The 107,805-nt window shown below is 37.0% G+C and overlaps 10 protein-coding genes and 1 non-coding gene across 13 annotated transcripts; 5 read left to right on the top strand and 6 right to left on the bottom strand.

Moving 5' to 3' along the window:
• Positions 1-404: 404 nt before the first annotated feature.
• Positions 405-9,509, bottom strand: LOC140774462 (probable protein phosphatase 2C 59). Of its 2 annotated transcripts, XM_073117471.1 has the most exons (9): positions 9,420-9,509; positions 9,124-9,310; positions 8,279-8,406; positions 7,919-8,017; positions 6,488-6,646; positions 3,487-3,573; positions 3,302-3,393; positions 1,056-1,130; positions 405-963 (listed from the first exon to the last, which is right to left on the bottom strand). In XM_073117471.1, exons 2-9 carry the CDS (start codon positions 9,189-9,191, stop codon positions 820-822), a joined length of 852 nt encoding a protein of 283 aa, XP_072973572.1. In that variant the 5' UTR covers positions 9,192-9,310; positions 9,420-9,509; the 3' UTR covers positions 405-819. The 2 variants fall into 2 exon arrangements, with proteins under 2 accessions (XP_072973572.1, XP_072973571.1); XM_073117470.1 differs by lacking the exon at positions 9,420-9,509 and having other exon boundaries at positions 9,124-9,389.
• An 11,264-nt stretch (positions 9,510-20,773) lies between these two features.
• Positions 20,774-22,780, top strand: LOC140772878 (pentatricopeptide repeat-containing protein At4g35130, chloroplastic-like). The gene has a single exon (XM_073115113.1). It carries the CDS (start codon positions 20,774-20,776, stop codon positions 22,778-22,780), a length of 2,007 nt encoding a protein of 668 aa, XP_072971214.1.
• A 5,091-nt stretch (positions 22,781-27,871) lies between these two features.
• Positions 27,872-29,258, top strand: LOC140774945 (WRKY transcription factor WRKY51-like). Its single transcript, XM_073118139.1, has 3 exons — positions 27,872-28,586; positions 28,716-28,841; positions 28,938-29,258. Exons 1-3 carry the CDS (start codon positions 27,955-27,957, stop codon positions 29,098-29,100), a joined length of 921 nt encoding a protein of 306 aa, XP_072974240.1. The 5' UTR covers positions 27,872-27,954; the 3' UTR covers positions 29,101-29,258.
• A 21,129-nt stretch (positions 29,259-50,387) lies between these two features.
• Positions 50,388-50,899, bottom strand: LOC140772866 (uncharacterized protein At4g02000-like). The gene is made up of 2 exons (XM_073115087.1): positions 50,817-50,899; positions 50,388-50,733 (listed from the first exon to the last, which is right to left on the bottom strand). The coding sequence occupies exons 1-2, from the start codon at positions 50,897-50,899 to the stop codon at positions 50,388-50,390; spliced, it is 429 nt and encodes a 142-aa protein (XP_072971188.1).
• A 5,100-nt stretch (positions 50,900-55,999) lies between these two features.
• LOC140775202 (U5 spliceosomal RNA) lies at positions 56,000-56,114 on the bottom strand. The gene has a single exon (XR_012106692.1). It is a non-coding gene; the product is annotated as a U5 spliceosomal RNA (small nuclear RNA).
• Positions 56,115-60,436: 4,322 nt separating this feature from the next.
• Positions 60,437-60,993, bottom strand: LOC140772864 (LOB domain-containing protein 23-like). Its single transcript, XM_073115085.1, has 2 exons — positions 60,805-60,993; positions 60,437-60,667 (listed from the first exon to the last, which is right to left on the bottom strand). The coding sequence occupies exons 1-2, from the start codon at positions 60,991-60,993 to the stop codon at positions 60,437-60,439; spliced, it is 420 nt and encodes a 139-aa protein (XP_072971186.1).
• A 1,096-nt stretch (positions 60,994-62,089) lies between these two features.
• LOC140774554 (pathogenesis-related protein PR-1-like) lies at positions 62,090-62,793 on the bottom strand. Its single transcript, XM_073117592.1, has one exon. The coding sequence runs from the start codon at positions 62,753-62,755 to the stop codon at positions 62,252-62,254; it is 504 nt and encodes a 167-aa protein (XP_072973693.1). The 5' UTR covers positions 62,756-62,793; the 3' UTR covers positions 62,090-62,251.
• Positions 62,794-76,144: 13,351 nt separating this feature from the next.
• Positions 76,145-79,106, top strand: LOC140774960 (protein MANNAN SYNTHESIS-RELATED 1-like). The gene is made up of 6 exons (XM_073118161.1): positions 76,145-76,243; positions 76,526-76,670; positions 76,788-76,858; positions 77,405-77,490; positions 78,011-78,590; positions 78,828-79,106. The coding sequence occupies exons 1-6, from the start codon at positions 76,145-76,147 to the stop codon at positions 79,104-79,106; spliced, it is 1,260 nt and encodes a 419-aa protein (XP_072974262.1).
• Positions 79,107-87,472: 8,366 nt separating this feature from the next.
• Positions 87,473-88,203, top strand: LOC140774534 (pathogenesis-related protein PR-1-like). The gene has a single exon (XM_073117564.1). The coding sequence runs from the start codon at positions 87,546-87,548 to the stop codon at positions 88,047-88,049; it is 504 nt and encodes a 167-aa protein (XP_072973665.1). The 5' UTR covers positions 87,473-87,545; the 3' UTR covers positions 88,050-88,203.
• Positions 88,204-92,361: 4,158 nt separating this feature from the next.
• On the top strand, positions 92,362-92,965 carry LOC140772860 (LOB domain-containing protein 23-like). The gene is made up of 2 exons (XM_073115081.1): positions 92,362-92,550; positions 92,687-92,965. Exons 1-2 carry the CDS (start codon positions 92,362-92,364, stop codon positions 92,963-92,965), a joined length of 468 nt encoding a protein of 155 aa, XP_072971182.1.
• Positions 92,966-93,557: 592 nt separating this feature from the next.
• On the bottom strand, positions 93,558-104,793 carry LOC140774213 (metal tolerance protein C4). 2 transcript variants are annotated; one of them, XM_073117115.1, is made up of 13 exons: positions 104,365-104,793; positions 104,222-104,276; positions 100,994-101,126; positions 100,808-100,863; positions 100,563-100,677; positions 100,368-100,425; positions 100,179-100,297; positions 99,842-99,961; positions 97,215-97,316; positions 97,060-97,132; positions 95,348-95,415; positions 94,053-94,113; positions 93,558-93,983 (listed from the first exon to the last, which is right to left on the bottom strand). In XM_073117115.1, exons 1-13 carry the CDS (start codon positions 104,663-104,665, stop codon positions 93,859-93,861), a joined length of 1,386 nt encoding a protein of 461 aa, XP_072973216.1. In that variant the 5' UTR covers positions 104,666-104,793; the 3' UTR covers positions 93,558-93,858. The 2 variants fall into 2 exon arrangements, with proteins under 2 accessions (XP_072973216.1, XP_072973217.1); XM_073117116.1 differs by lacking the exon at positions 104,365-104,793 and having other exon boundaries at positions 100,994-101,131.
• Between the last annotated feature and the right edge of the window lie 3,012 nt (positions 104,794-107,805).

Genomic DNA, 107,805 nt, shown 5'->3' with positions numbered 1-107,805 from the left:
AATTTTTTTTGTTCATTTTAAATCCATAAAGTCATACACAGAGGAGCTCAATTACTTGTCCCTTTTAGAATTGTGATCAGATTAGAATGTCATATAGAAGAAGCCTTTCGACTCGGACAACAACAGTCAGATAAGGAAAAGTTTCCAGACGCAATAGGTTCTAATTTAATTTTTTCTTTCCACAATCGATAGCATTGAATTGCAAAGATTTAGTTTCACCAAGATGTGGAACTTGATTCAAAGTCTTACTCGAGTTTGACCTGAGTCAGATCCAAAACTTCACACTTGTAATTTAAAGCACCAACAGCAGTACAAGAATAAAACAAATTGCTAGTAAAGATCTTCACCACAATAAGTCAGAGAAGAATAGTACCAAGGCAAAGTGGATAGGTCCTCAATGAGGATAAGATCAACTGCTTACCTCTCTAGATTAATGTTTCAGTGGCTCTCATTCTTTCTCTGTTCATACAAAATGCTCCTTTCATGTCAGCATCTAGAGCAAATTGAAAGCCAAAATGCAAAAAGAGACATGAAGAACTTAAGGAAGTGCGCTCATAATTCTTCTCCCACATAACAGAATATGTTAGCCATAAGGAGGATATACATACCAATGTACCCTTATTAGATGTTGTTCTACCTAAAGACTGAAAAGATCAGTAATATATTTTGATTAGTCCTCCAAGTGCTTCTTCAGTGTGTACTAACTATCAACAATTCCGCAAAGACATAAGAAATTTTCGTATACGACTTCGAAATAGTACATTAATTACAGGGAAAGAGAGGACCCAACAAGAACTAGCAAAAACCATCATTATTGCTCTACTTAACATTGTTATCTTGGCCCATGAAACGCACAACCACACATGTGATATTATCAGCACTTCCCCTTTGATAAGCCTCTTGCAAGAGTTTCTTTGCTGCCTGTTCTGGGTCCTGCATGGGTTTGGTCATAGAAACAGCCTCCTGAAACACAGTACAATAGACAAGGTAAACCTTCTCCAGAAACCAATAATTCATAAATATATAGACACAGATTATTTTATTAAAAAAAGTACCTCATTTGAAACGACATCCCACAATCCGTCACTTGCAAGGATGAGAAATTCAAGAGATCCATCAATCGCTTCTTCCTAATTAGTCAGTAAGAACAACAGAAGCATTTAGGTTTCAAGATGTTGGGTAGTCACACATACCTAGCAAAAAGTTACCTATTATAAACTTGTGCATCATAAAGCATAGCAGTGCAAAAAAGTTTCCATATAAGAGCACAGTGTTTGTAGCGCTCTAACTTGCATGTCCAAGAATACTGTGTGGATTACCACATCAAAAAATCTTATATTGATGTAAGCATAACTACTATTGGACTTAAATTTGCTAGTTTAGGGTTTATTTGGGTTAGTTTTATTTGATTTGGAATTGGTCTAACTAAACATAAATCTGAATTAGCCTAAAATTCTAGGTTATATAACAGGTGTAAAATCATGTTGAACTTGAGTTAGGAAAGGTTCCTCTGGTTACTATGACATCTAATTCAAAACATATTTAACACTTGCCATTATTTTATAATAAATAGGAGCAGGACACCATCCTACAGTTCGTCCACTTTATCCTTTTTCAAGAGTCTAGTCAGTTATTAGGGTAATGAAGGAAAACTTAAAAATACTTATCCATTTTGAACCAAATGGAGAACTTAAAGAATCTTAATCCATTTCAAGCCAAACCTTAACCATATATGACCCAAATCCAATCTAGTTAAACAGCTAGCAATGCAAAAGAGTAATAATACAGTGCCAAAGAAAAGAGGCAAGTCTCCTCTTCCTCTTCCATAAACTAGTATGATCCTCCCTATGCATTCTAAGTTGCGATCATTCCCCCTAACATTTCAATCTTTTTTCTTATTTTATTATCCCTTCTCTCATTTCAGCCTAGTTGTAATAGTCCCAAACTTTTCTCTTTTATTTCATCCTTTTTCTCCCTATTCTGCTTCCCTATTTCCTTATTTTCCCTCTACTAGACTACCACCATTATTGGAGAACTCCTGCTTCAAAAAGAAGCGGATCTATGCCATAAAATATAGATGAGGAGCATAAGGCCGATATTTGGCCACGCCTAAAGCTGAGTTCTAGTCTTTGAAGTAGCCTGAGATTTCACAACTGCCACAACATTCTGATTCCATCAAAGTTTAGGTTACTAAATAGATTCAAGTAGACCTTTTTATCTGCTTGATCTAAATGGGTGGTTTCTACGAAATTTGTCTTCCAAAATGTTATTTTATATTTCCTTTCATATTTCTAGTAGTTTTGGTTCATGAATAACAGATGCATGCTTTCTTTTAAATCCTGGGTGTGCAAAGTTCCTAAACGATTGTTATTATTATGATTTTCTGTCTGATATTTAGACAGCAAACGACTTGCTCCACTAGAAAAAGCACTAGTGCACATGTTGACCCCCAGATTCAAGCCAGACAGCATATTTGTGTGTGTGTATAATATATGTACCTCTATTATAACTGCCCACATGACACCATGGCAATTAGATTAGTCCGGAAAATACTCAATGAAGCATTCATAATGAATGTAAGAAACAAGTGACCCTATTTACCTAGTCATACAATATTACGAATTAGATCTAAACCAATCTATTCGTAAGAAAATTTTGAAACTTTTACAGGTAGTAACCTCATAAGTTTTGGATCTAATAGTTTTATAATGAGGTGATTCCAAAGTCGAGGTGAAAAAATATTTGTGAAACAACGGGGAAAGGTCGAAACAAGATAGAAACAGGAATACCGATGTTGTGGCAATTGTCGGAGGATGGCGAACGGCCGTGAGATAGTAGAGGTCGGCCTTAAGAATGGGTAATTCGTGGAGATAGATAGTTATTAAGGTTTGGAGATAGAATTAGGATTACTATGTTAAATCTACTCCTATAAAAATAAACGGCTATGATTAAAAGAGTAAATGCGAGATAAAAAAAATGGCTAAACCAATATTCCCTTCATGATAATAAATAAATTATAATTACTCATATTTATAAAAGTGGAATCATAGCAGGTCAGATATAATTTGCACTACTAGATTACATATGCGGATAAACCATTATAATTTAAATTTAAAAGCAATAAGCAAAATTAATTAGCTAGACTTGATTCGACTCAGCCTGATTGACTCGCCGCCATATCATACATAGGCTTGTAGTTCAAAGACATTAAGTCGTGAATTTCTTAAAAAACAAGGAATATAATCTCTATAACTGAAATCAAAAATTGCAAAACTTGAGTTATTGAGATCGTAGTTGATACCTGAATCTCTGGATCAGCAACGACATACTGCTTTAAGAGCCTATCACCAAATGCACGAGAAACAGCAAGAACACCGCCAACACGCCATGTTCCTACATATTCATGGTCATTAGAAGGAAATATTAAAACTTAAAAGCTCATACACTGCAGGAGAAAGATATTGGAAGAGAGTTGAAGATAAATACCAGCCCACATCACAAACCCTCCAGCTTCCTCAATCCGTTGTCGCTCATCTGTTTGGTCAGGTTTGTGATCTCTTGAAACAGCTATAGCTACAGAGCCAAGATCACAATATCAAATAAAGGTGCAGGGACATACATAAAAGATGAGAGAAACACAAAACCGAAGTAAACCTTCAAAAGGATCATAACTTTTAAGAAGAAGAAAACCATTAAGCTCCATGAGCATTTCATGGAAATATCCATTTATGACATTAACGTTTCATCATCAAGATTATTAACAAAGCAAAGAATCAAGAAAATGAAGCAAGGACTGAAGGAGCAATATTTGCTGATACAAAGTGAAAAAACAATCACTAATCAGAAAGTTCTTAATACAGAATAAAATATGGGAAATACATGTATCCATATTTACATATTACTAACATATACTATTATACTTACAGGTATGTATCTATAATTCTATATATGTATATATGTTATATATACATATACATACATATACATGTGTATATATATGTGTGTGTGTGTATGTGTGTGTGTGTGTATGTATATATGTGTGTGTGTGTATGTATATGTGCCTGGTGTTGTAACTTATCCATTCTAGTCAAAATATAACAAAAAGGTAGCATATAATACATGATACAATGTTTATATGCCTGCATTTAAGTATATATATATATATATTGTGTAGAGTACATAGTCATATACCCATAGAATTATTTGATTGTAAATAAAATAATACCACTTTACCTTTTATTTAATAACATCAGACCAATCCAAGATTCCAAAACTTAGTATTAGGATCGAAATCGGCCATCTAGAAAAATGATATATATTGACTGTATCAATTGTCCTATCAGGTCAAACTATATTTTAATTACATAAAATTTTAACTATTATTTTAAAAAGCAGGAAGTTTTTTTACAATTTTTATAAAATTGACAAGAAAATAAGAAAATTATAATTACTCACATATAAAGCCTAAAAGCTCAACAAAAAAAAAATATTAACTTACTCAAAACTTTGACAAATACCAAGCTAGCTCTCCCTTCTTTTTCCCTCTCTGTTATTGCCAAGGCAAAAAAATTTTCTAATTTTTTTTCTTTTTTCTCTCCTTTCACTTTCTCTCTCTCTTCCTCCCTTTTTCTTTTCCTACCGCAAGGCAAATTTTTTTTTTCATTTCTTCTCTCCTTCCTTTTTCCCTCTTTCTTACTCCTTCTTCCTCTCTCTTCCTCTCTTTTTTTTTTCGTGCCGCAAGGCAATTTTTTTTTTCATTTCTTCTCTCCTTCCTTTTTCCCTCTTTCTCTCTCTCTTCCTCCTCTCTTATACTGCCACAAGGCACTTTTTTTCTCTAATTTTTTTTTTCATTTTTTCCCTCTTCCTTCTCTTTCCCTCTCTCTTCCTCCTCTCTAAATCTCGACTCTCCCTCTCTCTCTCTCTCTTAGTCTCAACTCTCTCTCTCTCTCTCATCTGTCTATTTTATTCTCTACTACTGTAGTAGATTTTTAAAAGAGAGAGGGAGAGGCTCACCAAAGTTGAAGAGAGTAAAGAGAGAGAAAAAAACAAAAACAAAAAAAAATACTAAACCCAAGCTCGCCAAAGGTTGTGGTCACCGGATCTAGTCAAAGGATGTTGTCGAACATCGAAATCACCGAGATCTATGTTGGATGCCGCCCGATAAGGAGAGAGAGAGAGAGAGAGAGAGAGAGAGGAGAGAGAGAGAGAGAGGAGAGGGGAGAGAAAAGAGAGAGGGAGAGCCCGTATCGGGTGGAATCGGCCGATACGGCCAATCCCAACACTACCATTCCAGCCGATACCTGGCTGATCTCGATCCATCTTGGCTGATCCCGCTTTGAGTCAGCCAAAACTTTGAACCATGCAAATAATGCATTTCATATCGATGCACGCATATACAACATTATAGTAAAAACAGTAAATGTGCTTATACTTTATAAGATTAGTGTATTGGGGAAAAAGGGTTATATGAAATTATGTGGTACTTCATTTAAATGGAGGAGTACATGCTTCAAAATGATACTTTTAGAAGAAAATTCATCCTTAAGAAAGAAGATGAAACTTTTATAATTTAATTCTAAAAATATTCATTCTTAAGCTGCGTTGAATACTATAGGTTCTGATCACCAGCTGCCTTCAACTTCCTCTATCTCATTTGCTTGGGCCAGGAATTAAACACCAAATTTATAGTTATGCAATCAGGTTGACAATTGGTTGTAAGAATGTGTCAATTCTTTTGAACTCACTTTGAGGTGCTTGCCAGCATGTCACTTCTGACGTCGACCAACTTAAAAAAGAGAGTAATAAAACCAATGTCATGAATAGCACCAATAATATGCAAACAATCAAGCCACTGCATAGCGCATATATAGTATATAGTATATTGCTGCATATGCAGTCTAGCAATAAAAATATTAAAATAACTTATATGTGATTTATCTATCCAATGTACTAAATATTTTAGCATAATGAACATATATAGGTAAAAATTGCAATGTAATAAGTGGAGAATCATCCTCATAATAGCCTATTCATGAAGTGATGCTACTTTCTAATCACATGATCACATAATAAATATAAACCACAACCCAAATATGCAATCCATACTTTTGTAACAAAAATTGAACAGCCACAGTTAAAGAAAAAGAATAGTAATAAAACAATATGAATTGGACAGAGTAAACTCACTTGTACATGAGATAATGCACTAAAAATTATAAAAAAGATAAGTGCTTGTCACAATCAAGACTACAACAAAATTAGTAAAATTGATACATAATTATGTGCAAAATAATATAGGAAATCCAGGTGAGGAAAAGTTAAAAATGTTTAGAAGAGTTGGTGATACTTTTGTATAACAGAGGAAATACATTTGACACTGTCTTCAACAGAAATTCAAGTAAAGTATATTTGGATAATACATTACATTAGAGTTGCAGTTTCATAAAAATAAATACTTAAGGTGGTATTCTGCATATTTAACACTTACCCGTCCCTCCCCTACATATAACAGCTCTGGAATCCCCAACATTTGCAACTAGTAGACGGTCACCAACGAGGATAGCAGTTGAAGCAGTTGAGCCAGCATCTCGGTTTTGACTATTTTCAGATTTAAGAAACTCCGAGTCGGTGTGATTATAAGCATCAGCTGTAGTATCATAAATTTTTTTTTTGTGCATTTGTCAGTTACTACCAAAAGTAGATCTTAGGAAACACATATACTTACAATTATCAATTACTACCAAAAGTTGATCCTAGGAAACACAGATACTTCCATACCAAAAGTAGATGTTGTGGGTAATTCTCTGATATTTAGTTACTTCATGGATACATGTGAGATTTCTATAAATATGAGTCAAGTCAAAAGAGACAACTTTTAATATTTTATTAGATCTAGAAGGTTTCTTTTTGTGAAAATTGAATTCACTTATCTATTTTAAGAACTTTTATATATCACACCCTATATTTTATCTATTCTATAATTCACGCTTCGTCTTTGAGAATTTTGTAATCCGACCCTTTCTTTTTCCTTATAATTCTCATTTAATATCCTAATGTTATTTTAACTAACTAATGTCAACTAAGTTACTAAACTATCTCCATCATTTTATATCTATCCACCATCATCCCTACTTATCTCCTCTATCATCGCTATCACCACCATCTTTTCTCATCTTCCCCCTCTCCTTTCTCCGCCTCTTCCTTCTCCTCTTTTTCTTCTTTTTATTTTTCTTCTTTTTTGTTTTTGGGGAAAAAAAGAGGATGAAGATGACATGAGTAATTTAGGTATTTATAAATTATTTTATAAATTATAATAAAATAAATATTCCTTTTCTAATATTACCTAAGTTAACTTAGGATGTAAAAAAATTATAGGAGAAAAGGATAGGTCGGATTACAAAATCCTCAAAAACGTGATATGAATCGTAATAGGTAAAATATAGGATGTGATTCGTAAAAATCCCTTTATTTTATAATCCATATTAGGAAATCATGTTACAATATAAATTTCTTTTTATTAATAAATTGAATTCGCTTGTTTATCTTACATCATAGTTAGTAACATACTATGTATAATAGTAATTACATAGTAGTTCTCTGTTACGAATGATAATTCTTTTAATGGATAAATTGGAGGTCTCCTTATATGGACTATCATATGCAACAATAATATATAATTCCTCAATTAAGAATATGAAAGTACATAAGTTCATTAATATATATATATATATATATATATATAGTGTGTACATGCATGTAGAAATAAATATATACATATACGAGCTATGTATCCTATGCCTATTGTATCCTTACTTTTCAATATTTGCAATATCAGTATATTTATATGTATCATATATTCATATCCATATAGTGGATCTTATTGTCACAAACCACAATATAGTAAAAGAAAGTATAGTACCTATAGCTAGCTTGGTATCACTAATAAACTTTGGGTGTCCGATCAAATTGCTGAAAAGGTGTTGTTTAACGTATTCTGCTGCTCTAGCACCACCATGACCTATACAAACAATCACACATTAAACAAAGCCTGCCAACATTATTCAAAATTTATAGCATTTGGAATCTTCTGCCTAAACTAAAAAATTACTAGCATAAGAAGTAGACTCGAAGCAAGAGAAAAGTTAAATGTTAATTGAAGAAAGATATGCACACTGTAATTAATCTGTCGCATCAAAAGAAGTGTTAATATATTCAATCCTCAATATAATTTATAGCAAGGCCTATAGCCACGCTATTCTCAACCAAGATGACCTCTTACCATCAAAAACTCCAAACAAACCGACTATCTCTCCGTCAACACCATCAATTCTTGTCTCATAGAAGTCCTCCATGGATGACCTTTTCCCTGGAGAACTTGCATAACCATAACTAAACTTCCCATTCTGACTGTGACAAAAAGAGCAAGGTATCAGATGGCAATTTATTATTGCATGCACACATATTTAATAAAGTTATCTTCAAATAAATGGCACATTACTCAATAATTAACCTGATGAAACATTCAGAAACAAGCTCTTAACTACATGACTTCATGTATAAAATCAGTATGATATCTCATTTTGTCATAGACCTAAAACTAAATCGGATTACAAGAACTTTCTTAATGGTAACTAAGAATTAACATCCTTATCCCTAATCATAAAAAATGTTGAGAATAAGAAAACTCAGACCAAGTTTGATGTATCTCAAATTGGCAAACATCATGTGTACGTTACTTTCAGGTATTAAATATATTTATATGTGCATCAAAGATCCAGAACTAAAGTGAGAACCGAAAATTTACGTCTGACAGAACAGAAGTGAAATCTAAACAAAACGAGATGGAAAATTGCATCTATTGCTCAAAAAATTTCATTTTTTCCTAAGAATTTTATCGAACCAAAACGAAAAATCTAGCCGAATTAAAAGAGTTGAAAGAAAAAAAAGAAGAAAAAGGAATCCTATCATATAACAAACACTCGCTTTCTGACAAAAGAGGACGGCCCAGGAAATCAAACTCGAATCACTAAATCAAAATGCAACCAATCGACAAAATAAACGAAACCAAATCAACTCAACACAACAAGCAGATCAAAGAAGGGGGAAAAAAGAAAAGAAAGAGACCTGAGTCCTCCACCAGAAACAGGCGAACCATCCGCCTGGGTTCCAACAACGGAACTGAAATGACCCATCTCTTATAACCAATCTTTTCTCTTTCTTCTCAGCCTACCCACGATCTCATCACAACCTCCACCTCCGATCCAAGACCAGTCCTCGAACCAGAACCGAAATCGATACTCTAACCGCTGACCTGCAGAGAAGAGCCGATCCACGAAACGCGAAGAACTTCAGATTGTTAGAAGTACTCCCGAAATAGAAGATATAGAGTATAGAGCGAGAGAGAGAAATCGGCGTCGTACTTTTGGGTTCGGTGTGTGGCGGAGAAGAGAGGAAAGAGAAAGGAGGGCGTTTCAAGAGTAGAAAAAACATGGGGCGGGGATTACGTGGCGCGGAAGGAGAGGGGCTTGGTCAATACTCATTACTTGCAATTAACGTCGATCACGTGCTATTCACGTGAGACAGTTCTTTTTTTTTTTTCAGGAATAATTCCCTTTTTTAACTTACTATAAAAAATACCTCAACTTTTTAATGTCACAGATGGAATCAGAAAAATAATTAAAATACTATTTTATTTTGGTCGATATAAAATTTTCTTTTGAATTACACATAATTTATACATGCATACCGAAAGTAAATATATTATTTTTTTGCCATATAACTATCACATAATAATTTATGAATAGAAATAGTTAACGAAAACCTAATTTTTTTTATAGTTTAGGAAGTCACTGTATATTAAAAAATTGTTTCAGTGTTATTATAGTAAAGAGCGATAGTATCGGGAGTGAAAATAGAATTATTTCTTTTTAAGTTACTATTTACTTCTAAATTAGTTTCATGGCCACATACAGTGGACAAATATTTCATTATTACATAGCTTATACACACAATGAAAGAGGAAAGACAGATGTTAAATCTTAATAAGCTCCAACACATAGCCTTTAAATGATTTACATAAATTAAAAGCAATAATACAAGTCTGCTGGTATAAATACAGCCGATGATAAAGACCTTCAGCATTGTACCGTACAAATAATTCTGAGACTTATTTAATTTGTACCTCAAAGCTGGCTGTCATAACTTGCACTACTAGAATAGCATATAGCAACCCAAAACAGGAAAGAAAGCATAATAACATAAACAAGCAAGAAGAAAGATGGAAGTTGCAACTCCACAGAGAGGAAGAAACCAAACAATATTTTCACACACTGATGTTCCAACCAAAGGGTGAAAGAGGTGAAGAGATCGATTTAAAAATTCTGAACTGATTCAAGGCTCCTAAACTGGTTCAGTAATCAAACATCTTTTTATTATTTTTATATCTAATTAAGTTTACTTTTAAAAAAAATTAAGATAAAAACATAAGATTAACTAATCGAGTTCAGAATTTAGACTAAACAAAACCCTAAGGTCCAAATTCTTCATCCAATACAATAAGATAGGCAAAAAAAACTGACTTCGTGACTATCTCATTCTACGGAAGAAGAGAGGAAGTAACAAACAAAAAGAAAAAAAACTAAGCAAGAAAACATAATTAGGGTTATAAGTGCTTTTGTAATTTAATTGAGTTTAATTTTTAGATTTAATATATAAAATAATGTGTATGTGTTATCTAAAGTCAATGCACTTAAACCCTGCACGTTAGAGTCCACTATTATAAATTAAAAAAATTGGCACTAATTTGCGTTCGGATCCGGATCCGGATCAACTTACCCGAAACAACACCGTCTCTTCTTTTTTTTTTCATTTCCTTCGTTCGAAAGGATACGGAATTTGTTGTACGAACCAACCCTCAAGGCTCAAACCTCCCGAAGAATTCGGCAATGGCGAAAGAGGCAGGCACGTCTAGTTCGTGGATCGTGGAAGCAGCGCCGCTCATTGTGGTTGTTCTCCTGGCTGCCCACATCTTAGCTCTGGTACTTCCTTCACTTTTATTGTCTTCTCGCCAAACTATCCCATCTTTGAGGGTATCTGATCTAGAAATGGATATCTGTTCATCTTCTTTGGATTTAGGTATATTGGTTGTACAGATTAGCTTCCGAGAAGCAACCGCCGCGGAGGAAGACGCATTGAGATCCCCTCGGTGTTGTAAGCTATCTCCAATCTACATTAATTGCGGGGTTTATAATTTCTTTTGTCAAGAATTATAGGTCTTTTCATCATAAGAGTGCGGTATAATCTTTGTAGATAAAATAAATTAGTTCTTTGTGGTGCCATGGAGCAGCTATTCATGCTGTTGTTGAAGAAGGGAAATCGGAGTAGATGGTCATATAAGTAGACGGTTCTTCTCTTGGACATTGAACATCAGGTGTTTTTTGAATTGTTAACAAGATAATATAGGTACTTCTAAGAGTTATTGTGTATTGAATAATACAAGAAGCACAAGCTCAATGATTTCTATTCGATCTTGGGAACTCTGTCAGATGTCTCTTGAGAAGATGATTTCTACAAGAACTGGACCTAGTAATAGTATTAGATAGACTTCATTAGGCTCTTATATTTATTATTTGATGGCATACTGCAAGAAAGAAGGTGGGTCAGGGAAATGGGGAGGGGGAGGCCTAGGTGATCTTATGTTTATTATTTGGATAAGCCATGTTCTGCTGAGCAGAGATGTGCCTAGATGAGGTTCTTATATTTATTATGTGATGGCATACTGCAAAAAAGAAGGTGGGTCAGGGAAATGGGGAGGGGGAGGCCTAGGTGATCCTATGTTTATTATTTGGATAACCCGTGTTCTGCTGAGCTGAGATGCACCTAGGTGAGGCTCTTATATTTATTATATGATGGCATATTGCAAGAAAGAAGGTGGGTCAAGGAAATGGGTAGGGGGAGGCCTAGGTGATCTTATGTTTTTTATTTGGATAAGCCATGTTCTGCTGAGCAGAGATGCGCCTAGGTGAGGCAGGGGAAGGGGAGGTGGAAGTGGTGTTTTGTTGCACCATTATTCTAAATTTCAGATTGAACCATCGCGAAACTGTAAAGAGACCAATTTCCAGTAGGTTTTGACTATTTCAGCTTAAACAACCAAGAATACTTGTTTTAGAAATGCGTTCCAAATTGTGAAAAGACCAAGAATACTTGTTTTAAGAAGGGGTTCCAAATTGCATCTAATCTAGATCCAGATCTCTTAAGACCAAGGTTGCGAAACTCAATATCAGGATTATGATCGACCGTCTGAAAAAGTAATATGTATTAGCTGAATCAGCCGCATGTATCAGATCAAACTATTCTTTTAAATTCTGTATTTTTAAATTATATTTACTCACCTATGAAGGCCTAAAAATTTAAAAAATGTACTAATTTACTCAAAACTTTTTTTATTTCTTCTATCTCTTTTTTTCCCTCTCTCTCTTATTGTCGCAAGGCCATTTTTTCTTTTTTTAATTTCTTCTCTCTCCCTCTCTCTCTCCCTACCTATTTCTCTTACTTCCGCAAGGCAATTTTTTTCTTGTCTTCTAATTTCTTCTCTCTCCCCTCTCTTTCTCTCCCTTTCTCTCTCTTCCTCTCCCGATCTTTCTTACTGCTGCAAGGCAATATTTTTATTATTTCTTCTCTCTCCTTTCTCTATCTCTTCTTCTCTCGATCTCTCAATTACTCCTCTCTGATGTAGGCTGAGGTGGGTAATGAGGGTATTGCGCTCGGTTGGGGAAGAAGGTGGACTGGGGTGTGGTGTGGGCTAAGAAATGGAGGTGGAGGATGCTTGGGTGAGCTACGGTGGAATAAGGCTGCGGTGGAGTGTGATTTAAGGTGGAGGTTGGCTCAGGTGAGCTGTGATGAAGGAGTGAATGGAGTTGAGGAGTGGGGAAGATAGAGTTAGCTAGAGAAGAGAAGTACCGCTTAGCGGTGGCCTCTGGTTGGGTGTCGCTAGCTGAGAAGGGGAGAGAGAGAGAGAGAGAGAGAGAGAGAGAGAGAGAGAGAGGAGAGAGAAATTAGGATAATTTTCATTGCCTTCTTAGAATGCTCACTACACCTCCTTTATAATGGCTAACCCATTTTAGATTACTTGTTCTTCAAGCAACTCTAGATTAGACTCAACTCAACTAGACCAACCAACTCTAGGCTAGTTCACAACACTCTCTTCCTCCCTTTCTTACTCTCCACTCTCTCTCTCTTCTCTCTATCTCACTATCTGTAGCTGTAGAGAGAAATAGAGGGTGGAGAGAGAGAGAGAGAGGAAACAAAACCAAAAATACTAACCTGAGACCGCCGGAGGTTGAGATCGCCAGATCTTGGTCAAAGGACGTAGCCGGACATCGAGGTCGTTGAAATCTACGATGGGTGGGGCCGGTGGAGAGAGATAGAGAGGAGACATTATTTTTGAGTCGGATCCTTCTTGTCTTTGACCCGAATCCATAGAGGCAAATTCATATTGGACATTGCCGACCTTAATTCTACAGAGAAAATGAGCTTCAAATTGAAATAGAACTTTCATTCAATGGAAATGAACAATTTGTAGGAAAACAAATTTTGATGACATCACCTCAATCACTTGAAGAATTTTTAAGAATATATTATCCCTTTTACATTTAGATTTGTCATGTCCTCAATTGAAATTAGATTTGAACAATTATAGAAATATTCTTTTTCTTATTTAACCTAGAAAAAGATGGAATATTTTGATTGTTAAAATATTTTCTAAAGCTTTAGAATTTTTGAAGCATGTTTTATTGATAGTTTAGACTTTTCTTCAGAATTAAGGGTCTTAATAGAATTTATGATAATAAAAATTTCTAATCCAGTTCAAATATTAAAGTTTTATTGAGAAATAATATTCTTTTCCTACTGTATATGTTGCATAGAGAATATTTTTGACAACACCTATAATAGTTGCTTCTGCAGAAATATAAGTTTCAAATTTATAGTTAATTAACTTCTATTTGCACTCAGCTATGTCACAAAAAGAACTAAGTAGACTAGCTTTGTTATTTACATCCGAAGGATTAGCTGAACTTAACTAGAAAAACTTAGTAATTTTGCACTCCAAAATGCCTAGAAGAATGATATTTAAATCAATACCACATTTTACAAATTAGGCCTCTGTATTTTGGGCCACTCTTTATGGGCCCTCAAACTACTTAGGTCCTAGCATTTGATAGGCCCCTATCCTCTACTAAACACAATTGTGACATCACCCATTGGACGTAGGCTGAAGATAAGTTAGCACTCAATTGAAAGAAGTATCTTACCCTAATAGAGCTAAATGGGGTGAAATGATTTATATAGCTAACCCTAAGTAATTAGGATTCACGGTTTGTTGTTGTTGTTGTTGTTGTTGTTGTTGTTGTTGTTGTTGTGCAAATTCACAAGATGTAATTTGGTTTTATAATGCCTTCATTTATCTTCATATAGTATTTTGTATAGAACATGCCACATATCTAAGCTTTCCATATGTTTGTTTTGCAATCTTTTGCTTTCTTTGTGGGAGCTAATTCAAGTATGAGCTACATGATATTGAGTAGTCCATAAATTGGGGCCAAATGATCCAATCTTTGTCATTGCTTGGCACGCAATGATCAGCCCACTTGATGTCTACATTCAGATTGTATAAATATACATGTTTAACTTTTTACCTTTTATTCTCTCTCTCACTCCTCATACTTTATCAAATTCATTCGATGGCAGATCCAATGACTTCGTATTTTATTGAACTCGAGTGTGTTTTTTCTCTTTTTTGTTTTTTAAAATTTTTTTTTTCCATTTCAACTCTCTCTTTCTCCTCCATTCTATAACTCTCATTTTCTCTCTCCTACTCTTACTGCTATAGAACAGTAGTGAAGAGAGAGATCTCTTTTTCGTTATTTCACTTCTACAACAATAATTTACGAGCACAAAAATTTATCAAATTTAATTCAGATTCATCATGGTTTTAAGTGAGTAACTTTTTTAGTCTTTTGGCCTCATAGGTGAGTAGTTTTTATTTTATTATTTTATTATTATTTTTCTAAATTTTTAGAAACTTTTTTGCATTTTAAAATAAGTTTTAGAATTTTACATAATTAAAAAACAGTCTGATACTCTATATTAGTTGATACGTATCGTTTTTTTGTGCGATCCATTTAGATACTTGGAACCTTGCTAGAAACTAGTTAATCAACTTCTACTATGGATGTTTTACCTGCTTAGTTGCAGGCTAAAAAAATTAGAATTGACATAAAATGAGGATTTAATTTTGGAATAAAAAAAAATTTATTCAAATTACTCGTTGTGTGTTTCGTTGTAAAAAGAGGAATAAATGCTGAAATAAAAATATGGGATAAGATGATATTTGTTGTGATAGTTGAGAGAAGGGGTAAAAGTGATGAACTTGACCTTATTGTCATTTTTCCTACTTTTAATGTAAATAGATACTTTTTTTTTTTTTTTTTTTTGAGAAAGATAGGGAATAGATTTAATATATAAATATAAATATGAATTATAATTTTATTTTAGAACTATGATATTATCTTCTCATGATATTTTTATACAATTCTTGACCAAACAATAATTTGACTTAATTCGTCATAATTTACACACTATAAATACCATTACAAATAACATCATAAATGGACATCCTATATTAAAACATTTTTTACTATCAGCACATATTTTTTTGAGAAATAATTATAAATATATTTTAATATATGTGTTACACTGTTCAACTTGAATCTAAACCATAATATGTCACCATAAATAGTAAATAAATAGGTGATGACAAATTGATCCTTGGATTTTGGAATAATTTGGTGAGATGTTCCAAAAATTTTATCCCAAATAAAACCTGTGACAAAGACATTTGGAACAAGGGGGTTTATTTCATTTTTCTATTTCAAAACTTTATCATGTGTTTGTCATGAATATTTTAGAATAAAAGGGATTTATTACTCAAATAAACAGCCCGATGAACCAAAATCCCAGAACAAATGAGCCAAAATCCCAGAACAACTGTTATTAAAGTTACTAAGGAACTTCCTTTGGCATGATGATTAAGGTGTTTATCCCTGCTATAAGAGAAGGCAAAAGCCCATTTCTAGCGCAATTTATCTTTCTCTCCAAATTAAACAGTATAAAACTCTCTTCCAAAATCTTTCCAATTTTATCTCATGCTAATTTTCTCTCTGCTGCTACAATTAGTGATTCTTCTTTCTATTCTTGCAATGTTTCTTCTGTTATTTCAATTTGCTTATTATCTACGAAGAATGACAATTAAAGTGAGTTTGCTCGTGTGAACAGGAAGGAATTTGGGGCAGTTGTATAGGTGGATATAGCGACACTTTCATGTCCCTTAGATTCTTGGTCAATGAACTTTGCAGTGAGTACTCTCTTTCAAACAATCAAGGTTGTCAGGTTTTCCTGGCAATAATTCATTCGTTGCTCCGTTGATACTGTTAGAAATATGTTGGCCGTTTCTTTGCCAGTCTCGGGCTTGTCACAGGTCTTTAATCTGGTTGTCTCACGTCCTTATAAACAGAGGTACAATGTTACCCAGTTACAGTTACACAGGAAAGCTAGTTTGATTTGCAATGTGAAACTTTTGTATTGTTATATTTTACAGAAGGAAAAATTCTAGGGAATTTCCTTTCAGTCTCTTTGTTTTTGGTTGTTACAGGATGTCTTAATTTACTGTTGGTGTTATAATAATCTCAACCTTGTAGAAGCATCTTGTGATTAAATTGCTTCGAAATGTGGGAAACTTCATTGATTGCTGAACTGCCTGTACCCTTTCCAAAATACTGTATGTAAATTGGCATCGGATAGGCTCTCAATTTATTGGCCGGTATTTGTGGATTATGAGTAAAATGTATAGATAGTCCTAATCATTATCAACAAAATTAGAGCTAAAACATAGGACATGGGTATTGAATGAAGTGGTAGTTTCAGGAACATTGTGGTTGGGTTAGCTACTTAGCTGTGTTTGTTTCTACTTTTTTTCTTTGTATTTTTGGTTACTTTTCCTAATATATAATGATAGCTAGAAAACCATTTCAGGTACCAAATCCAATCAGTCTATCCTCCAAGGTGCTGTTCAAAGTTGGTTTACTTCATTAATTGCTTTGTGAGATAAGATGATGATTTAGATGGGTCTTCCACCTTTACACTTCATTAATTATCTGATGGGTCTTCCACCGTGTACTTGAAGAGTGGTGATCATGGTTTTGTTATTGATTTGAAGTGTTGATAGCAACTGGAATGACAATAATAAATATATAAAGGTAACTCATGATCATTGTTAAGTAGACAAAGTGTTGTAATTTTGAAATTTAGGGGTTATGAGAATGAATGTAATAAATATATTAATGGTTACACTAGCAAAAATTGTACCTTAAAAGTTGTAAGTAAATGGTCCTAGTAAAGGCAATGAATAACATTGTCAATCTCTTGCCTAAAATACCATTATAGTGATTTTCTAAAATGTCTAAAATAATGTTGTCTTTACTTTTCTCTTTTCCTGAATATAACATTATAAAAATACTTTCACCTAAAATATAGAGCAATTTGCACTATAAACTATTATAATTTACGTTTTAACAGGCTTACCTATTTTACTTTTACTTTTATTTTGCAGTTTTATCTAATTTAATGACCATAACACCCCTAAATATATTTTAGTGGAGTCATAATCACCTTCAACATTAAATATTGTGTTTCTCTAATTTTCTAATTATGACCAAAGAGGAAGTGTACTTTCAAGGGATAGAGATAAGTATAAAGAGAGTGAATTTATATTGTATCTAATCCTCTCTTTCGATAATAAAATTATACTTTTTGTTTTCAGCTGCAACAAAGAGTTCTAAACCAAATTATGTATCTACCAATTTGTTAGCCTTTTTTTATATAGAGTGCTATAATAGTCGATAAATATAAAATATTCTTTTACTACGAAGGCAGAAGTACTCATCTTACATATAAAAAAAAATAATCTCATAGTTCTAAAAGTGAGGATGAAATTTTATAAATTAATGAAAGAGCATCTAAATAAATATGATCCTCTTATTAGTTATCTTTTTTTCATCAAAGTAAATTAATTCTTTTATCCATATTTTTGAAGACGAAAATCTATTGTTAATGTTTAAAATATGCCTAATATATTAAAAAATTATATATATATATATATATATATATGGGTTCTATTTAGTAATTAGTTTTTCGGAATTCATATTTGGTAACTATAAAATCTAAATTTAGTATATATAGATTTTGAATATTTGAACTATGGAACTTAGTGTTAGTATCTATGTTATTGGTTACCATATATAAAATTGAGTTCAATGAAATGAGTCATTTTATTTATAACAAAGTATATTTAAAGTTTTTATATCAGAAACTTATAATTAGTATCTTAGGAATTTATAGTTATAATAATTTAATCTAATTCTAATTATAGAATTTGAAGTCGGTATCACTAGAATCTAGAGTTTAGTATATATGAATTCGAAGATATTAATTGAAAAAGATATGAATCTAAGGTATGCCCTAATACTAATTAAAATAAAAATAAGCAATATCTTTACTTCGTATCAAAAGAATTCACCAAAAGAAACTCTTTAAGTCAAACTATTTCATATTTTTCTTTCATTGTTCTACTGTTAAACTTATGTCAAGATGGGTACCCAATTTATCTAGTACATAATTCATAATTAATAAAATGAATCAGGAGTTGGAATCTATAGAATCTAGAGTCAATATATATGGAATCCAAATATACTAATTATAAAATTATATAGATTGAATATCAAAATATTTTTTTTTGTACACAAATATCTCAAAAATTAATATCTATAAATTATGTAGGTGGTATGTTAAAATACTTCACTATAGTACACAAAGAAATATATAATTATATAAGTACTATGTCAAAATACTTCGCTGATGCACACAAAGATATACATAGTAAACTACAATTCAAATATTAAATTGTTGTATATCAAAACAAAATTTTATTATTCTACATACTCTAAAATGTAAATTGTTTTGAATATATTTTATTGCAATATAATAGAAATTGAGTTTAATCCATTTACAACTCCTTTATTGAAGAGTAGTAGTAAGGTATTAAGTTGTCTTGGCATGATAGTTGTAATTGGGGCAATTGTCATTTAGTTTGCATTCTCTTCCTTTCTTGACCTCTTATAATGATTTTTTTAAACTATTTTAGTTATATTTTATGCATAAAATATGATTATATCATTTTGTGAGAATGTCATTAGTATGCCATTTTGCAGCAGATTCTCATACTCTATAAAAAATATTGCAACATATTTTGTAGAAAAAGATCCCATCAGAACAATAATGTATTAATGTATGATAAGCAAACAGATCTAATAGTTTATTCTTACGATTCATATTACTTTGGGATAGATGAAATCTTTTCAAATGACTAGTTATGAGACTAAATATCGTGACCAATTAAAATTCTTTAAAAAGGTAATAAACAATTAGTATCATAATTTGTATCCAATCGTTTACCTATTGTGTATTTAAAATATGTATGAGTAATTATGAATATTTATGGATTCCATCAATATATCTATGGATTATAAAAATAATATTTGTGGATTCTATCAATCTATCCATGTACCATAAAATTTGCACATTTTCTATATTTGTCACCATTTAATGAATTGTATGTGTATTCATACCTGATAAAAATTAGTAATTATATTATCATTAAGCATTATACTAAAAGAAGTTTTATACTCACATTACATATCTTGTTACAAATTGAAAGAAATACAAATAATTATATGGTTACAAAATTTATAATTAACTGATGTATAAAAAAGAAATACTTTCACATAAATTACATGCACTAAAGAAATAGACTACAAATACGCAAAAACATTGAAAAAATTAAAAAAAAATTCTAACCACTATCACTATAGATTGCTATGTATAGTTTCTATATAACTAATATTTTAAGAGGGGTAAGTAATCCACATGAATTATACCTCAAAGCTAAGAATAATTTAGTTTAGGTTTTTTATCAACCTTCGTAGTGATAATAAAACTATAAACTAATTTGTTTGAATATTGATAAGTACTAAATCAGATAACTTTGATTTTTTTTTTTTTGTTTCAATATTTGATTTAGAGATTGCTTCAATATATTAAGATATAAAAAGAAATTTTTTTTAGTAAAATCTAGTTTTCTTAACATGACGAAGGAGAAAAAGAAGGAGAAGGGAAAAGGCTAATGATACAGAAGATTAGGTCTCAACGAAACTCTAGTGAGAAAGCTCGTTGCCATTAAAGAGGAAGAGATTAAGATTATAGAGAGGAAACGAGGAGTTACGGAGAATCTATAAAATTTCAGTTTCAGTGGACAACATGAGTTGAGAAAAAAAAAAAAAAAGATTGTTTAATAGTTAAAATATTCTATACTTTATAAACTATATGAGATATGTATGCATTTAATGCTAAGAGATGTAAAATTATAAAGGAAAAATAAAAAAAACATAAAGTATAATAGTTTATGATATAAATCGCCACCTAAAATACCATCAAAATAGCTTAATTTAATAATAAAATTACTAAATTATAGGGGGTTATTTGCAAATTTTCGTACGAGTCACTGGAGTTCGCCGTGTTCGAATAATGTCATCCGCTATCCATGTCTAAGTTATGATGGGATTAAATCCCACTCTCTTAGAAGTTAGAATTAATCTCCTCGTCGATGTTACATCGATCCAAATCCCACACAACTTTCGTAAAGCTCGAAGCTTTTCTTATCGGCACCAGGCTTTTCTCACCACCCGTCACTCCAAAACCCACTCCCTCCTCTTCTCATCTCCCTTGTAATCTTAACAAGGCCAGCATTCACCAATGGAATTCGATCCTAAAAGATCACGTCGATTCCGGGCTCTTCGACGAAGCTCTCTCCATCTTCTCCTCCCTCCGGAGCTCAGGTGCTCGACCTGACCATCTCACGCTTCCCCTCGTAAACCGTGCTGTTTCGTCACTCACCCGGCGATTTGACGTTGGAGAAGCAGTCCACTGTCTTGGCATCCGGATGGGCTTCTGTAATGATGCATACTTTTGCAACACCATGATAGAGTTGCACGTTAGATATGGTTCTATCTGTTCCGCACGGCAAATGTTTGACGAAATGTGTGTGAGAGATGTGGTTTCATGGACTTCTATGATCTCAGGTTATGTTCAGATTGGAGACTGTCGGGAGGCATCTTGGTTGTTTCATGAGATGCGAATGGATGGTTGTGGGCCTAGCCCGGTGACACTGGCGATCGTTCTGAGAGCATGTCTTATTAAGAAAGACTCTGTTGGGGGAAGGCAATTGCATGGCTTTGCAGTCAAGAGTGGATTTGAAGGCCATGAACTCGTGGAAAATTCAATTTTGACTCTCCTTACCAAGGTAGGCATTTTACAAGAGGCAATGGAGTTCTTCAGTAGGATTCAGAAGAGAAGTGTTGTTTCATGGAACATTATGATTTCAGGGTACTCTTCTGTACCGGATATCTCCAAAGTAATTGATCTCTACGAGAAGATGAAGGTCGAAATGAATCCTAGTTTTGAGACTTTAACTTCAGTTCTCTCAGCTTTAACAAAGTGTCGGCATCTTCGGCAGGGCAAAAAGTTGCACTGTGTTGTAGTTAAAATAGGATTCATGGATGTAATTCTGCATGCTTCTCTTCTGGATCTTTATGCTAAATGTGGTGAATTGGCATCATCTGTTAGATTATTTGAAGAGTTCAATACCAAGTGCAGTACCACAAGGACAGTTATGATGTGGGGTTTTATTCAGAATGGACAGTTCAGAGAAGCAATTGATCTGTTTTGGAGAATGCAAAATGAAGGATTTGAACCCACTGCTCATTCACTACAAGGATTAGTTGTCACATATACACATTTGGGTGCTCTGCAGTTTGGCAAAGGAATTCATGGCTACATCATAAGGAGCAATTTTGTTGCAGACTCTAAATCATTGGAAACCTCCATCCTGAATATGTATGCTAATTGTGGGAGTATCGATTTGGCTCGAAGATGTTTTGATCGCATGGCTGACAAAGATATCATAGCATGGAGTTCAATGATTGATGGGTATGCAATTCATGGATATGGCATAGATGCTTTGGCATTATTTCACCAAATGCAAGAGGAAGGTATCAAACCGAACAGTGTAACCTTTCTAAATGCATTATCTGCTTGTAGTCACTCAGGACTTGTTAATGAAGCTCGCAAGTTGTTTGGTTGCATGATTGAAAAGTTTGGCATCATTCCTGAGCTAACTCACTATACTTGCATGGTGGATGTACTTGGCAGATCTGGGAATCTTGATGAAGCTCTCGGTATTATTAACAGTATGAATATTCAGCCAGATGGTAGGATTTGGGGTGCTCTGCTTGCCTCATGCAGGATACATTCAGATGTTAGAATCGCCATTTATGCAGCTCAAAAACTTCTCGACTTGGAACCGAATAATATTGGTTATCATGTTGTACTGAGTAATATCCAAGCTAGCAATGACAAATGGAATCAAGTAGAGAACATCAGAAAATTTATGAGAGAAAAAGAGTTCAGGAAGAAGCCAGCTTGGAGTTGCATTGAAGGAAAGCAGGGTCTTGATTTGTTTGTTGCTGGAGATAGATCACATCCTCTTGTGGGGGAAATTTATGAGGTCTTAGGATGCTTAGCAAAGCAGATTGAGGAAAATAGGGCCATGTAAAGTAGCTAATTCTTCATTTTTTTTATTTGTCTAAATGAAAAATAGACAAGTTATCATAATAAACAACTAATCAATTCACATTATGTCAAAACTTATGGGATTTAGACTTGGAAAGAGGTACACAATACTCACATTACCACTGTTATTATTGCTAATAGAACAGAATTTTACATTAGTGTGGAACTGAAATTAATTGAGAAAGAAAAAACTTGAGCTATATATTATGCAATCAAGAACACATAAGAGTCCCTATTATATTTTATTCTATATTCTATGTAAATCTAAACCTCATGTGATTCCAAACAAAATCTTCAAATCAAAACTGAAAATTGTTTTGAGCTTTTGACTATTTCAAAGTCTACCAACTATTTTTATCAAGTGTTTAATTCATCTTAAAATTTAAATACAAGACTACGTGAGTTGTTAAACCGCTGAGATTAAATTGCTGATTATTTTTATATAAGTAATTTTTCAGTTTAGCGAGTTTCAGATATAAATCATTAAATAGGGAAGTTTGTGAGAGGCTAATTTAGTGAAAGAACTCAAAACTTTGGACACCTTAATGTGGTGTAAGCAGAGCCCACATATTGAAGCATGCAAAAGCAAGCAAGCAAGCCAACTACTGGGCTCCCAAAGCCACATAAATAACTTGTAGTATATTATCTTATGCTATTTCTACACAAATTTTGTTACAAATTCTTCAATAATTTTCAAACTATTTATTAAACTACCATAACTTTTGGTAAGTAAATAACCATGCAAAGTATTTTAAGTAAATTGCTTTCACAAAGTGGCTCTCTCTATCAGCAATTTACTATTACTTTAAGATATCTTCTTCTAAGATATATTACAACCTAATTGCTTTTCGAGATAGTGATTTATTTGCGACTACTATAATACTTTGATAAATAATCTAAAATCTATAGTAAACTAGTAAATTTTTGATAAGAAATAACATATAGGTGAAAGACTATTAACACTGTTTTAGGTTGCAGTTGCCTCCAAACCGACATAAAGAAGCTTAACCTTCAATATCTTGATCCACAATTAGACACGAACCTTTCTTATCCTCTTATCCGTTATGGCATTGGACTCCAACACCAATAACTTATCCATGTTTACAAGCGAGTTGTCAACTCGAGGACAAGGAATTTGCTGGAATTCCACTTCACCTTTTGGACTGTTAATGGCGGCATATCCTCTTAGATTGTGGACTGCTATCCTCTTTGAATAAACGAGAAGTCATGCCGTGAGATGGGGGAGATGGAAGAGTAGAAGCAAGTGGAAAGAATTCTAGGGTCAAAAGGCTACTACTAAGAAAAGAAGATTGCAGTTGCTTGTCAACTAAGGTATAGACACCAGGTACCGTTTGAGGTGTATAATAGAAATATAGGACGATCAACAACGATATGGATTGGATCCTATGCCACTCCCACAATTCATGCATGTAAAACCTCATTAATTGCTAAATTGTCTGCTAAATCTATCACCTCAAATAATACTAGAGAATTTGTCATTTTTATGTCCAATAAGAATGCACCAGAATCCTCTTTGTTCAACCTAATTTGAGCCGTTTTCTCCTCCCGCAAATAAAGGTGGCGATCTTGGCCCGATCCGATAGCTTGACATGAACTTAAGGTTTTAAATATGTTTGAATTTTGTAGAATTGAATTTGCATTATAAATGAGTTGATATGTCTGACCTGATTATTCCGTAGTTTAACCCAAAATCAACTTATTTAAATCAAATAGATTTGGTTGTGCCAACTTGACACGAATCCAACCCGATCTTATCGAATTACTTATGTTGGTAACACTTTGATCAGATTGCCCTTTTACTCTAGTTCTGATATATCTAATACCAATTTTTTTTTTTCAAAACATGGGTAAGAAATGAGAATAGGGTTATATTCTTGTGCAGTGCAGAACTATATGCATACATATCTACACTGCATACTTGGAGGTCCATATTGTATACTAATAGGTCTGCATCACATACTTCCAAATTCTGAACTTTGAATAGGTCTGCATCACATACTTCCAAATTCTGAACTTTGAATATGGTATTTTAAATGAGTTTAGAAAAAATTGGTTGTAAATTGGCATCATTAATTTTGATTTTACATGAAAAATGGTCCTTAAACTAAAGGATTTTCTTTCTCACCTTCTTGGGTTTGATATCAAGAGTTAAAAAGTGGTATTCTAATTTCCATCTCCTACTCGGTTTTTAGTTTTTAAAGTTCGATTTATATTTTACTTTTTTAAACTTGGTAGGATTCAAATTTTCTAAATCAATTCTTCGAAATTGATTTTAGTTTTTAAAGTTCGATTTATATTTTATTTTTTCAAACTCGGTAAGATTTAATTTTTCTAAATCAATTCTTCAAAATTGATTAAATCTATTAGTATAGTATATGGACGAAGCAGATACAAACTCTAATGCAGGTGCTGCTAGAGGAGCAGGGTTACCCATCTTCTTACTAGATTTTCAAGAATCTGATTTTCTAACAATCCGATTTTCAAAAATCTTCTATCTAAGATTAAAGCTAGAGTTGACAATATCACTAAGTTTGGCATAAAACTTATAAAAAAACTCATTAATTTGACAATTGTAGTACTTTCATGTGGTCTCAAAAATATGATGTGAATCGGGTCAGATTGGGTCACATCAGGAGAACATTGGGCTCGATGTATTGAGCCAATTTATCTTTTAATTAATTCATACTTATGTAAGCTCTTAAGATAAGTTTAGTTAAATCATGTAAGCCACTAAGGTGAGTTTCCATGCTATATTTTTGATTTTCCTAATAAAGTTTTTAAATTTCTTAATAGGAAAAACCATAATAAGTTCAGAACCAGTGTTATTGTCAAGATCATAATCTTCCTTCTCTATAGATGATAAAGCATAAAAAATAAAAGACCAAGTCGATGTCAAAGTCAAAAGTTAAAATCAAATTTAATTTGGTTTAGAAAAACTAGAATATATTAGAAAACCAATTAAGGATCAAACTTTGAAAATCAAAATGGAGTAGGAGATGAAAATTTGAACACTACTTTAACTATGAAAACTAAACTCAAGTTAGTGAGAGAAAATTAGAGTAAGAGTAGAAGTTGGAAGGTTGAATATAAGTAGAAAAATTAAAACACGACAAACACACTACATGTTACTTTAACATCGAAAACCTCCCTCACGTAGAGGAAAAAATTACATATCCACTCAAATTGGATCAATCATATCATTCGTAGAAACATTAAAAACTTACAACCCCATAGATAGTTTGCCATCCAAGCATTGAAGTCTACTTTTTTTTGGTCGAAATTCGTCTCGATAAATTACTCAATAATTAAATTGTCTCACCATCTAGTTCATAGTACATCACTACATGCCTCAAACTCTTTATGTTGATTGCAAATATTAGTAATGATGACTTAAAATTCAACTCCTCTGATGCTCTTGATCAATCTCTAATGTAGAATTAATAATTCAAACATAAGTATAAAAGCTCTCCTCACAATAGATAGAAATTTTACGATGTGGGAGAACTAAAGAACTCTTCTAAGGTGAGACTAAAAATTTCTAGAGTTCTCATTTAAATTAATGATTCAGCATTTTGCTCTAAGCTCCTTAAATAGATATTAGGAACATCTAATATTCATGCTAAGATAAGCCACCATAGGAATATTCAAAATTGTTTCTAAATTTAGATCTTCTACTATAGTTCTACGCACTATTTGGATGACACTTATCCCATCTAGACGTCACTTTGTTAGTTCTCAAATGATGCATTCTTTTTAAGGGTATATATGCAAAAGGATCCTAGGTGTCGTTTGATTGTGAAATAACTTCTAAATTAGTTTATTGATGCTTATTCCTTAGTTTATACCAGTTTAGACTATTGCAATGTTTGGTTATAAATCGGTGTAATAATTATACTTGATGTGACATTAAAGGTAACGAGTATATAAAATTTTTTGGCAAATATTTTATGTTAGAACGTGCAAGGATTTCAACTCACTTGATGTAGAATTTGATCCAGAAAATAAAGTTTCAAGATCTCATTTGGATGGGTTTGAAAGTGCTCGATTGGCTAGAATGCATCATCAAGTATAATTATTACACTAATTTATAACCAAACATTGCAATAGTCTAAACCGGTATAAACTAAGGAATAAGCATAAGTAAACTAATTTAGAAGTTATTTCACAATCAAACGATACTTAGGTTCCTTTTGCATATATACTCTTAAAGATTCTTATTTACTTACATGCTCCTCCAAAGATGATATTTAGATATATACTTCTCAAAAACATATATTTCCTTAGATAGATATCCGCAAGATTACTTGTTAAGTCAAATCTCAATAATTTAGTAGAAAAGATAAAAGTATCATATGCTAAGAGAAATTTATAAAATCAAGAATAAAGAAATATTTATCTTTTTATGTATAAATTGTTTAAATTTAATGACTACTTAGCTTTAGGGCTATTCATATAAAAAATAAGTCCTTTTAGGGTATATATATATATATATATATAATTCATATATTTTGAGGCTTATACATGTAAATATCATCTTTGAGAAAGTATATAACAGTAAATAATGAATTTTTGAAGGATATGCATGCAAAAAATAAATAAATAAAAGAAGAAATATTAATAAAGAAATATTTTTCAGCCACATCCTTAGCCGGTACTCCAACAAAAGGAAAATCTAATTCCACTCTCCTAAGAATCCTATTAACATTAACTGCTGCCTCGATTACCCACAGATGCTTTTCCACGTGTCGCCCTCTGGCTTGCCCGAAGACATCGTGTTCCCTCCTTTATCAAATGATGCTCTGACTCCAGCTCAAGCGGTCAACTTTCCCATTCTCCCATCCAGCTGTCAATTTCCTCCCCCGCTTCCATGATCCGACGGCTGACGCGCCTCCACCGGCTCCTCCCGGTTCCTCTAGCCATTTATCCCAGTCAACAGTTTGAAACAACTTGCATCCGTCTGATTAAAAGTCTCCGTTGACTAGATCTACCGCTTACTCCGGTTGCTCTCTCCCCCCAAAATAACGTTGTTATAAAGCCCCCCCAATCTCCTTTCTTCTCATTCCCATTTCCGACCCTGATCTCTCCTCTCTTGCTGCTGTCCGTCAAATTTCGAGCGAGTGTGCTGATTGGCGAAGGATGACCGTCGATCTGATAGGGTACTCGAGGATGGACGACCAGATGGCGATCCAGGAGGCAGCGGCGGCGGGGCTCCGGGGAATGGAGCACTTCATCTTCCAGCTCTCACACCACCAACATCAACATCGCCAGAAGCCGGAGGAGTCTTCGGAGCTCGACTGCAGGGAGATCGCTGATCTGACTATCTCCAAGTTCAAGAAGGTCATCTCCATCCTCGACCGCACCGGCCACGCCCGCTTCCGCCGCGGCCCCACAAAAGCCCCCGCCGAAACCCTAACCCTAGCCCCGGTACCGCTCCAGACTCGACCGCCTCCGCCGCAGCAGCCGGCTGCTGCTAAAGCCCTAACCCTTGATTTCTCTAAGCCGACCATTTCGACACCGATCTCCTCGGCAACCTCGTCATTCCTTTCGTCAATCACCGGTGACGGAAGCGTCTCTAACGGAAAGACAGGGGTCTCGTCGTCGTCCCTCCTTTTCCCCGGACCCGGCGGCGCCGGCGCCACCTCCACTGGGAAGCCGCCGCTCGCATCGTTGTCCCTCCCCAAGAAGAGGTGCCACAGCCACGCGCACTCGGAGGACGCCACCGGCAAATACGCCATCAACGGCGGTCGCTGCCACTGCTCCAAGCGGAGGTAAACCCTCTCACCCCCCACACTACTCCGCGCACGTTAGCATGAACCGTGCCAAAACCTTTATCTTGCGCCACTGGGGCTTGATTCTTACCAAATATTTTCTGTTTCTTTTTGCGGGAAAAAAAGTAGGAAGTCGCGGGTGAAGAAGACGATCCGCGTGCCGGCGATAAGCTCGAAGATGGCCGACATCCCGGCGGACGAGTACTCATGGCGAAAATACGGGCAGAAGCCGATCAAGGGATCCCCTTACCCCCGGTAACTACGACCCCCCTTCTCTCTCTCCTCTCCCACATCCTTCGCCGTCTCATCTCCATCCAACGGCTCTGATCTTCTCTTTTTCTCCTTCTCCAGGGGCTACTACAAGTGCAGCAGCCTCCGCGGCTGCCCGGCTCGCAAACACGTGGAGAGGGCACCCGACGACCCCGCGATGCTCATCGTCACGTACGAGGGCGAGCACCGCCACACCCAGAACGCAGCTCTCCCAGCTTCCCACGACCCCACGATCCGATCCTGATCCTGATCATGATCAGATCCTCACCGTCCGTTTAAACCGTCCCCTTTTTTTTTTTTTTTTTTTAATTCTCTCTGTGCCTCGAAGGGCTTTTTTTTTGGAAATATGTATAAAGGAGTTTTTTTTTAGAAGAAATCGAGAAATTATATTTTTCTGTTCGACGAAGCGGATTTGATACCGTTTTGGCGTCCGCGGCCGTCAGAAAGTCCCGCGTGGGCCCCGCGTTTGTTGAAACTTGAAAGGTAAAACGTATCCGATGGAGAGGACGGTCAAAGGCGACAAGATAACGTTGCTGTCATCGTTGACTCGTGTCAGCCTTGATGAGAGGCGTTACGACTTTTCCCCTCCCCCCCTTTCTATCCTTTTCCACCTTTTGTTTGGTTCTTATCATTAATAGTAGTATGCGTCAGTTGGCACAACTAACGCCGTGAGGTCAAAACGGTACTTTCACTGCAGAGTGAGTACTGCGTAGTACACAGTGGTGGGGAGGGATGAGCAGTGGTAGTAATGGGGTAGTTTAGGGTTGGGTAATCGGGTAGGTTGGATGGGCAGAAGAGGTTTCATAATTATGGTATGGTGGGGTTAATGGAGGTAGGTCAACTGGTGCCATATCCTCCTTACTCAAGTGAAAAATTTAATGATACTTATTAATTTTTGGAGTAAAATCATTTTTAAACATCTAATTAGTTAATTAAGGCTGTCACAATATAATTAACCCTTAAAAACAAACCAGTTCGTACATATAAGTTGCAGTCTACCATCCTTGCTAGTAAAAGAGAAGGTATATATATATATATATAATCTGATGAACATTATATCAACCACCCTCTGATGAAAATTGTAAGTGCATCTGGGAGTATGCTATTGCTTGGAGATGCCGGAGCTATTCACATTTAATAATAAACCTAAGCTTGTTTGTTTTAGTGGTCACTTGCAAGGAAAGTGTTGATTCAAACCTGGAACTTGAGTATCAAGAAAAGAAATTGCATAGAAAATGGGAATGTCTTTGAGGGAGAATAAAATTAGTTCAGTTCTTGCAACAAAGAGTGCAGTTGAATCAAGCATGTCATAATGGGATTTGATTTGACTTCTTTGCCGTGAAGCTTCCTGTCACCCTTTGTCTTCTTCTTTTCTATGCTTTACAACTTGTCTTCAGGCTATTTGCGATCTATAATAGAACAGTAATATCTAAATATAAAATATCTCATTAAGGGCACTAAGTTTAGGCCCCCCCCCCCCCCCCTCTCACTGTTACTCAAGTGTCACTTGGAAATATCCTATTTCCTTTTTCTCCCTCTACAAATCCAAAAGGCAAAGCAAGTGGGCTTTGATATGTCTTCCACTGAAGGTTTTGACTTGAAGCATGGGCAATATCACATGACCACACTTGCAGTGTAGAAATAAAAGGCATCTTGTTCCCACAAATTGCCCAACTTGATCCAAGATTTATACAAATATAAAACTATATCTATTGGATTCCCTCAAGAGGTCCAATGTCCTTTTCTTGGATGGAGCCATAAATTAGTCTGCTGTGGGTGGAGGCTGACAACAATTATAGCCCTAATTAAAGTGAAGGTGGTGGGGTGGGAGAAGCCATTTCCCACTTTGCATCTTCTTTAGTGGAAGGACAAATGAAATATTAATGGCATCTATACCTCCATCAATTAAAGCAGTCTCCAATTCAGATGTGGTGGTGACCTCAAAGGATTAGATTATACAAGAAAGAAAAAGAAAAGAAAAAGAAAAATGGGTTTGACGTATAATTAAGAAATTTCACATCCGGAGATAGGGATTTAATAATTAACCAATAAGTTAGGGTTTCTGTTGTTAATATTAACTCCATGAATTATTATTAAAAGATTCGACGGGAGATCTAACATAGTACTAGAGGGCAATCATTGTAGTCGATGTTTACTAGATCTTTCATCTAAGTCGTAGATTGGGTTTGTCTATTGAATTTGCTTAGCGTATGATTAGTCTACGAGCTTATAATCTCTAAAGTACTAGAGCTTGTCATAGGCAACAATATCGATAAAATGATATACATAATCAGGAGTTAGAGCTTAATTAAAAATGATGATATTAATCCAATGGATTAGCAATTAATTTGTCGGATTAGCAGGCGGCGGAAGCAACCAAGAGTCCATGCTTTAGGAATTATATTTCCTTCAAGAAGAAGGAAGTGCTGCTTATATATAAACACCCTTAAAGCAATGACTTGTAAGACTATGCCAAAGTATTGCCTTTGACTTGAACTATGGAAAGGATGACAAATACCTCAACAACAGAGAAGAATGTATTAACCTTTCCTTTAGGGTATGGCATGCAACAAAATTCCAAGCCCTCTCTCTCTATCATCTAAATAATTGTAGCTTAAAGTCAAGATATTAAGGCTTGACAAAAGAGCCAAATTACGTGTGCTCATGGGATACTTCATATTAAGCGACACGCCAACGAGTCAACCCTCATTATCATGTTAAATGCTTTTTTTATGTTTTTCTAGGAGGTAAAGGTTAAACTCTAAGCCCTAAACTAAACTTGGATGCTATAAATTGAATATTAATTATGCATGTTTACTAATTAAATATAAACTATGTGTATTTTATTATAATAAAATATATATCGACGGTCGAAAAATATAAGCACTCAATTTTATATATTTAAATTTAAAAATTAAATATAATTAAATTACAAAATCAACGATGCATTTTATATAAACTATATATATATATATATATACTAATTGACTATTTAAAGACAAATCTTTGGTGGATTTGGAGAAGAATGGAGTATTGACTTTTTCACCGGCCAACCATTTATTGGGTCCAAATGCTTGATTCCAAAATAAATGGACGTCATTCCTTTGACATTATCAACCCTGCAAGAAGACTTGAAAGCTTTGTTTCTATAATTTTAAAGCAAATGGTCAATAGGATTATATACTGAAAATGATTTCAAATAGGAGATCAAACATAGTATTCTCAAACATTACAAAGTATTTGGATTTTGAAATGTAGAAGGTGTTTGAAGTAGGTCTGATCTTGACTCATGGACCACTAACAGTTAACTAGAATTGGTAGTTGAATGTACAACTAACTTTCTAGATAATTGCTTTCAGGCTTTGGACTTTTTGACCCAATTGAAGATACCCATCTTTGAGTCATCTTAAAGCTAGTATTCTATTATAACAGAGAGAGAGAGAGAGAGAGAGAGAGAGAGAGAGAGAGAGAGAGAGAGAGAGAGAGAGAGAGAGATTATATAACTTAGGACAATTGAGTCAGCCTTCCTATAAAATAAACAAATAACTATACTCTCTCTAGTAGAAAATTCATCAAATATTAATCTCAAAACATCTCTGCATTTAGTTTCATATTCCAGGTACACCGAATATGAGTTGAGATTTACCTATCTATCTTGATTTTTAAATTAGTATCTGTATTTAAATAGTGAATGCAACTATTTATATAGGTTAAAAAATAGCATTTGAGTACAAAATTTAATTATGTTTACTATTTTAATTAATATCCTTATAAAATGTAACTAAGTTCACTGTCCTGATTATTATTTGTATAAAATGAAATTAGTAGATATGATAACTAAGTTTACTGCCAGTTTAATATTTGTATTTAATAGTATGGAAATAGAATTCTATGTTGCTAATATCAGGTTTGCCGATTTGGGTTGTTGTCTTAAGTTGAAAAATAAATAAGAAATAATATGGAAGTGTGTATTATTTTTAATTCTCTCCCATTGTTATAAAATAAAACCCGAAATTAATATAGCAGCCGCATATGTTTGTGCAGATAGAATGAGTTTAAAACAATCAAAATTTAATAACCTAGCTATAATCAAAGAGAAATAAATTATGTGAAACCCTCTAACATGAGGTAAAACTCACTGGATCACTTTATTAAATCACAACTAAGAAAAACAATCAAATAAGAGGACTAATACTTCACACGAGAAGAAGAACAATTTCATTAGAGATGTTTAATTTCACAAAATATTTCCCCCTTTTAAGAATGGCATACACAAAATCTTCTTTTCCTTCCTTCAGATAAATTCCACAAACTCTCTAAGAAATCATTCTCTTTCTCATTTAAAAGTTAGTCTTTTTTTTCACTAATCTAACTTCATTATAATAAATCCTAGCCTTCTCTTTATTTCTCTGCTTTTTCTCTTTCACTTAAGTGGGTGGATCCCACTCTCACATAATGTGGAATGCTCAAATCCAACAAAATCTCTTCCTCCCACTTTATGTGGGGGCTCTATTAAACCTGTCTTGATCATGCAAACTTTATACTTTTATTTTTTATCATTATATTTGACTCGTTGTCGGGCGTACGGATTTTCTCATAATATAATAATTTTCCTTTATGACATACCAGTTTTAATAATACCTCAATACAAGTTACAAGGTCTATCATGGTGCTTGAAATTTTTCCTCTAACTTTATAAATGAAATAAGCGAGTTTAGGATTTGATCGTCGAGATAATCATACTGCTTTACATGCCATCGGTGAAAAACTAAAGCAAGTAAGAAGAGAAATTTAGTTTTCACATGAAATATATTCATATATATATATATATATATATATATATATATATATATATATATATATATGTGTGTATATGAATATATCTACCAACTTGTCAAGAGCGATAAGGATCTACACATGAATGCCCTTGACTGTGGCCATCCTTATTTATTCATTTTTTTACAAAATTAACTTAAAAAGCAGCTATATATATATATATATATTTCTAAAGAGTCCTCATTATGTTGAACTCCTCAAGTCAATATAATTTTATAATATCCGAGGCATATCATGCGATCTTCTCCTCTTTATCTCTTCAATAATATGAAATAGAATTCTAGGCTACTAATATGAGGTCTGTCAATTTTGATTAGATTGTCTTATGATAAAAATATTTATTTAAAGCAGTCATTCTATAGTGGATGGACTAATGAGATATTAGTGGCAACCTCCATCAATTAATCAATTAATGCAGTCTCCAATTCAGATGTGGTGACTTGAAGGATTAGATTATATATATATATATATATAAAGAAACTGGGTGTAGGGTTTTGGGTAGATCAGGAGTTGACATATAAGAAATTTCACATCTGGAGATAGGGCTACAGTAATTAATTAAGAAGCTAGTTAGGGTTGCTGTTGTTGATATTAACTCCACTATAAGAAATCCTATGGTCAGGTCTTACTGAGACCCATGATGAAGATCCCAGGTTTGAATCCACTGTGAATGTTAGGGTTAATATTTAATATATTTTTCACCTAAGCACTATATACACACAGATTGGATTCCTCGTGATCCTTTTTTCAGAAGAGTTAATCTAATTATCCTGTTTAGTTTATAATTAATTTACGAGATCGTAATCTCGAAGGTATTAAAGTTAGTTTTGTAAATGACATTAAACCAACTTCAAATTATTTTTATATTCCTTTTGCTATCCATAAGAGCGTCACTTAGTATGTATGCCAGAAACTGTGTGCTATGGAGGAGTTAGAGCTTAATTAAAAATTATGATATGTGGGGTAAGAAGAACATTAATTCAATGGATTTGCAATTAATTTGTCGGATTAGCAGGCAGAAGCAACCAAGAGTCCATGCTCTAGGAATATATTTCCTTCTGGAACAAGGAAGTGCTAACTTATTATAAAAACCCTAAGCAATGACTTGTAAGAGACTATGCCAAAGTATTGCCTTTGACTTGAACTATGGGAAGGATGACAAATACCTCAACAAGAGAGAAGAATGAATGTATCAACCTTTCCTTTAGGGTATGGCGTGCAACAAAATTCCATCGCGTCTAAATAATTGTAGCTTAAAGTCAAGATTCTAAGGCTTGTCAAAGGAGACGAGTTACGTGTGCTCATGGGAAACTTTGTATTAAGCGACACGGTTGGTGAGTCCACGTACCAAAAGAGTCAACCCTCGTAACACGGTTAGGAACTATTAGACTATGCTCTAAGCCCTGAACTTAGATGCTGTAAACCCAAAACTTGAGTCCAGAGCTAGTCGTCCCTAAACTTTGTTAGGAACCCTAATTATGTTTAGTAACTGAATATAAATTACGTGTACTTTGTATGTATGTTATGTGCACTTTATTGTAATAAAATAGACAAATAATTTAATAAGAACTACTAATTTTACTCTCATAATTTGACGATCAAGATTAAATAATACTAAATGAAAATTCTATGGCAAACCTTAAAATAGTTGACCTTTGACAAATAAACTTGATAATAAATAATGAAAACTAAACCGTAAGCAATGCAAACAAGTACGATTTATGTGAAAAACTTCAAACTAGGGTAAATACTACGGATTCTTTTCGCTAGGATTAAATCAACCACTAATCAAAAGCAAGTACAAGAATCGCTTATAGATTATTCGCCGAAACACATAGTTATATCTAAAGATCTCTTGTCTGCTAGACCCTACAATGAGTTGCTTCTAGTAGTTAATTGCATCAATTTCTTTGATTGTTGAGATCGAACGAATTTTGTTTCAGTAACCCTTGAGATAAGTTGCACAATGTTGCAACGATCAAGAACAATCTTTGAACACTCAAAACCTGTAGCTTCTTGATCAATGAAGAACCTCCACTAAAATCTTTGCCAATGCTTCAATTCATGTCCATCAATCTCCTCTATCTTTTAGGATTTAAAGACTTATATAGGTTTCCAAAGATAGATGAAAACCTAGTTTAAGTTGGTTCAAAACTGATTAACTTTGTCGGGGCGTTTGAATGCACGAAGAGCCGTTCTAATGCACTTAGCAAAAATAGTCCAAACAACCAAGGTTGTTCGAACGCCCGCAAGGCCCATTCACACGCCTATTATTTTCTCTTCATTATCTGAACGAATTCTAACAATCTTAGAATCTTTTTCATTTTGAAGTCGCAAACACAAAGATTTAAAGACACCAAAAGTATAAGATTTTTTTTTTAAAGAAAGCGACCCAAGTCAATCTAAAAAGGTTATCTACCAAAAGAAAAATATATTAGTTCCCACCTATAATTTCAGTTTTAATTAGGCTAATAAAATTTATATGTAATAATTTCAGAGGTCTTTTGGTAGTGGAGTCAATCTTTTTATGTGAGGACTTGATATGTTTTCCTAATTGACATGGTCTACAAACTTCTTACTTTTTCACGTTTAGTTTCGGTATACCTCTTAGTCAACTTAGATAAATCATTAAAATTTATATGACCTAACCTTTAACGCCATAATTCAGAATCACCCAAAGATGCAGAATTGCATTTTATAAGAGTATTTAAACAAACACCATAGCAATTATCTATAGTCCTAACTCTATGAATCATAGTATTTCCCTTTTGATTGATAATCAAACACTGATTTTTTGAAAAACGCACTTCATGATAATCATCACACATTTGACTAATGCTTAAGAGATTTGTTTTTAAACTCTCAACATAAAGGACATTTTCTAACTTCAATAAACTAGGAGTGATCATAACACCTCGTCCTATGACCTTAGTAGTGCTACCATTAGCAAAAGTTACACTACTACCTTCAAAATTCTCAAGAGACTGAAATAAAAATTTATCGCCAAACATATGTTTAAAGCAATCACTATCTAAGTACCACATATAAGAATTCAAAGCTTTGAGAGCAATATAAACAACATAACACTTAAGATCATTTTTCTTAATTCACACTCAACTAGTTTTCATACTAACTTTAGAAAATATTCTTCAAAGCATAACAATTTAGTCTAATATGCCCTAAATAATGACAAATAGGTATGACATTAGGTTTTCTTACCTGACCGTCCTTTTTGTAATTTGAAGATACCTTTTTCTTATTTAATAAGGGTATATCTTTCATAACATTAGGATGTGATAGTACACTTAAACTCCCAAATACACTATTTTTGCTCGGATGTTCTTGAGTGCCTACAGAAATAAAAATGGTATTAGTTTAACTAGTATTTCCAGTATATCTGATACCATAATTTTCTTTTCCAGTAATTTGAGAATTCAAAATCTCGTCCAGCTTGGTTTTTTCTTTCAAAAGAGCAACTTTTTTAGTATGTCTTTTTGTTTTCAATTTAGACTTCTCAAGAAGATCATTAAGCTCTTTCTTGTCTTCTTCTAACTTCATCAACTTATCTAAGCCTTTATTCAGTTGAACAACACTAAGTGCTTTAGTTTGTCAAAAGTCTTGATGAAATTTTTCCTTAATTTCTGTCTTCTAATATAATTCATCATACGCCCTCTGTATGTCCATGTCATTATTGCCATCTTCCTCTTTACTTGTGCTCACATTCTCACAAGAATTATTAGATGAAATAATTAATGTAGTAAATGTCACAAAATTTTCTTGCTCAAGTTTAGAATCACTACATACGACTCATCTAAATCATTCCAAATAACATTTTCATAGCTTTGTTTCTTTTCAACCAATTTGGACATTCTAGTTCAATATGTCCAAAACCCTTGCATTCAAAACACTAAATACCACCACTAGAGACCTTGCCCTTATGTTTCAAATTCAGAGGTTGAGTAGGAGCACTAGGCCCTTTAAACTTATCATGAAGCTTTGACTTTTTAAACTTATCAGAAACATCCTTTAATTTTTTTAAAGAATTTTTGAACTTCTTGACAAAGAGAGCCACTATCATCATTGCTATCATCCTCAATCATTTGCACAACATTCAAAGCAATCTCTTTAGATTTTTTTTAGGTTGACGAAGAGTAGCTTCAAAAGTATGAAGATTCCCGACTAGTTGTTCAACTCTAATATCATTAACATATTTACTCTCTTTAATAGCTATAACCTTAGATTGAAATTCTCAGGTAAAGATCTAAGAAATTTTCTAACAATCCAATTTTCAAGAATCTTCTCTCTAAAATTAAAGCAAGAGTTGACAATATTACTAAGTTTTGCATAAAACTTATCAAAAAACTCATTGTCATCCATATGTAGAGTTTCAAACATAGAAGTAAGTCTCTGAAGCTTGGATAATTTGACAATAGGAGTACATTTATGTGCAGTCTCAAAAATATGATGTAAATCGGGTCAGATTAGATCGCATCATAAGGACATCAGGCTCGATGTATCGAGCCAGTTTATTTTTTAATTGATTCATACTTATGTAAGCCCTTGAAACAAGTCTAGTTAAATTATGTAAGCCACTAAGACAAGTTTAATTAAGTCAAGTGAATCTCTAAGGCAAGTCTTAGTTCGAGTAGAATAAGTCTTTAGGGCTAAGTCTGAATAAAAATCATTATATCCGACCTCTATATATAGAGGGGCTGGGTTTTTTTGTTTATTTATCCAAGCATCCAAGTATTGAGAATTAATTTAGTTCAGTTATTTTTCTAGTATCACATTTTCTGTTAGCTCATTTTTATCTTTATAGGAGTATATCGTAACTGTAAAATCCTTCCAAGTACCAAAATCCTAGTCACCACCTTTCTCTAGCAGCCACTCTACTACATGACTATCTATCACCACCCTTAACTATCCACCACCCTCTGACGACTACTTTAACATCAAATTTATCATCCTATCCTATTATGACCTTGCTATACTATTTTAATTATATCTTTTCATCCAAACATCTATTAACATGAAACTAATGTTATTAGAACACTATCTTGTGATGCTACCATCACCTAAATTTTATAATTTTCTTATATTTGGTCCAAATATGGTTTGTAACGTTGGTATCAAAGCCGACGTTTCTCAAATGATGGTTAACACGGAATCCAAGATGAATGAGGAAGAAGCAACCATGAAGGACTAGGAACACATCTCCATTCCTGTGGTGGTTTCTTCGACACAACCTCCACCACTAGCAACCACTGGTGACAAGCCACCTATTATGAACCAAATCTGGAACAATCTATTCATAAGAAAATTATGAAAATTTAGAGGTAGCCTCGTGAGTTAGGATTCTAATGGCTTTGGTTTCACCTAAATTAGAGATTGAAATGAAAAGTTAAAAATAAAATAGTAGGGATAAGTCAGAGAGGGCAGAACAGTAAATATTTGATGTTGTGGTGGATGGCAAAGAGTGGTGGTGGATGGTCGTATTATAGGGTGACTGCTGAAGGTAGGAGGTGGCTAGGGTTTAGATGCTTGAAAAATATCTACGGTTATGATATATTCCTATGAAGATAAAGATAATCTAACAGCTAAGGTAAAAAGATAAGGACGAAAATAATAGCTGGCTAAACTCAGATTTCTCCTAATGATAATTATCAACGTATGTCCACCCCTATTTATAGGAGTAAAATCCCTAGGAATCGGATCGACATGCGGATTATCCGATTTATTTAAAATTCAAAATAATAAGATAAAGCTAAGTAACTAATTTGACTCGACTCGACTCGACTTGACTCGACTTAAACCATGTGGTCAGATTGTAACAATCCACCACGCTTTCGACACCTTGTCCTCAAGGTGACTAGTCTCCCACGTCCTTATACTCTTATAATTTGTCATGCCAATTAGTGGATTAGGGTTCGTCTTCCTCGAGTCCACCTAGGAACATTACGTGGTTGGGCCGCCTTTCTTCTCTCCTCTTCGCAAATTTGGTTTAGCTGATTCGACTTGGACTCTATTTGTACAGCTAAGGAGAAGTCCTCGTAAGAAGTAGTGGGCCTCAAAATCTTAACCTCAACTTGAATGTCAAGCTTAAGCCCACTAATGAAAGTACTCTTCACGGTTGAGTTAGACCAGTTAGTGACTCAGTTGCATATCTGCTTGAACTCCTCCCAGTAAGCTCAAATTGTTGTTGACTGAGTCATCTTAGTCAACATGGCCTGAAAGTCCTCATACCGGGTTGGACTGAAACGAGCACAAATCGCATCCGCAAAGTCTTACCAAGACTCGAATGGTCGAGTTCGCTTAGCCGACTAGTACCACCTAATTGCCACGACCTCCAAGTGGAATGAGGCTAGTTGGACCTTCTGGTGGTCAGGCATGCCACAGTACGTGAAAAACTATTCTGCTAGGTAGGTCCAGTCTAGCGGGTCTCCTTTAGAAAATTTTAAAAAATTAAGCTTGACGGTCCGAGCTTGGATCCCAAAGTGTGGTCTGTCATCACGGGCGAAGTAACCTAGGGGTCAAGGCTAGTCTCGTGGGTCATAGGCCCACGGGTTCAGCTTATGTTGCCCTTAGGCTACACACGGGTTCGGCTTAGTCTGATAATACGGGCCCACCGATTCATTCCACCATTCTTCCTCGGGCTTGTACATGTGCTCAGGGTCTTGTTCATGGGTTCGAAACTGGTTCGCACGAGGTGGTCGAACGGGTTCACAAAAATTTAGCCTGCTTTGAAAAGCATGCACTTCATCTCCTTTATTTCAATAACCTAACCCTAGCCCTAAGGCTAATTGGAATTCGACCTAGGGGTGCCGCAACATGGTGCATGAGGAGGGGGGCGAAGGCTGGGTTTAGTCGGGGGTCCCCAGTAGTCGACCCCTAACTGGTCCTCGCGGCAGTGGAACAACGGTGGAAAGGCGACGAGCAGCGGAGGAAGGTCGAACTCGAGGCTTGAGCTAGTGCTGGGGCGGCCATGGTGTGTCACCGACAGGTCCACCGGCCCTCGGCAACTACGAAAGGGACTGGGGGCCCCACTACGAGGGAGCAATGGCTACAGAAAGCCACGGGGGAGCCACCCTAACGTAGGGGTAACATCCTGTGGCTGTGGCTATCGGATTCGGTCACCTGACTATCGCCAGCGGCTGCAGTGGCCACCATTGGTCGGTAGTTAGCTCGAGGAAGCTAGCTGTGGCTGTCGATGGGCATGGGAGCATCGGATCTGTGAGTTTGCTACAACGTGAACTGCCATCGCTGGTGGTCTTCCAGCTATTGTCAGCACGAACGGTGGTCGGAGCTCGGGTGTAGGGGTCCCATGGGAGGGATCGGATGTGGTGGCGGGTGACGAAACTGACCTAATGGTCTACAGTGGAAGGCTAGGGTTTTCAGCCCTAGCTCCCACCGTTGGTGGGGAAGACAGCTCGGAGGCTGTCTCTGGCAGCTACTTCGGCATTGATGCGGCGACAGGTTGGGTCTCCTCTCCACCTCCCTCACGATTTGAAGTTGGTGGCCATGGCTAGGCTATTTCTGCCATGGCCGGCAGTGCTAGCAACGTTGGCGACACGGGCTGGCTACGCTGGGCTAGGAGAATGGCTGTCAAGGATTGGATTGCCTTCTCAATCCTTTTGAAACTTTTCGTGGCTCTCCTCGATGATTCACGTAGCGAGTCCATGGACTCTACCCATGCATTCGCCCACGCCGACGGCTCGTCGTCAACTATTGGTTGTGGTGGCAAGGGCGCTAGATCAACTCCCACAGGAATGAAGATGAGATCATGGTCCTCCTTGGTCGATCCCTCCTCATGGGTCTTGGAACGCGTGTTAACCATCTTTCGAGGAATATCAGCTTTGATACCAATGTTATAAACTACATATGGAATGATTCGTTTGTAAGAAAATTATGAAAATTTAGGTGGAGGTAGCCTCATGAGCTAGGGTTCTAATGGCTTTAGTTTCACCTAAATTAGTGATCAAGATGAAAGGTTAAAAATAAAATAGTGGGGATAGGTTAGAGAGGGCATACTGATAAATATACGACGTTGTGGCGGTCGTCAGAGGGTTGCGAATGGCCAAGGGTGGTGTTGAACGGTCGTATTGTAGGGTGGCTGCTAAAGGTAGGAGGTGGCTAGGATTTGGATGTTTAAAAGGGGTCTACGGTTATGATCTACTCCTATATAGATAAAGACAATCTAACGGCTAAGGTAAAAAGATAAGGATGAAAATAATAACTAGCTAAACTCAGATTTCTCCCAATAATAATTATCAACACATGTTTACCCCTATTTATAGGAGTAAAATCCCTAGCGGATCAGATCTACATGCGGATTATCCAATTTATTTGAAATCTAAAATAATAAGATAAAGCTAAGTAATTAACTTGACTCGACTTAACCCATGCCGATCGTAACACCACCTGCGTGGGCTAAGGCTTTGATGGAGTCCGTCGACCCGTGGAGAGAATCATCGAATGAGAACTCAAAGGAGATCCAAACTGCCAACAATGCCTCGATCCAAGCCTTGACAGCGGCCCTACTAGCTGCTCTCAACTGCCCTGCGCCACTAGCACTGCCGATCTTGACCAATCACGGCTAGAAAACTCCACCCATGAGGGAGGTGGAAGGGAGCCCAAAATCGCAGCAACCACGACTTCTTCGACCATGGAAGTGAACCCCCCACCACTACAAACCCAGGCCACCACCGCAGGAAGCTACCTCTATGTTGGGGTGGCTTTGCTGCGGCTTCCCACCGCCGTTGCTCCCCTACAGTGGGGCCCTAGGTCCCTTCCATAGTCGCTAAGGGGCCGGGCACCCGTTAGAGACATGCCATGGCCACCGCTACACTAGCTTGAGCCCGAGCTTTAGTTCGGCCTTCCACCGCTGCTTGCTGTCGTTCTGCTGCTGCATGGACCTGCCAGAAAGCAACTACCCCGACCACCTACCCTTCTCAACCGCCATTGAGGCTGCAGCGACCTGTGGCAGCACCCCTATGTGAAAATTCAATTTCAGCCCTAGAGTTAGGGCTAGGGCTGAAATGTTTGTGATTTCGAGGTAGGTCAAATTTTCACAAATCAATTCGAGCACCTCGTGCAGTTTAGTTTGAAACCTATAAATGTGACCCTTATCACGAGTACGAGCCCAAAGATAAATGGTGGAACGATTCGGTGGGCCTATGCCATCAAACTGAGTCGAGCCCGTGTGTAGTTTGGGTGAGATATGAGCTAACCCGTGGGGCAATGTCCCACGGGACTAGCCTCGACCATGATGTCACTTGGCCCGCGATAATAAGCCACATTTTGGGATCCAAGCTTAGACCGTCAAACTTGATTTCCCAAAATTCTTAATAGGAGGTCCATTAGACTAGACCTATCTAGTGAAGAAGTTTTTCATGTACCATGACACGTCTGACCACCTAAAAGTCCAGCTAGCTTCATTCCACCTGGAGGGCATGGCGATTAGGTAGGTGGTACTAATCGGTTGAGCAGATTCGACCGCTCAAGTCTTGGTAGAACTTCGCAGATGCGGTTTGTGCTCAGTTAGGTCCGACCCAGTATGAGGACTTTCATACCATGTTAACTAAGCTGACTCAATCAACAATTATTCAAGCTTACCAGGAAGAGTTCAAATAGATATGCAATCAGGTTACTAATTGATCTAATTTAGCCTTAAAGAGATTCAGGTTGAGGTCAAGACTTTGAGGCCCACTATTTCTAATGAGACCTTTTTAGCTGTTCTAATGGAGTCTAAGTTGGATCAATTGAACTAGATCCGCAAGGATGAAAGAAGAAAGACGGCCCAAGCCCACAGCCCGCTAGAGATCACATCTACCTTAACTCAACCCGCACAGACGACTCAGTCCAATGGACAGCAGATCTCACGCTGCTTTGCACCCAATAACTTGGAGAAGAGTAGAAAGAAAGGTTTGTGTTTTTACTTTGATGATCGATTTACCCCGATCATAAATACAAGCACCAATAAGCCCATGTCATGTTCTTAGGCAGTATCGAAGAGGATGAACCTAAGTTTACTGATTTGCATAATTAGCTCTATGAGTACAAAGACGTCAGGTATTAGTCATCTTGAAGACAAGGTGTCAGAAGCGTTGTGGATTGATACAAACTAAGTTAGATCAAATTGTATCATGAAGACATTAGGCTTGATAGATTGAGTATATTTATCTTTTAATTAATTCATACTTAGGTAAGTTATTAAGGCAAGTCTAGTTAAGTCATCTAAGCCACTAAGGCAAATTTAATTAAATTATATAAGCCTTTAAGGCAAGTCATAATTCGAATTATATAAGCCTTTAGGGCTAAATCCAAGTAGAGCTTATTATACCTGACCTCTATATATAGAGGGTTTGGACTTCTTTATTTATTCATCCAAGCATCCAAACATTGAGAATTAATTGAGTTTAGTTATTTTCTTATTATTGCATTCACAATTTTTATCATAGCCGTTAGATTATTTTTATTTTCGTAAGAGTAGATCGTAGCCATAAAACCCTTCCAAGCACCCAAACCTGACCCATCACCTTTCTCTAACAACCACCCTACTATATAGCTGCCCACAACCACCTTTGGCCGTCCACCACCCTCCGATGACCGTTGTAATATTGAATATTTAACATTCTGCCCTATTCTGATTTTGCTCTACTATTTTAATTATATCTTTCATCTGGACATCCAATTGACATGAAAGCAGAGCAAAAACAAATTGTATCATGCTATTTACAAAAATCTATCAAAACAAATAAAATAGGGTTTTGTTCACTTAATTGCCAATAAAAAAAAGTTACACTAAATAAAATTAACTAGAAGTATCGGTCATATGAACTGAATATACCTGTCACTCTTTTAAATTGTAAGAGTAAATTAGTCCTATTTTATTTCTCTCCTAGCTATCCATTTTTTTTATAAAAAAAAAAAAATAAGTCCATGTATAAATTTCTCCACATATTCTACTATTATTAAGGAGACCGTTTTAACAATATGAAAATACTTTATATATCCCTTAATTTATCAATAAATAAAAATTATTTTTAATAACTAATTAATTAGTATTGAATCATTGCTCAATAAAATATACACATCGACTGTATATGCAATTAATTTTATATATTAAATTAAAAAATTAATTCATTTCATACAAGCTTTCTCTTCTACACACATAACTGCATTAATAGTCGGATTTTAATTCCATGCCAAATGTGAAAAAGGTAGGGAGAGCTCTAGATCTGATATATACATTGACTACTAAAGACAAATGTTTGGTGGATTTGGAGAAGAATGGAGTATTGACTTTTTCACCAGCCAACAATTTCTTGGGTCCAAATGCTTGAATGCTTGATTCCAAAATAAATGGACGTCATTCCTTTGACATTATCGACCCTGCATGAAGACTTGAGAGCTTTGTTTTTATTAAAGCAAATGGTCAATAGGATTATCAAATTAAAATGACTCCGTATAGAAGATAAAAATAGCATTTTCAAACGATACAAAGTATCTAGATTTTCAAATCAAGGACCACAAACAGTTCACCAAAATTTGTAGTTGAATGTGCAACTGCCTTTCTAGATAATTGTTTTCAGGCTTTGAACTTTTTGACCCAGTTGAAGATACCAATCCAGAGTCATCTTACAGCAAATATTTTATTAACAGAGAGAGAGAGAGAGAGATTACTATTCGTATCAGCATTCCGAAAATATATAAGATAGAGAATTAAATGAGCCTTAATTCCTATAAAATAAAACTAAATTATATGCTCTAGTAGAAAAAACACCAAATATTAATCCCAAACATTTCTGCGGAGGGTGGGTTCAAAGTTATAACCTCTAGGCTCCATTACAAACTAGTCGACTAATTCCTGCAAGAATTTAAATTTAGATATTTTAGCCATTCTTTATGCGTGAGAATTATTATTATTTTTTTTTTTTTTGAAGGAAGGTCACTAGACAGATTCATTAGTTAGTCTCATTACAAATTTGGTTCAAAGAAGAGCCCAGCCATATCGTTGATTTCCGGCAGCGAATTGCATGATGGGCTAAAAGATATGTATACACATTGTTGGATCGACTTGTATAGCCTATTCTAATAGAAGAATTTAAAGAGATCAGATTCCTGCACTCCTAGAGAAGCGAAAGAGCATGTAAGTCTATTCTTGAGTCATCACCGTTAATCGCAAGAACTACCACTTAGCAGTCGCTGAAGATCCACTTATCCACGTCCTCATGTAATGTGGATATAAGGTGGATACCTTCTAGGATGGCCCAAAGCTCACCATGAAGTGCGCTAGTGCAAGTTCTAATAAGCTTGGTCTGGCCAAGTCCGACTTTGGCGCCACGACCGAAGACAAACTGACCAATTCTGCCGCCAAGGCCTCCATCCCACGCTGCGTCCGTCCAGCAAATGAGAGCGTCATCTGTTGGGCTGGAGCTTTGTATGCCAAGGCAGGGGCTGGACTGTTGGCCGGCGTCGTCGCGCTATAGTCCTTCCAGGGCGACGCCTGCAGCAGCCTTAGTGATGATCGTGGCAAGGTTGGTTTGATCATTGTTGAAGGCTTGTTTGCACCGAGCCTTCCAAACTTCCCAGAGTATTGCGTAACAGTGCACCATCTCAGCTTTGGATAAATAGTGGCTAAGCCTGAGGATCCATTCTTCAAAGTTACCATTGAAGCCTTCCGTCTTGAAACCTAAATGGCTGCTAAACCATACAGCTCAGGTGAAGTTACATTCTAGAAAAAGGTGTTCCAGCATTTCGGTTTGGGTGGTGCAGATGGGGCAAGTATCGTTTATGCTTTTGATCCTTTTTTTTAGAGTGGTTCTGATGGGGAGAGCTCCAGCAAAACATTTCCAGAGGAAGATCTTTGATTTTTGGAAAGGTGTGAGGGTTCTTCTAAATTGCCTTCCAGATGCTAGCCGATCTTGGGCTCAAGGAGCTAGTCTCCCATAGGCTGCTCAAGATGGTCTTGTGAGGGTTGCTAACCCAGTTAGAGTGAGGAAACATTTGGCCTTTAACACCTTAATCTAGTTAGAGTGAGGGTTGCTAATCAGTCTCCAAATAAGCTTTAGGATGAGAGCATCATTTATGAACTTAGGGTGTCTAAGCCCAAGGCCACCCTGCTGCAAAGGTTTGCATACGTTCAGCCATTTGCAAAGGTGCAATTTCTTTTCCCCATCCTTGGCTCCCCACTAGAAGTTGCTTATAATAGAGGTGATGTTGCTGAGCATTTGGGGCGGGAGGAGAGACGTACTCATAAAGTAGACTAGAATGGAGCTTAGAACAACCTTGATTAGGACCAAGCGGCCTGCTTGCAAGAGGAGTTTCCCTTTCAAGAGAGAGCTTTTTTTGTAGTTTGTTTGTGAGGAATTAGTACTCCTGCAATTTCCTTCTAGTAGTAAGAAGGGGGTTGCCTAGGTAGAGGTCTCCTTTGTCTAGGTCCTTGGCATGGAGGGTTCCTTTGACGGCCGAGATCTTTGCCGGATCCGCAAGCTTACTGAAGTGGATGGTAGATTTAATTAGATTGATTTCTTGTCTAGAGATTCTGTAGTAGGCCTCTAGCACTATGGTGATGTTGTTAGCCTCTTTCGCTGAAGATGTTCCAAAGATGAGAAGATCGTCGGCAAACAACAGATGCGTGAAGGTTGGACTGTTGAGAGACGGCTTTATGCCTTGTAGATTTCGGCTGAGGGCTGCGTTTCTAAATAGCTATGAGAGAATGTTGGCCCCTAAGATGAAGAGATAAGGGGAGAGGGGGCATCCCTGCCTGAGGCCTCTAACAGGGTTGTGATGTCTTCCTTTATGAGCTGTAGAAAGCCTTCGGGGAAGCCGTGGAGGTTGAGACAGTCAAGGATAAAGGGCCATTATATTCTGTCAAAAGCCTTAAAGAGGTCGGCTTTAAGTAGGAAGGCGCCTTTGAGGATCTTAGAGGCCTTGAGGAAGTGGATGATCTCCTTGGTGATGATCTAGTTGTCAATTACGTTCCTTCATACGTTCCTCCTAGGTATGAAGGCACTTTGCTCTTCAGTGATGATACTAGACATGAACGGCCTTATTCTCGCACCAAGGAGCTTTGCAATAATCTTGTAGTACGTGTTGCAAAGGCTTATCAACCTCTAGTCATTCACCGTGCTTAGAGCAGCACACATTGGAATTAGAACGATCGTGTTATTGTTTGCACCCTTCTCCAAAACTTTGGTACAAAAGAAGCTTTGGGTAAATGAGCACATCCTAGCTTTGATGTCATTCTAGAAAAGATGGAAGAACTTTGCGGTGAGGCCATCTGGGCCAAGCGCTTTGTCTAGGTTTAGGCTCTTCACCACTCTATGAATTTCCTCTTCGTCAGGGATAGAGCAAAGGGCATCTATCGCCTTTGAGGGGACTTTTGAAATAGCATCTAGAATATCCTAGTGGAGGGAGGATGTTGGTGGAGGCTCCGACGATTGAAAGATATTTTTGAAGTGATTTATGAATTCAAATCTTATTCGGCCGTCATCGTAAGTCCATTTACTTGGTCCAAGATTGAGGAAGTGGATGGCATTTCTTCTTTCGCAGGAAGATGTTGTGCAGTAAAAAAATTTACTATTGCGATCGCCCCACCGTATCCAACTGATCCTCGAACTTTGCTTCCAAAAGATCTCGTCTTTCAATTGTAGCTCGTCGAGGCTCAGCAAGGTTCTTTCTCTATTATAGTTCGCATCAACTCCATCGTTTAGATTGGATGCTGGCCAGCTCAGTTTTGATCGCCTTGATTTCTTTCCTTAGGTTGTGACCATTTAAACAAGCCCAACTTTTCATTTTCTTTCCTAAGTTGGCGAGATTACTTGAAAGGGGAGAGGAGGGGTCGTAGAAGCGCAGCCATTCGAATATGTAGTATGCATGAACCCATCAAAGCAGGTCCACCAATGTTCAAACCTGAACTTCCTTGGATGCTTGCGAGTGGTGGGAGATGTTAGGGGTAGGAGCGGCTTGTGATCGCTGCTGATGGCAGGAAGGTGGAGAACTTTTCCATGGGGGTGCATGGCAATCCAACCGGCTGAGGCCAAAGATTGATCGAGCCTTTCTCTGACTAGCTTCCCAGACATCTACCTGTTGGACCACGTAAAGGCCTGTCCAGTGAAGCCAAAGTCCACTAGGCCTGCCTTGTTCATGTTGGCAATGAACCTGCAAAGCTTGGATCAAAGCACTAGCAGTCCTTCTTCCTTCTCCGAGCTAGTCGCAATATCGTTATAATCTCCCATGTAGCATAACGGTTGAGCTACTGAGGCATAATAGGTTATTCTTACCAGAGCAGCCTGTTGTCTTCTTTGTGTGGGTCACCATAAATTCCACCGAAAATCCAAGGATCAACTAGTGAAGGGCCCCAGACCTTAGCGAAAATGAAGTTATTAGAGGTTTCCAGGATTTCCACCTTAGTATGAAGATCCTAGAGAAGCCAAACACCGCCAGAGCGCCCCTGGGATTCTGCAATGTAGTGGTCGATTAGGGGGAGGGTGGAGATGATGGGGGTGGATTTTTCCAAGTTGCACCTAGTCTTAGATATGAAAGTTAGGTTGGCATAGGAGCTTATGAGGAGGCTCCTGAGGTTCTAAATTGTCGAGGGTCCCCTACGCCCTCAGCATTTTCAGACAAAGAAACTCATTGGGTGGCCCATAGTGAGCCAGTCGCCGCTCGGTAGTTGGTTGCCACTTTAGGCTTGGTATCTGAGGTACCATGTTGAAATGAGGGGAGGTAGATTTCATGAAGGATGACATCTATGAGTCCTGTGGGACGCTTGGATGAAGATCCAATTTCGCTCTGAGCTTTCCACTTTACTAGGAAGTCCTCGCCTTTAGTCCTTTAGGTGGGGTGAGCCTGTGCAAAGGGGGTTGCAATAGAGGAAGCCTTGGTGGTTTTTTGCATAAGAGTGTTGGAGAATGCTACGTGAATAGTGACAAGTTGCATGTCTTTGGGGGTAGCGTGTTGGGTAGTTATTTGCTCTTGGACAATTAGGTTGCAGGTTAGGGGATGTGTGATGTGATAGGTTGGTTGGCTACTGGGATATAAGGTTGATACGTTTTCCCCCATGTTCTCAAAGGAAGCGAGGATCGAGATAGCGGGTAATGAAGGAGTGGCAATGTCTAGATGTGACTTGCTGGGATGTGGTGTGACCGAAGATGGGGAGGATAGGGCGGGAAACAATGGGGAGGCGACAGGCTGTCCAGGCAGGGAGGTTATGGAGGGCAGGATTGGACATTCTTTGCCAAGGCACCTTGTCATTGTCGCTCCTAACGTCAAACTTGCTAGCGATGGTGGGGCATGCTTTAGAAGGGGGATAATCAAGCGGCTACCACGGGTTTGGAGGAATTTCGGCGGTTCCTCCAGCGTACCATCCCTAGAGTTTCTAGTAAACTGTTGCCCTTTGTCACCTCCTAGCTTTAGAAATTGGGGAGGGGTTACTATTGGGGCAACTACCAGATCATGGAACTTGGACTTGAGGAGCTTGAAGAGTTTGTGGTGCAAGTGCTCAAGGTATTCGCTCCTGATCTTCATTTCCATAATTCCACTATGCATGCAGCCGTAAACTTCATGGCCGATTCTGCCGCTATAAGAACAGAAACGAGGGAGCCGCTCGTATTGGACTTTCACTTCTCCGTTGGGAAGGTTTACCAAGATTGATCCCACTAGGGGTTTATTGATGTCTAACAGAACTCTTAGTCAAATGTACTTGGACCATTTGGAGGGGTTGAAGCTATCTACCGGAATTGGCTCGCCTAGCTTGGCAGCTAAAGTTAGCGCCGCCTTCTCCGAGTAGTATTCCAAGGGTATCCCGTTGACTTGCACCCAAAATTCTGAGTGGGGGAATGTCCATGAGTTCGACGAGACATTGGCTTCAAAATGGTTGAGGGCGAAGAGGTTGCGATTGAAGGACCATGGGGCCCCGTACCATACTTTCCTTTTGTCAACAAGCAGCTCGAACACTAGCAGGAATGTGTTCTTTCCTGCCTCGACAAATTTGAGGTTTCCTTCGAGGGACCACGCTTTTGTCATGGTGGATCTGAGCCTAAAGACATTGTAGTTTCTATCTCAGATGAGTTTGCCAATGAGACAAAGATCTGCTTGTCGAGAGGCAAGGGCAGAGTCCACCTGCAAGCAATGATTTCGTCCATGTCATTTTCTAAGAGAAGCGCAGAGAACTTCTTCAGCAGCTTATCGTCTGAGGCAGCCATTGGAGTCACACCGGGCAGGAATAACAAGAGGAGGGGAGCTTAGGACTGTGGTAGGCAAGAGCTGGAGAGGGTGCAATAGGAGCTTATTGGAGTAGGGTAGGGCAATAGTGGGAAAGGGCTAGCAAAACTGGGTGGGAGATTGGTAAGGCAGGGGAGGCAGTAGTTGGATAGGGGTTGGGTAGAAGGCTAGGTGAGCACCGGACTAGGTGAGGAGGAGAATATCTCTTAGTGAGAGGAAAACCATAGCAAAGCTTAGGGTGGAAAATTTATAATCCTATCACTTCCTCGTTATGATTTTGAATTCTCATGCATGTGAATTGGTTGAATAAAATTTAGTTTTGCATTTGAGTTATATGGAATATGGCCATATGGGTTGAGATTTTTCAATCTGTCTTGATATTCAGATTAGTACCTATATTTGAATAGTGCGTGCAACTATTTACATAGGTTAAAAAAGAGTATCCGAATTAATATACGTATAAAATTTAATTAGATTTACTATTTCAATTAATATCCGTACAAAATGTATCTAAGTTCACTGTCCTAATCATTATTTGTATAAAATGTAATTAGTGGATACAGTAACTAAGTTTACTACTAGTTTAGAATTTATATATATATATAATATTTGAGCCGTATCGGAGTCTTCTCTCTATCTCTCTAATACTACGGAAATTGAATTCAATGCTATTAATATGAGGTCTGCCAATTTTGGTTTGGTTAGATTATCTTACAATGAAAATTACATATTATTTAAGAAATAACGTGACAGTGTGCATTATTTTTCCTTCTCTTCTATTGTCAGGAAGAAAAAAACCCAAAATCAATATATCAGCTTCCCTATCTTTGTGCAAATACAATGAGTTCAAAACAATTAAAATTAAAGTAAGTCTTAAACAAAGACAAATAATTTTTGTGGAAACCCTCCAAAATGATTGAAAACCCACTGGATCACTTCTCAAATAAGAGGACTAATACTTCGTACAAGAATGAGAATAATCTTACTAAAGGTGTTGAATTTCACAAAATGCTTCTCCCTCTTGAGAATGACATGCACAAAATCTTCTCTTCCTTTCGTGAGATAGATTCCACAAGCTTTCAAAACCCTTATCTTTCTCTTTTAAAAGTTGTCCTTTTTTTTTCTTCACTAATCTAACTTCATTATATCGACCTACCCCTCACCACTCCCCTTACCGGATCCGGCCGTACCACCCTTCCACCTCCTTCCTCTCACAAGAGGTAGATCAGTTGTTGCATCTCTCCCTCTCGCATCACACCTCTCTTTTCTCTCCCCTTCCTTGCTCGATCTGTTACTACAGCAGTTGATTCTCTACTGTTGACCTCTCTCGCTCTTTGGCCCCATTTGCCTACTCGCATCATAGCCATGTCGGGTGGGTGAGGCTAATATAGACGGGGAGGGAGTTCGAACCTGTTCACAGTCTCAGCCTGTGCTCATCGACGTCAGTGCTTTAAGCGATATATGTTTAGTCACAGATGTCATGTTTTTTGAGAGTCTATAGAGGTGTTATTTTATTTTGCCTTATTGCTAATTTAGGTTGTTGTATTGTCTTCTATTTTAACTTGTTATTCTTAGTGGGTGATCTTCGATCTTCTTACCTTTGATAACTCTCATAGCCATGCCTTAAGACTACTGGATTGACGGAACCTACTGACCAACTCGAGGCTCTTCGCTCATGAGAATTTCTGGGGCTGTTTTTATTTTAATTTTCTATTATACCTCAAGCTTGATGCTCTGTTTCATATTGCTGGACTGGCTTTTATAGAAGTGTGAGACTTGTGTCAAAAAGTTGTCACTCTATTCTCCCTCTTCTTTGTGTATCAAGTTGTATTGATGTAATTCTTAAAAGTTAATGAATTAATCTACCTACGGACTTTCTCTAGAAAAAAAGAAAAGAAAAAAACACTTCTTTAGAATGAATCCTAGCCTTTTTTAGTTATTTCTCTCATTTTCTTTAGCTAAGTGGATGGATATCACCCTCTTAGGGTGAAATATTCATACCTAACAAATCTTTCCATCCCAACTTATGAGAGGGGGCTCTACTAAGTATATGATGCTTCTGCTTGTATAAAAATTTTGTCATCATTAGTACAGAATTTCTCGAGATTAATAATTTTCCTTTATGACATTCCGTATCCAATCATACATCAATACTTGTTACAAGGTCTTCATGATGCTCGTATATTTCTGGTGGAATTTCTCTTCTAACTTTATAAATGAAATAAGCTAGTTTGGTAGTTGATCCTTGAGATTAGTCATACTGCTTTACCTACCGTCGATTTATACACAAATGCATGCAATAAAATAAATTTAGTCTTCTTAGGATATATATAAACCAAGTTGTCAAGAGCAATAAGGATCTATACATGGATGCAATTTGACAATGGCCCTTTTACTTTATTTTTTCTTACAAAATTAACATAGAAAACAACTATAGAAGATGATATAAATTGGAAAGGATCAGATATACAGATAGAGCCCTCGTTGTAATATGATTTTATAATATCCGAGTATCAGGTTCTTCTCCCCTTTATCTCTCCAATTATATGGAAATGTAATTTTATGCAAATACAATGAAAAATTAAGTCGGTGTAAATTAAAGATGAATTATTTACTTGGAAAACCCTCCAACATGAGGAAAACCCATGGGATCACTTCATTAAATCACAATTAAGAGAAACAATAAAACAAGAGGACGAATGCTTCACATGAGAATAAGAGCAATCTCACTAAAGATGATAGTTTCACATAGTGCTTCTCCCTCTTGAAAATAATGGCTTGGACAAAATCTCCCATTCTTTCTAGAGATAGATTGCACAAGCTCTCAAAGAAGCCCTTCTCTTTCTCTTATGAAAGCTCTTTTCTTTTTCACTAATCTAACTTCATTAGAATGAACCTTAGCCCTCTTTTTATTTATATCCTTCTTTTCTTTCATTAAGCAGGTGGATCCTACCCCTACATAAGGTGGAATGTAGGGGTGGCAAAAATTTGACCTAACACGATAATCCGACTCTTGATCGAGTTTGGATTAGTATAATCAGGTTCGGATTGTAACCGGTCAACCCTTCTAACTTATTTAATAATTGAGTCGTGTTTGGATTTATATTACTGACCCATTTGACCATTTAAGTATGCAAGTTGGGTCGGATCCAATCAACGCGCCAACCCGTTATATATAGAGTAAACCCTAAGTTCCTAAACTTAATCTCCTCTCTCAAATCTCAATATCTCCATCCAGCTGGCTCATCCTTTTGAAAGGGAAAAAAAATACTTCTCCCCCCATCTCTCTAATCTCTCCAATCACAATTGACGATCGTCTACAACCCGCCTTGGTGTTTCTTTCCTCGTCTCCACCTGCCACGGTGCTTCCGTTTCTATCTTTGCCTATTCCAGTGCCTCCGTCTCCGTCTTTTGCCTGTCGTGGTCTCTCCATCCCCATCTTCCCGCCTCCCAAGGTGCCTCTCAGGTATAATTTCCTTGTTATCCAATTTTCTCCTCGACCTTTTCTTGATAAACTTTTACCTTATTATCACCATTTTGAATACCGGCCTCAGTTTATAACTTAGACCTTTTCCATTTGCACGCTCCTTGCCATCCTGATGTCCAGAAAATCACACTTTATTCTTTAAGTAATTGCAATTCAAGAAGTGTCCAATACATCAATCAGAAACCAAGAGATCTATGTTACACAAGGATCTCAAGTCACCACTCAGTTCTAGTTGCTAGTATTCTATTCTTTGGCTTGTAAGTGAAGTTATGTCTTCTACTAGTTTCATGGCCAATAATAGTAGATTAAAAATAGAGCTATATCTGGTCTTTTCATAAATCGTAAATTATCTTAACCAAATAAGCCTTTAGTCTCAACCTCTGGGGTCTGCTATGTACTTTTCCTATGTTGAACTCTATTTTGGGCCATGTACTCTGTCAAACAAAGTGTTATTATATCTTTTCTTATCACCTTAACTTATTTTTAGTTTTTCCCTCTCACTTGACGAACACTTGAATAAATTTCTCTTCCTTACTAGTGCCTATGTGGTTTCCATTTGAGATTTCCAAACATTAATTATCCAATTCCACAACAGTGACTACCACAAAATATAGAATAGCACACAAAAAAATAAAAGGCAAGTTATTAGCTATATGTTTGGATTAATTATGTACGAAGGTAATTTATAACTAACCATGTGTAAGTGGGTGAGATCATGTTGTAGATAAACTAGCACCAGTACTGCTAAGTATTAGTAAAATTTGAGGTAGGTTTCCCGTAATGTTTTTGAGGCTTAATATCTATGTTGATCTTAAATTTTAGATAGCTTAAGAGAAATCGTAGAATCCGATAAATACTCAAATGCATAAATATAAATTCGGTGAATGCCCGATAACTAATTAAAGTAAAGTTTTTCTCTCTATCTTATATCTTAGTTATTTAGATTCTTTTTTGTTCTTTTTTTATAGGTCATGATCTTTGGACAATTAAATGGATAGCTTAATGTTAGTGTTTACTTATTTCAAATTTATCATAATTTATAATAGAATGTAAACTTTAAATTTTGTTCTAATTATCATTAGTGATAAGATTGTTACATTTGAGAGTTAAAACTAAAACTTGTTGTATGAATTTATTCTAAATTTTGTTTCATATAAATTGTTGTATGAATTTGAGCTTAGAGTTTGAGCTTTGTTCTAAATTTTAAACTTTGTTGTATATACTTTTGTTATAGTAAATTATTAAAATGATAATTTTGATATTGTAAGAGTTTTAAGTTAAAAATATATCATTTATTTGTATGATAAATTAATAAGTATTAAATTTTATATCAAATTTATCAAACGGGTTAGACGAGTTGTATTAACATGTCGTGTTAACTCGACCCATTTATTAAACGAATTAGTCGACCCATTTATTAAACGAATTAGGCAGATGTAGGATTAAACGAGTTGTATTAACATGTCGTGTTAATCCGACCGATTTGTTAAATAGGTTAGGTGAGTCATGTTAATATATCTACTAAATACAAGCTCAAAACTTATCAAATGAAATAAACTAAAAATAAAGCTTAAAATTTATGAATTGTTAGGGCTCACCTCATAGAAGGAACCCTCCAAAAATAGGCGTATGCTGCTTTGAGTGGCGCGCACACGGTATTCTTTAGTAAAAGGCGAAAGAATAGTTCGCTCTGTGCTCACCACGCAGCTGCGTGACTTCTACCGGTGGATCCAAGCTGCTTATATAGTAAATCATGGCCTCCATTCTCTACGTGCTCTCCGATATGGGACTATTACGCTTTAAACGTATACCTTTCTTACTACCCTCTAAATTAAGGGCATTCCTGTCAAATTAAGCGTAATAATTAAGTAGGCAAAACTTAGAAAGAAGACTGAAACCATAAGAATAAGGGTAGAACGAGATTGATTATTTATAATACTAACATATTATGCGACCAAAGGTAAAAGCAGAGAGAGAATTAATTTGATCTCTTCTTCAAATATCTATAGCCAACTATATGGTTTTGCTAAATCTCTGGAAATTAATACAATAAGTATCAAATTATTCTCTCTCCAAAACACCAAATTAAATATATATAACAGGGTTATTAACACTTTCTTCAATGACTCATTCAGTACTCCTCATTTTCTTATATATACTATAGCCCGCTAAAGGTGTTTGATGGTATATATTGAGTGTCTTTCAACCTGTTATAAGAACCACTGGATTCAGATTAAAAAATAGATAATAGTATATAATAGTTATATTATTACTATGAGGTAATTATATCTAGACCCTTTGAATTATTTCTTATTTTCATTTAATCTCTCTATTTTTTTTTATCGCATATTGACTCAATCATTGGGACACCTATTTATTTAGTTGTTTCGTGAAAAAAATGTCATAAATATCACATGATTAATTTTAGACACTTTTCCAATCATATCTTTATTATAAAAGAAAAAAAAATTAAGGTAATTAGAAAAAATCAAGGGAACTTAGAGTGCTAACCGATGAGTCACTCCATTGGACCCTACCATTAGGGTGATTAGAAATCCACCTCTTATAATCGAGCACCAACAGATTGATAGACCGGTTCACATGATTTATCCATCCATTAACTACCTTAGAATCACTAAACACCCAGTTCTCTTCTTCCTGAAGGAACTCTGGCACCTTCTTCAAACCTTCTAATAGGGCTAGTGTTTCACCTATTAAGGTGTTCAGACAATAATCAAGGTAAATGCCAATACCACTTAAGCTTTATAGAACTAATCCGAGTATTTATTAATAAGAATGCCAATACCACTTAAGCAATTACCCCTCTAGGAAGCATCCACCCAGCACACAAGGTTGCCATTTCGAGGTTGCTCTTGCACCTTTTGGCAAGCTATAGCCAACTCCACTTCACGCTATTGGTAGTTTGTTTGAGCTTCATTCCTTCACGCCTTCCTAAGCACTGAGCTAAGCTAACTTATGATACCTCTATGGACTAGATCATTTTGAGCTTTCCAAATCTCCCACGTTATCCTAAAAGAGTACACAAGCATGTCTGCGGGCAGCCTAACAGCCATGGAAGTGATCAATTTGTCCATTCGATCTGGTACACTATCAACATGGAAGTCAAGCTCATTGGCAAACCAAACAACCCGAGCGAATTCACAACCCAGAAGAAGATGTTCCATGCTCTCAGGACCTGCTTGACAGATTAGACAGTAGGAGGGAATTCACCTTGCCACTTCTCCTACTGGGATTGCACCACTTAAGCATCACCAAAGAAAATTTTGAATTCTCAACAAGATTTGCTTTCATCCCTAGATTGTTTTCCAACTAGCGCCTAGGCAAGATGAGCTCAACCAGTTCCATTCCGAGAGGGTGTTGAAGGTAGTTTTTAGAGAGAACTCCCCCAACGAGGTGTGAATCCAATAAGCCTATCTGGCTCAATAATGCTTGCAAAGTTGATGAAGATATTCTCAACCTCTTTAGTCACGTTGGAGAGGAGCATATCTTGAACTTTTGCAGTGTTCCAAGTTGCACAGATCATTAGGTCCTTCACCTTGGTAATAGATGGGAGCTCCAGCTCTGATAGGTCAAAAGGGGTCCATGGGTCAATAGTGATGGATATGGACTGCCTATCGCCCACTTGCTGCAACACACACTTCTGCAACAACCCTCTCACCTTAAGCATGGAACTCCATGTCCAAAATACTTGCACCCTCGTTTTGCACTCCAGAAGGAATGGTTGTGAAAGTATCTCTCTTTCAGCATCACAGCCCAATCCAAGTTGGGGTCCTTTATTAGCCTCCACGCAAACTTTATGAATAATACTTAGTGCACTAGCTCCAAGCACCGGATGTCAAGGCCACCATCTCCCTTTGTCTTATAGAGTGCATTCCAACCTTTCAGATAGATATGCTTGCGCTCAACATTGAACCCCCACCAAAAATCTCTCATTTGGTGGTTGAGTTTTGCGAGCAAATCCTTCGGGTAGATGAACAACGCCATGAAGTAGATAGGGATCAAACTCAGAAAAAACTTCATTAGCACTGATCTATCTGCATGCGAGAGCAAGTTCGCTTTCCACCCAACAAGGTTTTGTTGAAGTTTCTCTACTAGCAAACTTGGGTTTCGGCAAGTCCAAAAGTTTCCCTTAGATGTGCTCTAGATATTTCAGTTTCATCTTCATCACCAGTGCCCCACGATGGCCTCAACTTGGTCATGCCCCACCCATCCATAAAAGAGATAGTGTCGGGAGAGTCTCTTGTATTTCACTTGGAACCAAAACATGTCATTTGTTGTTCTCCTTCTCGAACACCAAGAGGAACACATTCTTGCAAGCTTCTATAAATTTCAGATTACCTTTCACATTCCACACTTTTCATAGAGCATTTCTAAGCCGTATCATAATGTAGGATCTATCAGTTATGAGCTTGCCTACAAGGCAGAGCTTGGGGTTGCGGAAAGGAACGATACTATCTTCATGCAGAGGGATGGTCTCCTCTATGTCTTTGCCAAAGCTCCTTGTCTGTCGACATAGGAAAAGAGCAAAATTAAATAGGTATGTCTATGAAGTAAGTGAGGATGATGGGAGAAAAGAGGGAAGTAAGTCAAAGTTGAGAGGAAACATTTGTGCAAATAACCAAATGGGTGAACGAAGCAAAAGCAAAACCTTCACCCCAAATATCACAAAGTGGAATAATAATGAAAAACCAATCCAAACTTTAGAAAAACTTCAATATAGTGTTAATGGTGATAGAATAGCAATAAATAATTTTAATCACGAATTAAACACTCTAATGCAAGTAATCTCAAGAATGAAAGTAATAGAGACAATAGAGAAAGAGGAAGATAATATTTACGTGGTTCAACAATGTGCATACATTTATGGACGGAGCAATCTTCTTTACTATGCAAATCATTCACTTACAAAGAACAAAGAGTTTAGCAACTCTAATCACTCTCAATATAATGGTGGCCCACCCTTATAAATGTTCTTCCAACAACTAAGCCCTAAAAATACACTTTAGTATTTATAGTCAAGTTAAGATTTGGAGCTTTTCTGCGCCGCGTTCGAATGCAGCTAATAACAATACATCAAAACTCAAGTGGCATTTGAACGCAAGAGGGTCCCGTTCGAATGCCTGCATCACAGCAGCTCTCGGGTTAAGACTCGCTTTTGAACGTGGCTGGGCAGTTTAAACGTTTGCATCAAAGTTGCTATCGGGTTAAGACTTGCGTTCAAATGCGGCTGGGTTGTTCAAATGCTTGATCACATAGTCTCTATCTAAGAATAGCGTTCGAATGCCCCTAGGGCCTATTCCAACGAACTGGCACAGAAATCTTGATACATACTGAAATTTGCTGAAAACTAAATTTAAGCTAATTTTTAATAGAAACTCTCCTATGAGAAGGGGATGCTGGAGAGAGGGCACTCTCTAGAACTAGATTACTTAGGGGAAATTTTGGTTACAATTGACACATCCCAATTGTAAGCCATGATTTTCCAACAAAGCATTAACACTATATAATTTAGAATTACTTCTTCTATAGAGCACAAAAATAAGTTACATAATTACATTTACACACTTTCTAATTAATTTTGATACCCATCCTTCAAAATACTAAAATTGGGGAATAAGACAGCAAGAAGTAAATATTAAATAGGATCAGAAAGAGGAATAGAAAATGTTGGTTGGGGATCCACCTAAATTGCCATAGCCTACTTCATATTGGTAGATACCAAATTTATTTTCCATGAAAATTTCTCTATTGATTTGAACCAATTCTACATCACGAGAAAAGAGTTTATTAATTGCCAGCGTAAATTCCACAATATTTTACAGTCACAAATAAGCTATACTCAGAAAGCGTAAGAGGTTTTTAAATTTCATTTAGATGAATTAAGAAGAAGAAAAAGAGCAATCGGTTGCTTTTGGACATTAATTATTATTTTACCTGTGAATAAATCTCAGAATATATAGGTTTGGGATATGATTGAATTTAATAAATGTTCTCTCTAGAGCTACGAACACTATCCTGCTGTCTGTGGATCAAAGTAATCTGTGGCCTCAGTTAGCTGCTGTTGAGCTGTGTGCATTGCAATCTGAGCTTGAGTCCTTGCAAGCTCACGTTGCTCCATGTAGATCTCCTGCTGCAAGAGATTGATCACGCCGACGCTCCCGTACACCGGATCTTGAACACGCCAGTAGGCTTCCGATGCGATGGCATCTGCCGCTTGCGCTCGCTGATCGACTGGAAGTTGCTGCAGAAGAAGAGAATTACAGGAAAAATGTAGATTTTTTTTTCTTTGATCTATTCGCCTAAGTATGATAACACACAAGCTAATGAGAAGAGAGATAAGAGAGAGAATTATGTATATGTATATGTATACGTAAGTACCTGGAGCATTCTTGTCACATTGCTTGCCCCAAAGATCTTATGGACACAAGCAAATCTTTGAGGGAGAGATGCAGGGAAGTATGGCGAGAGAATGCAATCCTCAGCGCATCTCCTCCTTAGATACTTGCATGCAGCACACCTCCTAGGATTGGAGTCATTGGAGGATGAGTTGGAGTAGGAGGTAGACATATATGGCCGGCCCACTTGGGTAGTACGTACGAAGAATCCAATGTTAGATTTTGAGAAGATAAGAGTGGGATTTCATGGAGCTTTAGAAAATCTTGTAAGATTTCTTATTATCTTTGTGTGCTGATACTTATAGTTAGTGAGTATGAGAGGGAGGGAGGTCATATAAGGAATATCCAACGGCTAGTATAATTCAAACGTGGTGGGAGAGAAAGGAATGGAGAGGAATTTTCCATCGTTTTGGAAACTTTCCCGGTTTATATTCTACATTTTAACTTCTAACAAAATTTGTTGAGCTAAGATTACTTGAATTTCTATTGAAAAACTTTTCAAGTTTGTACCAAGAATTTGGTTTTATTGAGATTTGAAAAATCTGGATTCTACTCAAATGCTTATGAAATGGAAAATCTAGTTTCTAGATGTCGTGCCAATCTGTTATTTTCCTCCAACAGTTCTTTTATTATAATCTACAAAATCAAACAATCTACGGAACTCTTTTTATCTTTCCTTCTCTTTATAGGATTTACTAGCATCTTCTTGTAATGGAGAATTTGAAATAGAATCTTTCTCATATCTGTGCATCTTTCTGAGTATATTGTAGCTTGTTCCTACCTGCACTGAGATCTAATGTTGGTACCTGCAAAGAACGGTGATGTAAATAAATATATACTACCAAGAAAAAGATTATGTTGTTTATGTGCAGCTTAAGCGCGTAGTTACTCTAATAAGAGAGCTGAGTAAGATGTTTATGAGCAGCTTGCTTGTTTCCTTGATTTATATAGATGATCTCCAGATGTACGTGTATGAGATCTCTTGAATCTTTGTTGATGGATTTATACATATAGTGAGTGAATAATAGAGAGAGGAAGGCCAAATAAGGAAGTGTCCAACGGCTATGGTGGGAGAGAGAATGAAGAGAATTAACTTTCATTCTTTAGTTTGGGACTATAATTCCCGGTTTATATTCTACTTTTTAACACCTTAAAACCAGTGGCTAGGGTTAGGTTAGACAATTATTATTTCTGACCTGCTATATTTTAATCATCTAAGGTAAGTAGCTAGATACCAATTGTAAGGATGTTTAAGGGGGAAACTTAGTAGGTAGAACTGATAAAATAATCCTGAGAATTACCGGTTACACGATTAAGTTTATACTATCACAATCATCAATTATAACACACTATATATCATCAATACAAATCAACATAAATTAATATGATGCAATATATATAGATATAGTTTTGCATGGGATGGGCTTCTTCTAATAAGGCCGGGCTCCGACGTAGTTCCCCGGCGGGTAGTACTCGCAGACCATGAACGAATCACCGCTGTTGCATACGATCTTGGCACACCCGAGCCGCTTCGTGGTGCGCCAGACGATCTGCGTGTAGTGGCTGCACTCTTCGCCGGAGCACGAGTTGGTGTCGTAGTGGTACCACTGCTTCTCCGCCACCCACGCAGCCACCGCGTCAGCCGCGCTCCACCGCCGCCCTTGCCCCCAGAATATGTTCTCCCCGTAGGCGTACCCCGGCGAGTGGACCAGCTGGCAATCCCCGCGCCGTTGCGCCGCGTAGGCCTTGGCGTACCAGGCAAGCTTTGTGTCCCACGTCAGCGGCGGCACGCCGACCTGCTGCCTGGCGGCGTTGTGGGCCGAGACGAACTGGCTGATGACAACCGACGGGGAGGTGGCGCAGAGGGTAGTGGTATGGGTGAGGGAGAGGATGGTTAGTAGTAGGATGAGAGAGGAAGAGGAGGATAAAGCCATTTAATTGCACTAAGAATTTAATATATATTAATGTAGGGATGAGGAGGCATTCATATACAGGATGGCATTTAAATTTAGATAGATATATATAGAAGTGTTGGACTGTTTGCTGATGAGGTGGAGTGTGCTTAGACGTTGCTCTTTCTTGAGAATGTTTTGGTAATGGACATTGCACTTAATCTTTTTGATTAGAGTGCACATAAGATGGCGGATTATATTATATATCATAGCTTAACGATGGCAGTTAGTAGGCAGGCTATTAGATTTAGATACGTATGTACATGGATAAATTATGTAGGCTAACAGCTAGCTCATGCTAATATAAGGTTTGGAAAAGGAAAGACGAATGCCATGACGTATATATATTATTTTTATCTCCTATTCCTTGGGGATAGATAGCGAAATTTTTACCTTATATACATTGGGAACTTAACGTGCCTTAGTTATACGGGTGCCGCTGGGTTAATTCTCTTTAGCCATCTGATACTAGATTACTATCTCGTTGGCTTATCAGATATTTATATTCATCTAATAGAAGTACTTAAATTTCAGGACCATATCTATTTACATAAAGCATCAAAAATATTTATTCTGTTAACTATTTATCTAATTTTTTATTAAAAAAATAATTAACTTTACGCAATATATGGACTCCTTTTTTAAGAGAAAAAATTAAGAATAATTAAAAACAAGATGGTAATTTGATATTTTCTTTTTACATTATTAAAACATGAGAGATTAGATAGTTGAAGCGCTATATAAAAAAAGAATCTATAGAGTCTAAGTGTAATTATTAAATCATGACAATTAGTCAACGAGTACTTCCTCAAAAATTAGTCAATGCGTACAAATTCGTGATAGACGTTTGTATATAGTATATATCAGCGTCCCTTGCTTTAAGGGATTTGGTTGTACGTTTGCTACGTGCTATAAATTTCCTTCGATTTGCTACAAGTTATGATGTCACGTGTGATTTGGAACAGCGAGAAGCATAGATTGGGGAACAAGGCTTGGAGTGGACGGTCGAGATTGCGTAACTCGCAAGCTTACTATATCTATATATATGTTATATTTTTTTATTTTATAAATTTATTAACCCTCCAAGTTTAATTTAAATTATGTTGGAGTTTACTTATCAAGGCCGCTTGAAATAGGCTTAGTCAAAATGATCAATTGAAGCTTGATGCCTTGACATAGATTCGATGTTAATGTTAAGCCAAACTTAAATAAAACTCAGCTCGATTAAGCTAACCTCGATGAAACCCCTAGATTAATTAATTAAGATCTATGAGAAGCTTAATCCTGGTCACATCTTTAATTATCATCTTGGAAACTTTTCTAGTGAGCGTGCGTGTGGAATATATTGCACAATCTTATTGGTTAAGAAGCCAATTAAAAATAATATTAGTTCATACAAGTGTATGAGCTAATCAACTTAGGAAATAGAGGATTTGCTACAAGTTGAAGCACTCCCCTAGTTGCACTCAATCTAACACCATGATAGGAATGCTTTAATACATTCTCAAGATGATAAAAGGCCCCGCGTCACCTAGCCCAAGTTGGGAGACTGAGGGATATAGATAGCGATAAAAGCTTTGTAACAGAAACAAAAAATTTGAAAAAAAAAGCATCCCTTTCACCTACAAAGGGGGGGAGAAGATGTCCATCAGCGGCAAGCATCATCTTCCAAAAGCTGCCTACCTAGTCTTAGGGTTCGATGGTTGGAGGAGGGGGGGCGCAACGTGCCCCACCCTCCTCAAGTTGCATTCCGGAGCAAATCCTCAACAAGATTAGGAACTAGATGGAGGATTCCGTGGTGGTGGATCCCGATACCCTGGCTAAATGCCGAGCGAGATGGAAGCTATCGCTGTTTGGACGTCTATTAGGGAAGAGTATTCCTTTAGTTCGACTGAAAGCCATGCTAGCGAAGCTCTAGGCGGGTATAGAAGACTTATCGGTCTCAGACATGGTCGACAGCTTCTATGTTTTCCACTTCGAGAAGGAAGAAGACTTGCGACTCGTCCTAACTAATGGCCCTTGGACTATTCTAAGACAAGTGCTAAATCTAATCATGTGGAGCAACAACTTTTGACCATCCCTGGAGGCGTTCTCCACCACACCAGCCTAGATCCAGCTCTATAACCTTCCTAAGGAGTACTGGGAATTAGAAGCCCTCATCCTGGTGGCGACGTACTTCAGCAAGTCATTGAGAGTGGACGAGACCATCTTAGATCATACCTGTAGTATTTTGTGAGGGTGTGTGTGGAGATTGATTTGAGCGAACCGCTCAAGACAACAGTGTGGCTAGGTCTGAAAGAGGAGCGAGTTGACCAATAGGTCATCTACGAGAGCATACTAGTATTCTACTATCTATGAAGCAGGATTGGCCATAAGGCAAATGGCTGTGAGTATGCGACCAAGGTGGAAGGTGGTCACTCGTCACCTCCACCGAAGCTAAAAAGGATAGTGGGCTACTCGAGATGAGCAAGGATGTTAGTGATAAATAGCAAAACCCATGGTATGGACCATAGTGCACGGTGCAGCAAAACCGAAGGAAGAATATCCAAGGGTGCATGGGTCAAGTGGAGCAAACCAAATCCAAAGTGAGTTCAGGAAAGGGGCGAGTCAAGGTCAGCCTGAGCCAATTAGTGAAACTAGATCATGGGATGGGCACCTTCCCAATAGGGGCCTGAAGTCAAAAGGGAAGGAAAAGGCTCCTTAAAAGAAGAAGGCATACGTAAGGCAATTTCTCCCATGCAAAAGGGGTGCATGGGGAACCCCAACAAAGGAATGTAGCCAAAGTTAAAGGAAAGGTGGTTGGGGGCAACCAATAATAGGTCAGGTGCAAATCATTGCGGAGGATATGGTATCACATGACAAGGTCATGGGGTCAATGCAAACCGCACAGCAGACCAACTGATAGATGGATGAAAGCTTGGTGACACGTCACTCGGGCATTCAATGCACCAAGATAAGGGTAAGCTGCCCATGGCTGCTAGGACCGTGAAGGAGGAACTAAGCATGGGCCCACGTTCTCAAACATGGTTGGCTACGACAAGCTCCCATCCTAACTTTGCGAAAGAGGAGAGTCCCCCAAAGAAGCATGAAATGCTAGCTACTCAAGTACACAAACACCACCTTCTCTAGCTAGCTACTCAAGTACACAAACACCACCTTCTCTAGCCTAAACAAGATGAGGTGGGAGCAGCTACTACTACCATGGATGAGGGAACACCATAACCGGTGATTGTTACGTACTTAAGACCACACCTATCTAAAGTGACCGACATGGAACTAGAGGAACCAAGTAGGGCCCATGGGGAAAACTGTCAAGTACCATCTGTCACCAAACGGGGAAGGATATGTTGAGCGTGCTACACTTGTGTGCCTTAATGCAGTGTTTTACCATGTTACACGCCTTTGTTTGGAATTGTAGGGTTGCTCATAAAAAAGACGCATTAGATCGGTGTGGAGTGATGAATAAACAATTCAAGCTAGATGTACTAGAGTTGTTAGAGACATGCAAGCTAGAACGAGTATAAACAAGTGGCCAAGGTGCTCGGATGTTGTTGGTCCTAGTTCGTGATATCGACCCAGAGTCCATTGTGGGGGATTCTGGTTCTATAGAAGAAAGAGATAGGATGGGTGGATGTCATTGTGTTATCTAGGTATGTGTCACATATAATCCTCACTCTATAGTAGGGGACTACTTGGCTATGGTCTATGGTGTACACCAACAACCGCCTTCTCCAGCAAAAAGAACTGTGGGAAGAACTTGCTGCCTTGGCCACTATTAGCATTCTATGGATGGTAGCTAGGGACTTTAACGCCTTCCTTTCACCTTAGAAAAAGAGATGCTGCGAAGTAGCCGAGCTTAGCCGCAAGTGCAAAGCATTCACAAAATTTGTTGGTGATACGGGGAGTTTGAGCGGATATGCACCCGAGTCACTAACTAGTCTGACTCGGCCCTAAAGAGTACCTTCATTAGTGGGCTTAGGCTTGACATTCAAGCTGAGGTCAAGGCTTTGAGGCCCACTACTTCTGAAGAGGCCTTCTCCTTAGCTATTCTGATGGAGTCCAAGTTGGATCAACTAAACCAAATCCGCAAGGAGGAGAGAAGAAAGGAGGCTCAAACCCACTGCCCACTAGAGACGGCATCTCCCCCGACTCAGACTACACCAACAACTCAGCCTAACCGACTAATGATCACGCGCCGCTTTGTACCCAACGACTTGGAAGAGCGCCGAAAAAAAGGCTTGTGTTTTTACTATGATGACCGATTTACCCCCGATTATAAATGCAAGTGCCAGCCAGCCCATGTCATGTTCCTAGGCGAACTCGAAGAAGACGAACCTGAATCTATTGATTGGCACGACAAGTTATATGAGTATAAAGACGTGAGAGACTAGTCACCTTGAGGACAAGATGTCGGAAACGTGGTGGATTATTACGATCTGACCACATGGGTTAAGTCGAGTCAAATCGAGTCGAGTCAAATTAGTTACTTAGCTTTATCTTTCTGTTTTAAATTTCAAATAAATCGGATAATCCGCTTGTGGATCCGATCTGCTAGAGATTAGTTACTTAGCTTTATCTTTCTATTTTGAATTTTAAATAAATCGGATAATCCGCATGTGGATCCAATCTGTTAGGGATTTTACTCCTATAAATAGGGGTGGATATGAGTTGATAATAATCATCATTGAGAGAAATATGAGTTTAGCCAGTTATTATTCTTGTCCTTATCTTTTTACATTAACTATTGGATTCTCTTTATTTATATAGGAGTAGACCATAACCGTAGATCCCCTTCAATCTTCCAAACCATAACCACCTCCTACTTCCAGCAGCCACCCTACTACACGGCCGTCCACCACCACCCTTGGCCATCCACCACCCTCCAATGACCGCCACAACGTCGGATATTACTATTCTGCCCTCCCTGATGTATCTCTACTATTTTATTTTTATCTTTTCATCCCGACCTCCAATTTAGGTGAAACTAGAGCCATTAGAACCCTAACTCACAAGGCTATCTCTATTTAAATTTTCATAATCATCCTATGGACGAATCATTCCAGATCTGGTCCGTAATAGGTAGCTAAGGACTTTAACGCCTTCCTTTCACCTTAGAAAAAGAGATGCTACGGAGTAGTCGAGCTTAGCCCCAAGTGCAAAGCATTCACAAAATTTGTTGGTGATACGGGTTATTCGACTTGAGTTATGATGGAATCCCCTATACCTAGTGCAATAACCAGAGTGGCTCGGCTCGTATTTGGGTCCGATTGAATTGAGCTCGAGGGAATACGGAATGGCTTAGTGAACAAGATTCGTTCATTTGATCGCGCTGCCCCGGACAATGCATCACTCCTAATAGCTATCCTATTGGTGGTTGGTAAGGTGGTGTAGCCTTTCTGGTTCGAGTTGTATTGGATGGAGTACTCGGAATGCGAGAAATTCATTGGTGAAATCTGGACACACCTTCCTCATGATAACCCTTTGCATGGGATCATGCACAAGGTTAGTGAGCTCTAGGGAAGCCTAAGCAAGTGGAGCAAGGAGGCAGTGGGCAGAATGGAAGAGAACCTAAAGTCGACCAACTCCATGATATCGGACTAGGAAGAGCAAGATGCTAATGGACAGCTCCTTGACTAAGGGGTGCTTTACCTCAAGAGCCTGTATAACCAATAAGTCACCCTCAATCATTAGTTCAACTTAAAATGGCTAAAGCTCTCTCGTTTGAGGTAGGTGGTTGACAGGGATAGGAACTCAAGTTCTTTCACATATAAGCCACCATTTGTCAGCAACACAATTTGATTCCGAGGATCGTGCACCCTAGTGATAGTTGGGTTCAAAATCTACGGAGATCCAGCATGAGTTCATGTCCTTCTACCAAGAGCTATGGGGACCTCTCAAAGAGCTAAAGTCAAACACTTTAGGCTAGCCCCAACTTCCCAAACTCACTCTAGCAAAAGCCCAGTTCTTGGAACACCCTATGTAGAAGGAGGAGATTAAGAAATCCCTTTGGAGCCATCCCCGCGCTAAGGCACCGAGCCCTGATGGACTGCAAGCAGAGGTTTACATTTGTTACTAGGAATAGATCGATGAGAGTCTTTGCTAGGTGATAAGACACTTCCTTAAGACGTTATCGCTGCCTTGCTCGTGGGGTAGACCTTCATCACCTTAATACCAAAGAAAGACTATCACATGTTGGTGAAAGACTATGGACACTAGTAGGCAAGCTGAAAGGCTCTCTATTGAAACTCGTCGGGCCAGAGCAGGCGGCATTTGTGTCGGGCTGCAACATCACTAACAAACTCTATAGCTGCGTAGGAGGTTGTCCATTCTATGCAAGCGAATAATTGGGGTCGCCATCCATGATGGTGAAGATGGACATGAAAAAAGTTAACGACAAGGTAAGCTGATCGATCATTATAAGGATACTCCGGCGCACGGGTTTTCTAGCAAGGCGATGTGGATGGGTGCAAGCTTGCATCTCATCCCCCTAGTTCGCTCTCCTTATCAATGACAGCCCCTCGAAGTGGATCATCTCACAATGAGGTCTATGTCAGGGTGACCCACTATCCCCCTACTTCATTCTAATCTCTACTTTCCTGGCTGCTGAACAACAAGGTGGACAAAGGAGAACTAAGAGGATTAGGTGGGAGATGTTCATCTATCCCATGTCCTTTACGTGGACCACCTACTTATCATGGCTGAGGCTTCAATCAGCAATGCTTGCATGGTCTTGGATTTCCTCGACCACTATAGAAAGATCACCAACCAAAAGGTCCACTTCGATAAATCAAAACTATACTTGCCTAACAATTGCCAGTAGGAGACTAGAGAGCAGCTCACAGAGGTGCTAGGATTGAAGGTGGCTACCATGCCTTTTTGTTACCTTAGCATCCTCATATTAGGCAAGAAGGTGAAAGTTAGAGAGCATCGGTATATGATGGAGCGCATTGAGAAGAAGCTTGTGAGATTGAAGAAAAGCTTGCTATCTTAGTCGAGGGAGACTTACGCTTGTGAACTCTACCTTGATCGCTCTCCCTATAGGCTTAAAAGGACTTAGTTGTTAGACTTAGTGTTGGAGGCAATCACGAAAAGAGCTCAAGCCTTCCTCTAAGGTAAAGGCGATGGGATATGGCTCAATCTACTCAATTGAAAAATGGTTACCAGAGGTAAACATGAGGGGGGCTCACAATTAAGAGACGAAACGAGGCCAGAACTACACACCTCGAGAGGTTGGTCTTCATGTACCTAAATAGCAAACCAATCATGGGGGTGAAGATACTATAGGCCAAGTACGACGAGTTGGACCCCTAGGACCCGAAGTGTCCCCCTACCACATCATGGGTCTGGTGGGCCTTACCCTACACAGCGGGCCAACTAAAAATTGGTTGCCAAAAGCTCGTAGGAAATAGCTGAAATACTACGGCTACATATGAGTCCTAGCTCTCTAAGATTCCCTAGAGCTGTTAGCCAAGGATTCTAAACAAGGAGCTAATGGACGAGCAATTGATGGTGGCGGATATTAAGGAAGGTGGAAGTTGGAATTCTGAGAGGCTATGTAGGGAGGGTGGTGTCAATCTAGTCTTTGAGATCTCTATTCTCCCAATGGGTACTATCACCATGAAAGATACGTGGATATGGTGGCTGAATCCAAGGGGAGAGAGGTTATAATCAAAATTATCTACTCTTTCCTGTTGCCTCAGTAGGAGATGAGTTGGATAAGTTGGAGCGAACTACGATGGTTACTAATGGCACGAAGGATCAGGACCTTTTGCTGGAAGCTCTTTTGGGGCAGACTACCGATAAGAGATCACATATGTAGATTACACATCAGTCCAGAGGATTGGTGCCCCATGCGTGGGCTTTTTAGAAAAAATGTGAAGCACTTGTTCTACACCTATAGATATAGCTTGGCTGTTGAGGATGAACGGAGGTTGGTGGAAGGCCTTAAGGGTTTGATGGTGTGCTCGAAGTGGATCACCAAGGACGGTGGCAACAACCAGGATGAAAACCAGTGGATCAAAGGAGTCATTGCATTTATGCTCTGGATACTCTAGAAGTAGAGGTACTCGATAGTCTTCGGTGGCAAAGCCTTGAGCCTTTTTACTATGGTGCGCATGGCCTTATCATTAGCGGAGTACGGGAGGTTGGTGAAGAGCGTGCCCAAGGTGGCCAAGACCAACAAGGTCATGTGGCAAGCCCCGGATGACAGTTGGCTCAAAGTCAATTCAGATGGGTCATACACAATCAAAGCTAGCTAAGGAGGAGCTGCGATAGTTATCAGAGATTCTAAAGGGAAGCTAGTTTTGGCAATGTGGGAATCATGCCCAGGAGTGTCTGAGGTGTTCATTGAGTTGTGGGCGATATCCCAAGAGTGTCTGAGGTGTTCATTGAGTTGTGGGCGATATCCCAGAGTGTCTGAGGTGTTCATTGAGTTGGGGGCAATATGGTTGGGACAAAGGAGTGTTGAAGAAGGTTGCAAGGTGGTCGTTGAGTCTGATTGCCTAGAGGCCATCAAGATGTTGACGAAGAAGACTCAATGCCTTTGGCAGGTCAAAAACGTAGTCATGGAGTGTTTACACCTAGTTAGAAGGAATGAAGAGACAAAATTTGTACATGTGCGGAGAGATGGTAACATGGTAGTTAATTGGGCAACTACCAAGGGTTATTATGCTACTAGTACATGCTACCTTAATCGGAGGGGTCCAATCCCCCTAAATATTTTGTAACTTATTACTAATGCTTTGAATGCAGCAGCAAGTTCCTAATACAAGTATCAAGAATTTCAATCTATGGCTTTTGTTACAAAATAATAACATATATAAAATTTTAGTAGTTTTGTTACCGTAGTGCAAAAGGAATGTTTGAATGTGATTAAGAACATTCTTAAATACAGAAAATCTATTTTCTGAAGTAGCAAAAGTTCTCAATGATGTTTGTAAATCAAAGCAAAAGAAATTCAAAAATTGAACTTTTTAAGTCATCACACTTGAACATGAGTTAGGCATGCTTAAACGTTAGTACAAATTTTCTCAAATCTACCTAATCCCTAACAAAATATTCTAACCAAATGCATATAAATATACTTTGAACACGGGTCGGATTTTAAATGGATAGTGATACAAATTGAATGTTAAAAACAAATATGAAAATAAATCAGATACAGAGTTGCCAAGATAAATGATTGTATTATACGATTTGACCATCAGAGTTGAGTCAGTTAGGTTCAGTCAAGTTGAGTCTAATTAATTAATTTTTCTTATAACTTTTAAATTTAAATTAAAGTTACACATATAAGCCTAGTAGCGTAAGTTGGATCTGACCCGCTATGACTTTACTCTTTTAAATATGAGTGGTCATAATTTATTTATCATGATGGATCATGTATTTACTCTTTTAATCATAGCCATTTATTTTTCTAGGAATATATTTAATCTAGAAACCCTAACTCTACCTCCAAACTTTAGCCAACATCTACCTCCACTAGCCAATCACTCATACAATCATCCACCACCCTCCGACGACCGATGTAATGTCGATATCCCCATTTCTATCTAGTTTGAACCCTTCTCCATTATTTCTTCATATGTTTTCATGCCGACCTTTGAATCACTTCATTCCAAAGTTATTAGATATGAGACTCACGAGACTACTAATAACATAATAACTATATTGTATCAAATAACCAAATTAGTTATTATTAGTTACTCACCTCTCTTTATAATCCTATCTAATTTGTTATTAGTTGTAACAAATTATATTTGTATGCATATATAACTATCAACGAAATACTCTCAGCTAATTGTTAGCTGAGTTGCAAACTTTCAGTCTTCATAGTATTAGAGCTTCTCCTCGCTGAAACTTTTAATATCTTCTCCTTCAAATAGAAATATTGAACCCCTCTCAATCATCTTCCCCTCTCCAAATGGATTATATATATCCCTTTCAATGTCAAGTTTTTGATATCCAAACATAGCTCTCTTCTTACCATTAAGCTCAACTATCAAACTCTTGCATATGGCGAGCACAAGTCCCATCTAGTTTCATGCTTATCAACTATTTGATTACCTTGATGGTCCTAAACTATTTCCCCAATCTACTAATCTAGAGTACTCCACCTGGATCCTAATTGATCAGCATATCTAAATATGCTTGAATGCTATCTTAATTTCTCCTGTTCTTACTTATGTTATTAGTCTATCTCTTGCTTTTGGAGTATGGTCAACTCTCGACAAATTGAACAAAATAGTTGAAAATCTTGTAGTAGTCTCCTCTATAGTTTATGATGAAAATCTTTATACATTAAATGGACTTCCCACTGCATATGGTGCCTTCAAGATAGCAATAAGAACTTGTGTTGCATCTATTTCTATTGAAGAGTTTTGGACTCTATTATTAGTAGAAGAACTCAATATGCTCAATGAAAGTTCTTCGCTTTCACCTTCACTAACTACAATGATGGCTGACAAATCTTCTTCTTCTATAATTTTCCAACCACAACATGTATACATCTTAGACTATCGTGGTCGTGGCTTTAAATGAGGTGGATTTGAATGTTCCTCAGAGGTCGTGGTTTTTCTTACACCTTTACAAATTTCAATCCCTTTTCTCCGAGGCTCATTTGCTAAATTTATGGTAAAGCTAACCGTTCTACTTATGAATGTCAACGATGCTTTGATGATGTTCCTCCGCTAGCACCACCTCTTTCTTCCAACACCCAGCAAGATTGCATAGTAAAGCACATTAACATCTGTTTCCCATTTCTATGTCGCAACTTCTCAACCTCTTGAATTAATGCATGCCAATAATAAATAGTTGAGCTCTTCTTCCATCCCATCTATCCCAATAGGTAGGTTGGCACAAAAGAAAATTTTAATCGTTCATGAGCACTATGATTATAATTAAAAAATTTGTTATTCATCCCTTATAAGGTTATAATGACTATTGGATTAAGGTTGGAAGTATTTGACCTGTTCCCGAACTAGCTTGAGATCAGTGTGGTTTGGACAAATTTTGGTGTATCAGCTTGGGGTTTTGATAGGGCCCAAAGATTTGGACGTGGGTAATGGTGTTAGGACATGTCTAGGATGTAGTGAGGAGGTATAGGAACGAGGTGGTGTCTGGGTTTAATGGATGAGAGGTCAGAGATGTCGATTGGGATTCGACATACCATTATATTGGTATTAGGGCAAGTTATGGATTCGTATTGGTGGCTGGCGTCCAGGACATGATGGAGGTGTGGCTAATGGTTCAAAGGATAGAGAGGAGGGTCTAAGGTAAGAAAAGGGTGGTAGAAGAGTACGATAAGACTGGGAAGGACATAGTTGCAACAATGGAGATGTGTGGCTGGCAGGTGGCAGATTCTAGGGTGACTCTTTTGAGAGATATTTTAGATAATCTACCTATTAAAACCTTATATAATTTAGATATATTGTAGCTCTAGAAGAGAACTTTCCAACAAATCTAATATCTCAAGATTTAGATAGCTAGATCATGAGATATCATCAAATCAGTGGTTGGAGGTCAGAGAGCACGTGATAGACAAAACTAACAAGCAGATGGTGATAATGGCCAGAATGTGGTAACTAGAAATCCAAGTAATAGTTGAATGTCCGAAAGGGAGGGGAGGTCCGACGGAGGAAGGGAGGGAGGAGCTGGCGACCAATAATAACTTGCAGTAAGGGTTAAAAGAGGTGAGGGCAGAAGCTAGGTCATAGAGGAGTAGGGAGACTAGGGATGATAATTTCAATTTGTTTCAAATCATAACTAAATATGGTTGCACTTCACAATATATGCAAATTTCCCTACAATTTAACTATATTTAATTTTTTATGTATTATAATAGACTTTAATCTATATCGTTTATGTAAATTGCATATATTTTATTATAACAGAATGTGTATCGACCGTAGAAAATATATATACTAATTAAATGTAATTAAATTGTAAATGTTCTTGCTAGTAATTAAATAACCTTCAAGCAAAACGGCAAGAATTGTAGCTTGTCCTCATAAGTTTAAGGGTGTCTTTACATTATCTCTATTGTCAAATTTTGTGTTTAATAAGAAATGAATAAATAAAATTCCTTGGATAAACTTGCTATTTTTGTCCAAAAACAAAAACCAATCTACTTGATCAACAAGTGATTCTTGCAATAAAATAACATTAAGTAGTACCAATCATGTGGCTGTAATTAGATCGAAACAAACTTAAAACATAATGACAACTATCAAACCATAAGTAGCACAAAGTAAAAAATATGACACAAAACAAGACCAGATTTGGTCGATTTAGATCAGTAGATGCAAACCAAAGCACGACGAAAAAAAAATGGAGGACAAACTCAAAGTGTATTTTAGGCACTAAAATTAGAAGGGGTTAAATGATAAATATTTATATAATCAAGTGTAAATAATAATAATAATAGAAAAACATAGGATATCTCCAATAAACTTTTCTAATGAATTGCATGGATGGTGCACTATTGTTTATTTTCAAGTAGATCCCATTAATTATTTTTCACTGCATAATAAACTCCTAAACTATATATAATGTTTAAAATGCTCTTTTCTTAGTTAGCTGTTTATTTTCGGTTTAAGCATATCAATTAACTCTCGTATGATCAAGTTCAAACGCACTAGGAATTATTTTACGACTATTCCATAAGGAAAAAAAAAGAAGCTACAAATGTCACAAAAAAAGGTACGAAGATTTATGTAATTGGGCAATAATTTAAAGGGAAATTTGAAATAGCCCTTATGTTATGGGCTTTTAATGGTCTGAACCATATCTTATATATATTTTTTCTAAAACTATCTTTTATCAATTTAATTTCACTTTAGTATATAATAGAACAGAAATATTTCATTTTATTTAAATTATTATTTCGGAATTTTAAAATTATCATCGTCATCTTTATTTAGGCTTATTTTGCAAATTTTCCTGATAGGCATATGGTTTAATACTGTAGTTAAACCCTTGTGCTTTGACTTTTTATTTCTTTATTATTCTCTCGGCTGGCCTAAAGTTGGATTGCATTCCTATACCCATAAGATCAAGAAGCAGACGTTACAAAAGGCAGTCCACCCGTCGCTTCTTCGTTCTCCCCGTCCTCATGACTTGCACACTCCCACAAGCTTCCTCTCTCTCTCTCTCTCTCTCTCTCTCTCTCTCTCTCTCTCTCTCTCTCTCTCTCTCTCGGTGCTCTTGAGCTGTTCTCCCCTTGGCCGGGCATGAACGTAGTAAATCCTACCTCGTCGTCTTCCTCCTCTCACTATTTATATACATATATGTAACCACATCACTCTCTCTATATATCTTTGTATATTTTATATAGAGTTGAGGTCTAATTAGAGGAGACAGTAAAGGGAAGCAATGGATCTTAGGCAGGTGTTTGCTGGGTTCTTGACGGTCTCCATGTTCCTCATGCTGGGGAACATGATAAAGAAGGACCATTTCGACGCCATCCAGGTGGTAAGTACCTCGAGTTAATCCTACTCTATTCGTTGCGTTTCTTGATGGCCTCTTTTCTCCTTTATGTGCAAATACTTGGTTCTTTCTCAGTATCAACATTTAGTTGTCACAAATATGTTGCTTTAGTTTCATTCTAAAGGTGGGGTTCTTTTGGGTTCTTGGTTCCTTGTTAGAAGAGCAGCCAGTAGTTGCATGCTTGCTACTAATATTTCATTCTTGATGTCTAGAATCAAGTGATGCATGCATGTATGCTAACCAAGTAGGTTGTTTTTGACATCTCAGATGACGATTACGGGCTCATCAGGTTCTCAGTTGGATGTAATAAAGGTTGAAAAGCAGACAATTACCAAAGTTTCGAAGGTCAGCACAACACCTTCAAAGGAGACCAATCAAGAGATCAGGCCTTGCTGGACCCCGCCTTTTTCAAGTAAGTGGTGTTCTGGTCCTGATATTTTATTGGATCTTGAAATATATAAGTAGTTTTCCTCGTTAATTCTTGACATTACGCTTTGTCTTACTTCTCCTTGATGAATTTTAATTGTAGAGGATGTGAAGCAGTCAAAAGGTTTCATTACTTTCTCCTTGACAAGTGGTCCTGAGTATCATATCTCGCAGGTATTCTACTTTTACGTATAACTTCAAATGGTAGAAAGAAACCTCTCTGCAGCAAGATAGATATTAATTTTTATTTCTCATTTGTGTAATTCTTATTTTCGTAGGTAGAGTCTAGTGTTTGAAGAGCTTAATTAGTATTGCAAATAGAAGTATGAGTTCTTCCTGGGGAGTAGCTTCTAACTGGATAATGTTGGTACTGGATTATGCTTGTTATTATGCAGTCATAGGACTGTTTGGTAGTTTTAATAGTCAAAAGTTGGATTGTACTCTCAGAAATAAATTAAGATAAGAGTTCCATTCTAAAAATTTCTTTTTCATTTGAATTGGCTATTGATTGGGAAGCTTTGGATGGTATTCTACTATCTCCTTTCAGTATCAAAAGATGTCTTGATGTGTAGTATTTGAGCATCAATCCCATGAGTGCGTACTTCTCTGAAGCAAATGCACATACAATGTTTTTTTAATTACCTTTTTGCTTAAACCAGAATATTATTCACTTACTTGAAATGGCCTTTCATAAAACAATTGTCTCTCATTTCTAAACAGGTTACAGATGCAGTGGTGATTGCAAGGTACCTAAGTGCTGCACTCGTAATTCCAGATATCAGGGGAAATAAATTAGGTCAGAAGCGGTAAGTTTTCAAACTGAAGATGGTCAGTTAAACCACTGCATATATTTGCTTGATAATTTCTTTTTGCAAACATCTTTTTGCTCAGCTTTTTATATAATATTATCAGTCTGTCAATACCAATTTTTTCTTCATTGCTTTCATCACTATATGTTAGAGATCAGTATGATTGTGTTTGTAAATTAAAACTAGATATATAAGAGCACTGAACATGAAAGTGGATTCTTGTTAGTGCTTAGAAAATTAGAAAGTTTTGCAAGATTAGCATACCCAGCTATTAAGCATTCAGGTACATTATCCTGACAGTCTTGTTTGAGGGCATGAACTCTGGCTTGTGAATGACTTGTGAGACTACTAAATTGCCCACTGCTATAAATTCCTATTGCCAAATGTAAAATATTAATCATTTTCCTGCTAGAAGGACTTAATAAATTGACATGTCGCTTTTTCCAGTTACCAATAATCATATAATTCAGGTCAGATCTTTGTTGTTAGATCTTGTTCAACATTGAATGTCTTGCAGCAATTTCCAAGATGTATATGATGTCGAAAAATTCGTGAGGAGCTTGGATGGGGTGATAAAAATAGTTAGAGAACTTCCTGCTGATCTAGCGGCTGGAAAGCCAGCAGTTGTCAGAGTTCCAAATAGAGTATCTGAAGACTTCATCATAAAGAGCATTGAGCCAATCTTCCGTAGAAATAGCTACCTAAGGCTTGCAATAACTTTCCCTTCAATAAGTTTAAAATTAAGAGAACAGCGGAACAAAGATTTGGTTTCAACTGCATGCTTAGCAATGTTTGGTAGCCTGGAACTGAAATCTGAATTCGGTGAAGTGGCTGAGTGGATGGTTGTTAGGCTAAAAGCCCTTGCACGCAAATCAGACAGCCAGTTCATCGCGGTTGACCTGAGGGTTGATGATCTAGAGAAGAACTGCAAGCTGAGGGGCGGCACAAGAGCGAAACACTGTTACAATGCACAGGAGATTGCAGATTTCCTAAAGAAAGTTGGCTTTGGTGAAGATGACACCATCTATCTGACTCAGGCTAGGTGGCATGAAAGTCTCAATCCGTTGAAGGAAGCATTTCCAAAAACTTATACCAAGGTAAGTAACAATTTCCTCTGCTCATTGTAAGTTGTTAACTGATGTTGGACTATTAAATTTGTAGATAGTCAGGTAGCTCGAGCTATTCCATGTTCCAACTAGTAATTTTCTGATCCAGGGATATTAAGTAAACAAGGTCATGCAATTGCATGTGCTTATGCATTGGTAACTTCTTCATGCAGTTAATTCCATGAATTGTAGAATTGACGCTAGCTTATGTCTGTGTTACTGTTGCAGGATGACATACTACCTGCAGAGAAGAAAGGTGAGTTCATGAAGTCAGGAAATGCCCAACTAGAGAGAGCTCTTGACATCCACATCTGCTCGGTGAGCGACGTCTTCGTCCCTACTATCTCCAGCCTCTTTTACGGAAATGTCGCAGGGAAGAGAATAGCTTCTGGCCGCACCCAAATACTCGTTCCGCCGCAAGTTCTTGGCTCGTCGTCAGCACCTTCGGACTTCATCTCGCCTCATGTCTCTAAGAAGAACCATGTTGCTTACTCATGTTACTGCTAGATCCATTGTGCAGCAGACAGTAGTAGTAGTATATAAATGAGCAAGTTTCCCTACTCCTGGAATAACTGCAGGCTATTCTAAGTATGTTAGTTGTATGTATCAGATTGTAGTGTAGTAGAAGAACCTTGTTAAGTAGAAGTAAGTTACTCTGTATTAACAATGAGAAGTCTTTAATTAGATGAATCTTGAAAGTCTAAAGTAGAAAAGCAATTATAAATAATTTCTCCTATTGTAAAGACTCTTAGAGATATTTTAAAGGATGTTTCACCAACTATGTAAGTCTAACCAGGCTCGAGATTGAAATTAATTTTGAGCTTAGACTGAAAAAGATTAAATTTTGGATTGATTATTTTCAAGCGTTAGTTATATGTAGATATTTTGAACTATTTCTCATTTTTCACATAGATTTTTTATTTAACTTTTTGTTATATTTTTATCTATCTAATATCTCTCGCCTCCATACAATATTAATAAAACATCCACGGTCATCTTCTCATCAATTTTTCTCTTTCTTTCATCTGAAATAAGAGTAAATAATCCCTAGAATGCCTTAAAAAAAATTATTTGACAGATGTTTAGCATTATAGAATAGATATTTGAAAGGTCTCAAAAGGAGTAAATGAGGATGTCTACACAAAAATGGTCAACAATTATACAAAATATACGTATAATTATCTTTATTTTCAATTCAAGTCTATTTCATTGCTTTTTTTCGAGCTCAAATTGAGCGAATTTATTTTTGATAAGCAAATTCAAACCTATTTTAAATTAAGCCTAATCAAGCATTAAATTTCAACTGAAATTTTAGATGGTCTGTACTTTGTAACATCAAATCAGACATATAACCAAATTTGGTTTTGGCTGCCAAATTAGTAGATAACCCATTTTAGAGAAAAATTACAAATAAAACCCTCTATTTTTACTATTCACAAATAGAATCCGATATTTTGTAAAACTACAATTCAGATGCTACCTTCTAAAGTTCTAATAGATAGATGTAATCTAAAGTTTACTTTGATTAATAGAACCCAATGAAACTCCTAAACAGGCTAGCAATAAACAGGAGCACGGATTTTTAGAAGAATATAATTAAATCAAGCTTCGAAATCAGTAAAATTGCAGCCAAACACTGAATCTAATAAGATCAATAAACTCAAAATTATTAATATTTAATCTAAAAAATATACTAGACAAAAAAAGATAAGGGTTTACTTAGGAAAAAGTAAACGGGTACGAGGACAACAGCTTCCGGAGGTATTGGCATTATCCTATATCAATATCCCAACAAATTTTTCATCGCCAAAAACTTGTATTTGGATCACTACCCAAGCCCCCAATATGGGGAGGCCCTAGCTGTTCTTGAAGGTCTGAGAATAATGGGAAATTATTCACAACAGGATCCCAGGTGGATAGTAAGTGATTGCCTAGCTATAGTTAAGGCTATTAACGGTATGAGGACAACATGGATTAGACTGTCTACCCATTAGTACTGGAATGTAAAAGGTGGATTTCGTTATACCCAAAAATTAGGGTATGTTTCACGAGCCGCACTAATAACGTGCAGACTCACCGCTTAATCATTCAGTCTTCTCAAGTTTGTAAGATTAGAACATGGACTGATCCACCACCGGTCTTTGATTGTAATGCGTTTCAAATGAAATACTAAATGTCTAAGAACCTTTATCAATATATATACTTGGGAAAAAGTAAAAATATCATAAAGTTTAAAACGTAAAGTTGACTCAGCGTTCAGCATTTTCTAATAAAGTTGGTGCTTAATTTATAAATAATAAAAAGAGAGTACGTTATTTGTAAAAGAGTCTATCATATAAGGTTATTTTCTCCCCTGAGTTGGATGACGTTTTTAGTTGCTATTGCTGCAACCAATAAAATATATGAAAATATAACAGCTTTAATTACTAATTAGACCCTTACATAGTCTTAAAACCGGTACCGGCTTATCTAGCGGGTCATGGTTTCTCCACCGACCTCATCCTACCAGTTGGTTTTGAAGGTGTTAAGATATAAGATATAAATCGAGAAAATTTCCAAGAAAATTCTTCTCCATTCCTTTCTCTCCCATCACATTTGAATTTTATTAGCCGTTGGATATTCTTTATATGACCGACCTCTCTCTTGTGCTCACTATAAATACCAACACATTGAAGCAATCTTATGAGATGCTTTTCTTCTTTTTTTTTTTTACGACAGATATTTCATTATGCTCATATAACGGTTACAACATGATACACAAATAAAAGAAAGATAGGATGAAATTTTGCAATAAGCCCCACACTTGATTGAAAATATGCCAACCAACTTAAGTACCCATTATATCACTACAACAAACAAAAACAGTTGCAAGAAACTTAGACTCAGAGTGCTTCTTATAAACAAGCCAACATCTTTTAACTCTTATGTCCAAACTAGACCCAACATGCATAGAAACCAGCTAATCTAACATTGCCAACCAAACCAAGTCAAGAAATCTAAGATAATGTAAGCCACGAGTAACACTCTACCAGCACGTACTCAGCAATAGCAGGCCAAGGTAGTGGATGTACCACTACCCAATAGCAAGACAACCAACCATTCTCGGTCTTAGTGGGTCGCCGCCGAGTAGTAGTTGAAGCACTAGAGAGTTGGCCATGGGAGTGGGGTGACTAGTGAAAGCAGCAAGGGTGGAATGAAGCAAAATAAGGTTGTTGCTTAAGGCTCTAACCCACCAAAGGGGTCAGCGGACACTACAACTCAAGGGTCAAAGGCGGTGATGGAGAGTGCAATCGGAGAGCAACAATCGAAAAGGTGGAACAGCATGCCGTAGCCAGAGGTGTTGATTGGCAAGGTGGCAACTGAGCTAGAGGTTGCGCCTCAGAGTAAAAAGAGAAAGATCACGGCGGAGCAAAAGGCAAAGAGGGGCGAGCAGTGCAGCAGAGATGAGGAGTGGGCAGTGGAGTGAGGTGCCGATGGGGTTGGGGACAATGGGAATGCAGAGTTGGAGAAAAGAGGGTGGTGAGGCTTGGCTTGGGTGGCCCGGCTCCACCACTATTACGAATCAGATATGGACTGATCCGGACGTAAGAAAATTATGAAAATTTAGATAGTGGTAGCCTCATGAGTTATGGTTCTAATGACTTTTATTTCAACTAAATTGGAGGTTGGGATGAAAAATTAAAAATAAAATAGTAGAGATAGGCCAAAATAGGGCAGGACGGTAAATATCTGATGTTGCAGTAGTCATTGGAGGGTGGTGGACAGCCATAGGGTAGGGTGGCTGCTGGAGGTGATGGTGGCTATGGGTTGGAGATATAATTAGAGTTTCTAACTTAGATCTACTCCTAAAAGAATAAAGACGACTTAACGGCTACGATAAAAAGGTAAATACGGTAATAAGAAAATAACTAAACTTAATTAATTCTCAATGCTTGGATTTACTTGGATTTATAAACAAAAAATCCCAGCCCTCTATACATAGAGGTGTGGTATAAAGAGCCCTATTCGAACTAGCCCTAAAGACTTATACCACTCGAACTATGACTTGCCTTAAAAGCTTATATAACTTAATTAAACATGTCCTAGTGGCTTACGTAACTTAATTAGACTTGCCTTAAGAGCTTACAAAAATAGAGGGTATATTAGTCATTTAAATACATAAATTAATTTAGTTCTATTAAAAATAGCAATTACAAAAGAGTTAAAAGATTTTAATGACAATTCTGACATTTAAAGAATATATAGTGACAATTATGATATGTTAAAAAGTTTTGTAAAAATCCCTATTTGTTTTCATAGTTAGGCATATATAGATGAAAATACATTGCAAATGTTTGCTCTAATTCTCTTCTTCTGCAGCAACTTCCCGCCGATCATCAAACGCAAGCGACAGAATGCAAACAAAGATCTGCATGAAGCAACGTGAGCTTTCAAGGACTCAAGCTCAACAGTAGCTAACGCCTAAGGCCACAGATGATCACTTTGATCTACAGACAGCATGATAGTATATCTTGAGTTCAACCATGGCCAAAACCTATACATTCTGGGATTTATTCACAAGTAAAACAAGTTTCAAGATTGAATAGATGATGATCAATCCATCAATAAAAACAAAAGAAACTGAGTAGTTTCAATCAACCTCAAAATTTGAAACTACTACTTGAAGCTTTAGGTTACAATCAGTCCATTCTTGTCAAATTACATTTCGTAACAGCATGACTGTTAGGAGAAAGTGATAGAAAACTCGAGATAAGAAGATTGTTCTCTTAACACAAGATGAAGTAGATAAAAACTTTAAACTTTTCTTGATATCCTTGCATAAGACAAGACCACATATATATAGTGGTTTACATGACTCTTAGTTATCATTATATGACTCTTAGTTATCATATATAATTCTTTGATTTTCATCATCTAGATAATTCAAAAATTACTATCATTTAAAGGCATAGAAAACACTAAGAGACACCTCAAAATCAAAGCATTATTCTTGAATTCTAGCCAATTAATCTAATTGACTAGTCAAATGGGCTAACTTAATATTCTAACAATAACTGCAACTCGTGAAGCAAACCCTAATAATAGGGTAAGAAGTTATCCACCGTATACATTAGGCACTACAGAAGCGATGGTCCAATGAACACTATGTTATCCCTGGAACAATATCTTTTGGATATCTAATTCAAGCTGATCCAGTTATAATATTCATGCCAAGGAGATAAGAGAAAAAAGAAAACTGTGAAACTTGCCCAATGCCATGTCACTTACCATAATTAACCATGATCTTAAGTAAAGCTGAATCTTCGTTACAATTTGCGACTTCTCCAAACTGTTGAAATGAATAATAACATCAAGTGATGGTTAGTTTGATTATCTGTTAAAGGCTGCTATAGAGTGGAGGTTCTACTCGTGATTCTGAATGAAACCTGTAGTAATTAATGTCAGAAACTAATCTTAGGAGTTTAGAATCAAATAAAGAATTAACCAAGTGAATTTTGGTTGACCTATTACATATTGGTCAATAGAAACCTACAATTTTTCTAATTAATGTCAGAAATCATTTTTTAATTAGAAATCATGAATAGGCTCACAAATACTAATCATCACATGAAGGAAAAGGCTAAGCACGTCAAGGAGTAATAGTGTTTACCTTAAGGTATAATGACATAAGAAGATCATACCTATATCTGCTTTGGATCTAAAGAATCCATGCCCAAATTTCTTTGCTTTCTCAATCGAATAATCTACAACCTGTACGAAACATAACTTCAGATTACAAGATTCAAACATTGCATATAATTATAACAAACTATGCAGCAGTTGTTCATTTCCATCAGTGCTCCAAAGAACATTGAATTTGGTTTTACTAGATTAACAAGATCTATGAGTTAGCAGTCAGTCGGGAAGTCTACCAGAAGACTACATTAAACCTTAACAGTAATTCTTTAGTTTCCACCAGAAGAATAATAACACAACCAACAAATCATTGTAAAACATATTTGCAGTACAGAATTAAAGTTCTAAGAGAAAATTTAACCAACCCAATGGGTTGGACTGGGCTTAGATTTTTATTGTCAGAAAATAAGCAGTTTTAGTGAAAAGCAGTATGCTGTAATTCAAAACAACATATAACTTAAATCATCCAGTTGAATCAAAAACTCTGCCTTCTGAAAGATATTGCCTCTGAAATTTCAGTAAGTGAACTTGTGTCAGCTTAAAGCTCTTCAAATAAAAAATAAATAAAAAATTCAAGGAAGCCAATGTTGAGTAACTACAACTATTTAGAGTTGATTTTCAAACTTTTTTTTAATTGTTTATCACTCAAATGTATAAAACCCAGTTTTTCAACAATATCTTCCTCAAAGCAGGCAACAACTCACAATTAAAAGCTCCTAATACTGGTTATTAGGATGGCTTCAGAAGAACTAATGTTATGAATATCACTTTTGTACAAATGATCAAGAAGAAAGCAGAAAAAGAAATAAAAACAAAACGAAATAATAGTAACATAAGATGAGGATGCAGCCGTTGATTACAAAAGGCAGAAAGGATATCATCTCAGAAAGCAAAATCAACACGTCAAGGAACTATATACCTAGAAGTGATTAAACGGCCCAGCCTGCTCATGCCCGACCCGACTCGGCCCGGACCCGGTTTAAACCTGGCCCGGCCCGAGCCTGAACTACCTATGGGCTGCACGGACCAACCCTTTACCCGCCCCACCCAGCCCGGAAGTCCGCCCGTTTAGCCCGTAACTAGGCTCATTCTGCTATAATATTTACCCATTCTGTTACAGTAAAAACCAACTAAAAAGTTGGTACCTTATCATTTTACATTTTTCTTAAGCACACATTTAAATTTTTTAAATTTTTTTTTAAATCTAGGAACATAAATATTTTTTTTTAAATAAGCTAGTAGTTAAAAAAATTCTAAAAATAACTAAAATGTGAGTTGGGCCAAATGATTGGTGGGTCGGGCCGATCCAGCTCGACCGGCTAGTCCGATCTCTCACGGGCCAACGAACAGTAACTGGCTAAACTATTATAGCTCGGCCCGAGTGATTGATGAGTCGGGCCATGAACAAATATTTAAACTCGATTGGCCCGAAAAACCCTGCCTGAATCCAGCTCAGCCCGCTCGATAATCATGTCTATATATATATAGAGTGCAATACTAAAAACCGACCACCCGCTGCACACTACCAAAAGGAAACAAATAGATCAAATTAGTCCTGCATGATAAATTTTCATAGCTATATGTTATCAAACATGCTGTATCCTTTTCAAAACTGCAGAATTGGATTACAGAAACTTCTATTTGTTTGCTTCTAAGGATATCATTAGATATGGGAAAATTTCCTAGAGAAGGGAAATTAATTCTCTCCATTCCTTTATCTCCCACCACCACATTTGAATTCTCCTAGATTGAGTGCAACTGGCGGAGTGCTTCAACTTGTAGCAATTCTCTACTATTTCCTAAGTTGATTAGAACATACACTTGTATGACTTAGTATTATTCAAGATTAAAGAAAAAAAAAACTAGTATTATTTTTGGCTTCTTAACCAACAAGATTGTGCAATATATTCCACACACGCGGTCAATAGAAAAGTTTTAAAGACGTGACCAGGATTTAAGTTTCTAATGGATCTTAATTTATTAATCGTGGGGTCTCATCGAACTCAGCTTAATCAAGCAGAGTTTAATTTAAGTTTGGCTTAACATTAACTTCGAATCTATGTCAAAGCATCATGCTTCAATTATTGATCATTCGGCCTTGATAAATAAACTCCAACATAATTTAAATTAAACTTGGAGGGTTAATAAATTTATAAAATAAAATAAAAAATATAACCTATATCTATATATATATAAAAGCTTGCGACTCACGCAATCTCGACCGTCCACTCCAAGCCTTGCTCCCCAATCTATGCTTCTCGCTGTTCCAAATCACACGTGACATCATAACTTGTAGCAAATAGAAGGAAATTTATAGCACGTAGCAAATGTACAACCAAATCCCTTAAAGCAAGGGACGCTGATATATACTATATACAAACGTCTATCACGAATTTGTACGCATTGACTAATTTTTGAGGAAGTACTGGTTGACTAACTGTCATGAGTTAAGAACTACACTTAGACTCTATAGATTCTTTTTTTATATAGCGCTTCAACTATCTAATCTCTCATGTTTTAATAGTGTAAAAAGAAAATATCAAATTACCATCTTATTTTTAATTATTCTTAATTTTTTTTTCTCTAAAAAATGAGTAAAATAATCCCTACATTGCGTAAAGTTAATTAGGCAACAGTCATGTGATATTTTTCTAATAAAAAAATTAGATAAATAACTAACAGAATAAATATTTTTGATGCTTTATGTAAATAGATATGGTCTTGAAATTTAAGTACTTCTATTAGATGAATATAGATATCTGATAAGCCAACGAGATAGTAATCTACTATCAGATGGCTAAAGAGAATTAACCCAGCGGCACCCGTATAACTTAGGCACGTTAAGTTCCCAATGTATATAAGGTAAAAATTTCGCTATCTATCCCCAAGGAATAGGAGATAAAATCATATATACGTCATGGCATTCATCTTTCCTTTTCCAAACCTTATATTAGCATGAGCTAGCTGTTAGCCTACATAATTTATCCATGTACATACGTAGCTAAATCTACTAGCCTGCCTACTAACTGCCATCGTTAAGCTATGATATATAATATAATCCGCCGTCTTATGTGCACTCTAATCAAAAAGATTAAGTGCAATGTCCATTACCAAAACATTCTCAAGAAAGAGCAACGTCTAAGCACACTCCACCTCATCAGCAAACAGTCCAACACTTCTATATATATCTATCTAAATTTAAATGCCATCCTGTATATGAATGCCTCCTCATCCCTACATTAATATACATTAAATTCTTAGTGCAATTAAATGGCTTTATCCTCCTCTTCCTCTCTCATCCTACTACTAACCATCCTCTCCCTCACCCATACCACTACCCTCTGCGCCACCTCCCCGTCGGTCGTCATCAGCCAGTTCGTCTCGGCCCACAACGCCGCCAGGCAGCAGGTCGGCGTGCCGCCGCTGACGTGGGACACAAAGCTCGCCTGGTACGCCAAGGCCTACGCGGCGCAACGGCGCGGGGACTGCCAGCTGGACCACTCGCCGGGGTACGCCTACGGGGAGAACATATTCTGGGGGCAAGGGCGTCGGTGGAGCGCGGCTGACGCGGTGGCGGCGTGGGTGGCGGAGAAGCAGTGGTACCACTACGACACCAACTCGTGCTCCGGCGAAGAGTGCAGCCACTACACGCAGATCGTCTGGCGCACCACGAAGCGGCTCGGGTGTGCCAAGATCGTATGCAACAGCGGCGATTCGTTCATGGTCTGCGAGTACTACCCGCCGGGGAACTACGTCGGAGCCCGGCCTTATTAGAAGAAGCCCACGCAAAATTATATCTATATATATTGCATCATATTAATTTATGTTGATTTGTGTTGATGATATATAGTGTGCTATGACGATTGTGATAGTATAAACTTAATCGTGTAACCGGTAATTCTCAGGATTATTTTATCAGTTCTACCTACTAAGTTTCCCCCCTTAAACATCCTCACAATTGGTATCTAGCTGGCTTACCTTAGATGATTAATATATAGCAGGACAGAAATAATAATTGTCTAACCTAATCCTAGCCACTGGTTTTAAGGTGTTAAAAAGTAGAATATAAACCGGGAATTAAAGTCCCAAACTAAAGAATGAAAGTTAATTCTCTCCCACCACATTTTGAATTCTCCTAGCCGTTGGACACTTCCTTATTTGGCCTTCCTCTCTCTATTATTCACTCACTATATGTATAAATCCATCAACAAAGATTCAAGAGATCTCATATATGTACATCTGGAGATCATCTATATAAATCCTTAGCTAAAATTTTGGATATAAAGCCTGCTTATCTAATTATCTAATTGAAACACCCACTTCTAAAAATCACGTGATCCTCACGTGGAGAATTTTCACGTGATTCTCACGTGACCTATCAGTGAAATAATCTCACAAAGTATCTGGACAAGTTTAGAAATACCATAATAATCCAATAAATAATCCAAAGTTACAATATCACAAGCCTCAATAAGCCTCTAGGAATACAAATCCAATCACAAATTTTAAACATAAATACCCTCGCAGGAGCTAAGTCTAACTAGAAATAACATAATAAATAATACTAAATAGGGGAAATGAATCTGCTACTCCTCGATATCCACGTCCTCCAAAATCAGCTCTGAAATATTTCCACCAAAATGGCGGTGAGAAGGGGGCCCAGCAAGTAAAATTCAATAGTAATCTATGAATATTATATTGCATGATAAATAGAAATGCAAATCCATAAATATATCAAGAAAATGTGTACAGTATAACTTTTAATAACTTTCATCATCATAGCTTAATTACATAAAAATCCACACAGAAACTGAGTCACTAATAACATGTCTCACAAAACAACATAGTATCGAGGGGGACTAGTCATTTAGCAGTATTATCGCCCATACATGCCTAGCGACGCTGCATATGACCGATTGTCTATGGTCATCAGACTAAGGACTTCAGTCGTAGGCCCATCAACACCGCTCTAGTAAATCATCACACGCAGCAGATTCATTACTTATAGCTAAATCATCGCACAGAGCAGAATCATCGCATACGACGGTTAAGAGCACACAGCTCGATAGACGCCCTGACCCTACATCCTCGAGTACCGCTAGAACTATAACCCTACCTCTCAAATCATCTTTACTAATATCATACTAGACTAGTCTCCAACTAGGGCGGTGTAATCACCTGAATGCTCCACCAGCTAACGACCTCAGATGTAGACCGCTAATATAATACTATATGATACACTCTACCCTTAACCTCGGGTTGAGTGAGTGAGAGGGGCACTGTCTAGTTGGGACTTGACTAACAATGATACGTGCACGTGGTGCCATGACCTCTATTATTTATTACATCATGATCATCAAAATAACATGTATTATAAACCATGCATAAAGCCTATCATACATGTGCAATAAGTAGTTAATGAAGCAAGTAAGAATTGACATCTAATTAATACAAGCATGAAATAATATGTAATTATTACCAGTAAGAAATGACATTTAATTAATGCAGGTAAGAAATGACATAAGTATACATTTTTCATAGACTAATATAGGGTTCTACTTGCCAGGGATATCTCTGAAATCCGTCTCTCTCCTAATCAGTCGGTCCCTCCTGAATTTCAAGATCCTCCCCGTACAGTAATAGGTCTAATAATTTATAGATAAAACAAACATAAGAATAATGAACTTATAGGACTAACTACCTTTTTGTATGAATTAAGTTTGATTCTCTAGGTCCGAATATATTATTTTATATTAATTTAAAATAGTCATTTATGGTAAAATTAGAGTCATTCACATTTGCAAGTGCCAAAAATAATTGAAAAGGCTAATAAATTCAAATACCTATTTTAATTATGTATTAATCCTAATTTTATTAATAACATGGTTGAGAAAAAAAATAAAATAAATACAATTTATGTAGCTAACAGAATTAAGAAAATAAAAGACTAATAATAAATTAGTCTATGGTCTAAAAGTTGGGCTGGGCTCAAGGCCCAGCATGCTTAGGTGAGAAAGTGTGCTGCTGACTTACCTGCAGCGCACTAGACTGGAGGTGGTAGACTAGATTGGGCTCAAGGCCCAGTCAGCATTATGCTAGGGAAGTGGGCTGTGGGCCTACCCACAGTCCACAAGGCCAAAAGGTGGCTAGCTACAGGTGTGGGCCTCGGCCCACACGGTAGTTGCCCAAATATCGGGTGGGCACCAAATTAGCCACATAGAATTTTGGGGTGGACTGGGCTCACCCTAATTACGAGATCCACAAGGTCAGGTGGACTGGGCTCACAAGCCCAGCCCACCACTAGCTACGGGCGTGGGCAGCACAAGTCGGGTGGACTGGGCTTACAGGCCCAGTCCACTACTGGCTACCGACGTGGGCTGCGGCCCACCCCATAGCCAACACAACCGGTGAGGGTTTGATCAACCCCCACACAGTTCAAACTTCAGAGCAGGGCTGCTGTCGGTGATCCCCGTCGCCGGCAGCTCAGCCCCAATAACTCCTCCCCAAGTCGACAAGTCGACTTGGGTGCAAGAGGGTTTTGAACCACCGGCCACAGAATTGAGGAACTCCATGGCCGGCGGCCATGGAGCTTCCTAGTTCAGTGCAAGATGGGCTCGAAGCCCTCATCCCGAGTACCCATCTCTTCCAAGTGAAGAGATGAGTTAATCGAGGCTGACGAGCGAGGCCACCACCGCCGGTGGTGGAGGCTTGTGACCTAGTAACCTGGCGGTGGGAGGCGACATGGCATCACCTCCCTCGCGCCTCGTGGGTACCCAAATTGGGTACCCACGGCAAGGGGTTGAAGCGGGGAAACTCTCCAGACCGGTGGGTAGTCGACCTGAGGTCGCCGGCCGGCGAATTTCTCCGATGAAGGCAGTAATAAATAAATGCATAATTAATCATGATTTACTAGGAAAAATTCAAATTAAATTAAGGGGGAGATAGAGGCTAACCCGTAAATTAGGATGAGGGGGTTTTGGTTGGCTACCAGCGCTCCGGTGACTCGCTGTCCGCGACAAGGTCTTCGGCAGCTCGGAAGATAAAAGAGAGAAAGAAAGAGCGAGAAAGAGGAATTGCGAAAAGAAGAGAAACTCAAAGGGAAGAGGTGATGGAGTTTAAATAGAGATGAGGCGGAGAGGGCAACGGAGTGGAGTAACTCCGCTCCGACGCACTTCTCTCCCACCTCTCGCAGTTAGGAAGAAGAAGTGAGCACACGCGCCAAGCGCATGCACTGCGGTTAGAGTGCACGCGTATGGCGCGTGCGCTATTTTTTTTTTTGTAACACGGGTGTTACACTAATCAAGGAAACTAGCAAGCTGCTCATAAACATCTTACTCAGCTCTCTTATTAGAGTAACTACGCGCTTAAGCTTGCACATAGACAACATAATCCTTTTCTTGGTAGTATATATTTTTTTGCATCACCGTTCTTTGCACGTACCAACATTAGATATCAGTGCAGGTAGGAACAAGCTACAATACTCAAAAAGATGCACAGATATGAGAAAGATTCTATTTCAAATTCTCCATTACAAGAAGATGCTAGTAAATCCTATAAAGAAAAGGGAAGATAAAAAGAGTTCCGTAGATTGTTTGATTTTGTAGATTACAATAAAAGAACTGTTGGAGGAAAATAACAGATTGGCACGACATCTAGAAACTAGATTTTCCATTTCATAAGCATTTGAGTAGAATCCAGAATTTTCAAATCTCAATAAAACCAAATTCTTTTGACCAACCAAATTCTTGGTACAAACTTGAAAATTTTTTCAATAGAAATTCAAGTAATCTTAGCTCAACAAATTTTTTTAGAAGTTAAATTGTAGGATATAAACCGGGAAAGTTTCCAAAACGATGGAAAATTCCTCTCCATTCCTTTCTCTCCCACCACGTTTGAATTATACTAGCCGTTGGATATTCCTTATATGACCTCCCTCCCTCTCATACTCACTAACTATAAGTACCAGCACACAAAGATAATAAGAAATCTTACAAGATTTTCTAAAGCTCCATGAAATCCCACTCTTATCTTCTCAAAATCTAACGTTGGATTCTTCGTACGTACTACCCAAGTGGGCCGGCCATATATGTCTACCTCCTACTCCAACTTATCCTCCAATGACTCCAATCCTAGGAGGTGTGCTGCATGCAAGTATCTAAGGAGGAGATGCGCTGAGGATTGCATTCTCTCGCCATACTTCCCTGCTTCTCTCCCTCAAAGATTTGCTTGTGTCCATAAGATCTTTGGGGCAAGCAATGTGACAAGAATGCTCCAGGTACTTACGTATACATATACATATACATAATTCTCTCTCTTATCTCTCTTCTCATTAGCTTGTGTGTTATCATACTTAGGCGAATAGATCAAAGAAAAAAAATCTACATTTTTCTTGTAATTCTCTTCTTCTGCAGCAACTTCCAGTCGATCAGCGAGCGCAAGCGGCAGATGCCATCGCATCGGAAGCCTACTGGCGTGTTCAAGATCCGGTCTACGGGAGCGTCGGCGTGATCAATCTCTTGCAGCAGGAGATCTACATGAACCAACGTGAGCTTGCAAGGACTCAAGCTCAGATTGCAATGTACACAGCTCAACAGCAGCCAACTGAGGTCACAAACTTTGGTCCACAGCAGGATAGTGTAACTCTAGAGAGAACATTTCTTGAGTTCAACCATTTCCCAAATCTATTCTGAGATTTGTTCACAGATAAACCAATAATGTCCAAGCGCAACCAATTACCTTTTCTTTTTCTTTTTCTTTTTCTTACGGAATAAGGATCTCTTTCACTTGGGAATTATATCTTGTTGTGATTGTAAAATAGCATAGTGTTAAGAGAAGATGATCTGCTAGTATAATGACTGAAGGTGGCTTTTGTTGCACTGCAGTCTTCACAAGAGAATTGATGCTTCGCATTAGTAATATGATAATTTCCATCTCGACACACGCATGCACACACGCACAAACACACCACGTCATTTGGTTGTCTAATTTCTCCTAGTAATATATTGCACGGCCAAGGTACAGCTAATTTGATGCTAGACATCTCAAGTAATAAATGGTGTTACCTGAGTAGAGGCTTGTATTTAAACTTTTTTTTGTTCCCTTCTTTGAAAGAGAGGAGAATATAACAACAAAGTTTGGCCCAATCTAAAATTTGCATACCATTTAACATGCATACCATGCAAGGTGCTGTTTAAAATTCTTGTAATGTAAACCACCACTATGCTATGGATATATGATCTTTGGTACATTATCATCCTTATGACCAATAATGACGCAAAAATGTGCCAGAAGAAAACAGATTGCATAAAATCCGTAATTAGACGATTGTACATAGAGATGTCTCAGTCTATGAACAGTGGAAATTTGGTTTTGATGCCTTCTTTAACTATAATCACACACCATATTTTTGTTGTTGCAATGATCAGATTACCTTCGGCAAAAGTCAATGGATCCTCAATTCGCCTCAAAGAAATCACGAGACTTAATGTAAGCAAGGTTCATGATTGAATTGGTAATCAATCTATCAATTGAAAATAAACCATATTGAATATTGAATATGCTATGTTGGCCGCAAAATTTGGAACTATTTAAAGACTCCCTCCGGATTGTGTGCCTCAATATCCACATGTCTTATCCCTGGAACAATTTTTTGAATCTCTGATTCAAGCCGATCCACCTCGCTTCCCAAAGCTTCAACGACATCTTCACCTACACAAACAAAATCTTATATGATTCATGCCAAGAAGCTTAAAAACTGAGACTGTTGACATCACCTACCATAATTAGCCATGACCTTAAATAGAGCTGTATCATCCTTGGACAATGCAGCTTCTCGAAACTGTTGATATCACCAACAATTGATGGTTAGTTTGGTTATTTGTTTAAGGCTTCTATAGAAACTGGACATTCTGTTCAAATTCTGAATGAAACTTGTACTAATATCAGCAGCTAATCCTAGAATCAATGTAAAAAATAAATTAGGGACATTTTGGTTGCACTAGTACATATTGGCCAAGTAGTACCCATTACTTACAAGCTACAAGACTACAATTTTGCATAATGTACTAGGAGAAGAGTGATCCCCAAGTGAAATACAACTATGTTTTCCCCAACGGCAAGAAGCAATGTAGAAGCTGTAACCTAAATTTCAGTTTACATCTTTATACATACTATTATCAAGAAATCCTTTGATGTGTGCCACAGCACAAGATTCCAATTTCCGACTAGAACAATAGAATCATTACATAGCAAAATTAAGAGTATTGGATAATAAAACAATTTAATTTCCAAAACATAATTGTGGTCATAAAACTACCCCAACTATTAAGAACTAACTCACTTTACAACAACATCAAGAAAGGCACTAGCAATTTACTGCCCGGAATGGCATTTGAATGCAGGGAAATAGCATATTGTTCCACTGCAATGACAAGCACATATAATGTTCTTAATGTACTAGTAGTAAAACTATTCCAATTATTTGTAACCAACTCTACAATAACGACATTAAGGCAGTAGCAATCTACTGCTCAGAATGGCATTTGAAGGCAGGGAGTTTGCACATTGTTCCACTGCTACCAGAAGCACATGTACTGTACCTAACGTACTAGTACTAATCATGGAAATTGAAAATATATCTAATCCATGGTCAGACGTACATTATGGCTCGCCGTAAGTAGCAAGTAAATCATTTTAGTTCCCTGTTCTACTATTAAAAACCTTTAAAGCTACTGTCCTTGGTCTGATGAACCAAGAGCCTCTCCATTTTAGTTCTGTTCTATGATTGAAAACCTTTAAACCTACTATCCTTAGTCTCATGAACCAAGAGCCTCTTACATACACCTGGATACTTCATTGTCAAACATTGTACCATACAGCTGAGAGGATTTTATAAAGTTCATCAGAACTGTTAAGTACTAAAAGTCAAAAACATACATAAGTACACAAATACTCCTCTCCGTATTGGTAGCATTATACTCCTGGCTTACAAGGTTCGTATGATCATATCAATTCAAGGGGTAGACATTCTAAAGTAATAAAGAACATAATATGAACATAAACAAATACAATACCTGTTTTGCCCATTCCCCACGTCCAGTTCTTTCCAAATAATTTTGTACCAGTACTACCCCATTGAAATCTGCCGCATATAACACAACTAATGAGTTTGTGGCATTTATATAGGAACCCATATAGGAAATGAGACAATTATTGAAAATTAATTAAATAAATAATTCTAGAAAAAAGTCATAAAACTTCTACGAGCTCAGTTACAATTGAGAGAGGGACAGCACCCTCCAAAACTGCTTGAGAATAATCAAACAGGTCTAACCACTTCAGAAATCCACTCTTTAATTAGAAATCACGGGTAGACACTCCTATAAACCCTTTTGCCTTGGAACCAATCATCAAAATGTCACATGAAGGGAAAGTTCAAATTTAATGTAGGTCCTATCAAAATCATAGGAAGTAAGAGAAAGGCTAACCACATAAAGGAATAATAGTGTTAATATACCAAGCAAAAGGCACCTTCATCCTGCTAACTGCAAGGCATGCAAAGCTTATCAAAGTTCCACAAAAATTTTACGTACTCAAACTCCGTTCACAAACTATGTCCATCCATATCTATTTAGGTCATCACTTTGTGCTAAATCAAGTATTAGCGTATCTATTCTTAGTTCTTACTAATTCCTCTCATGTTATTTTAGTCCTCCCTCCCTCTCAAGGAGCTTTTTATTTGAATGAATCAATCCTTCGTAGTAAAGCACTACATGGTTTCTTTCCAGAGCTCAATCGTGATTCTCCTTATCAAAAAGTCAAAAGCATCTTATTCTATTTCCTTTATGGGTGTGACCGCTAACTTTTCTATAACAATATTGTTCCTTAATTCATCTTTTCTAGTAACACCATTCATCCACCTTAACATCCTCATCTCAGCAACACTCAACTTTTGACTATGTTGTTTTCTAGCTGGCCAACATTTAGATCTATATTAATAGGTTTATAGGTGTCTAAAGCAAAATCTCCTTTCAAATTATGAGGTGTGTGATGATCACATAGTACACTAGAGACACTTCTTCATTTTAACCATCCTGGCATCCTGCTGAAATTCTATGTGCAAGATCAAGCTCCACTCGCTATTGAACTATAGATCCAAAGTAAATAATCCTTTTTAGGTACTTGTCCATCAAGAATGATTCCTTCTCCATTTTTATGACTTAATTTACTAAAACTTGTATTCATGGTTAACAAGAGCGAAACCCAATCCCGATTCAAACTCTTTTTTTTTTCTCTTTTTACCATATAGTCATTATTTCTCTTATGGAGAGATCTAACTCCGACCAACTCCGGTATATAATTTTTTAATTTTATTTCTCTCTTAGTTTTTTCATTTCTTCAACTCTCTTTCGTTTTCTTCTCTTTTCTTCTTCTTCTTCACTGCACCAAAGTTTTTCTTTCTTTTATTTAGTTTTCTTCTACTCTCTCTCTAATCTCTTTTCTTTTCAATGTTCACTACACCATAGTTTTTTTTCTTTATTTTTTATTTTTTGTCATTTTTTCTAAATTTTCAAAGATTTTCCAATATTTTTAAATAATATTTAGAATTTACATAATTAAAAAAGTCTGATCCAATCTAGGCGACCGATATGACCGATTCCGATCCCAATTTTTCAAACCCTGGTCACAATGTTATCATCAACAATAAACTCATGCCTAAAAAATATACAAAAAATCTTAAATTATATGAATCACTAAAAGAAATGAACTTATCAGAAAATGATACCTATCTCTGCTTTGAATCTAAAGAATCCTGGCCCAATTACCTCGCTTTTGCAATCATATAGAGCATCAACAACCTATGGCAAACGTAACGTTAGATTACAAAATTCTCAAAAATGTGAAAAAACGCACTTGAATAATTTGTTTTATCAAGTTCACCGGGTCAGACTTCAAAAACTGAAGAACTCTTTCCATGTCATAATCATCAATTGCCCTACCAATTAAAGCATGTCTGTTTCTCTGAATAAGAAATATAGCAACCTGCAACACATAATTTAATGATTACAATCATAGACTAGATGCTTTGAACGTTGAAGCATTAACATAAAAGGAGGCAAAATATTCGGAGAGGCAAAGAAGAAAAGTAACCTCAGCTCTTTTATTCTGAAGTACACTGCGCATAATCGTAACAAAATATGCAGCAGTTCTTGATTTCCATTAGTACTCAAAGAATTTTGTATTTGGTTGTACTAGATTAACAAAGTATAAAAGCTAGCAGGTCAGGGAGTCTACCTCTAGGCTTGACTAAACATTGATGATAATATTTATTTCCACCTGAAGAGTAGTGTTGCGACAAACAAATCATAGTAGAACATATTTGTAAGATGGAGTCAAAGGTCTAAGCGAAACGCTAACCAACCCAATGAGCTGGGCTGGGCTTAGAATTCCTAATGTGCACATTTGTAGACTATACGCATGTCTAGAGATTTTCCTGGAGGAATAGGTCCTGGTTGCATGGCCAAAACTAAAAGCAAGAAGTTTGATTACTTTACTCACCAACTAGCTCCTTAATTGTTATCAAGTCCGCAATTGTTTATTTTTTATTTCTTAATTTTTGGTTATAAAAAATGGCACCAATTCTAAGACAGTTAATTGAATAACAATCGTAAAACAACTGTCAACTTTTCCAAGCCTTCCACCATTCAGAACAGTAATAGAACAACTGTTAAAACTTTTTTCTTTTGATCATTATGTTGTTTGCTCTTTTAATAACCAAAATTTCTTTCCATCAGAAGATAATACATATGATAGAGGGATTAAGAAAAAACTTTCATTTTTTCAAGCATTTCACTCTTCATAACAATAATAGAACAACTAGCATTTTTCCCACTTGATCATTGCATTGTTGCTCTTTTTGTAACTAAAATTTTGTTGCATCAAAAGTGATGGTAGATGCGATTAGGAAAGATCATGATAAGTTATAAGAAATCAAAGAGATACTGAAGGAGAGTTGATAGGGGATAACAACCAGATCTTGGCCAGGTGTACTAAACAAATCAACTACATGCATTAGAATTTAAAACCCCCAAAACACCACAACCAGTCTATATGCCAATACAAGTATTGTCTTAATCTCCAAGTTATTACGGTATACTTAAAATAGGACTCTTGCTAAAGAAGGAACTTAAAAACTAGTAGGGTTCTAAAAATAGAAAAAAAAAAATGCAACAAGCAACAATTTTAAAATAGCTAGGCTTGAAAACTAAGATTTGAAACGAAACTTATATATTTCCTAAGTTGGTAACCTAATCCCCAAGATAAGCAGTTTCAAGGGGTATTTTTCATAATACCATCAAGTTGTCTAAAATAAATAAGATAATAATTTTTATTTATCACAAATGCACCTAACTACAATCAAAATCAAGTTCCTAATCTCTTTAAAGTGGCCTGCCTCTGATCAATGCTAGCAACACATTTGCAAGGAAGATAATCTGGTGATGCTGTTACAGTAGGTGAACCTACAGGTGCTACTTACATATGTACTAGTAGCTGGACATGTTCAGAAATAATGAAATTTAGTGTTGCACAAACTCCCAGTAGCTGCTTCATCAGACAACTATCCAACATAGCTCTCTATAGCCTGGTAGTAGTTGAGACTGGAGATAACATCCTTCCCAGCTGACTAGAGCTTTTGAGGCAGATTAAAGCCAGAAGAGATCTTTTTGACTTCATCCTACCTTGCGTTACACTTCAAAATGATTGAGCAAATGGATGAAGAAAGGGAGAGGAGTAGGAAAAGTAGAAAAAGAGTTTAGAGCATTTCCTTATTTACTTGCTTGTTTGCATGCCCCCTGTTTTACTGTTTCTTCAATAGAATGACTGGGTTCAGGGTTTAGGGTTTGGAAAGAAAGCAATGTGTTACAAACTGATGCTTGCACTTTTATCTATCCAAATACAAATGATCAAGAATGGAAATGGGTGGGGGGGGGCAGAGAGAGGAGGAGTCATCTCAGATCTAATACTGACAAACTTTACTTGGTCAAAGAAGAAAGAAGAAGAAGAAACAAAAAACTAAATAAAATAACACTTGCATAAGATGAGGAGGCAGCCCCTGATATAAACGATAGAAGGATATCATCATCTCAGATAGCAAGACACCAAGACTAATGCATCAAGAGAGTTATCAGTGCAATAGCAAAAGACTACCAGTTACGCATAACAACCAAGAGGAAACACATTCATCAAAGTGGTCTTGCATGATAAATTTTCATATGACTATGAAAAAAAGAGGAACTAAGCTGGCTGTACATTCTATCAGTTGGAGATTAACTCTTTTCTTTAACACTGAAAACCTCTGACTAGATATAAATATACATAATTAAAGTAACTACTTAGAGCAAATTTATTCTAGAGTGGTCACTATAAGCAAGTTTGCCAACCTTTCATCAATTTAGTCAATCAAATCTTACAAATAGGTGGCCAATTATTAACATTGGAAGTAATATAGTCGACTTAAGAGCTATAGAACTTTCAAATATATCTATCAATAATGAAAGAAAGCATACCATTCCAAGCAAATTCCCAACTATGATGGAACCAACTGGGTCATATATAGCATTTCCTGTGGTCTGAACAGCCACCAATGATGCTGCAGCGATAGCAAGACCTGTAACAGCAGCACCATCCTACATAATAACAACTAGGTGAAGATCATATATGAACATAACATCAACAGATTGCAGTCAAGAGAAAACAGATGGAAGAAGCAGTATGAAATAAACAAATAAATACATAAGTTGATACTAAATCAAACATAAATTGGTTGGGGAAAAAAGCAGCATTAAGTAAAAACCAATTAATGCAGAACAGGTATGCTATGATGTAGTAGATACATTTAACTACCTCTGCCATTACAGCAACTGAAGTTGGATCATGACCACGCCAAACATAGTCCCACATTGTCATTCCTTCTGAAGCGGCACCTTTCTTGACAGCTTTGATAGCAACAAGCAGTGAAGCACCTGTCAAAATTTTAGAATTAGTCACCAATTGAACTGCCAAAAGAAGACAATTTAGCTTTATAGGTTTTACCTTCAATAAGAAATGATCCACCAATAACTAGGGCAGCATAATGAATATTTTCAGGCAGCTGTCCAAAATTCCAGACAAAAGACTGAGAGAAGGTACTAATATTTTTATGAAAAAACTTTACTAGGCAAGAAAGAGGCTAGTCCATTCTGGTGCACACAATTTTCACAATTAAATAATGTTTTTAACAAAACATACGTGAGAGCTCCACAAGTTCTGAAATCCATGCACAATTGTGGCACCAGAACCCAGGCAAAAGATACCCACAGCAGATATCAAGGACCAAACAAACCTTTCTTTAGAATAGCCATAACTGTAGACAAAATAAAGGAAATATTAATAGCTCATGAGTAATGACAAGACATTTGTCTATCAGCTCCTAAAATCAATAAACATTCAACTTAAAGATAAATGACAAATAATAAGTAGTTAGAAAAACTCACGGGTGCATAGCATCAGGAGCACGCCTCGAGCTACTCAAACCGTAAGCAAGAAGGGCCTAAAATATCAAAAGAGTTAAAACCTTTGATCTGTAATAAGGATGGAATATTGAGAAAACTAGATGCAATCTCAGAGAATGAGGGTATGCTGAAATGTGTAGATTATCTCATGCCAAAAGCCACAAATACCTGGTTTGCAAAATCAGCAATTGAGTGCACCAGTTCAGCTAACATAACATGACTAGAAGTCGCAAACCACACCCCAAACTTGAGAGAGAAGACAAGAAAGTTGCACCACAATGCTGTGTTAACTGCTTGTTGGCTGAACTAAGTCATTTGATTAACAGTTAGCTAATGGAAGGAGAAACTCAAGAAATGTATAACGACACATCTTAAGAAGATCAGATAATCCGAAATGAACTACCTCTATTCATTTCCAGTTAGGTTGCAGAGTTTTGTTTTTTTTTTTTTTTTGGTGCTAAAATTTGATAGATGTTACCTTTTGGCAGATGTTTTACGAATTTGAATAAGACCCAACTTAGATTGCATGCCACAATCTCAACTCTTATAATTTTCAAATGGAATTGTCTTATTTGTTCTTACAGTGTAGTACATCTAAGACAGTATTTTAGATAATCTATTACGAAAAGTTTTTGCTAATGAATTGTCATGTGCTTGTCTAGATACTCTTACAAGTTACAACAGAAAATTCTCTATTAAATAAATAAAAGCATAGTCAAATGTATTATTCTAAAGTAGAAGCATATGTTCCCCTATTTATATGCATACATATGCATGTGTCTGTGTGCATATTGCCTACCCCAAGCATATTTGTATCCTTGTGTTTCAAGAGCTCCCCTCGTGACACCTGTGATTTTTTATCTATATCATGCATCCATGTTGGAGGTGAATATCTATAAAAGGGCAGTTGCATGTCATGCATGACCACTGAAAACAACTAAGGGATGCCACGACGTGTATGTGCGCTCTTAAGTGTAAAAATAGAAGGCGATCGTGCAATCGGGATTCCAATAATCTAGTCATTGCCAACTATATGGTCTAAGTAATCTATTCAACAGTTATTGCCGATCAACTAAAAACTACAAGTTGGATGTAAATACTAAAATGGGTGTCCCAATGCACATGGCTCCACCATTAGGGTTTGAGGAACTTCCTAATCCACACACCATAAAGCATATGTAATTAATTGCCAAGTCCGTGAACCCAAAAGATTTCATCCTTGTGTTGGCCTCAGCAGACAAGTCAACCTTTTTTCATTTTTCCCACTAAAATGTATGACTCTCTTCGTACCTTTCCCACTTCTTGTCATAATTTTCCAAGTAGGAGCTTGACTTAAAATAAAAGAAGTCGTCTGTCAGACTGCGAATTTCAAAGGCTCTTAGTTATGACTTCTGCTAGCACCAACTTTCAAACTTATCTATAAAAGCACAGACCAGATTGGAAAAAAGGATAAGATAAGATGTTCCATGATATACGTGCCCTCTCTGGTACAAACTATAATGTCCTCACCTAGAAGACCTCATCAACCTGCCATCCAATTGTAAGATAGTAAGAAGAAGCCAGCACGTGTGAAGACAGTTGTCCCACCGAACCAGAGAATAAGGGACCTCAAGAGGAGGCTACAAATGTAATAAGAATTCTGCTTCTTCCAGAGAAATTCAATTTAAAATTTTCATGTAACTCCACAAAAAGAGAGTTTTTGACCAAACTAACCCTCTTATAAACTTTATTTCTCCAAATAAACCACATCTCAAATTTAGTACTAAAACGGATCATTCTTACTGTAGCTGTCTGTAAAACGATGATAAGTTCAACATTTTCCTTTTAGATGAGTCCATCATTTTACTTTTAGATGAGTCCAATGTTTTAACTTCTAAGTAAAATGCTGATCCTATGAGCATTTTATTAAAAGAAAAATGCTGAAAAATTTCAACACTTTACGAGAGAAAGATGATTCTATCTTTTCCACATAAAACACTAATTAAGTGTCTTATTATTAAAAACGCTAACTATTCAACATTTTATTTAAGACAATGAACCACTCAGTTTCTCAAGTCATAACTTTATAACCAATAGTCCATTTTGGACTATAATATGTCACTATGAAGACGAAAAAAAAAAAAAAAGAATGTAATAATTTTTATCGAAGCTTAATCAAACTTCAGATGAGAAAAATATAAGTAAAAGTATAAAGAATAAGTTTAAAGTGTCGTAACTTTGTACTCAATTATCTATTTTAAATATGTCGTTACGAAGATATGGAAAAAAATTTATGGGTTGGAATGGCATTGCGATTCCCCGCAAGCGACCGCGCTCAGAATCACAAAATTAGATAGCTCTTAATTTTTGTTTTAAATATTTTTCCCAATTTTTTCTGAGAAAATGTTAACTATTTAGCGTTTTCTAAAAAGTAAGACGCTGAATAGTTTAGCGTTTTATAAAAGGAACTTTTTGACGTTTTCATCTAAAAGTAATGCTAATAAATTCAGCGTTTTACTAATAGTAACGATAAAATAAACCCATTTTAGCATTAAATTTAAAGTGATGTCTGTTTCAGTAAATAAAATTTGGGAAATTGCTAGTTTGGTCAAAAAATCCACAAAAGGACACCTGATAAATTATAATTGGATTCATTTTGCAATGTCATAATCACAAGGTGCAACAAAGATCCAAAACTGAACACAGAAGGGAAAGAATTTATCACAAATCAGATGGTTTTGATGAAGGGGATGTCTCCTGATTTTGCGACAAAACAAATTTGTTTTGTGAAGGAATATGGGGAAGTTAAACAGAAAATCGTCAACTGTGAGATACTGAGGAGAAGGGGAAACCAGTTGGCAGGCTACATTAGCAGAGCTTTGGCTCAAAATTCATATATATATATCATGTAATTTTAGACAGTGTGAATGCTTAGTTTGAGGGCGTCAACTAATTAATCTTGAAGATCATTAATCTCTTGCATGCAAGTAGTCAAGTACTATAAACCTATTGAAGGTGTCAATACAAACCAAAAGAATTGGCAGGAAGAAGTTGGATTAAGTAACTACTAGGCAGCTGCAACAGTAGCTAGATGACATCTATTACAGCATGTCTACAAAGACCTCAATATATGCTATAAAGAAGAAGCTAGAATTAGAAGTCTTTCCTTCATATATCTTCGGTGCATGAACTTATTATAATCCAGTTCATCTCCACTGTTATACCTTGTTGTTTAAACAATACAACTCATAAAATGATTAAAAAGCATGCTTCCTTTAAAATTTGTATGTTAGAAGTATACAAGTAAAATCTAACAGAAAGCTAGACGCATAACACAAAAACAAGAAGGGGCTTGTGCACAATAATTTGGACAAAACCCAAAAGACAAGAAACAAAACAAAAAAAAAAAATCTTTACCTGGCCTCGTCATCAAATTCTGTTCTCTTGACCTTTGCAACTCGAAGAGAATAATCTGCAAATCAAATCCAAAACAAAATTACACAAACCCAACCAAACCCAACAAAGCAGTAGCCAAGAACATCTATACGGTGAAACCCAACTGCGGGCAAACGAGAGGAGAGCAGCAGATGACGAGAATCCCCTAAACGACGCCCCGGGAGGAGGAGGAGGAGGAGGAAGAAGAGGAAGGAGAGAAGGGTTCCGAGCACGACTTCCCGGGAAGCGATAGCGGAGCTCAGGCGGGGGAGTGGTCGGCGTCGATTCCTCGGGTTGGTGTTGTTCTTCTCGTTGAGTGAAGTGGGGAGGGAAAGCGGAGAGGACGGGAGAGGAGAGTTTTGGGCGTGGGAAAGAGGAAGAGGAGGAGAAGAGGAGGCGGAGAAAGGACGAGCGGGATGGAAGCATCTAAATGGATTAAATCTGCTGACGCTGCCGCCGCAGCGCAGCTTCCATCCAAGACGAGAAGACGAAGCAGGAAGGAAGGGAGCGAGAGAGGAGGTGATAGTGGAAAAGGAGGAAGAGAAGCAGGTGAATGCTGAGATTCCTCCTATTTGTTATTTTTTGGGTTAAATACATTTTATCTCATCTCAGTGACGTTGTCTAAAATTATTTAATCTCTGTGTACTTTGAAAGTTCTCTCAACAAATTTATGACTAAAATTTAATCGAGTATAATCATGACTATTTTAATAATTTTATTATAGTATATCAAAATTTGTATGTCTTTTTTAATAAACACAATATAACCATTTAAGTTATTTTAATATTATTTAGCTAAATTTAATAGAAAAACTAATAATTTTATTTTAGTCATAATTATAAGAACTACTTTGAGATATTTTAAAACAACGATGGTCGTGCCATAGGTACGGACCGTGCCGATCACCGGTCGGCACGGCACGGCACGACGGCATGTGCCGTGGCACTTGCTCGCCGTGCCGTAAGAGAGTGAGAGAAAAAGATACTCACATTTGCCATTGTAGTCATCGTCGTCATCGCCATTGTCGTTACCGTCGCCATCGCTCACTAATCGCCACCCGCCGATCGCCGCCTGTTTCGTGCCCTAGCATCCGAGAGAGGAGAGATCTAGCACCATTGTGCCACGGCCATCCTTGTTTTAAAGTACAAAAGAGAAATAATTTTAGGCATAACTAGAGATCATTAAACCTTAGTTTTTTCTTGTTTTTCTTTTTCTTTTTCTCTCTTTATTTTTATATATATTTGTGTACGAGTGTGTGTGATTGTTAGGAATAATCTCTGCACATATGCCATTGAGAAGTTGTAAATATTATTACATTTATGTGTTACATTCTCAGAGTATATAGTGAGTCCCCAAGTACACATGGTTCTGTTTAAATTTTTATCTCTTTTCTTTTTAAAACCTGTACCTTGAGCTTTCCAAAATAATTGGTTAGAGGATGGCATAAAAAATAAGAGAGATAAAATTTGAGTTCTATGTTTACGATTAAATAAATAGTAGGAATTCATATGCAGTCCACGCATAGTATTACATTGAATTTAGTTTTTGACAGCTCTACTATTATTTTCAAAATATATTACTGTTCTACTAATAGTCTATAAACTATTTATCAAATTACTATAATTTTTATCTGTAATCAGTCATAATTCTTTTTAAAAATAAATCAGAGTGGTTGGACTTATTTAGAACAATAAAACACTTTATCTCACTAGCTCTTATATAGCAATAATTATAATAATTTAAAAACTATAATATAATAGTAATTATTTTAATCAGAAATAGTAGATCATTTGTATACTTAATATGCTCTTTTACTATCAAATTCTATCTATGCTAGTAAAGCAAAAATAGTATAACAGAATGTGTTACGAACCGGCTTGATCCAATCTGTAACGGTTCTGGATCTATTTAAGGATGTGACTTTCGAAGATAATTTCAGAGGATCTAGTCGTTGGATCTTGCTGAATTTTGGATATGTTGTCTTCTTTAAAGAGAGCTTTACAATGAATCTAAGATTGCATGATTTGGATGGCTAGATCATGAGATATCGACCGAATAGTAACCGAAGGTCAGATGAACCTTAGCTTATTAACCCTTCAATGGCTAGATAGGTACTAGAAAAACTCTTTTGGTGTGAAGGGGAAGAAGTTACTGTAGAAGAAGGGCATTAGGAGTTAGAGGAAGCTGACCAAGGACTTAAACGGTGGAAGAAAGAAAGTGAGAGAGGGAACCAATGGTTAGAGCAAGAAGATGGGAGATAAGAAGCAACAATGCCGATCTAATTATCAGGTTAACTCTAATTAGGGTTTCCTCCATATATTTATAGAGGCTCATCATTTTAACCCAAATAACCAAAATAAATTCCTAAAATCCCAATGTTCTCATCGCAACGCATTTGAACACGCCCAATCGCATTTGAACCCTTGAATATATGTTAAAGTACTAGTAAATAGTATTTTTCTGAAAGATATTATTTTTTAGGAATTTTTATAAATCACACCCTATATTTTTGCCTATTTTGTGATTCGCACCCTGTCTTTGGGGATTTTATAACGCGACCCTTCCTTTTTATAGTAATATTCGTTTAACACCCTGAGTTAACTTAACCTAACTATAATCAAACAGAATGATACCAGAAAGAGAATATTCTGTTATAATCTATTATATAATTTATAATATTCCTAAATTACCCTTATACTCATCTCTAATTTTATTCATAACTTAAACCTCTATAATTTATTATCTCATAGCTCCCCAAACTATGGAGAACATCCCTAAATGCCAAACTGACCTCAAAGCTTCCAAACCCCAAGCAGTAGCTCCCCAAACACTAAGCCATCGGAGTTGAAGGAGCTTGTAGTCGGAAGGTTACAGCTTGGAATTAGAGCTTCCCAAAGCCTACATCACCAAAACACCAAGCAGTCGAAGGTTGAAGGAAGTTGCCTTCCAAAGTTGCCCAAACGACAAGAGCTTCTCCAAGCCTACATCACTCCTCCTAAGTTGGGATTTTGGGGTTAGTTTCTATAATCATTTTTGGTTGAATGCCATTTTGGGGTTTTAGGGTTTAAAGACAACTTAACCCTATTTTGGGATTTTAGGGTTTAAAGATGATTTCTTAAGGGTATTTTAGTAATTTTTGAACTAGAGTCACATAAACCATATAACATGGTTAATGTCAGTTAGCTAAAGTAACGTTAGGGTGTTAAATGAATATTACAGGAAAAATGAGGGGTCGCGTTATAAAATCCCCAAAGACGGGGTGCGAATCATAAAATAGGCAAAATGTAAGGTGTGATTTGTAAAAATCCCTATTTTTTATTACAACTAATGACTTAAAATACTCTATATACATGCACTATGAGGAAATAATCATACATTATGGGGTTATAACCTCGCACTCTACGTAAAATAACCATGCATTAGAAAAAAAAGAAGGCATTGCGAAAAAATAGTTATGCACTCTATGTAAAATAACCATGCACTAAAGAAAATAAAAAATCACTACAAAGTATTGTGGAGTTATAAACCTACACTGCAGAAAAAGAGTGCAGACTTAATATTCTTTT

The sequence above is a fragment of the Typha angustifolia genome, chromosome 13 (genome assembly GCF_048772165.1).
Source record: "Typha angustifolia cultivar Huaian chromosome 13, ASM4877216v1, whole genome shotgun sequence".
NCBI lineage: Eukaryota > Viridiplantae > Streptophyta > Magnoliopsida > Poales > Typhaceae > Typha > Typha angustifolia.
The sequence above is the reverse complement of the archived record's forward strand: the minus strand, read 5'-3'. Positions and strand labels throughout refer to the sequence as shown.

What these genes read in the sequence shown, in the direction of transcription:
- LOC140774554 (XM_073117592.1), bottom strand. Translation starts at nt 62,755, where the DNA reads ATGGCTTTATCCTCCTCTTCCTCTCTCATCCTACTACTAACCATCCTC.
- LOC140772878 (XM_073115113.1), top strand. Translation starts at nt 20,774, where the DNA reads ATGTTACATCGATCCAAATCCCACACAACTTTCGTAAAGCTCGAAGCT.
- LOC140774534 (XM_073117564.1), top strand. Translation starts at nt 87,546, where the DNA reads ATGGCTTTATCCTCCTCTTCCTCTCTCATCCTACTACTAACCATCCTC.
- LOC140774462 (XM_073117471.1), bottom strand. Translation starts at nt 9,191, where the DNA reads ATGGGTCATTTCAGTTCCGTTGTTGGAACCCAGGCGGATGGTTCGCCT. An exon ending in TTTGTTTGGAGTTTTTGATG is followed by an intron (nt 8,018 to 8,278) that starts GTAAGAGGTCAT and finishes TTGTTTGTATAG; the next exon opens with GTCATGGTGGTGCTAGAGCA. An exon ending in AGGGTTTGTGATGTGGGCTG is followed by an intron (nt 3,394 to 3,486) that starts GTATTTATCTTC and finishes ATGAATATGTAG; the next exon opens with GAACATGGCGTGTTGGCGGT.
- LOC140772866 (XM_073115087.1), bottom strand. Translation starts at nt 50,899, where the DNA reads ATGGCTGCCTCAGACGATAAGCTGCTGAAGAAGTTCTCTGCGCTTCTC. An exon ending in GACGAAATCATTGCTTGCAG is followed by an intron (nt 50,734 to 50,816) that starts GTGGACTCTGCC and finishes CAATGTCTTTAG; the next exon opens with GCTCAGATCCACCATGACAA.
- LOC140774945 (XM_073118139.1), top strand. Translation starts at nt 27,955, where the DNA reads ATGACCGTCGATCTGATAGGGTACTCGAGGATGGACGACCAGATGGCG. An exon ending in TGCCACTGCTCCAAGCGGAG is followed by an intron (nt 28,587 to 28,715) that starts GTAAACCCTCTC and finishes GAAAAAAAGTAG; the next exon opens with GAAGTCGCGGGTGAAGAAGA. An exon ending in AAGGGATCCCCTTACCCCCG is followed by an intron (nt 28,842 to 28,937) that starts GTAACTACGACC and finishes CTCCTTCTCCAG; the next exon opens with GGGCTACTACAAGTGCAGCA.
- LOC140772864 (XM_073115085.1), bottom strand. Translation starts at nt 60,993, where the DNA reads ATGTCTACCTCCTACTCCAACTCATCCTCCAATGACTCCAATCCTAGG. An exon ending in ATGTGACAAGAATGCTCCAG is followed by an intron (nt 60,668 to 60,804) that starts GTACTTACGTAT and finishes CTTCTTCTGCAG; the next exon opens with CAACTTCCAGTCGATCAGCG.
- LOC140774960 (XM_073118161.1), top strand. Translation starts at nt 76,145, where the DNA reads ATGGATCTTAGGCAGGTGTTTGCTGGGTTCTTGACGGTCTCCATGTTC. An exon ending in ATTTCGACGCCATCCAGGTG is followed by an intron (nt 76,244 to 76,525) that starts GTAAGTACCTCG and finishes TTGACATCTCAG; the next exon opens with ATGACGATTACGGGCTCATC. An exon ending in TTCCAAAAACTTATACCAAG is followed by an intron (nt 78,591 to 78,827) that starts GTAAGTAACAAT and finishes TTACTGTTGCAG; the next exon opens with GATGACATACTACCTGCAGA.
- LOC140774213 (XM_073117115.1), bottom strand. Translation starts at nt 104,665, where the DNA reads ATGCTTCCATCCCGCTCGTCCTTTCTCCGCCTCCTCTTCTCCTCCTCT. An exon ending in TGGATCATTTCTTATTGAAG is followed by an intron (nt 100,298 to 100,367) that starts GTAAAACCTATA and finishes AAATTTTGACAG; the next exon opens with GTGCTTCACTGCTTGTTGCT. An exon ending in TAGATTCAAAGCAGAGATAG is followed by an intron (nt 95,416 to 97,059) that starts GTATCATTTTCT and finishes TATATGCGGCAG; the next exon opens with ATTTCAATGGGGTAGTACTG.
- LOC140772860 (XM_073115081.1), top strand. Translation starts at nt 92,362, where the DNA reads ATGTCTACCTCCTACTCCAACTTATCCTCCAATGACTCCAATCCTAGG. An exon ending in ATGTGACAAGAATGCTCCAG is followed by an intron (nt 92,551 to 92,686) that starts GTACTTACGTAT and finishes CTTCTTCTGCAG; the next exon opens with CAACTTCCAGTCGATCAGCG.